The following is a 144,179-nucleotide window of genomic DNA, read 5'->3' on the forward strand; positions in this document are numbered from 1 at the left end:
TTCCTAGTGCCGGTTTGAAGTTCCTGCAGTTTTCACTGTAAAACCTAGTTTGAGCTAGTACCTACCCATATATATGTATGGAATGGTGTTGGCAACTGAAAAGAATCTTTGTGTTCTCAACAAGCTAGGTGAAGGACGGCTTTCACACACACTTATCTCTCAGAACTGAGCAAGTCGAGAGACGTTCGTTCATCTAGCACCAAGGGAACGGATTACAGGAGACATTTTTTCTCTACTTTCTCAGTCTGTTTCCTAGTGCCGGTTTGAAGTTCCAGCAGTTTTCACTGTAAAACCGAGTTGGGGCTTGTACCTCCCCATGTATATGTATTGAATGGAGTTTGCAACTGAAAAGAAACTTTGTGTTCCCAACAAGCTAGGTGAAGGACGGCTTTCACACACACGTATCTCTCAAAACTGAGCAAGTGGAGAGACTTTCGTTCATCTAGCACCAAGGGAACGGGTTGCAGGAGACACTTTTTCTCTGCTTTCTCAGTCTGTTTCCTAGTGCCGGTTTGAAGTTCCTGCAGTTTTCACTGTAAAACCGAGTTGGAGCTTGTACCTCCCCATATATATGTATGGAATGGAGTTTGCAACTGAAAAGAAACTTTGTGTTCCCATCAAGCTAGTTGAAGGACGGCTTTCAAACACACTTATCTCTCAGAACTGAGCAAGTGGAGAGACGTTCGTTCATCTAGCACCAAGGGAACGGGTTGCAGGAGACACTTTTTCTCTGCTTTCTCAGTCTGTTTCCTAGTGCCGGTTTGAAGTTCCTGCAGTTTTCACTGTAAAACAGAGTTGGAGCTAGTACCTCCCCATATATATGTATGGAATGGAGTTTGCAACTGAAAAGAAAATTTGTGTTCCCAACAAGCTAGGTGAAGGACGGCTTTCACACACACTTATCTCTCAGAACTGAGAAAGTCGAGAGTCGTTCGTTCATCTAGCAGCAAGGGAACGGGTTGCAGGAGACATTTTTTCTCTGCTTTCTCAGTCTGTTTCCTAGTGCCGGTTTGAAATTCCTGCAGTTTTCACTGTAAAACCGAGTTGGGGCTAGTATCTCCCCATATATATGTATGGAATGGAGTTTGCAACTGAAAAGAAACTTTGTGTTCCCAACAAGCTAGGTGAAGGACGGCTTTCACACACAATTATCTCTCAGAACTGACCAAGTGGAGAGACGTTCGTTCATCTAGCACCAAGGGAACGGTTTGCAGGAGACACTTTTTCTCTGCTTTCTCAGTCTGTTTCCAACTGCAGGTTTGAAGTTCCTACAGTTTTCACAGTAAAACCGAGTTGGAGCTAGTACCTCCCCATATATATGTATGCAATGGAGTTTGAAACTGAAAAGAAACTTTGTGTTCCCAACAAGCTAGGTGAAGGGCGGCTTTCACACACACTTATCTCTCAGAACAGAGAAAGTCGAGAGTCGTTCGTTCATCTAGCACCAAGGGAACGGGTTGCAGGGGACATTTTTTCTCTGCTTTCTCAGTCTGTTTCCTAGTGCCGGTTTGAAGTTCCTGCAGTTTTCACTGTAAAACCGAGTTGGGGCTAGTACCTCCCCATATATATGTATGGAATGGAGTTTTCAACTGAAAAGAAACTTTGTGTTCCCAACAAGCTAGGTGAAGTTCGGCTTTCACACACACTTATCTCTCAGAACTGAGCAAGTCGAGAGACGTTCGTTCATCTAGCACCAAGGGAACGGGTTGCAGGAGACACTTTTTCTCTGCTTTCTCAGTCTGTTTCTTAGTGCCGGTTTGAAGTTAATGCAGTTTTCACTGTCAAACCGTGTTGGAGCTAGTACCTACCCATATATATGTATGGAATGGAGTTTGCAACTGAAAAGAAACTTTGTGTTCCCAACAAGCTAGGTGAAGGACGGCTTTCACACACACTTATCTCTCAGAACTGAGCAAGTGGAGAGACGTTCGTTCATCTAGCACCAAGGGAACCGGTTGCAGGAGACACTTTTTCTCTGCTTTCTCAGTCTGTTTCCTAGTGCCGGTTTGAAGTTCCTGCAGTTTTCACTGTAAAACCGAGTTGGAGCTACTACCTCCCCATATATATGTATGGAATGGAGTTTGCAACTGAAAAGAAACTATGTGTTCCCAACAAGCAAGATGAAGGACGGCTTTCACACACACTTGTCTCTGAGAACTGAGCAAGTGGAGAGACGTTCGTTCATCTAGCACCAAGGGAACGCGTTGCAGGAGACACTTTTTCTCTGCTTTCTCAGTCTGTTTCCTAGTGCCGGTTTGAATTTCCTGCAGTTTTCACTGTAAAACCGAGTTGCAAGTAGTACCTCCCCACATATATGTATGGAATGGAGTTTGCAACTGAAAAGAAAATTTGTGTTCCCAACAAGCTAGGTGAAGGACGGCTTTCACACACTCTTATCTCTCAGAACTGAGCAAGTGGAGAGACGTTCGTTCATCTAGCACCAAGGGAACGGGTTGCAGGAGACACATTTTCTCTGCTTTCTCAGTCTGTTTCCTAGTGCCGATTTGAAGTTCCTGCAGTTTTCACTGTAATACCGAGTTGGTGCTAGTACCACCCCATATATATGTATGGAATGGAGTTTGCAACTGAAAAGAAACTTTGTGTTCCCAACAAGCTAGGTGAAGGACGGCTTTCACACACACTTATCTCTCAGAACTGAGCAAGTCGAGAGACGTTCGTTCATCTAGCACCAAGGGAACGGGTTGCAGGAGACACTTTTTCTCTGCTTTCTCAGTCTGTTTCCTAGTGCCGGTTTGAAGTTCCTGCAGTTTTCACTGTAAAACCGAGTTGAAAGTAGTACCTCCCCACATATATGTATGGAATGGAGTTTGCAACTGAAAAGAAAATTTGTGTTCCCAACAAGCTAGGTGAAGGACGGCTTTCACACACTATTATCTCTCAGAACTGAGCAAGTGGAGAGACGTTCGTGCATCTAGCACCAAGGGAACGGGTTGCAGGAGACACTTTTTCTCTGTTTCTCAGTCTGTTTCCTAGTGTCGGTTTGAAGTTCCTGCAGTTTTCACTGTAAAACCGAGTTGGAGCTAGTACCTCCCCATATATATGTATGGAATGGAGTTTGCAACTGAAAAGAAACTTTGTGTTCCCAACAAGCTAGGTGAAGGACGGCTTTCACACACACTTATCTCTCAGAACTGAGCAAGTCGAGAGTCGTTCGTTCATCTAGCACCAAGGGAACGGGTTGCAGGAGACACTTTTTCTCTGCTTTCTCAGTCTGTTTCCTAGTGCCGGTTTGAAGTTCCTGCAGTTTTCACTGTAAAACCGAGTTGGAGCTAGTACCTCCCCATATATATGTATGGAATGGAGTTGGCAACTGAAAAGAAACTTTGTGTTCCCAACAAGCTAGGTGAAGGACGGCTTTCACACACACTTATCTCTCAGAAATGAGCAAGTCGAGAGACGTTCGTTCATCTAGCACCAAGGGAACGGGTTGCAGGAGACACTTTTTCTCTGCTTTCTCAGTCTGTTTCCTAGTGCCGGTTTGAAGTTCCTGCAGTTTTCACTGTAAAACAGAGTTGGAGCTAGTACCTCCCCATATATATGTATGGAATGGAGTTTGCAACTGAAAAGAAAATTTGTGTTCCCAACAAGCTAGGTGAAGGACGGCTTTCACACACACTTATCTCTCAGAACTGAGAAAGTCGAGAGTCGTTCGTTCATCTAGCAGCAAGGGAACGGGTTGCAGGAGACATTTTTTCTCTGCTTTCTCAGTCTGTTTCCTAGTGCCGGTTTGAAATTCCTGCAGTTTTCACTGTAAAACCGAGTTGGAGCTAGTACCTCCCCATATATATGTATGGAATGGAGTTTGCAACTGAAAAGAAACTTTGTGTTCCCAACAAGCTAGGTGAAGGACGGCTTTCACACACAATTATCTCTCAGAACTGACCAAGTGGAGAGACGTTCGTTCATCTAGCACCAAGGGAACGGTTTGCAGGAGACACTTTTTCTCTGCTTTCTCAGTCTGTTTCCTACTGCAGGTTTGAAGTTCCTACAGTTTTCACAGTAAAACCGAGTTGGAGCTAGTACCTCCCCATTTATATGTATGCAATGGAGTTTGAAACTGAAAAGAAACTTTGTGTTCCCAACAAGCTAGGTGAAGGGCGGCTTTCACACACACTTATCTCTCAGAACAGAGAAAGTCGAGAGTCGTTCGTTCATCTAGCACCAAGGGAACGGGTTGCAGGGGACATTTTTTCTCTGCTTTCTCAGTCTGTTTCCTAGTGCCGGTTTGAAGTTCCTGCAGTTTTCACTGTAAAACCGAGTTGGGGCTAGTACCTCCCCATATATATGTATGGAATGGAGTTTTCAACTGAAAAGAAACTTTGTGTTCCCAACAAGCTAGGTGAAGGTCGGCTTTCACACACACTTATCTCTCAGAACTGAGCAAGTCGAGAGACGTTCGTTCATCTAGCACCAAGGGAACGGGTTGCAGGAGACACTTTTTCTCTGCTTTCTCAGTCTGTTTCTTAGTGCCGGTTTGAAGTTAATGCAGTTTTCACTGTCAAACCGTGTTGGAGCTAGTACCTCCCCATATATATGTATGGAATGGAGTTTGCAACTGAAAAGAAACTTTGTGTTCCCAACAAGCTAGGTGAAGGACGGCTTTCACACACACTTATCTCTCAGAACTGAGCAAGTGGAGAGACGTTCGTTCATCTAGCACCAAGGGAACCGGTTGCAGGAGACACTTTTTCTCTGCTTTCTCAGTCTGTTTCCTAGTGCCGGTTTGAAGTTCCTGCAGTTTTCACTGTAAAACCGAGTTGGAGCTACTACCTCCCCATATATATGTATGGAATGGAGTTTGCAACTGAAAAGAAACTTTGTGTTCCCAACAAGCAAGATGAAGGACGGCTTTCACACACACTTGTCTCTGAGAACTGAGCAAGTGGAGAGACGTTCGTTCATCTAGCACCAAGGGAACGGTTTGCAGGAGACACTTTTTCTCTGCTTTCTCAGTCTGTTTCCTAGTGCCTGTTTGAAGTTCCTGCAGTTTTCACTGTAAAACCGAGTTGGTGCTAGTACCTCCCCATATATATGTATGGAATGGAGTTTGCAACTGAAAAGAAACTTTGTGTTCCCAACAAGCTAGGTGAAGGACGGCTTTCACACACACTTATCTCTCAGAACTGAGCAAGTCGAGAGACGTTCGTTCATCTAGCACCAAGGGAACGCGTTGCAGGAGACACTTTTTCTCTGCTTTCTCAGTCTGTTTCCTAGTGCCGGTTTGAAGTTCCTGCAGTTTTCACTGTAAAACCGAGTTGAAAGTAGTACCTCCCCACATATATGTATGGAATGGAGTTTGCAACTGAAAAGAAAATTTGTGTTCCCAACAAGCTAGGTGAAGGACGGCTTTCACACACTCTTATCTCTCAGAACTGAGCAAGTGGAGAGACGTTCGTTCATCTAGCACCAAGGGAACGGGTTGCAGGAGACACATTTTCTCTGCTTTCTCAGTCTGTTTCCTAGTGCCGATTTGAAGTTCCTGCAGTTTTCACTGTAATACCGAGTTGGTGCTAGTACCACCCCATATATATGTATGGAATGGAGTTTGCAACTGAAAAGAAACTTTGTGTTCCCAACAAGCTAGGTGAAGGACGGCTTTCACACACACTTATCTCTCAGAACTGAGCAAGTCGAGAGACGTTCGTTCATCTAGCACCAAGGGAACGGGTTGCAGGAGACACTTTTTCTCTGCTTTCTCAGTCTGTTTCCTAGTGCCGGTTTGAAGTTCCTGCAGTTTTCACTGTAAAACCGAGTTGAAAGTAGTACCTCCCCACATATATGTATGGAATGGAGTTGGCAACTGAAAAGAAACTTTGTGTTCCCAACAAGCTAGGTGAAGGACGGCTTTCACACACACTTATCTCTCAGAAATGAGCAAGTCGAGAGACGTTCGTTCATCTAGCACCAAGGGAACGGGTTGCAGGAGACACTTTTTCTCTGCTTTCTCAGTCTGTTTCCTAGTGCCGGTTTGAAGTTCCTGCAGTTTTCACTGTAAAACAGAGTTGGAGCTAGTACCTCCCCATATATATGTATGGAATGGAGTTTGCAACTGAAAAGAAAATTTGTGTTCCCAACAAGCTAGGTGAAGGACGGCTTTCACACACACTTATCTCTCAGAACTGAGAAAGTCGAGAGTCGTTCGTTCATCTAGCAGCAAGGGAACGGGTTGCAGGAGACATTTTTTCTCTGCTTTCTCAGTCTGTTTCCTAGTGCCGGTTTGAAATTCCTGCAGTTTTCACTGTAAAACCGAGTTGGGGCTAGTATCTCCCCATATATATGTATGGAATGGAGTTTGCAACTGAAAAGAAACTTTGTGTTCCCAACAAGCTAGGTGAAGGACGGCTTTCACACACAATTATCTCTCAGAACTGACCAAGTGGAGAGACGTTCGTTCATCTAGCACCAAGGGAACGGTTTGCAGGAGACACTTTTTCTCTGCTTTCTCAGTCTGTTTCCTACTGCAGGTTTGAAGTTCCTACAGTTTTCACAGTAAAACCGAGTTGGAGCTAGTACCTCCCCATTTATATGTATGCAATGGAGTTTGAAACTGAAAAGAAACTTTGTGTTCCCAACAAGCTAGGTGAAGGGCGGCTTTCACACACACTTATCTCTCAGAACAGAGAAAGTCGAGAGTCGTTCGTTCATCTAGCACCAAGGGAACGGGTTGCAGGGGACATTTTTTCTCTGCTTTCTCAGTCTGTTTCCTAGTGCCGGTTTGAAGTTCCTGCAGTTTTCACTGTAAAACCGAGTTGGGGCTAGTACCTCCCCATATATATGTATGGAATGGAGTTTTCAACTGAAAAGAAACTTTGTGTTCCCAACAAGCTAGGTGAAGGTCGGCTTTCACACACACTTATCTCTCAGAACTGAGCAAGTCGAGAGACGTTCGTTCATCTAGCACCAAGGGAACGGGTTGCAGGAGACACTTTTTCTCTGCTTTCTCAGTCTGTTTCTTAGTGCCGGTTTGAAGTTAATGCAGTTTTCACTGTCAAACCGTGTTGGAGCTAGTACCTCCCCATATATATGTATGGAATGGAGTTTGCAACTGAAAAGAAACTTTGTGTTCCCAACAAGCTAGGTGAAGGACGGCTTTCACACACACTTATCTCTCAGAACTGAGCAAGTGGAGAGACGTTCGTTCATCTAGCACCAAGGGAACGGGTTGCAGGAGACATTTTTTCTCTGCTTTCTCAGTCTGTTTCCTAGTGCCGGTTTGAAGTTCCTGCAGTTTTCACTGTAAAACCGAGTTGGAGCTAGTACCTCCCCATATATATATATTGAATGGAGTTTGCAACTGAAAAGAAACTTTGTGTTCCCAACAAGCTAGGTGAAGGACGGCTTTCACACACACTTATCTCTCAGAACTGAGCAAGTGGAGAGACGTTCGTTCATCTAGCACCAAGGGAACGGGTTGCAGGAGACACTTTTTCTCTGCTTTCTCAGTCTGTTTCCTATTGCCTGTTTGAAGTTCCTGCAGTTTTCACTGTAAATCCGAATTGGGGCTAGTACCTCCCCATATATATGTATGGAATGGAGTTTGCAACTGAATAGAAACTTTGTGTTCCCAACAAGCTATGTGAAGGACGGCTTTCACACACACTTATCTCTCAGAACTGAGCAAGTGGAGAGACGTTCGTTCATCTAGCACCAAGGGAACGGGTTGCAGGAGACACATTTTCTCTGCTTTCTCAGTCTGTTTCCTAGTGCCGGTTTGAAGTTCCTGCAGTTTTCACTGTAAAACCTAGTTTGAGCTAGTACCTCCCCATATATATGTATGGAATGGAGTTGGCAACTGAAAAGAATCTTTGTGTTCTCAACAAGCTAGGTGAAGGACGGCTTTCACACACACTTATCTCTCAGAACTGAGCAAGTCGAGAGACGTTCGTTCATCTAGCACCAAGGGAACGGGTTGCAGGAGACATTTTTTCTCTGCTTTCTCAGTCTGTTTCCTAGTGCCGGTTTGAAGTTCCAGCAGTTTTCACTGTAAAACCGAGTTGGGGCTTGTACCTCCCCATGTATATGTATTGAATGGAGTTTGCAACTGAAAAGAAACTTTGTGTTCCCAACAAGCTAGGTGAAGGACGGCTTTCACACCACGTATCTCTCAAAACTGAGCAAGTGGAGAGACGTTCGTTCATCTAGCACCAAGGGAACGGGTTGCAGGAGACACTTTTTCTCTGCTTTCTCAGTCTGTTTCCTAGTGCCGGTTTGAAGTTCCTGCAGTTTTCACTGTAAAAACGAGTTGGAGCTTGTACCTCCCCATATATATGTATGGAATGGAGTTTGCAACTGAAAAGAAACTTTGTGTTCCCAACAAGCTAGTTGAAGGACGGCTTTCAAACACACTTATCTCTCAGAACTGAGCAAGTGGAGAGACGTTCGTTCATCTAGCACCAAGGGAACGGGTTGCAGGAGACACTTTTTCTCTGCTTTCTCAGTCTGTTTCCTAGTGCCGGTTTGAAGTTCCTGCAGTTTTCACTGTAAAACCGAGTTGGAGCTAGTACCTCCCCATATATATGTATGGAATGGAGTTTGCAACTGAAAAGAAACTTTGTGTTCCCAACAAGCTAGGTGAAGGACGGCTTTCACACACACTTATCTCTCAGAACTGAGAAAGTCGAGAGTCGTTCGTTCATCTAGCAGCAAGGGAACGGGTTGCAGGAGACATTTTTTCTCTGCTTTCTCAGTCTGTTTCCTAGTGCTGGTTTGAAATTCCTGCAGTTTTCACTGTAAAACCGAGTTGGGGCTAGTATCTCCCCATATATATGTATGGAATGGAGTTTGCAACTGAAAAGAAACTTTGTGTTCCCAACAAGCTAGGTGAAGGACGGCTTTCACACACACTTATCTCTCAGAACTGACCAAGTGGAGAGACGTTCGTTCATCTAGCACCAAGGGAACGGTTTGCAGGAGACACTTTTTCTCTGATTTCTCAGTCTGTTTCCTACTGCAGGTTTGAAGTTCCTACAGTTTTCACAGTAAAACCGAGTTGGAGCTAGTACCTCCCCATATATATGTATGCAATGGAGTTTGAAACTTAAAAGAAACTTTGTGTTCCCAACAAGCTAGGTGAAGTGCGGCTTTCACACACACTTATCTCTCAGAACAGAGAAAGTCGAGAGTCGTTCGTTCATCTAGCACCAAGGGAACGGGTTGCACGGGACATTTTTTCTCTGCTTTCTCAGTCTGTTTCCTAGTGCCGGTTTGAAGTTCCTGCAGTTTTCACTGTAAAACCGAGTTGGGGCTAGTACCTCCCCATATATATGTATGGAATGGAGTTTGCAACTGAAAAGAAACTTTGTGTTCCCAACAAGCTAGGTGAAGGTCGGCTTTCACACACACTTATCTCTCAGAACTGAGCAAGTGGAGAGACGTTCGTTCATCTAGCACCAAGGGAACGGGTTGCAGGGGACACTTTTTCTCTGCTTTCTCAGTCTGTTTCTTAGTGCCGGTTTGAAGTTAATGCAGTTTTCACTGTCAAACCGTGTTGGAGCTAGTACCTACCCATATATATGTATGGAATGGAGTTTGCAACTGAAAAGAAACTTTGTGTTCCCAACAAGCTAGGTGAAGGACGGCTTTCACACACACTTATCTCTCAGAACTGAGCAAGTGGAGAGACGTTCGTTCATCTAGCACCAAGGGAACCGGTTGCAGGAGACACTTTTTCTCTGCTTTCTCAGTCTGTTTCCTAGTGCCGGTTTGAAGTTCCTGCAGTTTTCACTGTAAAACCGAGTTGGAGCTAGTACCTCCCCATATATATGTATGGAATGGAGTTTGCAACTGAAAAGAAACTATGTGTTCCCAACAAGCAAGATGAAGGACGGCTTTCAAACACACATGTCTCTGAGAACTGAGCAAGTGGAGAGACGTTCGTTCATCTAGCACCAAGGGAACGGGTTGCAGGAGACACTTTTTCTCTGCTTTCTCAGTCTGTTTCCTAGTGCCGGTTTGAAGTTCCTGCAGTTTTCACTGTAAAACCGAGTTGGAGTTAGTACCTCCCCATATATATGTATGGAATGGAGTTGGAAACTGAAAAGAAACTTTGTGTTCCCAACAAGCTAGGTGAAGGACGGCTTTCACACACACTTATCTCTCAGAAATGAGCAAGTGGAGAGACGTTCGTTCATCTAGCACCAAGGGAACGGGTTGCAGGAGACACTTTTTCTCTGCTTTCTCAGTCTGTTTCCTAGTGCCTGTTTGAAGTTCCTGCAGTTTTCACTGTAAATCCGAATTGGGGCTAGTACCTCCCCATATATATGTATGGAATGGAGTTTGCAACTGAAAAGAAACTTTGTGTTCCCAACAAGCTATGTGAAGGACGGCTTTCACACACACTTATCTCTCAGAACTGAGCAAGTGGAGAGACGTTCGTTCATCTAGCACCAAGGGAACGGGTTGCAGGAGACACATTTTCTCTGCTTTCTCAGTCTGTTTCCTAGTGCCGGTTTGAAGTTCCTGCAGTTTTCACTGTAAAACCTAGTTTGAGCTAGTACCTACCCATATATATGTATGGAATGGTGTTGGCAACTGAAAAGAATCTTTGTGTTCTCAACAAGCTAGGTGAAGGACGGCTTTCACACACACTTATCTCTCAGAACTGAGCAAGTCGAGAGACGTTCGTTCATCTAGCACCAAGGGAACGGATTACAGGAGACATTTTTTCTCTACTTTCTCAGTCTGTTTCCTAGTGCCGGTTTGAAGTTCCAGCAGTTTTCACTGTAAAACCGAGTTGGGGCTTGTACCTCCCCATGTATATGTATTGAATGGAGTTTGCAACTGAAAAGAAACTTTGTGTTCCCAACAAGCTAGGTGAAGGACGGCTTTCACACACACGTATCTCTCAAAACTGAGCAAGTGGAGAGACTTTCGTTCATCTAGCACCAAGGGAACGGGTTGCAGGAGACACTTTTTCTCTGCTTTCTCAGTCTGTTTCCTAGTGCCGGTTTGAAGTTCCTGCAGTTTTCACTGTAAAACCGAGTTGGAGCTTGTACCTCCCCATATATATGTATGGAATGGAGTTTGCAACTGAAAAGAAACTTTGTGTTCCCATCAAGCTAGTTGAAGGACGGCTTTCAAACACACTTATCTCTCAGAACTGAGCAAGTGGAGAGACGTTCGTTCATCTAGCACCAAGGGAACGGGTTGCAGGAGACACTTTTTCTCTGCTTTCTCAGTCTGTTTCCTAGTGCCGGTTTGAAGTTCCTGCAGTTTTCACTGTAAAACAGAGTTGGAGCTAGTACCTCCCCATATATATGTATGGAATGGAGTTTGCAACTGAAAAGAAAATTTGTGTTCCCAACAAGCTAGGTGAAGGACGGCTTTCACACACACTTATCTCTCAGAACTGAGAAAGTCGAGAGTCGTTCGTTCATCTAGCAGCAAGGGAACGGGTTGCAGGAGACATTTTTTCTCTGCTTTCTCAGTCTGTTTCCTAGTGCCGGTTTGAAATTCCTGCAGTTTTCACTGTAAAACCGAGTTGGGGCTAGTATCTCCCCATATATATGTATGGAATGGAGTTTGCAACTGAAAAGAAACTTTGTGTTCCCAACAAGCTAGGTGAAGGACGGCTTTCACACACAATTATCTCTCAGAACTGACCAAGTGGAGAGACGTTCGTTCATCTAGCACCAAGGGAACGGTTTGCAGGAGACACTTTTTCTCTGCTTTCTCAGTCTGTTTCCAACTGCAGGTTTGAAGTTCCTACAGTTTTCACAGTAAAACCGAGTTGGAGCTAGTACCTCCCCATATATATGTATGCAATGGAGTTTGAAACTGAAAAGAAACTTTGTGTTCCCAACAAGCTAGGTGAAGGGCGGCTTTCACACACACTTATCTCTCAGAACAGAGAAAGTCGAGAGTCGTTCGTTCATCTAGCACCAAGGGAACGGGTTGCAGGGGACATTTTTTCTCTGCTTTCTCAGTCTGTTTCCTAGTGCCGGTTTGAAGTTCCTGCAGTTTTCACTGTAAAACCGAGTTGGGGCTAGTACCTCCCCATATATATGTATGGAATGGAGTTTTCAACTGAAAAGAAACTTTGTGTTCCCAACAAGCTAGGTGAAGTTCGGCTTTCACACACACTTATCTCTCAGAACTGAGCAAGTCGAGAGACGTTCGTTCATCTAGCACCAAGGGAACGGGTTGCAGGAGACACTTTTTCTCTGCTTTCTCAGTCTGTTTCTTAGTGCCGGTTTGAAGTTAATGCAGTTTTCACTGTCAAACCGTGTTGGAGCTAGTACCTACCCATATATATGTATGGAATGGAGTTTGCAACTGAAAAGAAACTTTGTGTTCCCAACAAGCTAGGTGAAGGACGGCTTTCACACACACTTATCTCTCAGAACTGAGCAAGTGGAGAGACGTTCGTTCATCTAGCACCAAGGGAACCGGTTGCAGGAGACACTTTTTCTCTGCTTTCTCAGTCTGTTTCCTAGTGCCGGTTTGAAGTTCCTGCAGTTTTCACTGTAAAACCGAGTTGGAGCTACTACCTCCCCATATATATGTATGGAATGGAGTTTGCAACTGAAAAGAAACTATGTGTTCCCAACAAGCAAGATGAAGGACGGCTTTCACACACACTTGTCTCTGAGAACTGAGCAAGTGGAGAGACGTTCGTTCATCTAGCACCAAGGGAACGCGTTGCAGGAGACACTTTTTCTCTGCTTTCTCAGTCTGTTTCCTAGTGCCGGTTTGAATTTCCTGCAGTTTTCACTGTAAAACCGAGTTGAAAGTAGTACCTCCCCACATATATGTATGGAATGGAGTTTGCAACTGAAAAGAAAATTTGTGTTCCCAACAAGCTAGGTGAAGGACGGCTTTCACACACTCTTATCTCTCAGAACTGAGCAAGTGGAGAGACGTTCGTTCATCTAGCACCAAGGGAACGGGTTGCAGGAGACACATTTTCTCTGCTTTCTCAGTCTGTTTCCTAGTGCCGATTTGAAGTTCCTGCAGTTTTCACTGTAATACCGAGTTGGTGCTAGTACCACCCCATATATATGTATGGAATGGAGTTTGCAACTGAAAAGAAACTTTGTGTTCCCAACAAGCTAGGTGAAGGACGGCTTTCACACACACTTATCTCTCAGAACTGAGCAAGTCGAGAGACGTTCGTTCATCTAGCACCAAGGGAACGGGTTGCAGGAGACACTTTTTCTCTGCTTTCTCAGTCTGTTTCCTAGTGCCGGTTTGAAGTTCCTGCAGTTTTCACTGTAAAACCGAGTTGAAAGTAGTACCTCCCCACATATATGTATGGAATGGAGTTTGCAACTGAAAAGAAAATTTGTGTTCCCAACAAGCTAGGTGAAGGACGGCTTTCACACACTATTATCTCTCAGAACTGAGCAAGTGGAGAGACGTTCGTGCATCTAGCACCAAGGGAACGGGTTGCAGGAGACACTTTTTCTCTGTTTCTCAGTCTGTTTCCTAGTGTCGGTTTGAAGTTCCTGCAGTTTTCACTGTAAAACCGAGTTGGAGCTAGTACCTCCCCATATATATGTATGGAATGGAGTTTGCAACTGAAAAGAAACTTTGTGTTCCCAACAAGCTAGGTGAAGGACGGCTTTCACACACACTTATCTCTCAGAACTGAGCAAGTCGAGAGTCGTTCGTTCATCTAGCACCAAGGGAACGGGTTGCAGGAGACACTTTTTCTCTGCTTTCTCAGTCTGTTTCCTAGTGCCGGTTTGAAGTTCCTGCAGTTTTCACTGTAAAACCGAGTTGGAGCTAGTACCTCCCCATATATATGTATGGAATGGAGTTGGCAACTGAAAAGAAACTTTGTGTTCCCAACAAGCTAGGTGAAGGACGGCTTTCACACACACTTATCTCTCAGAAATGAGCAAGTCGAGAGACGTTCGTTCATCTAGCACCAAGGGAACGGGTTGCAGGAGACACTTTTTCTCTGCTTTCTCAGTCTGTTTCCTAGTGCCGGTTTGAAGTTCCTGCAGTTTTCACTGTAAAACAGAGTTGGAGCTAGTACCTCCCCATATATATGTATGGAATGGAGTTTGCAACTGAAAAGAAAATTTGTGTTCCCAACAAGCTAGGTGAAGGACGGCTTTCACACACACTTATCTCTCAGAACTGAGAAAGTCGAGAGTCGTTCGTTCATCTAGCAGCAAGGGAACGGGTTGCAGGAGACATTTTTTCTCTGCTTTCTCAGTCTGTTTCCTAGTGCCGGTTTGAAATTCCTGCAGTTTTCACTGTAAAACCGAGTTGGAGCTAGTACCTCCCCATATATATGTATGGAATGGAGTTTGCAACTGAAAAGAAACTTTGTGTTCCCAACAAGCTAGGTGAAGGACGGCTTTCACACACAATTATCTCTCAGAACTGACCAAGTGGAGAGACGTTCGTTCATCTAGCACCAAGGGAACGGTTTGCAGGAGACACTTTTTCTCTGCTTTCTCAGTCTGTTTCCTACTGCAGGTTTGAAGTTCCTACAGTTTTCACAGTAAAACCGAGTTGGAGCTAGTACCTCCCCATTTATATGTATGCAATGGAGTTTGAAACTGAAAAGAAACTTTGTGTTCCCAACAAGCTAGGTGAAGGGCGGCTTTCACACACACTTATCTCTCAGAACAGAGAAAGTCGAGAGTCGTTCGTTCATCTAGCACCAAGGGAACGGGTTGCAGGGGACATTTTTTCTCTGCTTTCTCAGTCTGTTTCCTAGTGCCGGTTTGAAGTTCCTGCAGTTTTCACTGTAAAACCGAGTTGGGGCTAGTACCTCCCCATATATATGTATGGAATGGAGTTTTCAACTGAAAAGAAACTTTGTGTTCCCAACAAGCTAGGTGAAGGTCGGCTTTCACACACACTTATCTCTCAGAACTGAGCAAGTCGAGAGACGTTCGTTCATCTAGCACCAAGGGAACGGGTTGCAGGAGACACTTTTTCTCTGCTTTCTCAGTCTGTTTCTTAGTGCCGGTTTGAAGTTAATGCAGTTTTCACTGTCAAACCGTGTTGGAGCTAGTACCTCCCCATATATATGTATGGAATGGAGTTTGCAACTGAAAAGAAACTTTGTGTTCCCAACAAGCTAGGTGAAGGACGGCTTTCACACACACTTATCTCTCAGAACTGAGCAAGTGGAGAGACGTTCGTTCATCTAGCACCAAGGGAACCGGTTGCAGGAGACACTTTTTCTCTGCTTTCTCAGTCTGTTTCCTAGTGCCGGTTTGAAGTTCCTGCAGTTTTCACTGTAAAACCGAGTTGGAGCTACTACCTCCCCATATATATGTATGGAATGGAGTTTGCAACTGAAAAGAAACTTTGTGTTCCCAACAAGCAAGATGAAGGACGGCTTTCACACACACTTGTCTCTGAGAACTGAGCAAGTGGAGAGACGTTCGTTCATCTAGCACCAAGGGAACGGTTTGCAGGAGACACTTTTTCTCTGCTTTCTCAGTCTGTTTCCTAGTGCCTGTTTGAAGTTCCTGCAGTTTTCACTGTAAAACCGAGTTGGTGCTAGTACCTCCCCATATATATGTATGGAATGGAGTTTGCAACTGAAAAGAAACTTTGTGTTCCCAACAAGCTAGGTGAAGGACGGCTTTCACACACACTTATCTCTCAGAACTGAGCAAGTCGAGAGACGTTCGTTCATCTAGCACCAAGGGAACGCGTTGCAGGAGACACTTTTTCTCTGCTTTCTCAGTCTGTTTCCTAGTGCCGGTTTGAAGTTCCTGCAGTTTTCACTGTAAAACCGAGTTGAAAGTAGTACCTCCCCACATATATGTATGGAATGGAGTTTGCAACTGAAAAGAAAATTTGTGTTCCCAACAAGCTAGGTGAAGGACGGCTTTCACACACTCTTATCTCTCAGAACTGAGCAAGTGGAGAGACGTTCGTTCATCTAGCACCAAGGGAACGGGTTGCAGGAGACACATTTTCTCTGCTTTCTCAGTCTGTTTCCTAGTGCCGATTTGAAGTTCCTGCAGTTTTCACTGTAATACCGAGTTGGTGCTAGTACCACCCCATATATATGTATGGAATGGAGTTTGCAACTGAAAAGAAACTTTGTGTTCCCAACAAGCTAGGTGAAGGACGGCTTTCACACACACTTATCTCTCAGAACTGAGCAAGTCGAGAGACGTTCGTTCATCTAGCACCAAGGGAACGGGTTGCAGGAGACACTTTTTCTCTGCTTTCTCAGTCTGTTTCCTAGTGCCGGTTTGAAGTTCCTGCAGTTTTCACTGTAAAACCGAGTTGAAAGTAGTACCTCCCCACATATATGTATGGAATGGAGTTTGCAACTGAAAAGAAAATTTGTGTTCCCAACAAGCTAGGTGAAGGACGGCTTTCACACACTATTATCTCTCAGAACTGAGCAAGTGGAGAGACGTTCGTGCATCTAACACCAAGGGAACGGGTTGCAGGAGACACTTTTTCTCTGTTTCTCAGTCTGTTTCCTAGTGTCGGTTTGAAGTTCCTGCAGTTTTCACTGTAAAACCGAGTTGGAGCTAGTACCTCCCCATATATATGTATGGAATGGAGTTTGCAACTGAAAAGAAACTTTGTGTTCCCAACAAGCTAGGTGAAGGACGGCTTTCACACACACTTATCTCTCAGAACTGAGCAAGTCGAGAGTCGTTCGTTCATCTAGCACCAAGGGAACGGGTTGCAGGAGACACTTTTTCTCTGCTTTCTCAGTCTGTTTCCTAGTGCCGGTTTGAAGTTCCTGCAGTTTTCACTGTAAAACCGAGTTGGAGCTAGTACCTCCCCATATATATGTATGGAATGGAGTTGGCAACTGAAAAGAAACTTTGTGTTCCCAACAAGCTAGGTGAAGGACGGCTTTCACACACACTTATCTCTCAGAAATGAGCAAGTCGAGAGACGTTCGTTCATCTAGCACCAAGGGAACGGGTTGCAGGAGACACTTTTTCTCTGCTTTCTCAGTCTGTTTCTTAGTGCCGGTTTGAAGTTAATGCAGTTTTCACTGTCAAACCGTGTTGGAGCTAGTACCTAACCATATATATGTATGGAATGGAGTTTGCAACTGAAAAGAAACTTTGTGTTCCCAACAAGCTAGTTGAAGGACGGCTTTCACTCACAGTTATCTTTCAGAACTGAGCAAGTGGAGAGACGTTCGTTCATCTAGCACCAAGGGAACGGGTTGCAGGAGACACTTTTTCTCTGCTTTCTCAGTATGTTTCCTAGTGCCGGTTTGAAGTTCCTGCAGTTTTCAGTGTAAAACCGAGTTGGAGCTAGTACCTCCCCATATATATGTATGGAGTGTAGTTTGCAACTGAAAAGAAACTTTGTGGTCCCAACAAGCTAGGTGAAGGACGACTTTCACACACACTTATCTCTCAGAACTGAGCATGTGGAGAGTCGTTCTTTCAGCTAGCACAAAGGGAACGGTTTGCAGGAGAAACTTTTACTGTGGTTTCTCAGTGTGTTTCCTAGTGCCGGTTTGAAGTTCCTGCAGTTTTCACTGTAAAAGCGAGTTGGAGGTAGTACCTCCCCATATATATGTATGGAGTGTAGTTTGCAACTGAAAAGAAACTATGTGGTCCCAACAAGCTAGGTGAAGAACGACTTTCACACACAATTATCTCTCCGAACTGAGCATCTGGAGAGACGTTCTTTCAGATAGCACAAAGGGAACGGGATGCAGGAGAAACTTTTACTCTGGTTTCTCAGTGTGATTCCAAGTGCCGGTTTGAAGTTCCTGCAGTTTTCTCTGTAAAACCGATTTGTAGCTAGTACATCCTAATATATAAGTATGGAGTGTAGTTTGCAACTGAAAAGAAACTTTGTATTCCCAACAAGCTATGTGAAGGACGGCTTTCACACACTCTTATCTCTCAGAACTGAGCAAGTGGAGAGACGTTCGTTCATCTAGCACCAAGGGAACGGGTTGCAGGAGACACTTTTTCTCTGCTTTCTCAGTCTGTTTCCTAGTGCCGGTTTGAAGTTCCTGCAGTTTTCACTGTAAAACCGAGTTGGAGCTAGTACCTCCCCATATATATGTATGGAATGGAGTTTGCAACTGAAAAGAACTTTGTGTTCCCAACAAGCTAGGTGAAGGACGGCTTTCACACACACTAATCTCTCTGAACTGAGAAAGTCGAGAGTCGTTCGTTCATCTAGCACCAAGGGAACGGGTTGCAGGAGACATTTTTTCTCTGCTTTCTCAGTCTGTTTCCTAGTGCCGGTTTGAAGTTCCTGCAGTTTTCACTGTAAAACCGAGTTGGGGCTAGTACCTCCCCATATATATGTATGGAATGGAGTTTGCAACTGAAAAGAAACTTTGTGTTCCCAACAAGCTATGTGAAGGACGGCTTTCACACACACTTATCTCTGAGAACTGAGCAAGTGGAGAGACGTTCGTTCATCTAGCACCAAGGGAACGGGTTGCAGGAGACACTTTTTCTCTGCTTTCTCAGTCTGTTTATTAGTGCCGGTTTGAAGTTAATGCAGTTTTCACTGTCAAACCGTGTTGGAGCCTGTACCTACCCATATATATGTATGGAATGGAGTTTGCAACTGAAAAAAACTTTGTGTTCCCAACAAGCTAGTTGAAGGACGGATTTCACACACACTTATCTCTCAGAACTGAGCAAGTGGAGAGACGTTCGTTCATCTAGCACCATGGGAACGGGTTGCAGGAGACACTTTTTCTCTGCTTTCTCAGTCTGTTTCTTAGTGTCGGTTTGAAGTTAATGCAGTTTTCACTGTCAAACCGTGTTGGAGCTAGTACCTACATATATATATGTATGGAATGGAGTTTGCAACTGAAAAGAAACTTTGTGTTCCCAACAAGCTAGTTGAAGGACGGATTTCAAACACACTTATCTCTCAGAACTGAGCAAGTGGAGAGACGTTCGTTCATCTAGCACCAAGGGAACGGGTTGCAGGAGACACTTTTTTTCTGCTTTCTCAGTCTGTTTCCTAGTGCCGGTTTGAAGTTCCTGCAGTTTTCACTGTAAAACCGAGTTGGAGCTAGTACCTCCCCATATATATGTATGGAATGGAGTTTGCAACTGAAAAGAATCTTTGTGTTCCCAAAAAGCTAGGTGAAGTACGGCTTTCACACACACTTATCTCTCAGAACTGAGCAAGTGGAGAGACGTTCGTTCATCTAGCACCAAGTAAACGGGTTGCAGGAGACACTTTTTCTCTGCTTTCTCAGTCTGTTTCCTAGTGCCGGTTTGAAGTTCCTGCAGTTTTCACTGTAAAACAGAGTTGGAGCTAGTACCTCCCCATATATATGTATGGAATGGAGTTTGCAACTGAAAAGAAAATTTGTGTTCCCAACAAGCTAGGTGAAGGACGGCTTTCACACACACTTTTCTCTGAGAACTGAGCAAGTGGAGAGACGTTCGTTCATCTAGCACCAAGGAAACGGGTTACAGGAGACACTATTTCTCTGCTTTCTCAGTCTGTTTCCTAGTGCCGGTTTGAAGTTCCTGCCGTTTTCACTGTAAAACCGAGTTGGAGCTAGTGCCTCCCCATATATATGTATGGAATGAAGTTTGCAACTGAAAAGAAACTTTGTGTTCCCAACAAGCTAGGTGAAGGACGGCTTTCACACACACTTAACTCTCAGAACTGAGCAAGTGTAGAGACGTTCGTTCATCTAGCAACAAGGGAACGGGTTGCAGGAGACACTTTTTCTCGGTTTTCTCAGTCTGTTTCCTAGTGACGGGTTGAAGTTCCTGCAGTTTTCACTGTAAAACAGAGTTGGAGCTAGTACCTCCCCATATATATGTATGGAATGGAGTTTTCAACTGAAAAGAAACTTTGTGTTCCCAACAAGCTAGGTGAAGGACGGCTTTCCCACACACTTATCTCTCAGAACTGAGCAAGTCGAGAGACGTTCGTTCATCTAGCACCAAGGGAACGGGTTGCAGGAGACACTTTTTCTCTGCTTTCTCAGTCTGTTTCCTAGTGCCGGTTTGAAGTTAATGCAGTTTTCACTGTAAAACCGAGTTGGAGCTAGTACCTCTCCATATATATGTATGGAATGGAGCTTGCACCTGAAAAGAAACTATGTGTTCCTAACAAGCTAGGTGAAGGACGGCTTTCACACACACTTATCTCTCAGAACTGAGCAAGTGGAGAGACGTTCGTTCATCTAGCACCAAGGGAACGGGTTGCAGGAGACATTTATTCTCTGCTTTCTCAGTCTGTTTCCTTGTGCCGGTTTGAAGTTCCTGCAGTTTTCACTGTAAAACCGAGTTGGAGCTAGTACCTCCCCATATATATGTATGGAATGGAGTTTGCAACTGAAAAGAAACTTTGTGTTCCCAACAAGCTAGGTGAAGGACGGCTTTCACACACACTTATCTCTCAGAACTGAGCAAGTCGAGAGACGTTCGTTCATCTAGCACCATGGGAACGGGTTGCAGGAGGCATTTTTTCTCTGCTTTCTCAGTCTGTTTCCTAGTGCCGGTTTGAAGTTCCTGCAGTTTTCACTGTAAAACCGAGTTGGGGCTAGTACCCCCCATATATATGTATGGAATGGAGTTTGCAACTGAAAAGAAACTTTGTGTTCCCAACAAGCTAGGTGAAGGACGGCTTTCACACACACTTATCTCTCAGAACTGAGCAAGTGGAGAGACGTTCGTTCATCTAGCACCAAGGGAACGGGTTGCAGGAGACACTTTTTCTCTGCTTTCTCAGTCTGTTTCCTAGTGCCGGTTTGAAGTTCCTGCAGTTTTCACTGTAAAACCGAGTTGGAGCTAGTACCTCCCCATATATATGAATGGAATGGAGTTTGCAACTGAAAAGAAACTTTGTGTTCCCAACAAGCTAGGTGAAGGACGGCATTCACACACACTTATCTCTCAGAACTGAGAAAGTCGAGAGTCGTTCGTTCATCTAGCACCAAGGGAACGGGTTGCAGGAGACATTTTTTCTCTGCTTTCTCAGTCTGTTTCCTAGTGCCGGTTTGAAGTTCCTGCAGTTTTCACTGTAAAACCGAGTTGGGGCTAGTACCTCCGCATATATATGTATGGAATGGAGTTTGCAACTGAAAAGAAACTTTGTGTTCCCAACAAGCTATATGAAGGACGGATTTCACACACACTTATCTCTGAGAACTGAGCAAGTGGAGAGACGTTCGTTCATCTAGCACCAAGGGAACGGTTTGCAGGAGACACTTTTTCTCTGCTTTCTCAATCTGTTTCGTAGTGCCGGTTTGAAGTTCCTGCAGTTTTCACTGTAAAACCGAGTTGGAACTAGTACCTCCCCATATATATGTATGGAATGGAGTTTGCAACTGAAAAGAAACTTTGTGTTCTCAACAAGCTAGGTGAAGGACGGCTTTCACACACACTTATCTCTCAGAACTGAGCAAGTGGAGAGACGTTCGTTCATCTAGCACCAAGGGAACGGGTTGCAGGAGACACTTTTTCTCTGCTTTCTCAGTCAATTTAATAGTGCCGGTTTGAAGTTCCTGCAGTTTTCACTGTAAAACCGAGTTGGAGCTTGTACCTACCCATATATATGTATGGAATGGGGTTTGCAACTGAAAAAAACTTTGTGTTCCCAACAAGCTAGGTGAAGGACGGCTTTCACACACACTTATCTCTGAGAACTGAGCAAGTGGAGAGACGTTCGTTCATCTAGCACCAAGGAAACGGGTTACAGGAGACACTATTTCTCTGCTTTCTCAGTCTGTTTCCTAGTGCCGGTTTGAAGTTCCTGCCGTTTTCACTGTAAAACCGAGTTGGAGCTAGTACCTCCCCATATATATGTATGGAATGAAGTTTGCAACTGAAAAGAAACTTTGTGTTCCCAACAAGCTAGGTGAAGGACGGCTTTCACACACACTTAACTCTCAGAACTGAGCAAGTGTAGAGACGTTCGTTCATCTAGCAACAAGGGAACGGTTTGCAGGAGACACTTTTTCTCGGTTTTCTCAGTCTGTTTCATAGTGACGGTTTGAAGTTCCTGCAGTTTTCACTGTAAAACCGAGTTGGAGCTAGTACCTCCCCATATATATGTATGGAATGGAGTTTTCAACTGAAAAGAAACTTTGTGTTCCCAACAAGCTAGGTGAAGGACGGCTTTCACACACACTTATCTCTCAGAACTGAGCAAGTGGAGAGACGTTCGTTCATCTAGCACCAAGGGAACGGGTTGCAGGAGACACTTTTTCTCTGCTTTCTCAGTCTGTTTCCTAGTGCCGGTTTGAAGTTAATGCAGTTTTCACTGTAAAACCGAGTTGGAGCTAGTACCTCTCCATATATATGTATGGAATGGAGCTTGCACCTGAAAAGAAACTATGTGTTCCTAACAAGCTAGGTGAAGGACGGCTTTCACACACACTTATCTCTCAGAACTGAGCAAGTGGAGAGACGTTCGTTCATCTAGCACCAAGGGAACGGGTTGCAGGAGACACTTTTTCTCTGCTTTCTCAGTCTGTTTCCTAGTGCCGGTTTAAAGTTAATGCAGTTTTCACTGTAAAACCGAGTTGGAGCTAGTACCTCTCCATATATATGTATGGAATGGAGCTTGCACCTGAAAAGAAACTATGTGTTCCTAACAAGCTAGGTGAAGGACGGCTTTCACACACACTTATCTCTCAGAACTGAGCAAGTGGAGAGACGTTCGTTCATCTAGCACCAAGGGAACGGTTTGCAGGAGACATTTATTCTCTGCTTTCTCAGTCTGTTTCCTTGTGCCGGTTTGAAGTTCCTGCAGTTTTCACTGTAAATCAGAGTTGGAGCTAGTACCTCCCCATATATATGTATGGAATGGAGTTTGCAACTGAAAAGAAACTTTGTGTTCCCAACAAGCTAGGTGAAGGACGGCTTTCACACACACTTATCTCTCAGAACTGAGCAAGTCGAGAGACGTTCGTTCATCTAGCACCATGGGAACGGGTTGCAGGAGGCATTTTTTCTCTGCTTTCTCAGTCTGTTTCCTAGTGCCGGTTTGAAGTTAATGCAGTTTTCACTGTAAAACCGAGTTGGAGCTAGTACCTCTCCATATATATGTATGGAATGGAGCTTGCACCTGAAAAGAAACTATGTGTTCCTAACAAGCTAGGTGAAGGACGGCTTTCACACACACTTATCTCTCAGAACTGAGCAAGTGGAGAGACGTTCGTTCATCTAGCACCAAGGGAACGGTTTGCAGGAGACATTTATTCTCTGCTTTCTCAGTCTGTTTCCTTGTGCCGGTTTGAAGTTCCTGCAGTTTTCACTGTAAAACCGAGTTGGAGCTAGTACCTCCCCATATATATGTATGGAATGGAGTTTGCAACTGAAAAGAAACTTTGTGTTCCCAACAAGCTAGGTGAAGGACGGCTTTCACACACACTTATCTCTCAGAACTGAGCAAGTCGAGAGACGTTCGTTCATCTAGCACCATGGGAACGGGTTGCAGGAGGCATTTTTTCTCTGCTTTCTCAGTCTGTTTCCTAGTGCCGGTTTGAAGTTCCTGCAGTTTTCACTGTAAAACCGAGTTGGGGCTAGTACCCCCCATATATATGTATGGAATGGAGTTTGCAACTGAAAAGAAACTTTGTGTTCCCAACAAGCTAGGTGAAGGACGGCTTTCACACACACATATCTCTCAGAACTGAGCAAGTGGAGAGACGTTCGTTCATCTAGCACCAAGGGAACGGGTTGCAGGAGACACTTTTTCTCTGCTTTCTCAGTCTGTTTCCTAGTGCCGGTTTGAAGTTCCTGCAGTTTTCACTGTAAAACCGAGTTGGAGCTAGTACCTCCCCATATATATGAATGGAATGGAGTTTGCAACTGAAAAGAAACTTTGTGTTCCCAACAAGCTAGGTGAAGGACGGCATTCACACACACTTATCTCTCAGAACTGAGAAAGTCGAGAGTCGTTCGTTCATCTAGCACCAAGGGAACGGGTTGCAGGAGACATTTTTTCTCTGCTTTCTCAGTCTGTTTCCTAGTGCCGGTTTGAAGTTCCTGCAGTTTTCACTGTAAAACCGAGTTGGGGCTAGTACCTCCGCATATATATGTATGGAATGGAGTTTGCAACTGAAAAGAAACTTTGTGTTCCAAAAAAGCTATATGAAGGACGGATTTCACACACACTTATCTCTGAGAACTGAGCAAGTGGAGAGACGTTCGTTCATCTAGCACCAAGGGAACGGTTTGCAGGAGACACTTTTTCTCTGCTTTCTCAATCTGTTTCGTAGTGCCGGTTTGAAGTTCCTGCAGTTTTCACTGTAAAACCGAGTTGGAACTAGTACCTCCCCATATATATGTATGGAATGGAGTTTGCAACTGAAAAGAAACTTTGTGTTCTCAACAAGCTAGGTGAAGGACGGCTTTCACACACACTTATCTCTCAGAACTGAGCAAGTGGAGAGACGTTCGTTCATCTAGCACCAAGGGAACGGGTTGCAGGAGACACTTTTTCTCTGCTTTCTCAGTCTGTTTAATAGTGCCGGTTTGAAGTTCCTGCAGTTTTCACTGTAAAACCGAGTTGGAGCTTGTACCTACCCATATATATGTATGGAATGGGGTTTGCAACTGAAAAAAACTTTGTGTTCCCAACAAGCTAGGTGAAGGACGGCTTTCACACACACTTATCTCTGAGAACTGAGCAAGTGGAGAGACGTTCGTTCATCTAGCACCAAGGAAACGGGTTACAGGAGACACTATTTCTCTGCTTTCTCAGTCTGTTTCCTAGTGCCGGTTTGAAGTTCCTGCCGTTTTCACTGTAAAACCGAGTTGGAGCTAGTGCCTCCCCATATATATGTATGGAATGAAGTTTGCAACTGAAAAGAAACTTTGTGTTCCCAACAAGCTAGGTGAAGGACGGCTTTCACACACACTTAACTCTCAGAACTGAGCAAGTGTAGAGACGTTCGTTCATCTAGCAACAAGGGAACGGTTTGCAGGAGACACTTTTTCTCGGTTTTCTCAGTCTGTTTCATAGTGACGGTTTGAAGTTCCTGCAGTTTTCACTGTAAAACCGAGTTGGAGCTAGTACCTCCCCATATATATGTATGGAATGGAGTTTTCAACTGAAAAGAAACTTTGTGTTCCCAACAAGCTAGGTGAAGGACGGCTTTCACACACACTTATCTCTCAGAACTGAGCAAGTGGAGAGACGTTCGTTCATCTAGCACCAAGGGAACGGGTTGCAGGAGACACTTTTTCTCTGCTTTCTCAGTCTGTTTCCTAGTGCCGGTTTGAAGTTAATGCAGTTTTCACTGTAAAACCGAGTTGGAGCTAGTACCTCTCCATATATATGTATGGAATGGAGCTTGCACCTGAAAAGAAACTATGTGTTCCTAACAAGCTAGGTGAAGGACGGCTTTCACACACACTTATCTCTCAGAACTGAGCAAGTGGAGAGACGTTCGTTCATCTAGCACCAAGGGAACGGTTTGCAGGAGACATTTATTCTCTGCTTTCTCAGTCTGTTTCCTTGTGCCGGTTTGAAGTTCCTGCAGTTTTCACTGTAAAACCGAGTTGGAGCTAGTACCTCCCCATATATATGTATGGAATGGAGTTTGCAACTGAAAAGAAACTTTGTGTTCCCAACAAGCTAGGTGAAGGACGGCTTTCACACACACTTATCTCTCAGAACTGAGCAAGTCGAGAGACGTTCGTTCATCTAGCACCATGGGAACCGGTTGCAGGAGGCATTTTTTCTCTGCTTTCTCAGTCTGTTTCCTAGTGCCGGTTTGAAGTTCCTGCAGTTTTCACTGTAAAACCGAGTTGGGGCTAGTACCCCCCATATATATGTATGGAATGGAGTTTGCAACTGAAAAGAAACTTTGTGTTCCCAACAAGCTAGGTGAAGGACGGCTTTCACACACACTTATCTCTCAGAACTGAGCAAGTGGAGAGACGTTCGTTCATCTAGCACCAAGGGAACGGGTTGCAGGAGACACTTTTTCTCTGCTTTCTCAGTCTGTTTCCTAGTGCCGGTTTGAAGTTCCTGCAGTTTTCACTGTAAAACCGAGTTGGAGCTAGTACCTCCCCATATATATGTATGGAATGGAGTTTGCAACTGAAAAGAAGCTTTGTGTTCCCAACAAGCTAGGTGAAGGACGGCTTTCACACACACTTATCTCTCAGAACTGAGAAAGTCGAGAGTCGTTCGTTCATCTAGCACCAAGGGAACGGGTTGCAGGAGACATTTTTTCTCTGCTTTCTCAGTCTGTTTCCTAGTGCCGGTTTGAAGTTCCTGCAGTTTTCACTGTAAAACCGAGTTGGGGCTAGTACCCCCCATATATATGTATGGAATGGAGTTTGCAACTGAAAAGAAACTTTGTGTTCCCAACAAGCTAGGTGAAGGACGGCTTTCACACACACTTATCTCTCAGAACTGAGCAAGTGGAGAGACGTTCGTTCATCTAGCACCAAGGGAACGGGTTGCAGGATACAATTTTTGTCTGCTTTCTCAGTCTGTTTCCTAGTGCCTGTTTGAAATTCCTGCATATTTCACTGTAAAACCGAGTTGGAGCTAGTACCTCCCCATATATATGTATGGAATGGAGTTTGCAACTGAAAAGAAACTTTGTGTTCCCAACAAGCTATGTGAAGGACGGCTTTCACACACACTTATCTCTCAGAACTGAGAAAGTCGTGAGTCGTTCGTTCATCTAGCACCAAGGAAACGGGTTGCAGGAGACATTTTTTCTCTGCTTTCTCAGTCTGTTTCCTAGTGCCGGTTTGAAATTCCTGCAGTTTTCACTGTAAAACCGAGTTGGGGCTAGTACCTCCCCATATATATGTATGGAATGGAGTTTGCAACTGAAAAGAAACTTTGTGTTCCCAACAAGCTAGGTGAAGGACGGCTTTCACACACACTTATCTCTGAGAACTGAGCAAGTGTAGAGACGTTCGTTCATCTAGCACCAAGGGAACGGTTTGCAGGAGACACTTTTTCTCTGCTTTCTCAGTCTGTTTCCTAGTGCCGGTTTGAAGTTCCTACAGTTTTCACTGTAAAACCGAGTTGGAGCTAGTACCTCCCCATATATATGTATGGAATGGAGTTTGCAACTGAAAAGAAACTTTGTGTTCTCAACAAGCTAGGTGAAGGACGGCTTTCACACACATTTATCTCTCAGAACTGAGCAAGTGGAGAGACGTTCGTTCATCTAGCACAAAGGGAACGGGTTGCAGGAGACACATTTTCTCTGCTTTCTCAGTCTGTTTCCTAGTGCCAGTTTGAAGTTCCTGCAGTTTTCTCGGTAAAACAGAGTTGGAGCTAGTACCTCCCCATATATATGTATGGAATGGAGTTGGCAACTGAAAAGAAACTTTGTGTTCCCAACAAGCTATGTGAAGGACGGCTTTCACACACACTTATCTCTGAGAATTGAGCAAGTGGAGAGACGTTCGTTCATCTAGCACCAAGGGAACGGGTTGCAGGAGACACTTTTTCTCTGCTTTCTCAGTCTGTTTCTTAGTGCCGGTTTGAAGTTAATGCAGTTTTCACTGTCAAACCGTGTTGGAGCCTGTACCTACCCATATATATGTATGGAATGGAGTTTGCAACTGAAAAAAACTTTGTGTTCCCAACAAGCTAGTTGAAGGACGGATTTCACACACACTTATCTCTCAGAACTGAGCAAGTGGAGAGACGTTCGTTCATCTAGCACCATGGGTACGGGTTGCAGGAGACACTTTTTCTCTGCTTTCTCAGTCTGTTTCTTAGTGCCGGTTTGAAGTTAATGCAGTTTTCACTGTCAAACCGTGTTGGAGCTAGTACCTACATATATATATGTATGGAATGGAGTTTGCAACTGAAAAGAAACTTTGTGTTCCCAACAAGCTAGTTGAAGGACGGATTTCAAACACACTTATCTCTCAGAACTGAGCAAGTGGAAAAACGTTCGTTCATCCAGCACCAAGGGAACGGGTTGCAGGAGACACTTTTTTTCTGCTTTCTCAGTCTGTTTCCTAGTGCCGGTTTGAAGTTCCTGCAGTTTTCACTGTAAAACCGAGTTGGAGCTAGTACCTCCCCATATATATGTATGGAATGGAGTTTGCAACTGAAAAGAAGCTTTGTGTTCCCAACAAGCTAGGTGAAGGACGGCTTTCACACACACTTATCTCTCAGAACTGAGAAAGTCGAGAGTCGTTCGTTCATCTAGCACCAAGGGAACGGGTTGCAGGAGACATTTTTTCTCTGCTTTCTCAGTCTGTTTCCTAGTGCCGGTTTGAAGTTCCTGCAGTTTTCACTGTAAAACCGAGTTGGGGCTAGTACCCCCCATATATATGTATGGAATGGAGTTTGCAACTGAAAAGAAACTTTGTGTTCCCAACAAGCTAGGTGAAGGACGGCTTTCACACACACTTATCTCTCAGAACTGAGCAAGTGGAGAGACGTTCGTTCATCTAGCACCAAGGGAACGGGTTGCAGGATACAATTTTTGTCTGCTTTCTCAGTCTGTTTCCTAGTGCCTGTTTGAAATTCCTGCATATTTCACTGTAAAACCGAGTTGGAGCTAGTACCTCCCCATATATATGTATGGAATGGAGTTTGCAACTGAAAAGAAACTTTGTGTTCCCAACAAGCTAGTTGAAGGACGGATTTCACACACACTTATCTCTCAGAACTGAGCAAGTGGAGAGACGTTCGTTCATCTAGCACCATGGGAACGGGTTGCAGGAGACACTTTTTCTCTGCTTTCTCAGTCTGTTTCTTAGTGCCGGTTTGAAGTTAATGCAGTTTTCACTGTCAAACCGTGTTGGAGCTAGTACCTACATATATATATGTATGGAATGGAGTTTGCAACTGAAAAGAAACTTTGTGTTCCCAACAAGCTAGTTGAAGGACGGATTTCAAACACACTTATCTCTCAGAACTGAGCAAGTGGAGAGACGTTCGTTCATCCAGCACCAAGGGAACGGGTTGCAGGAGACACTTTTTTTCTGCTTTCTCAGTCTGTTTCCTAGTGCCGGTTTGAAGTTCCTGCAGTTTTCACTGTAAAACCGAGTTGGAGCTAGTACCTCCCCATATATATGTATGGAATGGAGTTTGCAACTGAAAAGAAACTTTGTGTTCTCAACAAGCTAGGTGAAGGACGGCTTTCACACACACTTTTCTCTCAGAACTGAGCAAGTGGAGAGACGTTCGTTCATCTAGCACCAAGGGAACGGGTTGCAGGAGACACTTTTTCTCTGCTTTCTCAGTCTGTTTCCTAGTGCCGGTTTGAAGTTCCTGCAGTTTTCACTGTAAAACCGAGTTGGAGCTTGTACCTACCCATATATATGTATGGAATGGAGTTTGCAACTGAAAAAAACTTTGTGTTCCCAACAAGCTAGTTGAAGGACAGATTTCACACACACTTATCTCTCAGAACTGAGCAAGTGGAGAGACGTTCGTTCATCTAGAACCAAGTAAACGGGTTGCAGGAGACACTTTTTCTCTGCTTTCTCAGTCTGTTTCCTAGTGCCGGTTTGAAGTTCCTGCAGTTTTCACTGTAAAACAGAGTTGGAGCTAGTACCTCCCCATATATATGTATGGAATGGAGTTTGCAACTGAAAAGAAAATTTGTGTTCCCAACAAGCTAGGTGAAGGACGGCTTTCACACACACTTATCTCTGAGAACTGAGCAAGTGGAGAGACGTTCGTTCATCTAGCACCAAGGAAACGGGTTACAGGAGACACTATTTCTCTGCTTTCTCAGTCTGTTTCCTAGTGCCGGTTTGAAGTTCCTGCCGTTTTCACTGTAAAACCGAGTTGGAGCTAGTGCCTCCCCATATATATGTATGGAATGAAGTTTGCAACTGAAAAGAAACTTTGTGTTCCCAACAAGCTAGGTGAAGGACGGCTTTCACACACACTTAGCTCTCAGAACTGAGCAAGTGTAGAGACGTTCTTTCATCTCGCAACAAGGGAACGGGTTGCAGGAGACACTTTTTCTCGGTTTTCTCAGTCTGTTTCCTAGTGACGGTTTGAAGTTCCTGCAGTTTTCACTGTAAAACCGAGTTGGAGCTAGTACCTCCCCATATATATGTATGGAATGGAGTTTTCAACTGAAAAGAAACTTTGTGTTCCCAACAAGCTAGGTGAAGGACGGCTTTCACACACACTTATCTCTCAGAACTGAGCAAGTGGAGAGACGTTCGTTCATCTAGCACCAAGGGAACGGGTTGCAGGAGACACTTTTTCTCTGCTTTCTCAGTCTGTTTCCTAGTGCCGGTTTGAAGATCCTGCAATTTTCACTGTAAAACAGAGTTGGAGCTAGTACCTCTCTTTATATATGTATGGAATGGAGCTTGCACCTGAAAAGAAACTATGTGTTCCTAACAAGCTAGGTGAAGGACGGCTTTCACACACACTTTTCTCTCAGAAATGAGCAAGTGGAGAGACGTTCGTTCATCTAGCACCAAGGGAACGGGTTGCAGGAGACATTTTTTCTCTGCTTTCTCAGTCTGTTTCCTAGTGCCTGTTTGAAGTTCCTGCCGTTTTCACTGTAAAACCGAGTTGGAGCTAGTACCTCCCCATATATATGTATGGAATGGAGTTTGCAACTGAAAAGAAACTTTGTGTTCCCAACAAGCTAGGTGAAGGACGGCTTTCACACACACATATCTCTCAGAACTGAGAAAGTGGAGAGACGTTCGTTCATCTAGCACCAAGGGAACGGTTTGCATGAGACACTTTTTCTCTGCTTTCTCAGTCTGTTTCCTAGTGCCGGTTTGAAGTTCCTGCAGTTTTCACTGTAAAACCGATTTGGAGCTAGTACCTCCCCATATATATGTATGGAATGGAGTTTGCAACTGAAAAGAAACTTTGTGTTCTCAACAAGCTAGGTGAAGGACGGCTTTCACACACAATTATCTCTCAGAAATGAGCAAGTGGAGAGACGTTCGTTCATCTAGCACAAAGGGAACGGGTTGCAGGAGACACATTTTCTATGCTTTCTCAGTTTGTTTCCTAGTGCCAGTTTGAAGTTCCTGAAGTTTTCTCGGTAAAACAGAGTTGGAGCTACTACCTCCCCATATATATGTATGGAATGGAGTTTGCAACTGAAAAGAAACTTTGTGTTCCCAAAAAGCTAGGTGAAGGACGGCTTTCACACACAATTTTCTCTCAGAACTGAGCAAGTGGAGAGACGTTCGTTCATCTAGCACCAAGGGAACGGGTTGCAGGAGACACTTTTTCTCTGTTTCTCAGTCTGTTTCCTAGTGCCGGTTTGAAGTTAATGCAGTTTTCACTGTCAAACAGTGTTGGAGCTAGTACCTAACCATATATATGTATGGAATGGAGTTTGCAACTGAAAAGAAACTTTGTGTTCCCAACAAGCAAGTTGAAATACGGCTTTCACTCAAACTTATCTCTCAGAACTGAGCAAGTGGAGAGACGTTCGTTCATCTAGCACCAAGGAAACGGGTTGCAGGAGACACATTTTCTCTGCTTTCTCAGTCTGTTTCCTAGTGCCGGTTTGAAGTTCCTGCAGTTTTCACTGTAAAACCGAGTTTGAGCTAGTACCTCCCCATATATATGTATGGAATGGAGTTTGCAACTGAAAAGAAATTTTGTGTTCCCAAAAAGCTAGGTGAAGGACGGCTTTCACACACATTTATCTCTCAGAAATGAGCATGTACAGAGACGTTCGTTCATCTAGCACAAAGGGAACGGGTTGCAGGAGACACTTTTTCTCTGCTTTCTCAGTCTGTTTCCTAGTGCCGGTTTGAAGTTAATGCAGTTTTCACTGTCAAACCGTGTTGGAGCTAGTACCTACCCATATATATGTATGGAATGGAGTTTGCAAGTGAAAAGAAACTTTGTGTTCCCAACAAGCAAGTTGAAATACGGCTTTCACTCACACTTATCTCTCAGAACTGAGCAAGTGGAGAGACGTTCGTTCATCTAGCACCAATGGAACGGATTGCAGGAGACACATTTTCTCTGCTTTCTCAGTCTGTTTCCTAGTGCCGGTTTGAATTTCCTGCAGTTTTCACTGTAAAACCGAGTTGGAGCTAGTACCTCTCCATATATATGTATGGAATGGAGCTTGCAACTGAAAATAAACTTTGTGTTCCCAACAAGCTAGGTGAAGGACGGCTTTCACACACACTTATCTCTCAGAACTGAGCAAGTGGAGAGACGTTCGTTCATCTGGCACCAAGGGAACGGGTTGCAGGAGACACTTTTTCTCTGTTTCTCAGTCTGTTTCCTAGTGCCGGTTTGAAGTTCCTGCAGTTTTCACTGTCAAACCGAGTTGGAGCTAGAACCTCCCCATATATATGTATGGAATGGAGTTTGCAACTGAAAGAAACTTTGTGTTCCCAACAAGCTAGGTGAAGAACGGCTTTCACACACACTTATCTCTCAGAACTGAGCAAGTCGAGAGACATTCGTTCATCTAGCACCAAGGAAACGGGTTGCAGGAGACATATTTTCTCTGCTTTTTCAGTCTGTTTCCTAGTGCCGGTTTGAAGTTCCTGCAGTTTTCACTGTAAATCCGAGTTGGGGCTAGTACTTCCCCATATATAAGTATGGAATGGAGTTTGCAACTGAAAAGAAACTTTGTGTTCCCGACAAGCTAGGTGAAGGACGGCTTTCACACACACTTATCTCTCAGAACTGAGCAAGTGGAGAGACGTTCGTTCATCTAGCACCAAGGGAACGGTTTGCAGGAGACACTTTTTCTCTGCTTTCTCAGTCTGTTTCCTAGTGCCGGTTTGAAGTTCCTGCAGTTTTCACTGTAAAACCGAGTTGGAGCTAGTACCTCCCCATATATATGTATGGAATGGAGTTTGCAACTGAAAAGAAACTTTGTGTTCCCAACAAGCTAGGTGAAGGACGGCTTTCACACACACTTATCTCTCAGAACTGAGAAAGTCGAGAGTCGTTCGTTCATCTAGCACCAAGGGAACGGGTTGCAGGAGATATTTTTTCTCTGCTTTCTCATTCTGTTTCCTAGTGCCGGTTTGAAGTTCCTGCAGTTTTCACTGTAAAACCGAGTTGGGGCTAGTACCTCCCCATATATATGTATGGAATGGAGTTTGCAACTGAATAGAAACTTTGTGTTCCCAAAAAGCTAGGTGAAGTACGGCTTTCACACACACTTATCTCTCAGAAATGAGCATGTACAGAGACTTTCGTTCATCTAGCACCAAGGGAACGGGTTGCAGGAGACACTTTTTCTCTGCTTTCTCAGTCTGTTTCCTAGTGCCGGTTTGAAGTTCCTGCAGTTTTCACTGTCAAACCGTGTTGGAGCTTGTACCTCCCCATATATATATATGCAATGGAGTTTGCAACTGAAAAGAATCTTTGTGTTCCCAACAAGCAAGTTTAAGTACGGCTTTCACTCACACTTATCTCTCAGAACTGAGCAAGTGGAGAGACGTTCGTTCATCTAGCACCAAGGAAACGGGTTGCAGGAGACACTTTTTCTCTGCTTTCTCAGTCTGTTTCCTAGTGCCGGTTTGAGGTTCCTGCAGTTTTCACTGTAAAACCGTGTTGGAGCTAGTACCTCCCCATATAGATGTATGGAATGGAGTTTGCAACTGAAAAGAAACTTTGTGTTCCCAACAAGCTAGGTGAAGGACGGCTTTCACACACACTTATCTCTCTGAACTGAGAAAGTCGAGAGTCGTTCGTTCATCTAGCACCAAGGGAACGGGTTGCAGGAGACATTTTTTCTCTGCTTTCTCAGTCTGTTTCCTAGTGCCGGTTTGAAGTTCCTGCAGTTTTCACTGTAAAACCGAGTTGGGGCTAGTACCTCCCAATATATATGTATGGAATGGATATTGCAACTGAAAAGAAACTTTGTGTTCCCAACAATCTAGGTGAAGGACGGCTTTCACACACACATATCTCTCAGAACTGAGCAAGTGGAGAGACGTTCGTTCATCTAGCACCAAGGGAACGGGTTGCAGGAGACACTTTTTCTCTGCTTTCTCAGTCTGTTTCTTAGTGCCGGTTTGAAGTTAATGCAGTTTTCACTGTCAAACCGTCTTGGAGCTAGTACCTCCCCATATATATGTATGGAATGGAGTTTGCAACTGAAAAGAAACTTTGTGTTCCCAACAAGCTAGTTGAAGGACGGATTTCACACACACTTATCTCTCAGAACTGAGCAAGTGGAGAGACGTTCGTTCATCTAGCACCAAGGGAACGGGTTGCAGGAGACACTTATTCTTTGCTTTCTCAGTCTGTTTCCTAGTGCCGGTTTTAAGTTCCTGCAGTTTTCACTGTAAAACCGAGTTGGGGTAGTACCTCCCAATATATATGTATGGAATGGATATTGCAACTGAAAAGAAACTTTGTGTTCCCAACAAGCTAGGTGAAGGACGGCTTTCACACACACTTATCTCTCAGAACTGAGCAAGTGGAGAGACGTTCGTTCATCTAGCACCAAGGGAACGGGTTGCAGGAGACACTTTTTCTCTGCTTTCTCAGTCTGTTTCTTAGTGCCGGTTTGAAGTTAATGCAGTTTTCACTGTCAAACCGTCTTGGAGCTAGTACCTCCCCATATATATGTATGGAATGGAGTTTGCAACTGAAAAGAAACTTTGTGTTCCCAACAAGCTAGGTGAAGGACGGCTTTCACACACAGATATCTCTCAGAACTGAGCAAGTGGAGAGACGTTCGTTCATCTAGCACGAAGGGAACGGGTTGCAGGAGACATTTTTTCTCTGCTTTCTCAGGCTGTTTCTTAGTGCCTGTTTGAAGTTAATGCAGTTTTCACTGTCAAACCGTGTTGGAGCTAGTACCTCCCCATATATATGTATGGAATGGAGTTTGCAACTGAAAAGAAACTTTGTGTTCCCAACAAGCTAGTTGAAGGACGGATTTCAAACACACTTATCTCTCAGAACTGAGCAAGTGGAGAGACGTTCGTTCATCTAGCACCAAGGGAACGGGTTGCAGGAGACACTTTTTCTCTGCTTTCTCATTCTGTTTCCTAGTGCCGGTTTGAAGTTCCTGCAGTTTTCACTGTAAAACCGAGTTGGAGCTAGTACCTCCCCATATATATATATGGAATGGAGTTTGCAACTGAAAAGAAACTTTGTGTTCCCAACAAGCTAGGTGAAGGACGGCTTTCACACACACTTATCTCTCAGAACTGAGCAAGTGTAGAGACGTTCTTTCATCTAGCACCAAGGGAACGGTTTGCAGGAGACACTTTTTCTCTGCTTTCTCAGTCTGTTTCCTAGTGCCGGTTTGAAGTTCCTGCAGTTTTCACTGTAAAACCGAGTTGGAGCTAGTACCTCCCCATATATATGTATGGAATGGAGTTTGCAACTGAAAAGAAACTTTGTGTTCTCAACAAGCTAGGTGAAGGACGGCTTTCACACACAATTATCTCTCAGAAATGAGCAAGTGGAGAGACGTTCGTTCATCTAGCACAAAGGGAACGGGTTGCAGGAGACACATTTTCTCTACTTTCTCAGTCTGTTTCCTAGTGCCAGTTTGAAGTTCCTGCAGTTTTCTCGGTAAAACAGAGTTGGAGCTACTACCTCCCCATATATATGTATGGAATGGAGTTTGCAACTGAAAAGAAACTTTGTGTTCCCAACAAGCTAGGTGAAGGACGGCATTCACACACACTTATCTCTCTGAACTGAGAAAGTCGAGAGTCGTTCGTTCATCTAGCACCAAGGGAACGGGTTGCAGGAGACATTTTTTCTCTGCTTTCTCAGTCTGTTTCCTAGTGCCGGTTTGAAGTTCCTGCAGTTTTCACTGTAAAACCGAGTTGGGGCTAGTACCTCCCAATATATATGTATGGAATGGATATTGCAACTGAAAAGAAACTTTGTGTTCCCAACAATCTAGGTGAAGGACGGCTTTCACACACACATATCTCTCAGAACTGAGCAAGTGGAGAGACGTTCGTTCATCTAGCACCAAGGGAACGGGTTGCAGGAGACACTTTTTCTCTGCTTTCTCAGTCTGTTTCTTAGTGCCGGTTTGAAGTTAATGCAGTTTTCACTGTCAAACCGTCTTGGAGCTAGTACCTCCCCATATATATGTATGGAATGGAGTTTGCAACTGAAAAGAAACTTTGTGTTCCCAACAAGCTAGTTGAAGGACGGATTTCACACACACTTATCTCTCAGAACTGAGCAAGTGGAGAGACGTTCGTTCATCTAGCACCAAGGGAACGGGTTGCAGGAGACACTTTTTCTCTGCTTTCTCAGTCTGTTTCCTAGTGCCGGTTTGAAGTTCCTGCAGTTTTCACTGTAAAACCGAGTTGGGGCTAGTACCTCCCAATATATATGTATGGAATGGAGTTTGCAACTGAAAAGAAACTTTGTGTTCCCAACAAGCTAGGTGAAGGACGGCTTTCACACACACTTATCTCTCAGAACTGAGCAAGTGGAGAGACGTTCGTTCATCTAGCACCAAGGGAACGGGTTGCAGGAGACACTTTTTCTCTGCTTTCTCAGTCTGTTTCTTAGTGCCGGTTTGAAGTTAATGCAGTTTTCACTGTCAAACCGTCTTGGAGCTAGTACCTCCCCATATATATGTATGGAATTGAGTTTGCAACTGAAAAGAAACTTTGTGTTCCCAACAAGCTAGTTGAAGAACGGATTTCACACACACTTATCTCTCAGAACTGAGCAAGTGGAGAGACGTTCGTTCATCTAGCACCAAGGGAACGGGTTGCAGGAGACACTTTTTCTCTGCTTTCTCAGTCTGTTTCCTAGTGCCGGTTTGAAGTTCCTGCAGTTTTCACTGTAAAACCGAGTTGGAGCTAGTACCTCCCCATATATATGTATGGAATGGAGTTTGCAACTGAAAAGAAACTTTGTGTTCCCAACAAGCTAGGTGAAGGACGGCTTTCACACACAGATATCTCTCAGAACTGAGCAAGTGGAGAGACGTTCGTTCATCTAGCACCAAGGGAACGGGTTGCAGGAGACATTTTTTCTCTGCTTTCTCAGGCTGTTTCTTAGTGCCTGTTTGAAGTTAATGCAGTTTTCACTGTCAAACCGTGTTGGAGCTAGTACCTCCCCATATATATGTATGGAATGGAGTTTGCAACTGAAAAGAAAATTTGTGTTCCCAACAAGCTAGTTGAAGGACGGATTTCAAACACACTTATCTCTCAGAACTGAGCAAGTGGAGAGACGTTCGTTCATCTAGCACCAAGGGAATGGGTTGCAGGAGACACTTTTTCTCTGCTTTCTCATTCTGTTTCCTAGTGCCGGTTTGAAGTTCCTGCAGTTTTCACTGTAAAACCGAGTTGGAGCTAGTACCTCCCCATATATATATATGGAATGGAGTTTGCAACTGAAAAGAAACTTTGTGTTCCCAACAAGCTAGGTGAAGGACGGCTTTCACACACACTTATCTCTCAGAACTGAGCAAGTGTAGAGACGTTCTTTCATCTAGCACCAAGGGAACGGTTTGCAGGAGACACTTTTTCTCTGCTTTCTCAGTCTGTTTCCTAGTGCCGGTTTGAAGTTCCTGCAGTTTTCACTGTAAAACCGAGTTGGAGCTAGTACCTCCCCATATATATGTATGGAATGGAGTTTGCAACTGAAAAGAAAATTTGTGTTCCCAAAAAGCTAGGTGAAGTACGGCTTTCACACACATTTATCTCTCAGAAATGAGCATGTACAGAGACGTTCGTTCATCTAGCACCAAGGGAACGGGTTGCAGGAGACACTTTTTCTCTGCTTTCTCAGTCTGTTTCCTAGTGCCGGTTGAAGTTAATGCAGTTTTCACTGTCAAACCGTGTTGGAGCTAGTACCTACCCATATATATGTATGGAATGGAGTTTGCAACTGAAAAGAAACTTTGTGTTCCCAACAAGCAAGTTGAAATACGGCTTTCACTCACACTTATCTCTCAGAACTGAGCAAGTGGAGAGACGTTCGTTCATCTAGCACCAAGGGAACGGGTTGCAGAAGACACTTTTTCTCTGCTTTCTCAGTCTGTTTCCTAGTGCCGGTTTGAAGTTAATGCAGTTTTCACTGTCAAAACGTCTTGGAGCTAGTACCTCCCAATATATATGTATGGAATGGAGTTTGCAACTGAAAAGAAACTTTGTGTTCCCAACAAGCTAGTTGAAGGACGGATTTCACACACACTTATATTCAGAACTGAGCAAGTGGAGAGACGTTCGTTCATCTAGCACCAAGGGAACGGGTTGCAGGAGACACTTTTTCTCTGCTTTCTCAGTCTGTTTCCTAGTGCCGGTTTGAAGTTCCTGCAGTTTTCACTGTAAAACCGAGTTGGAGCTAGTACCTCCCCATATATATGTATGGAATGGAGCTTGCAACTGAAAAGAAAATTTGTGTTCCCAACAAGCTAGGTGAAGGACGGCTTTCACACACACATATCTCTCAGAACTGAGCAAGTGGAGAGACGTTCGTTCATCTAGCACCAAGGGAACGGGTTGCAGGAGACATTTTTTCTCTGCTTTCTCAGTCTGTTTCTTAGTGCCTGTTTGAAGTTAATGCAGTTTTCACTGTCAAACCGTGTTGGAGCTAGTACCTCCCCATATATATGTATGGAATGGTGTTTGCAACTGAAAAGAAAATTTGTGTTCCCAACAAGCTAGTTGAAGGACGGATTTCAAACACACTTATCTCTCAGAACTGAGCAAGTGGAGAGACGTTCGTTCATCTAGCACCAAGGGAACGGGTTGCAGGAGACACTTTTTCTCTGCTTTCTCATTCTGTTTCCTAGTGCCGGTTTGAAGTTCCTGCAGTTTTCACTGTAAAACCGAGTTGGAGCTAGTACCTCCCCATATATATGTATGGAATGGAGTTTGCAACTGAAAAGAAACTTTGTGTTCCCAACAAGCTAGGTGAAGGACGGCTTTCACACACACTTATCTCTGAGAACTGAGCAAGTGTAGAGACGTTCTTTCATCTAGCACCAAGGGAACGGTTTGCAGGAGACACTTTTTCTCTGCTTTCTCAGTCTGTTTCCTAGTGCCGGTTTGAAGTTCCTGCAGTTTTCACTGTAAAACCGAGTTGGAGCTAGTACCTCCCCATATATATGTATGGAATGGAGTTTGCAACTGAAAAGAAACTTTGTGTTCTCAACAAGCTAGGTGAAGGACGGCTTTCACACACAATTATCTCTCAGAAATGAGCAAGTGGAGAGACGTTCGTTCATCTAGCACAAAGGGAACGGGTTGCAGGAGACACATTTTCTCTGCTTTCTCAGTCTGTTTCCTAGTGCCAGTTTGAAGTTCCTGCAGTTTTCTCGGTAAAACAGTGTTGGAGCTACTACCTCCCCATATATATGTATGGAATGGAGTTTGCAACTGAAAAGAAACTTTGTGTTCCCAAAAAGCTAGGTGAAGGACGGCTTTCACACACACTTATCTCTCAGAACTGAGCAAGTGGAGAGACGTTCGTTCATCTAGCACCAAGGGAACGGGTTGCAGGAGACAATTTTTCTCTGCTATCTCAGTCTTTTTCCTAGTGCCGGTTTGAATTTAATGCAGTTTTCACTGTCAAACCGTGTTGGAGCTAGTACCTAACCATATATATGTATGGAATGCAGTTTGCAACTGAAAAGAAACTTTGTGTTCCCAACAAGCAAGTTGAAATATGGCTTTCACACACACTTATCTCTCAGAACTGAGCAAGTGGAGAGACGTTCGTTCATCTAGCACCAAGGAAACGGGTTGCAGGAGACACTTTTTCTCTGCTTTCTCAGTCTGTTTCCTAGTGCCGGTTTGATGTTCCTGCAGTTTTCACTGTAAAACCGAGTTGGAGCTAGTACCTCCCCATATATATGTATGGAATGGAGTTTGCAACTGAAAAGAAAATTTGTGTTCCCAAAAAGCTAGGTGAAGGACGGCTTTCACACACATTTATCTCTCAGAAATGAGCATGTACAGAGACGTTCGTTCATCTAGCACCAAGGGAACGGGTTGCAGGATACACTTTTTCTCTGCTTTCTCAGTCTGTTTCCTAGTGCCGGTTTGAAGTTAATGCAGTTTTCACTGTCAAACCGTGTTGGAGCTAGTACCTACCCATATATATGTATGGAATGGAGTTTGCAACTGAAAAGAAACTTTGTGTTCCCAACAAGCAAGTTGAATAACGGCTATCACTCACATTTATCTCTCAGAACTGAGCAAGTGGAGAGACGTTCGTTCATCTAGCACCAAGGAAACGGGTTGCAGGAGACACTTTTTCTCTGCTTTCTCAGTCTGTTTCCTAGTGCCGGTTTGAAGTTCCTGCAGTTTTCACTGTAAAACCGAGTTGGAGCTAGTACCTCCCCATATATATGTATGGAATGGAGTTTGCAACTGAAAAGAAACTTTGTGTTCCCAACAAGCTAGGTGAAGGACGGCTTTCACACACACTTATCTCTCAGAACTGAGCAAGTGGAGAGACGTTCGTTCATCTAGCACCAAGGGAACGGGTTGCAGGAGACACTTTTTCTCTGCTTTCTCAGTCTGTTTCCTAGTGCCGGTTTGAGGTTCCTGCAGTTTTCACTGTAAAACCGTGTTGGAGCTAGTACCTCCCCATATATATGTATGGAATGGAGTTTGCAACTGAAAAGAAACTTTGTGTTCCCAACAAGCTAGGTGAAGGACGGCTTTCACACACACTTATCTCTCAGAACTGAGAAATTCGAGGGTCGTTCGTTCATCTAGCACCAAGGGAACGGGTTGCAGGAGACATTTTTTCTCTGCTTTCTCAGTCTGTTTCCTAGTGCCGGTTTGAAGTTCCTGCAGTTTTCACTGTAAAACCGAGTTGGGGCTAGTACCTCCCAATATATATGTATGGAATGGATATTGCAACTGAAAAGAAACTTTGTGTTCCCAACAAGCTAGGTGAAGGACGGCTTTCACACACACATATCTCTCAGAACTGAGCAAGTGGAGAGACGTTCGTTCATCTAGCACCAAGGGTACGGGTTGCAGGAGACACTTTTCCTCTGCTTTCTCAGTCTGTTTCTTAGTGCCGGTTTGAAGTTAATGCAGTTTTCACTGTCAAACCGTATTGGAGCTAGTACCTCCCCATATATATGTATGGAATGGAGTTTGCAACTGAAAAGAAACTTTGTGTTCCCAACAAGCTAGTTGAAGGACGGATTTCACACACACTTATCTCTCAGAACTGAGCAAGTGGAGAGACGTTCGTTCATCTAGCACCAAGGGAACGGGTTGCAGGAGACACTTTTTCTCTGCTTTCTCAGTCTGTTTCCTAGTGCCGGTTTGAAGTTCCTGCAGTTTTCACTGTAAAACCGAGTTGGAGCTAGTACCTCCCCATATATATGTATGGAATGGAGTTTGCAACTGAAAAGAAACTTTGTGTTCCCAACAAGCTAGGTGAAGGACGGCTTTCACACACACTTATCTCTGAGAACTGAGCAAGTGTAGAGACGTTCTTTCATCTAGCACCAAGGGAACGGTTTGCAGGAGACACTTTTTCTCTGCTTTCTCAGTCTGTTTCCTAGTGCCGGTTTGAAGTTCCTGCAGTTTTCACTGTAAAACCGAGTTGGAGCTAGTACCTCCCCATATATATGTATGGAATGGAGTTTGCAACTGAAAAGAAACTTTGTGTTCTCAACAAGCTAGGTGAAGGACGGCTTTCACACACAATTATCTCTCAGAAATGAGCAAGTGGAGAGACGTTCGTTCATCTAGCACAAAGGGAACGGGTTGCAGGAGACACATTTTCTCTGCTTTCTCAGTCTGTTTCCTAGTGCCAGTTTGAAGTTCCTGCAGTTTTCTCGGTAAAACAGAGTTGGAGCTACTACCTCCCCATATATATGTATGGAATGGAGTTTGCAACTGAAAAGAAACTTTGTGTTCCCAAAAAGCTAGGTGAAGGACGGCTTTCACACACACTTATCTCTCAGAACTGAGCAAGTGGAGAGACGTTCGTTCATCTAGCACCAAGGGAACGGGTTGCAGGAGACATTTTTTCTCTGCTTTCTCAGTCTGTTTCCTAGTGCCGGTTTGAAGTTCCTGCAGTTTTCACTGTAAAACCGAGTTGGGGCTAGTACCTCCCAATATATATGTATGGAATGGATATTGCAACTGAAAAGAAACTTTGTGTTCCCAACAAGCTAGGTGAAGGACGGCTTTCACACACACTTATCTCTCAGAACTGAGCAAGTGGAGAGACGTTCGTTCATCTAGCACCAAGGGAACGGGTTGCAGGAGACACTTTTTCTCTGCTTTCTCAGTCTGTTTCTTAGTGCCGGTTAGAAGTTAATGCAGTTTTCACTTTCAAACCGTCTTGGAGCTAGTACCTCCCCATATATATGTATGGAATGGAGTTTGCAACTGAAAAGAAACTTTGTGTTCCCAACAAGCTAGTTGAAGGACGGATTTCACACACACTTATCTCTCAGAACTGAGCAAGTGGAGAGACGTTCGTTCATCTAGCACCAAGGGAACGGGTTGCAGGAGACATTTTTTCTCTGCTTTCTCAGTCTGTTTCCTAGTGCCGGTTTGAAGTTAATGCAGTTTTCACTGTCAAACCGTGTTGGAGCTAGTACCTACCCATATATATGTATGGAATGGAGTTTGCAACTGAAAAGAAACTTTGTGTTCCCAACAAGCAAGTTGAATAACGGCTATCACTCACACTTATCTCTCAGAACTGAGCAAGTGGAGAGACGTTCGTTCATCTAGCACCAAGGGAACGGGTTGCAGGAGACACTTTTTCTCTGCTTTCTCAGTCTGTTTCCTAGTGCCGGTTTGAAGTTCCTGCAGTTTTCACTGTAAAACCGAGTTGGAGCTAGTACCTCCCCATATATATGTATGGAATGGAGTTTGCAACTGAAAAGAAACTTTGTGTTCTCAACAAGCTAGGTGAAGGACGGCTTTCACACACAATTATCTCTCAGAAATGAGCAAGTGGAGAGACGTTCGTTCATCTAGCACAAAGGGAACGGGTTGCAGGAGACACATTTTCTCTGCTTTCTCAGTCTGTTTCCTAGTGCCAGTTTGAAGTTCCTGCAGTTTTCTCGGTAAAACAGAGTTGGAGCTACTACCTCCCCATATATATGTATGGAATGGAGTTTGCAACTGAAAAGAAACTTTGTGTTCCCAAAAAGCTAGGTGAAGGACGGCTTTCACACACACTTATCTCTCAGAACTGAGCAAGTGGAGAGACGTTCGTTCATCTAGCACCAAGGGAACGGGTTGCAGGAGACATTTTTTCTCTGCTTTCTCAGTCTGTTTCCTAGTGCCGGTTTGAAGTTCCTGCAGTTTTCACTGTAAAACCGAGTTGGGGCTAGTACCTCCCAATATATATGTATGGAATGGATATTGCAACTGAAAAGAAACTTTGTGTTCCCAACAAGCTAGGTGAAGGACGGCTTTCACACACACTTATCTCTCAGAACTGAGCAAGTGGAGAGACGTTCGTTCATCTAGCACCAAGGGAACGGGTTGCAGGAGACACTTTTTCTCTGCTTTCTCAGTCTGTTTCTTAGTGCCGGTTTGAAGTTAATGCAGTTTTCACTTTCAAACCGTCTTGGAGCTAGTACCTCCCCATATATATGTATGGAATGGAGTTTGCAACTGAAAAGAAACTTTGTGTTCCCAACAAGCTAGTTGAAGGACGGATTTCACACACACTTATCTCTCAGAACTGAGCAAGTGGAGAGACGTTCGTTCATCTAGCACCAAGGGAACGGGTTGCAGGAGACACTTTTTCTCTGCTTTCTCAGTCTGTTTCCTAGTGCCGGTTTGAAGTTAATGCAGTTTTCACTGTCAAACCGTGTTGGAGCTAGTACCTACCCATATATATGTATGGAATGGAGTTTGCAACTGAAAAGAAACTTTGTGTTCCCAACAAGCAAGTTGAATAACGGCTATCACTCACACTTATCTCTCAGAACTGAGCAAGTGGAGAGACGTTCGTTCATCTAGCACCAAGGAAACGGGTTGCAGGAGACACTTTTTCTCTGCTTTCTCAGTCTGTTTCCTAGTGCCGGTTTGAAGTTCCTGCAGTTTTCACTGTAAAACCGAGTTGGAGCTAGTACCTCCCCATATATATGTATGGAATGGAGTTTGCAACTGAAAAGAAACTTTGTGTTCCCAACAAGCTAGGTGAAGGACGGCTTTCACACACACTTATCTCTCAGAACTGAACAAGTGGGAGACGTTCGTTCATCTAGCACCAAGGGAACGGGTTGCAGGAGACACTTTTTCTCTGCTTTCTCAGTCTGTTTCCTAGTGCCGGTTTGAGGTTCCTGCAGTTTTCACTGTAAAACCGTGTTGGAGCTAGTACCTCCCCATATATATGTATGGAATGGAGTTTGCAACTGAAAAGAAACTTTGTGTTCCCAACAAGCTAGGTGAAGGACGGCTTTCACACACACTTATCTCTCTGAACTGAGAAATTCGAGGGTCGTTCGTTCATCTAGCACCAAGGGAACGGGTTGCAGGAGACATTTTTTCTCTGCTTTCCCAGTCTGTTTCCTAGTGCCGGTTTGAAGTTCCTGCAGTTTTCACTGTAAAACCGAGTTGGGGCTAGTACCTCCCCATATATATGTATGGAATGGAGTTTGCAACTGAAAAGAAACTTTGTGTTCCCAACAAGCTAGGTGAAGGACGGCTTTCACACACACTTATCTCTCAGAACTGAGCAAGTGGAGAGACGTTCGTTCATCTAGCACCAAGGGAACGGGTTGCAGGAGACACTTTTCCTCTGCTTTCTCAGTCTGTTTCTTAGTGCCGGTTTGAAGTTAATGCAGTTTTCACTGTCAAACCGTATTGGAGCTAGTACCTCCCCATATATATGTATGGAATGGAGTTTGCAACTGAAAAGAAACTTTGTGTTCCCAACAAGCTAGTTGAAGGACGGATTTCACACACACTTATCTCTCAGAACTGAGCAAGTGGAGAGACGTTCGTTCATCTAGCACCAAGGGAACGGGTTGCAGGAGACACTTTTTCTCTGCTTTCTCAGTCTGTTTCCTAGTGCCGGTTTGAAGTTCCTGCAGTTTTCACTGTAAAACCGTGTTGGAGCTAGTACCTCCCCATATATATGTATGGAATGGAGTTTGCAACTGAAAAGAAACTTTGTGTTCCCAACAAGCTAGGTGAAGGACGGCTTTCACACACACTTATCTCTGAGAACTGAGCAAGTGTAGAGACGTTCTTTCATCTAGCACCAAGGGAACGGTTTGCAGGAGACACTTTTTCTCTGCTTTCTCAGTCTGTTTCCTAGTGCCGGTTTGAAGTTCCTGCAGTTTTCACTGTAAAACCGAGTTGGAGCTAGTACCTCCCCATATATATGTATGGAATGGAGTTTGCAACTGAAAAGAAACTTTGTGTTCTCAACAAGCTAGGTGAAGGACGGCTTTCACACACAATTATCTCTCAGAACTGAGCAAGTGGAGAGACGTTCGTTCATCTAGCACCAAGGGAACGGGTTGCAGGAGACACTTTTTCTCTGCTTTCTCAGTCTGTTTCTTAGTGCCGGTTTGAAGTTAATGCAGTTTTCACTTTCAAACCGTCTTGGAGCTAGTACCTCCCCATATATATGTATGGAATGGAGTTTGCAACTGAAAAGAAACTTTGTGTTCCCAACAAGCTAGTTGAAGGACGGATTTCACACACACTTATCTCTCAGAACTGAGCAAGTGGAGAGACGTTCGTTCATCTAGCACCAAGGGAACGGGTTGCAGGAGACACTTTTTCTCTGCTTTCTCAGTCTGTTTCCTAGTGCCGGTTTGAAGTTAATGCAGTTTTCACTGTCAAACCGTGTTGGAGCTAGTACCTACCCATATATATGTATGGAATGGAGTTTGCAACTGAAAAGAAACTTTGTGTTCCCAACAAGCAAGTTGAATAACGGCTATCACTCACACTTATCTCTCAGAACTGAGCAAGTGGAGAGACGTTCGTTCATCTAGCACCAAGGAAACGGGTTGCAGGAGACACTTTTTCTCTGCTTTCTCAGTCTGTTTCCTAGTGCCGGTTTGAAGTTCCTGCAGTTTTCACTGTAAAACCGAGTTGGAGCTAGTACCTCCCCATATATATGTATGGAATGGAGTTTGCAACTGAAAAGAAACTTTGTGTTCCCAACAAGCTAGGTGAAGGACGGCTTTCACACACACTTATCTCTCAGAACTGAGCAAGTGGAGAGACGTTCGTTCATCTAGCACCAAGGGAACGGGTTGCAGGAGACACTTTTTCTCTGCTTTCTCAGTCTGTTTCCTAGTGCCGGTTTGAGGTTCCTGCAGTTTTCACTGTAAAACCGTGTTGGAGCTAGTACCTCCCCATATATATGTATGGAATGGAGTTTGCAACTGAAAAGAAACTTTGTGTTCCCAACAAGCTAGGTGAAGGACGGCTTTCACACACACTTATCTCTCTGAACTGAGAAATTCGAGGGTCGTTCGTTCATCTAGCACCAAGGGAACGGGTTGCAGGAGACATTTTTTCTCTGCTTTCCCAGTCTGTTTCCTAGTGCCGGTTTGAAGTTCCTGCAGTTTTCACTGTAAAACCGAGTTGGGGCTAGTACCTCCCAATATATATGTATGGAATGGATATTGCAACTGAAAAGAAACTTTGTGTTCCCAACAAGCTAGGTGAAGGACGGCTTTCACACACACTTATCTCTCAGAACTGAGCAAGTGGAGAGACGTTCGTTCATCTAGCACCAAGGGAACGGGTTGCAGGAGACACTTTTCCTCTGCTTTCTCAGTCTGTTTCTTAGTGCCGGTTTGAAGTTAATGCAGTTTTCACTGTCAAACCGTATTGGAGCTAGTACCTCCCCATATATATGTATGGAATGGAGTTTGCAACTGAAAAGAAACTTTGTGTTCCCAACAAGCTAGTTGAAGGACGGATTTCACACACACTTATCTCTCAGAACTGAGCAAGTGGAGAGACGTTCGTTCATCTAGCACCAAGGGAACGGGTTGCAGGAGACACTTTTTCTCTGCTTTCTCAGGCTGTTTCCTAGTGCCGGTTTGAAGTTCCTGCAGTTTTCACTGTAAAACCGTGTTGGAGCTAGTACCTCCCCATATATATGTATGGAATGGAGTTTGCAACTGAAAAGAAACTTTGTGTTCCCAACAAGCTAGGTGAAGGACGGCTTTCACACACACTTATCTCTGAGAACTGAGCAAGTGTAGAGACGTTCTTTCATCTAGCACCAAGGGAACGGTTTGCAGGAGACACTTTTTCTCTGCTTTCTCAGTCTGTTTCCTAGTGCCGGTTTGAAGTTCCTGCAGTTTTCACTGTAAAACCGAGTTGGAGCTAGTACCTCCCCATATATATGTATGGAATGGAGTTTGCAACTGAAAAGAAACTTTGTGTTCTCAACAAGCTAGGTGAAGGACGGCTTTCACACACAATTATCTCTCAGAAATGAGCAAGTGGAGAGACGTTCGTTCATCTAGCACAAAGGGAACGGGTTGCAGGAGACACATTTTCTCTGCTTTCTCAGTCTGTTTCCTAGTGCCAGTTTGAAGTTCCTGCAGTTTTCTCGGTAAAACAGAGTTGGAGCTACTACCTCCCCATATATATGTATGGAATGGAGTTTGCAACTGAAAAGAAACTTTGTGTTCCCAAAAAGCTAGGTGAAGGACGGCTTTCACACACACTTATCTCTCAGAACTGAGCAAGTGGAGAGACGTTCGTTCATCTAGCACCAAGGGAACGGGTTGCAGGAGACATTTTTTCTCTGCTTTCTCAGTCTGTTTCCTAGTGCCGGTTTGAAGTTCCTGCAGTTTTCACTGTAAAACCGAGTTGGGGCTAGTACCTCCCAATATATATGTATGGAATGGATATTGCAACTGAAAAGAAACTTTGTGTTCCCAACAAGCTAGGTGAAGGACGGCTTTCACACACACTTATCTCTCAGAACTGAGCAAGTGGAGAGACGTTCGTTCATCTAGCACCAATGGAACGGGTTGCAGGAGACAATTTTTCTCTGCTTTCTCAGTCTGTTTCTTAGTGCCGGTTTGAAGTTAATGCAGTTTTCACTTTCAAACCGTCTTGGAGCTAGTACCTCCCCATATATATGTATGGAATGGAGTTTGCAACTGAAAAGAAACTTTGTGTTCCCAACAAGCTAGTTGAAGGACGGATTTCACACACACTTATCTCTCAGAACTGAGCAAGTGAACAGACGTTCGTTCATCTAGCACCAAGGGAACGGGTTGCAGGAGACACTTTTTCTCTGCTTTCTCAGTCTGTTTCCTAGTGCCGGTTTGAAGTTCCTGCAGTTTTCACTGTAAAACCGAGTTGGAGCTAGTACCTCCCCATATATATGTATGGAATGGAGTTTGCAACTGAAAAGAAACTTTGTGTTCCCAACAAGCTAGGTGAAGGACGGCTTTCACACACACTTATCTCTGAGAACTGAGCAAGTGGAGAGACGTTCGTTCATCTAGCACCAAGGGAACGGGTTGCAGGAGACACTTTTCCTCTGCTTTCTCAGTCTGTTTCTTAGTGCCGGTTTGAAGTTAATGCAGTTTTCACTGTCAAACCGTGTTGGAGCTAGTACCTAACCATATATATGTATGGAATGCAGTTTGCAACTGAAAAGAAACTTTGTGTTCCCAACAAGCAAGTTGAAATACGGCTTTCACTCACACTTATCTCTCAGAACTGAGCAAGTGGAGAGACGTTCGTTCATCTAGCACCAAGGGAACGGGTTGCAGGAGACACATTTTCTCTGCTTTCTCAGTCTGTTTCCTAGTGCCGGTTTGAAGTTCCTGCAGTTTTCACTGTAAAACCGAGTTGGAGCTAGTACCTCCCCATATATATGTATGGAATGGAGTTTGCAACTGAAAAGAAACTTTGTGTTCCCAACAAGCTAGGTGAAGGACGGCTTTCACACACACTTATCTCTGAGAACTGAGCAAGTGGAGAGACGTTCGTTCATCTAGCACCAAGGGAACGGGTTGCAGGAGACACTTTTCCTCTGCTTTCTCAGTCTTTTTCTTAGTGCCGGTTTGAAGTTAATGCAGTTTTCACTTTCAAACCGTATTGGAGCTAGTACCTCCCCATATATATGTATGGAATGGAGTTTGCAACTGAAAAGAAACTTTGTGTTCCCAACAAGCTAGTTGAAGGACGGATTTCACACACACTTATCTCTGAGAACTGAGCAAGTGGAGAGACGTTCGTTCATCTAGCACCAAGGGAACGGGTTGCAGGAGACACTTTTCCTCTGCTTTCTCAGTCTGTTTCTTAGTGCCGGTTTGAAGTTAATGCAGTTTTCACTGTCAAACCGTATTGGAGCTAGTACCTCTCCATATATATGTATGGAATGGAGTTTGCAACTGAAAAGAAACTTTGTGTTCCCAACAAGCTAGTTGAAGGACGGATTTCACACACACATATCTCTCAGAACTGAGCAAGTGGAGAGACGTTCGTTCATCTAGCACCAAGGGAACGGGTTGCAGGAGACACTTTTTCTCTGCTTTCTCAGTCTGTTTCCTAGTGCCGGTTTGAAGTTCCTGCAGTTTTCTCGGTAAAACAGAGTTGGAGCTACTACCTCCCCATATATATGTATGGAATGGAGTTTGCAACTGAAAAGAAACTTTGTGTTCCCAAAAAGCTAGGTGAAGGACGGCTTTCACACACACTTATCTCTCAGAACTGAGCAAGTGGAGAGACGTTCGTTCATCTAGCACCAAGGGAACGGGTTGCAGGAGACACATTTTCTCTGCTTTCTCAGTCTGTTTCCTAGTGCCGGTTTGAAGTTAATGCAGTTTTCACTGTCAAACCGTGTTGGAGCTAGTACCTAACCATATATATGTATGGAATGCAGTTTGCAACTGAAAAGAAACTTTGTGTTCCCAACAAGCAAGTTGAAATACGGCTTTCACTCACACTTATCTCTCAGAACTGAGCAAGTGGAGAGACGTTCGTTCATCTAGCACCAAGGGAACGGGTTGCAGGAGACACATTTTCTCTGCTTTCTCAGTCTGTTTCCTAGTGCCGGTTTGAAGTTCCTGCAGTTTTCACTGTAAAACCGAGTTGGAGCTAGTACCTCCCCATATATATGTATGGAATGGAGTTTGCAACTGAAAAGAAACTTTGTGTTCCCAACAAGCTAGGTGAAGGACGGCTTTCACACACACTTATCTCTGAGAACTGAGCAAGTGGAGAGACGTTCGTTCATCTAGCACCAAGGGAACGGGTTGCAGGAGACACTTTTCCTCTGCTTTCTCAGTCTTTTTCTTAGTGCCGGTTTGAAGTTAATGCAGTTTTCACTGTCAAACCGTATTGGAGCTAGTACCTCCCCATATATATGTATGGAATGGAGTTTGCAACTGAAAAGAAACTTTGTGTTCCCAACAAGCTAGTTGAAGGACGGATTTCACACACACTTATCTCTCAGAAATGAGCAAGTGGAGAGACGTTCGTTCATCTAGCACCAAGGGAACGGGTTGCAGGAGACACTTTTTCTCTGCTTTCTCAGTCTGTTTCCTAGTGCCGGTTTGAAGTTCCTGCAGTTTTCACTGTAAAACCGATTTGGAGCTAGTACCTCCCCATATATATGTATGGAATGGAGTTTGCAACTGAAACGAAACTTTGTGTTCCCAACAAGCTAGGTGAAGTACGGCTTTCACACACACTTATCTCTCAGAACTGAGCAAGTGGCGAGACGTTCGTTCATCTAGCACCAAGGGAACGGGTTGCAGGAGACACTTTTTCTCTGCTTTCTCAGTCTGTTTCCTAGTGCCGGTTTGAAGTTCCTGCAGTTTTCACTGTAAAACCGAGTTGCAGCTAGTACCTCCCCATATATATGTATGGAATGGAGTTTGCAACTGAAAAGAAACTTTGTGTTCTCAACAAGCTAGGTGAAGGACGGCTTTCACACACAATTATCTCTCAGAAATGAGCAAGTGGAGAGACGTTCGTTCATCTAGCACAAAGGGAACGGGTTGCAGGAGACACATTTTCTCTGCTTTCTCAGTCTGTTTCCTAGTGCCAGTTTGAAGTTCCTGCAGTTTTCTCGGTAAAACAGAGTTGGAGCTACTAACTCCCCATATATATGTATGGAATGGAGTTTGCAACTGAAAATAAAATTTGTGTTCACAAAAAGCTAGGTGAAGGACGGCTTTCACACACACTTATCTCTCAGAACTGAGCAAGTGGAGAGACGTTCTTTCATCTAGCACCAAGGGAACGGGTTGCAGGAGACACATTTTCTCTGCTTTCTCAGTCTGTTTCCTAGTGCCGGTTTGAAGTTAATGCAGTTTTCACTGTCAAACCGTGTTGGAGCTAGTACCTAACCATATATATGTATGGAATGCAGTTTGCAACTGAAAAGAAACTTTGTGTTCCCAACAAGCAAGTTTAAATACGGCTTTCACTCACACTTATCTCTCAGAACTGAGCAAGTGGTGAGACGTTCGTTCATCTAGCACCAAGGGAACGGGTTGCAGGAGACACTTTTCCTCTGCTTTCTCAGTCTGTTTCTTAGTGCCGGTTTGAAGTTAATGCAGTTTTCACTGTCAAACAGTATTAGAGCTAGTACCTCCCCATATATATGTATGGAATGGAGTTTGCAACTGAAAAGAAACTTTGTGTTCCCAACAAGCTAGTTGAAGGACGGATTTCACACACACTTATCTCTCAGAACTGAGGAAGTGGAGAGACGTTCGTTCATCTAGCACCAAGGGAACGGGTTGCAGGAGACACTTTTTCTCTGCTTTCTCAGTCTGTTTCCTAGTGCCGGTTTGATGTTCCTGCAGTTTTCACTGTAACACCGAGTTGGAGCTAGTACCTCCCCATATATATGTATGGAATGGAGTTTGCAACTGAAAAGAAACTTTGTGTTCCCAACAAGCAAGTTGAAATACGGCTTTCACACACACTTATCTCTGAGAACCTAGCAAGTGTAGAGACGTTCTTTCATCTAGCACCAAGGGAACGGTTTGCAGGAGACACTTTTTCTCTGCTTTCTCAGTCTGTTTCCTAGTGCCGGTTTGAAGTTCCTGCAGTTTTCACTGTAAAACCGAGTTGGAGCTAGTACCTCCCCATATATATGTATGGAATGGAGTTTGCAAGTGAAAAGAAACTTTGTGTTCTCAACAAGCTAGGTGAAGGACGGCTTTCACACACAATTATCTCTCAGAACTGAGCAAGTGGAGAGACGTTCGTTCATCTAGCATAAAGGGAACGGGTTGCAGGAGACACATTTTCTCTGCTTTCTCAGTCTGTTTCCTAGTGCCAGTTTGAAGTTCCTGCAGTTTTCTCGGTAAAACAGTGTTGGAGCTACTACCTCCCCATATATATGTATGGAATGGAGTTTGCAACTGAAAAGAAACTTTGTGTTCCCAACAAGCTAGGTGAAGGACGGCTTTCACACACACATATCTCTCAGAACTGAGCAAGTGGAGAGACGTTCGTTCATCTAGCACCAAGGGAACGGGTTGCAGGAGACACTTTTTCTCTGCTTTCTCAGTCTGTTTCCTAGTGCCGGTTTGAAGTTAATGCAGTTTTCACTGTCAAACCGTGTTGGAGCTAGTACCTAACCATATATATGTATGGAATGGAGTTTGCAACTGAAAAGAAACTTTGTGTTCCCAACAAGCAAGTTGAAATACGGCTTTCACTCACACTTATCTCTCAGAACTGAGCAAGTGGAGAGACGTTCGTTCATCTAGCACCAAGGAAACGGGTTGCAGGAGACACTTTTTCTCTGCTTTCTCAGTCTGTTTCTTAGTGCCGGTTTGAAGTTAATGCAGTTTTCACTGTCAAACCGTGTTGGAGCTAGTACCTCCCCATATATATGTATGGAATGGAGTTTGCAACTGAAAAGAAACTTTGTGTTCCCAAAAAGCTAGTTGAAGGACGGATTTCACACACACTTATCTCTCAGAACTGAGCAAGTGGAGAGACGTTCGTTCATCTAGCACCAAGGGAACGGGTTGCAGGAGACACTTTTTCTCTGCTTTCTCAGTCTGTTTCCTAGTGCCGGTTTGAAGTTAATGCAGTTTTCACTGTCAAACCGTGTTGGAGCTAGTACCTAACCATATATATGTATGGAATGGAGTTTGCAACTGAAAAGAAACTTTGTGTTCCCAACAAGCAAGTTGAAATACGGCTTTCACTCACACTTATCTCTCAGAACTGAGCAAGTGGAGAGACGTTCGTTCATCTAGCACCAAGGAAACGGGTTGCAGGAGACACTTTTTCTCTGCTTTCTCAGTCTGTTTCTTAGTGCCGGTTTGAAGTTAATGCAGTTTTCACTTTCAAACCGTCTTGGAGCTAGTACCTCCCCATATATATGTATGGAATGGAGTTTGCAACTGAAAAGAAACTTTGTGTTCCAAACAAGCTAGTTGAAGGACGGATTTCACACACACTTATCTCTCAGAACTGAGCAATTGGACAGACGTTCGTTCATCTAGCACCAAGGGAACGGGTTGCAGGAGACACTTTTTCTCTGCTTTCTCAGTCTGTTTCCTAGTGCCGGTTTGAAGTTCCTGCAGTTTTCACTGTAAAACCGAGTTGGAGCTAGTACCTCCCCATATATATGTATGGAATGGAGTTTGCAACTGAAAAGAAACTTTGTGTTCCCAAGAAGCTAGGTTAAGGACGGCTTTCACACACACTTATCTCTGAGAACTGAGCAAGTGGAGAGACGTTCGTTCATCTAGCACCAAGGGAACGGGTTGCAGGAGACACTTTTCCTCTGCTTTCTCAGTCTGTTTCTTAGTGCCGGTTTGATGTTCCTGCAGTTTTCACTGTAAAACCGAGTTGGAGCTAGTACCTCCCCATATATATATATGGAATGGAGTTTGCAACTGAAAAGAAACTTTGTGTTCTCAACAAGCTAGGTGAAGGAAGGCTTTCACACACAATTATCTCTCAGAACTGAGCAAGTGGAGAGACGTTCTTTCATCTAGCACAAAGGGAACGGGTTGCAGGAGACACATTTTCTCTGCTTTCTCAGTCTGTTTCCTAGTGCCAGTTTGAAGTTCCTGCAGTTTTCTCGGTAAAACAGAGTTGGAGCTACTACCTCCCCATATATATGTATGGAATAGAGTTTGCAACTGAAAAGAAACTTTGTGTTCCCAAAAAGCTAGGTGAAGGACGGCTTTCACACACACTTATCTCTCAGAACTGAGCAAGTGGAGAGACGTTCGTTCATCTAGCACCAAGGGAACGGGTTGCAGGAGACACTTTTTCTCTGCTTTCTCAGTCTGTTTCCTAGTGCCGGTTTGAAGTTAATGCAGTTTTCACTGTCAAACCGTGTTGGAGCTAGTACCTAACCATATATATGTATGGAATGGAGTTTGCAACTGAAAAGAAACTTTGTGTTCCCAACAAGCAAGTTGAAATACGGCTTTCACTCACACTTATCTCTCAGAACTGAGCAAGTGGAGAGACGTTCGTTCATCTAGCACCAAGGAAACGGGTTGCAGGAGACACTTTTTCTCTGCTTTCTCAGTCTGTTTCCTAGTGCCGGTTTGAAGTTCCTGCAGTTTTCACTGTAAAACCGAGTTGGAGCTAGTACCTCCCCATATATATGTATGGAATGGAGTTTGCAACTTAAAAGAAACTTTGTGTTCTCAACAAGCTAGGTGAAGGACGGCTTTCACACACAATTATCTCTCAGAAATGAGCAAGTGGAGAGACGTTCGTTCATCTAGCACCAAGGGAACGGGTTGCAGGAGATATTTTTTCTCTGCTTTCTCAGTCTGTTTCTTAGTGCCGGTTTGAAGTTAATGCAGTTTTCACTTTCAAACCGTCTTGGAGCTAGTACCTCCCCATATATATGTATGGAATGGAGTTTGCAACTGAAAAGAAACTTTGTGTTCCCAACAAGCTAGTTGAAGGACGGATTTCACACACACTTATCTCTCAGAACTGAGCAATTGGACAGACGTTCGTTCATCTAGCACCAAGGGAACGGGTTGCAGGAGACACTTTTTCTCTGCTTTCTCAGTCTGTTTCCTAGTGCCGGTTTGAAGTTCCTGCAGTTTTCACTGTAAAACCGAGTTGGAGCTAGTACCTCCCCATATATATGTATGGAATGGAGTTTGCAACTGAAAAGAAACTTTGTGTTCCCAACAAGCTAGGTGAAGGACGGCTTTCACACACACTTATCTCTGAGAACTGAGCAAGTGGAGAGACGTTCGTTCATCTAGCACCAAGGGAACGGGTTGCAGGAGACACTTTTCCTCTGCTTTCTCAGTCTGTTTCTTAGTGCCGGTTTGAAGTTAATGCAGTTTTCACTGTCAAACCGTATTGGAGCTAGTACCTCCCCATATATATGTATGGAATGGAGTTTGCAACTGAAAAGAAACTTTGTGTTCCCAACAAGCTAGTTGAAGGACGGATTTCACACACACTTATCTCTCAGAACTGAGCAAGTGGAGAGACGTTCGTTCATCTAGCACCAAGGGAACGGGTTGCAGGAGACACTTTTCCTCTGCTTTCTCAGTCTGTTTCTTAGTGCCGGTTTGAAGTTAATGCAGTTTTCACTTTCAAACCGTCTTGGAGCTAGTACCTCCCCATATATATGTATGGAATGGAGTTTGCAACTGAAAAGAAACTTTGTGTTCCCAACAAGCTAGTTGAAGGACGGATTTCACACACACTTATCTCTCAGAACTGAGCAATTGGACAGACGTTCGTTCATCTAGCACCAATGGAACGGGTTGCAGGAGACACTTTTCCTCTGCTTTCTCAGTCTGTTTCCTAGTGCCGGTTTGAAGTTCCTGCAGTTTTCACTGTAAAACCGAGTTGGAGCTAGTACCTCCCCATATATATGTATGGAATGGAGTTTGCAACTGAAAAGAAACTTTGTGTTCCCAACAAGCTAGGTGAAGGACGGCTTTCACACACACTTATCTCTGAGAACTGAGCAAGTGGAGAGACGTTCGTTCATCTAGCACCAAGGGAACGGGTTGCAGGAGACACTTTTCCTCTGCTTTCTCAGTCTGTTTCTTAGTGCCGGTTTGAAGTTAATGCAGTTTTCACTGTCAAACCGTATTGGAGCTAGTACCTCCCCATATATATGTATGGAATGGAGTTTGCAACTGAAAAGAAACTTTGTGTTCCCAACAAGCTAGTTGAAGGACGGATTTCACACACACTTATCTCTCAGAACTGAGCAAGTGGAGAGACGTTCGTTCATCTAGCACCAAGGGAACGGGTTGCAGGAGACACTTTTTCACTGCTTTCTCAGTCTGTTTCCTAGTGCCGGTTTGAAGTTCCTGCAGTTTTCACTGTAAAACCGAGTTGGAGCTAGTACCTCCCCATATATATGTATGGAATGGAGTTTGCAACTGAAAAGAAACTTTGTGTTCCCAACAAGCTAGGTGAAGGACGGCTTTCACACACACTTATCTCTGAGAACTGAGCAAGTGTAGAGACTTTCTTTCATCCAGCACCAAGGGAACGGTTTGCAGGAGACACTTTTTCTCTGCATTCTCAGTCTGTTTCCTAGTGCCGGTTTGAAGTTCCTGCAGTTTTCACTGTAAAACAGAGTTGGAGCTAGTACCTCCCCATATATATGTATGGAATGGAGTTTGCAACTGAAAAGAAACTTTGTGTTCTCAACAAGTTAGGTGAAGGACGGCTTTCACACACAATTATCTCTCAGAAATGAGCAAGTGGAGAGACGTTCGTTCATCTAGCACAAAGGGAACGGGTTGCAGGAGACACATTTTCTCTGCTTTCTCAGTCTGTTTCCTAGTGCCAGTTTGAAGTTCCTGCAGTTTTCTCGGTAAAACAGAGTTGGAGCTACTACCTCCCCATATATATGTATGGAATGGAGTTTGCAACTGAAAAGAAACTTTGTGTTCCCAAAAAGCTAGGTGAAGGACGGCTTTCACTCACACTTATCTCTCAGAACTGAGCAAGTGGAGAGACGTTCGTTCATCTAGCACCAAGGGAACGGGTTGCAGGAGACACATTTTCTCTGCTTTCTCAGTCTGTTTCCTAGTGCCGGTTTGAAGTTAATGCAGTTTTCACTGTCAAACCGTGTTGGAGCTAGTACCTAACCATATATATGTATGGAATGCAGTTTGCAACTGAAAAGAAACTTTGTGTTCCCAACAATCAAGTTGAAATACGGCTTTCACTCACACTTATCTCTCAGAACTGAGCAAGTGGAGAGACGTTCGTTCATCTAGCACCAAGGGAACGGGTTGCAGGAGACACTTTTCCTCTGCTTTCTCAGTCTGTTTCTTAGTGCCGGTTTGAAGTTAATGCAGTTTTCACTGTCAAACCGTATAGGAGCTAGTACCTCCCCATATATATGTATGGAATGGAGTTTGCAACTGAAAAGAAACTTTGTGTTCCCAACAAGCTAGTTGAAGGACGGATTTCACACACACTTATCTCTCAGAACTGAGCAAGTGGAGAGACGTTCGTTCATCTAGCACCAAGGGAACGGGTTGCAGGAGACACTTTTTCTCTGCTTTCTCAGTCTGTTTCCTAGTGCCGGTTTGATGTTCCTGTAGTTTTCTCTGTAACACCGAGTTGGAGCTAGTACCTCCCCATATATATGTATGGAATGGAGTTTGCAACTGAAAAGAAACTTTGTGTTCCCAACATGCAAGTTGAAATACGGCTTTCACACACACTTATCTCTGAGAACTGAGCAAGTGTAGAGACGTTCTTTCATCTAGCACCAAGGGAACGGTTTGCAGGAGACACTTTTTCTCTGCTTTCTCAGTCTGTTTCCTAATGCCGGTTTGAAGTTCCTGCAGTTTTCACTGTAAAACCGAGTTAGAGCTAGTACCTCCCTATATATATGTATGGAATGGAGTTTGCAACTGAAAAGAAACTTTGTGTTCTCAACAAGCTAGGTGAAGGACGGCTTTCACACACAATTATCTCTCAGAACTGAGCAAGTGGAGAGACGTTCGTTCATCTAGCACAAAGGGAACGGGTTGCAGGAGACACATTTTCTCTGCTTTCTCAGTCTGTTTCCTAGTGCCAGTTTGAAGTTCCTGCAGTTTTCTCGGTAAAACAGAGTTGGAGCTACTACCTCCCCATATATATGTATGGAATGGAGTTTGCAACTGAAAAGAAACTTTGTGTTCCCAAAAAGCTAGGTGAAGGACGGCTTTCACACACACTTATCTCTCAGAACTGAGAAAGTGGAGAGACGTTCGTTCATCTAGCACCAAGGGAACGGGTTGCAGGAGACACTTTTTCTCTGCTTTCTCAGTCTGTTTCCTAGTGCCGGTTTGAAGTTAATGCAGTTTTCAATGTCAAACCGTGTTGGAGCTAGTACCTAACCATATATATGTATGGAATGGAGTTTGCAACTGAAAAGAAACTTTGTGTTCCCAACAAGTAAGTTGAAATACGGCTTTCACTCACACTTATCTCTCAGAACTGAGCAAGTGGAGAGACGTTCGTTCATCTAGCACCAAGGAAACGGGTTGCAGGAGACACTTTTTCTCTGCTTTCTCAGTCTGTTTCCTAGTGCCGGTTTGAAGTTCCTGCAGTTTTCACTGTAAAACAGAGTTGGAGCTAGTACCTCCCCATATATATGTATGGAATGGAGTTTGCAACTGAAAAGAAACTTTGTGTTCTCAACAAGCTAGGTGAAGGACGGCTTTCACACACAATTATCTCTCAGAAATGAGCAAGTGGAGAGACGTTCGTTCATCTAGCACAAAGGGAACGGGTTGCAGGAGACACATTTTCTCTGCTTTCTCAGTCTGTTTCCTAGTGCCAGTTTGAAGTTCCTGCAGTTTTCTCGGTAAAACAGAGTTGGAGCTACTACCTCCCCATATATATGTATGGAATGGAGTTTGCAACTGAAAAGAAACTTTGTGTTCCCAAAAAGCTAGGTGAAGGACGGCTTTCACACACACTTATCTCTCAGAACTGAGCAAGTGGAGAGACTTTCGTTCATCTAGCACCAAGGGAACGGGTTGCAGGAGACATTTTTTCTCTGCTTTCTCAGTCTGTTTCCTAGTGCCGGTTTGAAGTTCCTGCAGTTTTCACTGTAAAACCGAGTTGGGGCTAGTACCTCCCAATATATATGTATGGAATGGATATTGCAACTGAAAAGAAACTTTGTGTTCCCAACAAGCTAGGTGAAGGACGGCTTTCACACACACTTATCTCTCAGAACTGAGCAAGTGGAGAGACGTTCGTTCATCTAGCACCAAGGGAACGGGTTGCAGGAGACACTTTTCCTCTGCTTTCTCAGTCTGTTTCTTAGTGCCGGTTTGAAGTTAATGCAGTTTTCACTTTCAAACCGTCTTGGAGCTAGTACCTCCCCATATATATGTATGGAATGGAGTTTGCAACTGAAAAGAAACTTTGTGTTCCCAACAAGCTAGTTGAAGGACGGATTTCACACACACTTATCTCTCAGAACTGAGCAATTGGACAGACGTTCGTTCATCTAGCACCAAGGGAACGGGTTGCAGGAGACACTTTTTCTCTGCTTTCTCAGTCTGTTTCCTAGTGCCGGTTTGAAGTTCCTGCAGTTTTCACTGTAAAACCGAGTTGGAGCTAGTACCTCCCCATATATAAGTATGGAATGGAGTTTGCAACTGAAAAGAAACTTTGTGTTCCCAACAAGCTAGGTGAAGGACGGCTTTCACACACACTTATCTCTGAGAACTGAGCAAGTGGAGAGACGTTCGTTCATCTAGCACCAAGGGAACGGGTTGCAGGAGACACTATTCCTCTGCTTTCTCAGTCTGTTTCTTAGTGCCGGTTTGAAGTTAATGCAGTTTTCACTGTCAAACCGTATTGGAGCTAGTACCTCCCCATATATATGTATGGAATGGAGTTTGCAACTGAAAAGAAACTTTGTGTTCCCAACAAGCTAGTTGAAGGACGGATTTCACACACACTTATCTCTCAGAACTGAGCAAGTGGAGAGACGTTCGTTCATCTAGCACCAAGGGAACGGGTTGCAGGAGACACTTTTTCTCTGCTTTCTCAGTCTGTTTCCTAGTGCCGGTTTGAAGTTCCTGCAGTTTTCACTGTAAAACCGAGTTGGAGCTAGTACCTCCCCATATATATGTATGGAATGGAGTTTGCAACTGAAAAGAAACTTTGTGTTCTCAACAAGCTAGGTGAAGGACGGCTTTCACACACAATTATCTCTCAGAAATGAGCAAGTGGAGAGACGTTCGTTCATCTAGCACAAAGGGAACGGGTTGCAGGAGACACATTTTCTCTGCTTTCTCAGTCTGTTTCCTAGTTCCAGTTTGAAGTTCCTGCAGTTTTCTCGGTAAAACAGAGTTGGAGCTACTACCTCCCCATATAGAAGTATGGAATGGAGTTTGCAACTGAAAAGAAACTTTGTGTTCCCAACAAGCTAGGTGAAGGGCGGCTTTCACACACACTTACCTCTGAGAACTGAGCAAGTGTAGAGACGTTCTTTCATCTAGCACCAAGGGAACGGTTTGCAGGAGACACTTTTTCTCTGCTTTCTCAGTCTGTTTCCTAGTGCCGGTTTGAAGTTCCTGCAGTTTTCACTGTAAAACCGAGTTGGGGCTAGTACCTCCCAATATATATGTATGGAATGGATATTGCAACTGAAAAGAAACTTTGTGTTCCCAACAAGCTAGGTGAAGGACGGCTTTCACACACACTTATCTCTCAGAACTGAGCAAGTGGAGAGACGTTCGTTCATCTAGCACCAATGGAACGGGTTGCAGGAGACACTTTTTCTCTGCTTTCTCAGTCTGTTTCTTAGTGCCGGTTTGAAGTTAATGCAGTTTTCACTTTCAAACCGTCTTGGAGCTAGTACCTCCCCATATATATGTATGGAATGGAGTTTGCAACTGAAAAGAAACTTTGTGTTCCCAACAAGCTAGTTGAAGGACGGATTTCACACACACTTATCTCTCAGAACTGAGCAATTGGACAGACGTTCGTTCATCTAGCACCAAGGGAACGGGTTGCAGGAGACACTTTTTCTCTGCTTTCTCAGTCTGTTTCCTAGTGCCGGTTTGAAGTTCCTGCAGTTTTCACTGTAAAACCGAGTTGGAGCTAGTACCTCCCCATATATATGTATGGAATGGAGTTTGCAACTGAAAAGAAACTTTGTGTTCCCAACAAGCTAGGTGAAGGACGGCTTTCACACACACTTATCTCTGAGAACTGAGCAAGTGGAGAGACGTTCGTTCATCTAGCACCAAGGGAACGGGTTGCAGGAGACACTTTTCCTCTGCTTTCTCAGTCTGTTTCTTAGTGCCGGTTTGAAGTTAATGCAGTTTTCACTGTCAAACCGTATTGGAGCTAGTACCTCCCCATATATATGTATGGAATGGAGTTTGCAACTGAAAAGAAACTTTGTGTTCCCAACAAGCTAGTTGAAGGACGGATTTCACACACACTTATTTCTCAGAACTGAGCAAGTGGAGAGACGTTCGTTCATCTAGCACCAAGGGAACGGGTTGCAGGAGACACTTTTTCTCTGCTTTCTCAGTCTGTTTCCTAGTGCCGGTTTGAAGTTCCTGCAGTTTTCACTGTAAAACCGAGTTGGAGCTAGTTCCTCCCCATATATATGTATGGAATGGAGTTTGCAACTGAAAAGAAACTTTGTGTTCCCAACAAGCTAGGTGAAGGGCGGCTTTCACACACACTTATCTCTGAGAACTGAGCAAGTGTAGAGACGTTCTTTCATCTAGCACCAAGGGAACGGTTTGCAGGAGACACTTTTTCTCTGCTTTCTCAGTCTGTTTCCTAGTGCCGGTTTGAAGTTAATGCAGTTTTCACTGTAAAACCGAGTTGGAGCTAGTACCTCCCCATATATATGTATGGAATGGAGTTTGCAACTGAAAAGAAACTTTGTGTTCTCAACAAGCTAGGTGAAGGACGGCTTTCACACACAATTATCTCTCAGAAATGAGCAAGTGGAGAGACGTTCGTTCATCTAGCACAAAGGGAACGGGTTGCAGGAGACACATTTTCTCTTCTTTCTCAGTCTGTTTCCTAGTGCCAGTTTGAAGTTCCTGCAGTTTTCTCGGTAAAACAGAGTTGGAGCTAGTACCTCCCCATATATATGTATGGAATGGAGTTTCCAACTGAAAAGAAACTTTGTGTTCCCAAAAAGCTAGGTGAAGGACGGCTTTCACACACACTTATCTCTCAGAACTGAGCAAGTGGAGAGACGTTCGTTCATCTAGCACCAAGGGAACGGGTTGCAGGAGACACATTTTCTCTGCTTTCTCAGTCTGTTTCCTAGTGCCGGTTTGAAGTTAATGCAGTTTTCACTGTCAAACCGTGTTGGAGCTAGTACCTAACCATATATATGTATGGAATGCAGTTTGCAACTGAAAAGAAACTTTGTGTTCCCAACAAGCAAGTTGAAATACGGCTTTCACTCACACTTATCTCTCAGAACTGAGCAAGTGGAGAGACGTTCGTTCATCTAGCACCAAGGGAACGGGTTGCATTAGACACTTTTCCTCTGCTTTCTCAGTCTGTTTCCTAGTGCCGGTTTGAAGTTCCTGCAGTTTTCACTGTAAAACCGAGTTGGAGCTAGTACCTCCCCATATATATGTATGGAATGGAGTTTGCAACTGAAAAGAAACTTTGTGTTCCCAACAAGCTAGGTGAAGGACGGCTTTCACACACACTTATCTCTGAGAACTGAGCAAGTGGAGAGACGTTCGTTCATCTAGCACCAAGGGAACGGGTTGCAGGAGACACTTTTCCTCTGCTTTCTCAGTCTGTTTCTTAGTGCCGGTTTGAAGTTAATGCAGTTTTCACTGTCAAACCGTATTGGAGCTAGTACCTCCCCATATATATGTATGGAATGGAGTTTGCAACTGAAAAGAAACTTTGTGTTCCCAACAAGCTAGTTGAAGGACGGATTTCACACACACTTATCTCTCAGAACTGAGCAAGTGGAGAGACGTTCGTTCATCTAGCACCAAGGGAACGGGTTGCAGGAGACACTTTTTCTCTGCTTTCTCAGTCTGTTTCCTAGTGCCGGTTTGAAGTTCCTGCAGTTTTCACTGTAAAACCGAGTTGGAGCTAGTACCTCCCCATATATATGTATGGAATGGAGTTTGCAACTGAAAAGAAACTTTGTGTTCCCAACAAGCTAGGTGAAGTACGGCTTTCACACACACATATCTCTCAGAACAGAGCAAGTGGAGGGACGTTCGTTCATCTTGCACCAAGGGAACGGGTTGCAGGAGACATTTTTTCTCTGCTTTCTCAGTCTGTTTCTTAGTGCCGGTTTGAAGTTAATGCAGTTTTCACTGTCAAACCGTGTTGGAGCTAGTACCTCCCCATATATATGTATGGAATGGAGTTTGCAACTGAAAAGAAAATTTGTGTTCCCAACAAGCTAGTTGAAGGACGGATTTCAAACACACTTATCTCTCAGAACTGAGCAAGTGGAGAGACGTTCGTTCATCTAGCACCAAGGGAACGGATTGCAGGAGACACTTTTTCTCTGTTTCTCAGTCTGTTTCTTAGTGCCGGTTTGAAGTTAATGCAGTTTTCACTGTCAAACGGTCTTGGAGCTAGTACCTCCCCATATATATGTATGGAATGGAGTTTGCAACTGAAAAGAAACTTTGTGTTCCCAACAAGCTAGTTGAAGGACGGATTTCACACACACTTATCTCTCAGAACTGAGCAAGTGGAGAGACGTTCGTTCATCTAGCACCAAGGGAACGGGTTGCAGGAGACACTTTTTCTCTGCTTTCTCAATCTGTTTCTTAGTGCCGGTTTGAAGTTAATGCAGTTTTCACTGTCAAACCGTGTTGGAGCTAGTACCTCCCCATATATATGTATGGAATGGAGTTTGCAACTGAAAAGAAACTTTGTGTTCCGAACAAGCTAGTTGAAGGACGGATTTCACACACACTTATCTTTCAGAACTGAGCAAGTGGAGAGACGTTCGTTCATCTAGCACCAAGGGAACGGGTTGCAGGAGACACTTTTTCTCTGCTTTCTCAGTCTGTTTCCTAGTGCCGGTTTGAAGTTCCTGCAGTTTTCACTGTAAAACCGAGTTGGAGCTAGTACCTCCCCATATATATGTATGGAATGGAGTTTGCAACTGAAAAGAAACTTTGTGTTCCCAACAAGCTAGGTGAAGGACGGCTTTCACACACACATATCTCTCAGAACTGAGCAAGTGAAGAGACGTTCGTTCATCTAGCACCAAAGGAACGGGTTGCAGGAGACATTTTTTCTCTGCTTTCTCAGTCTGTTTCTTAGTGTCTGTTTGAAGTTAATGAAGTTTTCACTGTCAAACCGTGTTGGAGCTAGTACCTCCCCATATATATGTATGGAATGGAGTTTGCAACTGAAAAGAAAATTTGTGTTCCCAACAAGCTAGTTGAAGGACGGATTTCAAACACACTTATCTCTCAGAACTGAGCAAGTGGAGAGACGTTCGTTCATCTAGCACCAAGGGAACGGGTTGCAGGAGACACTTTTTCTCTGCTTTCTCATTCTGTTTCCTAGTGCCGGTTTGAAGTTCCTGCAGTTTTCACTGTAAAACCGAGTTGGAGCTAGTACCTCCCCATATATATGTATGGAATGGAGTTTGCAACTGAAAAGAAACTTTGTGTTCCCAACAAGCTAGGTGAAGGACGGCTTTCACACACACTTATCTCTGAGAACTGAGCAAGTGTAGAGACGTTCTTTCATCTAGCACCAAGGGAACGGTTTGCAAGAGACACTTTTTCTCTGCTTTCTCAGTCTGTTTCCTAGTGCCGGTTTGAAGTTCCTGCAGTTTTCACTGTAAAACCGATTTGGAGCTAGTACCTCCCCATATATATGTATGGAATGGAGTTTGCAACTGAAAAGAAACTTTGTGTTCTCAACAAGCTAGGTGAAGGACGGCTTTCACACACAATTATCTCTCAGAAATGAGCAAGTGGAGAGACGTTCGTTCATCTAGCACCAAGGGAACGGGTTGCAGGAGACACTTTTTCTCTGCTTTCTCAGTCTGTTTCCTACTGCCGGTTTGAATTTAATGCAGTTTTCACTGTCAAACCGTGTTGGAGCTAGTACCTAACCATATATATGTATGGAATGCAGTTTGCAACTGAAAAGAAACTTTGTTTTCCCAACAAGCAAGTTGAAATACGGCTTTCACTCACACTTATCTCTCAGAACTGAGCAAGTGGAGAGACGTTCGTTCATCTAGCACCAAGGAAACGGGTTGCAGGAGACACTTTTTCTCTGCTTTCTCAGTCTGTTTCCTAGTGCCGGTTTGAAGTTCCTGCAGTTTTCACTGTAAAACCGAGTTGGAGCTAGTACCTCCCCATATATATGTATGGAATGGAGTTTGCAACTGAAAAGAAAATTTGTGTTCCCAAAAAGCTAGGTGAAGGACGGCTTTCACACACATTTATCTCTCAGAAATGAGCATGTACACAGACGTTCGTTCATCTAGCACCAAGGGAACGGGTTGCAGGAGACACTTTTTCTCTGCTTTCTCAGTCTGTTTCCTAGTGCAGGTTTGAAGTTAATGCAGTTTTCACTGTCAAACAGTGTTGGAGCTAGTACCTCCCCATATATATGTATGGAATGGAGTTTGCAACTGAAAAGAAACTTTGTGTTCCCAAAAAGCAAGTTGAAATACGGCTTTCACTCACACTTATCTCTCAGAACTGAGCAAGTGGAGAGACGTTCGTTCATCTAGCACCAAGGAAACGGGTTGCAGGAGACACTTTTTCTCTGCTTTCTCAGTCTGTTTCCTAGTGCCGGTTTGAAGTTCCTGCAGTTTTCACTGTAAAACCGAGTTGGAGCTAGTACCTCCCCATATATATGTATGGAATTGAGTTTGCAACTGAAAAGAAAATTTGTGTTCCCAACAAGCTAGGTGAAGGACGGCTTTCACACACACTTATTTCTCAGAACTGAGCAAGTGGAGAGACGTTCGTTCATCTAGCACCAAGGGAACGGGTTGCAGGGGACACTTTTTCTCTGCTTTCTCAGTCTGTTTCTTAGTGCCGGTTTGAAGTTAATGCAGTTTTCACTGTCAAACCGTCTTGGAGCTAGTACCTCCCCATATATATGTATGGAATGGAGTTTGCAACTGAAAAGAAACTTTGTGTTCCCAACAAGCTAGTTGAAGGACGGATTTCACACACACTTATCTCTCAGAACTGAGCAAGTGGAGAGACGTTCGTTCATCTAGCACCAAGGGAACGGGTTGCAGGAGACACTTTTTCTCTGCTTTCTCAGTCTGTTTCCTAGTGCCGGTTTGAAGTTCCTGCAGTTTTCACTGTAAAACCGAGTTGGAGCTAGTACCTCCCCATATATATGTATGGAATGGAGTTTGCAACTGAAAAGAAACTTTGTGTTCCCAACAAGCTAGGTGAAGGACGGCTTTCACACACACATATCTCTCAGAACTGAGCAAGTGAAGAGACGTTCGTTCATCTAGCACCAAGGGAACGGGTTGCAGGAGACATTTTTTCTCTGCTTTCTCAGTCTGTTTCTTAGTGTCTGTTTGAAGTTAATGCAGTTTTCACTGTAAAACCAAGTTGGAGCTAGTACCTCCCCATATATATGTATGGAATGGAGTTTGCAACTGAAAAGAAAATTTGTGTTCCCAACAAGCTAGTTGAAGGACGGATTTCAAACACACTTATCTCTCAGAACTGAGCAAGTGGAGAGACGTTCGTTCATCTAGCACCAAGGGAACGGGTTGCAGGAGACACTTTTTCTCTGCTTTCTCATTCTGTTTCCTAGTGCCGGTTTGAAGTTCCTGCAGTTTTCACTGTAAAACCGAGTTGGAGCTAGTACCTCCCCATATATATGTATGGAATGGAGTTTGCAACTGAAAAGAAACTTTCTGTTCCCAACAAGCTAGGTGAAGGACGGCTTTCACACACACTTATCTCTGAGAACTGAGCAAGTGTAGAGACGTTCTTTCATCTAGCACCAAGGGAACGGTTTGCAGGAGACACTTTTTCTCTGCTTTCTCAGTCTGTTTCCTAGTGCCGGTTTGAAGTTCCTGCAGTTTTCACTGTAAAACCGATTTGGAGCTAGTACCTCCCCATATATATGTATGGAATGGAGTTTGCAACTGAAAAGAAACTTTGTGTTGTCAACAAGCTAGGTGAAGGACGGCTTTCACACACAATTATCTCTCAGAAATGAGCAAGTGGAGAGACGTTCGTTCATCTAGCACAAAGGGAACGGGTTGCAGGAGACACATTTTCTCTGCTTTCTCAGTCTGTTTCCTAGTGCCAGTTTGAAGTTCCTGCAGTTTTCTCGGTAAAACAGAGTTGGAGCTACTACCTCCCCATATATATGTATGGAATGGAGTTTGCAACTGAAAAGAAACTTTGTGTTCCCGAAAAGCTAGGTGAAGGACGGCTTTCACACACACTTATCTCTCAGAACTGAGCAAGTGGAGAGACGTTCGTTCATCTAGCACCAAGGGAACGGGTTGCAGGAGACACTTTTTCTCTGCTTTCTCAGTCTGTTTCCTACTGCCGGTTTGAATTTAATGCAGTTTTCACTGTCAAACCGTGTTGGAGCTAGTACCTAACCATATATATGTATGGAATGCAGTTTGCAACTGAAAAGAAACTTTGTTTTCCCAACAAGCAAGTTGAAATACGGCTTTCACTCACACTTATCTCTCAGAACTGAGCAAGTGGAGAGACGTTCGTTCATCTAGCACCAAGGAAACGGGTTGCAGGAGACACTTTTTCTCTGCTTTCTCAGTCTGTTTCCTAGTGCCGGTTTGAAGTTCCTGCAGTTTTCACTGTAAAACCGAGTTGGAGCTAGTACCTCCCCATATATATGTATGGAATGGAGTTTGCAACTGAAAAGAAAATTTGTGTTCCCAAAAAGCTAGGTGAAGGACGGCTTTCACACACATTTATCTCTCAGAAATGAGCATGTACACAGACGTTCGTTCATCTAGCACCAAGGGAACGGGTTGCAGGAGACACTTTTTCTCTGCTTTCTCAGTCTGTTTCCTAGTGCAGGTTTGAAGTTAATGCAGTTTTCACTGTCAAACAGTGTTGGAGCTAGTACCTCCCCATATATATGTATGGAATGGAGTTTGCAACTGAAAAGAAACTTTGTGTTCCCAAAAAGCAAGTTGAAATACGGCTTTCACTCACACTTATCTCTCAGAACTGAGCAAGTGGAGAGACGTTCGTTCATCTAGCACCAAGGAAACGGGTTGCAGGAGACACTTTTTCTCTGCTTTCTCAGTCTGTTCCCTAGTGCCGGTTTGAAGTTCCTGCAGTTTTCACTGTAAAACCGAGTTGGAGCTAGTACCTCCCCATATATATGTATGGAATTGAGTTTGCAACTGAAAAGAAAATTTGTGTTCCCAACAAGCTAGGTGAAGGACGGCTTTCACACACACTTATCTCTCAGAACTGAGCAAGTGGAGAGACGTTCGTTCATCTAGCACCAAGGGAACGGGTTGCAGGAGACACTTTTTCTCTGCTTTCTCATTCTGTTTCCTAGTGCCGGTTTGAAGTTCCTGCAGTTTTCACTGTAAAACCGAGTTGGAGCTAGTACCTCCCCATATATATGTATGGAATGGAGTTTGCAACTGAAAAGAAACTTTCTGTTCCCAACAAGCTAGGTGAAGGACGGCTTTCACACACACTTATCTCTGAGAACTGAGCAAGTGTAGAGACGTTCTTTCATCTAGCACCAAGGGAACGGTTTGCAGGAGACACTTTTTCTCTGCTTTCTCAGTCTGTTTCCTAGTGCCGGTTTGAAGTTCCTGCAGTTTTCACTGTAAAACCGATTTGGAGCTAGTACCTCCCCATATATATGTATGGAATGGAGTTTGCAACTGAAAAGAAACTTTGTGTTGTCAACAAGCTAGGTGAAGGACGGCTTTCACACACAATTATCTCTCAGAAATGAGCAAGTGGAGAGACGTTCGTTCATCTAGCACAAAGGGAACGGGTTGCAGGAGACACATTTTCTCTGCTTTCTCAGTCTGTTTCCTAGTGCCAGTTTGAAGTTCCTGCAGTTTTCTCGGTAAAACAGAGTTGGAGCTACTACCTCCCCATATATATGTATGGAATGGAGTTTGCAACTGAAAAGAAACTTTGTGTTCCCGAAAAGCTAGGTGAAGGACGGCTTTCACACACACTTATCTCTCAGAACTGAGCAAGTGGAGAGACGTTCGTTCATCTAGCACCAAGGGAACGGGTTGCAGGAGACACTTTTTCTCTGCTTTCTCAGTCTGTTTCCTAGTGCCGGTTTGAATTTAATGCAGTTTTCACTGTCAAACCGTGTTGGAGCTAGTACCTAACCATATATATGTATGGAATGCAGTTTGCAACTGAAAAGAAACTTTCTGTTCCCAACAAGCAAGTTGAAATACGGCTTTCACTCACACTTACCTCTCAGAACTGAGCAAGTGGAGAGACGTTCGTTCATCTAGCACCAAGGAAACGGGTTGCAGGAGACACTTTTTCTCTGCTTTCTCAGTCTGTTTCCTAGTGCCGGTTTGAAGTTCCTGCAGTTTTCACTGTAAAACCGAGTTGGAGCTAGTACCTCCCCATATATATGTATGGAATGGAGTTTGCAACTGAAAAGAAAATTTGTGTTCCCAAAAAGCTAGGTGAAGGACGGCTTTCACACACATTTATCTCTCAGAAATGAGCATGTACACAGACGTTCGTTCATCTAGCACCAAGGGAACGGGTTGCAGGAGACACTTTTTCTCTGCTTTCTCAGTCTGTTTCCTAGTGCCGGTTTGAAGTTAATGCAGTTTTCACTGTCAAACCGTGTTGGAGCTAGTACCTACCCATATATATGTATGGAATGGAGTTTGCAACTGAAAAGAAACTTTGTGTTCCCAACAAGCAAGTTGAAATACGGCTTTCACTCAAACTTATCTCTCAGAACTGAGCAAGTGGAGAGACGTTCGTTCATCTAGCACCCAGGAAACGGGTTGCAGGAGACACTTTTTCTCTGCTTTCTCAGTCTGTTTCTTAGTGCCGGTTTGAATTTCCTGCAGTTTTCACTGTAAAACCGATTTGGAGCTAGTACCTCTCCATATATATGTATGGAATGGAGCTTGCAACTGAAAATAAACTTTGTGTTCCCAACAAGCTAGGTGAAGGACGGCTTTCACACACACTTATCTCTCAGAACTGAGCAAGTGGAGAGACGTTCGTTCATCTAGCACCAAGGGAACGGGTTGCAGGAGACACTTTTTCTCTGCTTTCTCAGTCTGTTTCCTAGTGCCGGTTTGAAGTTCCTGCCGTTTTCACTGTAAAACCGAGTTGGAGCTAGAACCTCCCCATATATATGTATGGAATTGAGTTTGCAACTGAAAAGAAACTTTGTGTTCCCAACAAGCTTGGTGAAGGACGGCTTTCACACACACTTATTTCTCAGAACTGAGCAAGTGGAGAGACGTTCGTTCATCTAGCACCAAGGGAACGGGTTGCAGGAGACACTTTTTCTCTGCTTTCTCAGTCTGTTTCCTAGTGCCGGTTTGAAGTTCCTGCCGTTTTCACTGTAAAACCGAGTTGGAGCTAGAACCTCCCCATATATATGTATGGAATTGAGTTTGCAACTGAAAAGAAAATTTGTGTTCCCAACAAGCTTGGTGAAGGACGGCTTTCACACACACTTATTTCTCAGAACTGAGCAAGTGGAGAGACGTTCGTTCATCTAGCACCAAAGGAACGGGTTGCAGGAGACACATTTTCTCTGCTTTCTCAGTCTGTTTCCTAGTGCCGGTTTGAATTTCCTGCAGTTTTCACTGTAAAACCGAGTTGGAGCTAGTACCTCTCCATATATATGTATGGATTGGAGCTTGCAACTGATAATAAACTTTGTGTTCCCAACAAGCTAGGTGAAGTACGGCTTTCACACACACTTATCTCTCAGAACTGAGCAAGTGGAGAGACGTTCGTTCATCCAGCACCAAGGGAACGGATTGCAGGAGACATTTTTTCTCTGCTTTCTCAGTCTGTTTCCTAGTGCCGGTTTGAAGTTCCTGCAGTTTTCACTGTCAAACCGTGTTGGAGGTAGTACCTCCCCATATATATGTATGGAATGGAGCTTGCAACTGAAAAGAAAATTTGTGTTCCCAACAAGCTAGTTGAAGGACGGATTTCAAACACACTTATCTCTCAGAACTGAGCAAGTGGAGAGACGTTCGTTCATCTAGCACCAAGGGAACGGGTTGCAGGAGACACTTTTTCTCTGCTTTCTCATTCTGTTTCCTAGTGCCGGTTTGAAATTCCTGCAGTTTTCACTGTAAAACCGAGTTGGAGCTAGTACCTCCCCATATATATGTATGGAATGGAGTTTGCAACTGAAAAGAAACTTTGTGTTCCCAACAAGCTAGGTGAAGGACGGCTTTCACACACACTTATCTCTCAGAACTGAGCAAGTGGAGAGACGTTCGTTCATCTAGCACCAAGGGAACGGGTTGCAGGAGACACTTTTTCTCTGCTTTCTCAGTCTGTTTCTTAGTGCCGGATTGAAGTTAATGCAGTTTTCACTGTCAAACCGTCTTGGAGCTAGTACCTCCCCATATATATGTATGGAATGGAGTTTGCAACTGAAAAGAAACTTTGTGTTCCCAACAAGCTAGTTGAAGGACGGATTTCACACACACTTATCTTTCAGAACTGAGCAAGTGGAGAGACGTTCGTTCATCTAGCACCAAGGGTACGGGTGGCAGGAGACACTTTTTCTCTGCTTTCTCAGTCTGTTTCCTAGTGCCGGTTAGAAGTTCCTGCAGTTTTCACTGTAAAACCGAGTTGGAGCTAGTACCTCCCCATATATATGTATGGAATGGAGTTTGCAACTGAAAAGAAACTTTGTGTTCCCAAAAAGCTAGGTGAAGGACGGCTTTCACACACACATATCTCTCAGAACTGAGCAAGTGGAGAGACGTTCGTTCATCTAGCACCAAGGGAACGGGTTGCAGGAGACATTTTTTCTCTGCTTTCTCAGTCTGTTTCTTAGTGTCTGTTTGAAGTTAATGCAGTTTTCACTGTCAAACCGTGTTGGAGCTAGTACCTCCCCATATATATGTATGGAATGGAGTTTGCAACTGAAAAGAAACTTTGTGTTCCCAACAAGCTAGTTGAAGGACGGATTTCAAACACACTTATCTCTCAGAACTGAGCAAGTGGAGAGACGTTCGTTCATCTAGCACCAAGGGAACGGGTTGCAGGAGACACTTTTTCTCTGCTTTCTCTTTCTGTTTCCTAGTGCCGGTTTGAAGTTCCTGCAGTTTTCACTGTAAAACCGAGTTGGAGCTAGTACCTCCCCATATATATGTATGGAATGGAGTTTGCAACTGAAAAGAAACTTTGTGTTCCCAACAAGCTAGGTGAAGGACGGCTTTCACACACACTTATCTCTGAGAACTGAGCAAGTGTAGAGACGTTCTTTCATCTAGCACCAAGGGAACGGTTTGCAGGAGACACTTTTTCTCTGCTTTCTCAGTCTGTTTCCTTGTGCCGGTTTGAAGTTCCTGCAGTTTTCACTGTAAAACCGATTTGGAGCTAGTACCTCCCCATATATATGTATGGAATGGAGTTTGCAACTGAAAAGAAACTTTGTGTTCTCAACAAGCTAGGTGAAGGACCGCTTTCACACACAATTATCTCTCAGAAATGAGCAAGTGGAGAGACGTTCGTTCATCTAGCACAAAGGGAACGGGTTGCAGGAGACACATTTTCTCTGCTTTCTCAGTCTGTTTCCTAGTGTCAGTTTGAAGTTCCTGCAGTTTTCTCGGTAAAACAGAGTTGGAGCTACTACCTCCCCATATATATGTATGGAATGGAGTTTGCAACTGAAAAGAAACTTTGTGTTCCCGAAAAGCTAGGTGAAGGACGGCTTTCACACACACTTATCTCTCAGAACTGAGCAAGTGGAGAGACGTTCGTTCATCTAGCACCAAGGGAACGGGTTGCAGGAGACACTTTTTCTCTGCTTTCTCAGTCTGTTTCCTAGTGCCGGTTTGAATTTAATGCAGTTTTCACTGTCAAACCGTGTTGGAGCTAGTACCTAACCATATATATGTATGGAATGCAGTTTGCAACTGAAAAGAAACTTTGTGTTCCCAACAAGCAAGTTGAAATACGGCTTTCACTCACACTTATCTCTCAGAACTGAGCAAGTGGAGAGACGTTCGTTCATCTAGCACCAAGGGAACGGGTTGCAGGAGACACTTTTTCTCTGCTTTCTCAGTCTGTTTCCTAGTGCCGGTTTGAAGTTCCTGCAGTTTTCACTGTAAAACCGAGTTGGAGCTAGTACCTCCCCATATATATGTATGGAATGGAGTTTGCAACTGAAAAGTAAATTTGTGTTCCCAAAAAGCTAGGTGAAGGACGGCTTTCACACACATTTATCTCTCAGAAATGAGCATGTACACAGACGTTCGTTCATCTAGCACCAATGGAACGGGTTGCAGGAGACACTTTTTCTCTGCTTTCTCAGTCTGTTTCCTAGTGCCGTTTTGAAGTTAATGCAGTTTTCACTGTCAAACCGTGTTGGAGCTAGTACCTACCCATATATATGTATGGAATGGAGTTTGCAACTGAAAAGAAACTTTGTGTTCCCAACAAGCAAGTTGAAATTCGGCTTTCACTCACACTTATCTCTCAGAACTGAGCAAGTGGAGAGACGTTCGTTCATCTAGCACCAAGGAAACGGGTTGCAGGAGACACTTTTTCTCTGCTTTCTCAGTCTGTTTCCTAGTGCCGGTTTGAAGTTCCTGCAGTTTTCACTGTAAAACCAAGTTGGAGCTAGTACCTCCCCATATATATGTATGGAATTGAGTTTGCAACTGAAAAGAAAATTTGTGTTCCCAACAAGCTAGGTGAAGGACGGCTTTCACACACATTTATTTCTCAGAACTGAGCAAGTGGAGAGACGTTCGTTCATCTAGCACCAATGGAACCGGTTGCAGGAGACACATTTTCTCTGCTTTCTCAGTCTGTTTCCTAGTGCCGGTTTGAATTTCCTGCAGTTTTCACTGTAAAACTGAGTTGGAGCTAGTACCTCTCCATATATATGTATGGAATGGAGCTTGCAACTGAAAATAAACTTTGTGTTCCCAACAAGCTAGGTGAAGGACGGCTTTCACACACACTTATCTCTCAGAACTGAGCAAGTGGAGAGACGTTCGTTCATCTAGCACCAAGGGAACGGGTTGCAGGAGACACTTTTTCTCTGCTTTCTCAGTCTGTTTCCTAGTGCCGGTTTGAAGTTCCTGCCGTTTTCACTGTAAAACCGAGTTGGAGCTAGTACCTCCCCATATATATGTATGGAATTGAGTTTGCAACTGAAAAGAAAATTTGTGTTCCCAACAAGCTAGGTGAAGGACGGCTTTCACACACACTTATTTCTCAGAACTGAGCAAGTGGAGAGACGTTCGTTCATCTAGCACCAATGGAACGGGTCGCAGGAGACACATTTTCTCTGCTTTCTCAGTCTGTTTCCTAGTGCCGGTTTGAATTTCCTGCAGTTTTCACTGTAAAACCGATTTGGAGCTAGTACCTCTCCATATATATGTATGGAATGAAGCTTGCACCTGAAAATAAACTTTGTGTTCCCAACAAGCTAGGTGAATGACGGCTTTCACACACACTTATCTCTCAGAACTGAGCAAGTGGAGAGACGTTCGTTCATCTAGCACCAAGGGAACGGGTTGCAGGAGACACTTTTTCTCTGCTTTCTCAGTCTGTTTCCTAGTGCCGGTTTGAAGTTAATGCAGTTTTCACTGTCAAACCGGGTTGGAGCTAGTACCTAACCATATATATGTATGGAATGGAGTTTGCAACTGAAAAGAAACTTTGTGTTCCCAACAAGCAAGTTGAAATACGGCTTTCACTCACACTTATCTCTCAGAACTGAGCAAGTGGAGAGACGTTCGTTCATCTAGCACCAATGAAACGGGTTGCAGGAGACACTTTTTCTCTGCTTTCTCAGTCTGTTTCCTAGTGCCGGTTTGAAATTCCTGCAGTTTTCACTGTAAAACCGAGTTGGAGCTAGTACCTCCCCATATATTTGTATGGAATGGAGTTTGCAACTGAAAAGAAAATTTGTGTTCCCAAAAAGCTAGGTTAAGGACGGCTTTCACACACATTTATCTCTCAGAAATGAGCATCTACAGAGACGTTCGTTCATCTAGCACCAAGGGAACGGGTTGCAGGAGACACTTTTTCTCTGCTTTCTCAGTCTGTTTCCTAGTGCCGGTTGGAAGTTAATGCAGTTTTCACTGTCAAACCGTGTTGGAGCCAGTACCTACCCATATATATGTATGGAATGGAGTTTGCAACTGAAAAGAAACTTTGTGTTCCCAACAAGCAAGTTGAAATACGGCTTTCACTCACACTTATCTCTCAGAACTGAGCAAGTGGGGAGACGTTCGTTCATCTAGCACCAAGGAAACGGGTTGCAGGAGACACTTTTTCTCTGCTTTCTCAGTCTGTTTCCTAGTGCCGGTTTGAAGTTCCTGCAGTTTTCACTGTAAAACCGAGTTGGAGCTAGTACCTCCCCATATATATGTATGGAATTGAGTTTGCAACTGAAAAGAAAATTTGTGTTCCCAACAAGCTAGGTGAAGGACGGCTTTCACACACACTTATTTCTCAGAACTGAGCAAGTGGAGAGACGTTCGTTCATCTAGCACCAAGGAAACGGTTTGCAGGAGACACATTTTCTCTGCTTTCTCAGTCTGTTTCCTAGTGCCGGTTTGAATTTCCTGCAGTTTTCACTGTAAAACCGAGTTGGAGCTAGTACCTCTCCATATATATGTATGGAATGGAGCTTGCAACTGAAAATAAACTTTGTGTTCCCAATAAGCTAGGTGAAGGACGGCTTTCACACACACTTATCTCTCAGAACTGAGCAAGTGGAGAGACGTTCGTTCATCTAGCACCAAGGGAACGGGTTGCAGGAGACACTTTTTCTCTGCTTTCTCAGTCTGTTTCCTAGTGCCGGTTTGAAGTTCCTGCCGTTTTCACTGTAAAACCGAGTTGGAGCTAGTACCTCCCCATATATATGTATGGAATTGAGTTTGCAACTGAAAAGAAAATTTGTGTTCCCAACAAGCTAGGTGAAGGACGGCTTTCACACACACTTATTTCTCAGAACTGAGCAAGTGGAGAGACGTTCGTTCATCTAGCACCAATGGAACGGGTTGCAGGAGACACATTTTCTCTGCTTTCTCAGTCTGTTTCCTAGTGCCGGTTTGAATTTCCTGCAGTTTTCACTGTAAAACCGAGTTGGAGCTAGTACCTCTCCATATATATGTATGGAATGAAGCTTGCAACTGAAAATAAACTTTGTGTTCCCAACAAGCTAGGTGAATGACGGCTTTCACACACACTTATCTCTCAGAACTGAGCAAGTGGAGAGACGTTCGTTCATCTAGCACCAAGGGTACGGGTTGCAGGAGACACTTTTTCTCTGCTTTCTCAGTCTGTTTCCTAGTGCCGGTTTGAAGTTAATGCAGTTTTCACTGTCAAACCGTGTTGGAGCTAGTACCTACCCATATATATGTATGGAATGGAGTTTGCAACTGAAAAGAAACTTTGTGTTCCCAACAAGCAAGTTGAAATACGGCTTTCACTCACACTTATCTCTCAGAACTGAGCAAGTGGAGAGACGTTCGTTCATCTAGCACCAAGGAAACGGGTTGCAGGAGACACTTTTTCTCTGCTTTCTCAGTCTGTTTCCTAGTGCCGGTTTGAAGTTCCTGCAGTTTTCACTGTAAAACCGAGTTGGAGCTAGTACCTCCCCATATATATGTATGGAATTGAGTTTGCAACTGAAAAGAAAATTTGTGTTCCCAACAAGCTAGGTGAAGGAAGGCTTTCACACACACTTATTTCTCAGAACTGAGCAAGTGGAGAGACGTTCGTTCATCTAGCACCAATGGAACGGGTTGCAGGAGACACATTTTCTCTGCTTTCTCAGTCTGTTTCCTAGTGCCGGTTTGAATTTCCTGCAGTTTTCACTGTAAAACCGAGTTGGAGCTAGTACCTCTCCATATATATGTATGGATTGGAGCTTGCAACTGATAATAAACTTTGTGTTCCCAACAAGCTAGGTGAAGGACGGCTTTCGCACACACATATCTCTCAGAACTGAGCAAGTGGAGAGACGTTCGTTCATCTAGCACCAAGGGAACGGGTTGAAGGAGACATTTTTTCTCTGCTTTCTCAGTCTGTTTCTTAGTGCCGGTTTGAAGTTAATGCAGTTTTCACTGTCAAACCGTGTTGGAGCTAGTACCTCCCCATATATATGTATGGAATGGAGTTTGCAACTGAAAAGAAAATTTGTGTTCCCAACAAGCTAGTTGAAGGACGGATTTCAAACACACTTATCTCTCAGAACTGAGCAAGTGGAGAGACGTTCGTTCATCTAGCACCAAGGGAACGGGTTGCAGGAGACACTTTTTCTCTGCTTTCTCATTCTGTTTCCTAGTGCCGGTTTGAAGTTCCTGCAGTTTTCACTGTAAAACCGAGTTGGAGCTAGTACCTCCCCATATATATGTATGGAATGGATTTTGCAACTGAAAAGAAACTTTGTGTTCCCAACAAGCTAGGTGAAGGACGGCTTTCACACACACTTTTCTCTGAGAACTGAGCAAGTGTAGAGACGTTCTTTCATCTAGCACCAAGGGAACGGTTTGCAGGAGACACTTTTTCTCTGCTTTCTCAGTCTGTTTCCTAGTGCCGGTTTGAAGTTCCTGCAGTTTTCACTGTAAAACCGAGTTGGAGCTAGTACCTCCCCATATATATGTATGGAATGGAGTTTGCAACTGAAAAGAAACTTTGTGTTCTCAACAAGCTAGGTGAAGGACGGCTTTCACACACAATTATCTCTCAGAAATGAGCAAGTGGAGAGACGTTCGTTCATCTAGCACAAAGGGAACGGGTTGCAGGAGACACATTTTCTCTGCTTTCTCAGTCTGTTTCCTAGTGCCAGTTTGAAGTTCCTGCAGTTTTCTCGGTAAAACAGAGATGGAGCTAGTACCTCCCCATATATATGTATGGAATGGAGTTTGCAACTGAAAAGAAACTTTGTGTTCCCAAAAAGCTAGGTGAAGGACGGCTTTCACACACACTTATCTCTCAGAACTGAGCAAGTGGAGAGACGTTCGTTCATCTAGCACCAAGGGAACGGGTTGCAGGAGACACTTTTTCTCTGCTTTCTCAGTCTGTTTCCTAGTGCCGGTTTGAAGTTAATGCAGTTTTCACTGTCAAACCGTGTTGGAGCTAGTACCTAACCATATATATGTATGGAATGGAGTTTGCAACTGAAAAGAAACTTTGTGTTCCCAACAAGCAAGTTGAAATACGGCTTTCACTCACACTTATCTCTCAGAACTGAGCAAGTGGAGAGTCGTTCGTTCATCTAGCACCAAGGAAACGGGTTGCAGGGACACTTTTTCTCTGCTTTCTCAGTCTGTTTCCTAGTGCCGGTTTGAAGTTCCTGCAGTTTTCACTGTAAAACCGAGTTGGAGCTAGTACCTCCCCATATATATGTATGGAATGGAGTTTGCAACTGAAAAGAAAATTTGTGTTCCCAAAAAGCTAGGTGAAGGACGGCTTTCACACACATTTATCTCTCAGAAATGAGCATGTACAGAGACGTTCGTTCATCTAGCACCAAGGGAACGGGTTGCAGGTGACACTTTTTCTCTGCTTTCTCAGTCTGTTTCCTAGTGCCGGTTTGAAGTTCCTGCCGTTTTCACTGTAAAACCGAGTTGGAGCTAGTACCTCCCCATATATATGTATGGAATTGAGTTTGCAACTGAAAAGAAAATTTGTGTTCCCAACAAGCTAGGTGAAGGACGGCTTTCACACACACTTATTTCTCAGAACTGAGCAAGTGGAGAGACGTTCGTTCATCTAGCACCAATGGAACGGGTCGCAGGAGACACATTTTCTCTGCTTTCTCAGTCTGTTTCCTAGTGCCGGTTTGAAGTTCCTGCCGTTTTCACTGTAAAACCGAGTTGGAGCTAGTACCTCCCCATATATATGTATGGAATTGAGTTTGCAACTGAAAAGAAAATTTGTGTTCCCAACAAGCTAGGTGAAGGACGGCTTTCACACACACTTATTTCTCAGAACTGAGCAAGTGGAGAGACGTTCGTTCATCTAGCACCAATGGAACGGGTCGCAGGAGACACATTTTCTCTGCTTTCTCAGTCTGTTTCCTAGTGCCGGTTTGAATTTCCTGCAGTTTTCACTGTAAAACCGATTTGGAGCTAGTACCTCTCCATATATATGTATGGAATGAAGCTTGCACCTGAAAATAAACTTTGTGTTCCCAACAAGCTAGGTGAATGACGGCTTTCACACACACTTATCTCTCAGAACTGAGCAAGTGGAGAGACGTTCGTTCATCTAGCACCAAGGGAACGGGTTGCAGGAGACACTTTTTCTCTGCTTTCTCAGTCTGTTTCCTAGTGCCGGTTTGAAGTTAATGCAGTTTTCACTGTCAAACCGGGTTGGAGCTAGTACCTAACCATATATATGTATGGAATGGAGTTTGCAACTGAAAAGAAACTTTGTGTTCCCAACAAGCAAGTTGAAATACGGCTTTCACTCACACTTATCTCTCAGAACTGAGCAAGTGGAGAGACGTTCGTTCATCTAGCACCAATGAAACGGGTTGCAGGAGACACTTTTTCTCTGCTTTCTCAGTCTGTTTCCTAGTGCCGGTTTGAAATTCCTGCAGTTTTCACTGTAAAACCGAGTTGGAGCTAGTACCTCCCCATATATTTGTATGGAATGGAGTTTGCAACTGAAAAGAAAATTTGTGTTCCCAAAAAGCTAGGTTAAGGACGGCTTTCACACACATTTATCTCTCAGAAATGAGCATCTACAGAGACGTTCGTTCATCTAGCACCAAGGGAACGGGTTGCAGGAGACACTTTTTCTCTGCTTTCTCAGTCTGTTTCCTAGTGCCGGTTGGAAGTTAATGCAGTTTTCACTGTCAAACCGTGTTGGAGCCAGTACCTACCCATATATATGTATGGAATGGAGTTTGCAACTGAAAAGAAACTTTGTGTTCCCAACAAGCAAGTTGAAATACGGCTTTCACTCACACTTATCTCTCAGAACTGAGCAAGTGGGGAGACGTTCGTTCATCTAGCACCAAGGAAACGGGTTGCAGGAGACACTTTTTCTCTGCTTTCTCAGTCTGTTTCCTAGTGCCGGTTTGAAGTTCCTGCAGTTTTCACTGTAAAACCGAGTTGGAGCTAGTACCTCCCCATATATATGTATGGAATTGAGTTTGCAACTGAAAAGAAAATTTGTGTTCCCAACAAGCTAGGTGAAGGACGGCTTTCACACACACTTATTTCTCAGAACTGAGCAAGTGGAGAGACGTTCGTTCATCTAGCACCAAGGAAACGGTTTGCAGGAGACACATTTTCTCTGCTTTCTCAGTCTGTTTCCTAGTGCCGGTTTGAATTTCCTGCAGTTTTCACTGTAAAACCGAGTTGGAGCTAGTACCTCTCCATATATATGTATGGAATGGAGCTTGCAACTGAAAATAAACTTTGTGTTCCCAATAAGCTAGGTGAAGGACGGCTTTCACACACACTTATCTCTCAGAACTGAGCAAGTGGAGAGACGTTCGTTCATCTAGCACCAAGGGAACGGGTTGCAGGAGACACTTTTTCTCTGCTTTCTCAGTCTGTTTCCTAGTGCCGGTTTGAAGTTCCTGCCGTTTTCACTGTAAAACCGAGTTGGAGCTAGTACCTCCCCATATATATGTATGGAATTGAGTTTGCAACTGAAAAGAAAATTTGTGTTCCCAACAAGCTAGGTGAAGGACGGCTTTCACACACACTTATTTCTCAGAACTGAGCAAGTGGAGAGACGTTCGTTCATCTAGCACCAATGGAACGGGTTGCAGGAGACACATTTTCTCTGCTTTCTCAGTCTGTTTCCTAGTGCCGGTTTGAATTTCCTGCAGTTTTCACTGTAAAACCGAGTTGGAGCTAGTACCTCTCCATATATATGTATGGAATGAAGCTTGCAACTGAAAATAAACTTTGTGTTCCCAACAAGCTAGGTGAATGACGGCTTTCACACACACTTATCTCTCAGAACTGAGCAAGTGGAGAGACGTTCGTTCATCTAGCACCAAGGGTACGGGTTGCAGGAGACACTTTTTCTCTGCTTTCTCAGTCTGTTTCCTAGTGCCGGTTTGAAGTTAATGCAGTTTTCACTGTCAAACCGTGTTGGAGCTAGTACCTACCCATATATATGTATGGAATGGAGTTTGCAACTGAAAAGAAACTTTGTGTTCCCAACAAGCAAGTTGAAATACGGCTTTCACTCACACTTATCTCTCAGAACTGAGCAAGTGGAGAGACGTTCGTTCATCTAGCACCAAGGAAACGGGTTGCAGGAGACACTTTTTCTCTGCTTTCTCAGTCTGTTTCCTAGTGCCGGTTTGAAGTTCCTGCAGTTTTCACTGTAAAACCGAGTTGGAGCTAGTACCTCCCCATATATATGTATGGAATTGAGTTTGCAACTGAAAAGAAAATTTGTGTTCCCAACAAGCTAGGTGAAGGAAGGCTTTCACACACACTTATTTCTCAGAACTGAGCAAGTGGAGAGACGTTCGTTCATCTAGCACCAATGGAACGGGTTGCAGGAGACACATTTTCTCTGCTTTCTCAGTCTGTTTCCTAGTGCCGGTTTGAATTTCCTGCAGTTTTCACTGTAAAACCGAGTTGGAGCTAGTACCTCTCCATATATATGTATGGATTGGAGCTTGCAACTGATAATAAACTTTGTGTTCCCAACAAGCTAGGTGAAGGACGGCTTTCGCACACACATATCTCTCAGAACTGAGCAAGTGGAGAGACGTTCGTTCATCTAGCACCAAGGGAACGGGTTGAAGGAGACATTTTTTCTCTGCTTTCTCAGTCTGTTTCTTAGTGCCGGTTTGAAGTTAATGCAGTTTTCACTGTCAAACCGTGTTGGAGCTAGTACCTCCCCATATATATGTATGGAATGGAGTTTGCAACTGAAAAGAAAATTTGTGTTCCCAACAAGCTAGTTGAAGGACGGATTTCAAACACACTTATCTCTCAGAACTGAGCAAGTGGAGAGACGTTCGTTCATCTAGCACCAAGGGAACGGGTTGCAGGAGACACTTTTTCTCTGCTTTCTCATTCTGTTTCCTAGTGCCGGTTTGAAGTTCCTGCAGTTTTCACTGTAAAACCGAGTTGGAGCTAGTACCTCCCCATATATATGTATGGAATGGATTTTGCAACTGAAAAGAAACTTTGTGTTCCCAACAAGCTAGGTGAAGGACGGCTTTCACACACACTTTTCTCTGAGAACTGAGCAAGTGTAGAGACGTTCTTTCATCTAGCACCAAGGGAACGGTTTGCAGGAGACACTTTTTCTCTGCTTTCTCAGTCTGTTTCCTAGTGCCGGTTTGAAGTTCCTGCAGTTTTCACTGTAAAACCGAGTTGGAGCTAGTACCTCCCCATATATATGTATGGAATGGAGTTTGCAACTGAAAAGAAACTTTGTGTTCTCAACAAGCTAGGTGAAGGACGGCTTTCACACACAATTATCTCTCAGAAATGAGCAAGTGGAGAGACGTTCGTTCATCTAGCACAAAGGGAACGGGTTGCAGGAGACACATTTTCTCTGCTTTCTCAGTCTGTTTCCTAGTGCCAGTTTGAAGTTCCTGCAGTTTTCTCGGTAAAACAGAGATGGAGCTAGTACCTCCCCATATATATGTATGGAATGGAGTTTGCAACTGAAAAGAAACTTTGTGTTCCCAAAAAGCTAGGTGAAGGACGGCTTTCACACACACTTATCTCTCAGAACTGAGCAAGTGGAGAGACGTTCGTTCATCTAGCACCAAGGGAACGGGTTGCAGGAGACACTTTTTCTCTGCTTTCTCAGTCTGTTTCCTAGTGCCGGTTTGAAGTTAATGCAGTTTTCACTGTCAAACCGTGTTGGAGCTAGTACCTAACCATATATATGTATGGAATGGAGTTTGCAACTGAAAAGAAACTTTGTGTTCCCAACAAGCAAGTTGAAATACGGCTTTCACTCACACTTATCTCTCAGAACTGAGCAAGTGGAGAGTCGTTCGTTCATCTAGCACCAAGGAAACGGGTTGCAGGGACACTTTTTCTCTGCTTTCTCAGTCTGTTTCCTAGTGCCGGTTTGAAGTTCCTGCAGTTTTCACTGTAAAACCGAGTTGGAGCTAGTACCTCCCCATATATATGTATGGAATGGAGTTTGCAACTGAAAAGAAAATTTGTGTTCCCAAAAAGCTAGGTGAAGGACGGCTTTCACACACATTTATCTCTCAGAAATGAGCATGTACAGAGACGTTCGTTCATCTAGCACCAAGGGAACGGGTTGCAGGTGACACTTTTTCTCTGCTTTCTCAGTCTGTTTCCTAGTGCCGGTTTGAAGTTAATGCAGTTTTCACTGTCAAACCGTGTTGGAGCTAGTACCTACCCATATATATGTATGGAATGGAGTTTGCAACTGAAAAGAAACTTTGTGTTCCCAACAAGCAAGTTGAAATACGGCTTTCACTCACACTTATCTCTCAGAACTGAGCAAGTGGAGAGACGTTCGTTCATCTAGCACCAAGGGAACGGGTTGCAGGAGACACTTTTTCTCTGCTTTCTCAGTCTGTTTCCTAGTGCCGGTTTGAAGTTCCTGCAGTTTTCACTGTAAAACCGAGTTGGAGCTAGTACCTCCCCATATATATGTATGGAATTGAGTTTGCAACTGAAAAGAAAATTTGTGTTCCCCTCAAGCTAGGTGAAGGACGGCTTTCACACACACTTATTTCTCAGAACTGAGCAAGTGTAGAGACGTTCGTTCATCTAGCACCAATGGAACGGGTTGCAGGAGACACATTTTCTCTGCTTTCTCAGTCTGTTTCCTAGTGCCGGTTTGAATTTCCTGCAGTTTTCACTGTAAAACCGAGTTGGAGCTAGTACCTCTCCATATATATGTATGGAATGGAGCTTGCAACTGAAAACAAACTTTGTGTTCCCAACAAGCTATGTGAAGGACGGCTTTCACACACACTTATCTCTCAGAACTGAGCAAGTGGAGAGACGTTCGTTCATCTAGCACCAAGGGAACGGGTTGCAGGAGACACTTTTTCTCTGTTTCGCAGTCTGTTTCCTAGTGCCGGTTTGAAGTTCCTGCAGTTTTCACTGTCAAACCGAGTTGGAGCTAGTACTTCCCCATATATATGTATGGAATGGAGTTTGCAACTGAAAAGAAACTTTATGTTCCTACAAGCTAGGTGAAGAACGGCTTTCACACACACTTATCTCTCAGAACTGAGCAGTCGAGAAACGTTCGTTCATCTAGCACCAAGGAAACGGGTTGCAGGAGACATATTTTCTCTGCTTTTTCAGTCTGTTTCCTAGTGCTGGTTTGAAGTTCCTGCAGTTTTCACTGTAAATCCGAGTTGGGGTTAGTACCTCCCCATATATATGTACGGAATGGAGTTTGCAACTGAAAAGAAACTTTGTGTTCCCAACAAGCTAGGTGAAGGACGGCTTTCACACACACTTATCTCTCAGAACTGAGCAAGTGGAGAGACGATCGTTCATCTAGCACCAAGGGAACGGGATGCAGGAGCCACTTTTTCTCTGCTTTCTCAGTCTGTTTCCTAGTGCCGGTTTGAAGTTCCTGCAGTTTTCACTGTAAAACCGAGTTGGAGCTAGTACCTCCCCATATATATGTTTGGAATGGAGTTTGCAACTGAAAAGAAACTTTGTGTTCCCAACAAGCTAGGTGAAGGACGGCTTTCACACACACTTATCTCTCAGAACTGAGCAAGTGTAGAGACGTTCGTTCATCTAGCACCAAGGGAACGGGTTGCAGGAGACACTTTTTCTCTGCTTTCTCAGTCTGTTTCCTAGTGCCGGTTTGAAGTTCCTGCAGTTTTCACTGTAAAACCGTGTTGGAGCTAGTACCTCCCAATATATATATGTATGGAATGGAGTTTGCAACTGAAAAGAAACTTTGTGTTCCCAACAAGCTAGGTGAAGGACGGCTTTCACACACACTTATCTCTCTGAACTGAGAAAGTCGAGAGTCGTTCGTTCATCTAGCACCAAGGGAACGGGTTGCAGGAGACATTTTTTCTCTGCTTTCTCATTCTGTTTCCTAGTGCCGGTTTGAAGTTCCTGCAGTTTTCACTGTAAAACCGAGTTGGGGCTAGTACCTCCCAATATATATGTATGGAATGGAGTTTGCAACTGAAAAGAAACTTTGTGTTCCCAACAAGCTAGGTGAAGGACGGCTTTCACACACACTTATCTCTCAGAACTGAGCAAGTGGAGAGACGTTCGTTCATCTAGCACCAAGGGAACGGGTTGCAGGAGACACATTTTCTCTGCTTTCTCAGTCTGTTTCTTAGTGCCGGTTTGAAGTTAATGCAGTTTTCACTTTCAAACCGTCTTGGAGCTAGTACCTCCCCATATATATGTATGGAATGGAGTTTGCAACTGAAAAGAAACTTTGTGTTCCCATCAAAATAGTTGAAGGACGGATTTCACACACACTTATCTCTCAGAACTGAGCAAGTGGAGAGACGTTCGTTCATCTAGCACCAAGGGAACGGGTTGCAGGAGACACTTTTTCTCTGCTTTCTCAGTCTGTTTCCTAGTGCCGGTTTGAAGTTCCTGCAGTTTTCACTGTAAAACCGAGTTGGAGCTAGTACCTCCCCATATATATGTATGGAATGGAGTTTGCAACTGAAAAGAAACTTTGTGTTCCCAACAAGCTAGGTGAAGGACGGCTTTCACACACACTTATCTCTCAGAACTGAGCAAGTGGAGAGACGTTCGTTCATCTAGGACCAAGGGAACAGGTTGCAGGAGACACATTTTTTCTGCTTTCTCATTCTGTTTCCTAGTGCCGGTTCGAAGTTCCTGCAGTTTTCACTGTCAAACCGTATTGGAGCTAGTACCTCCCCATATATATGTATGGAATGGAGTTTGCAACTGAAAAGAAACTTTGTGTTCCCAACAAGCTAGGTGAAGGACGGCTTTCACACACACTTATCTCTCAGAAATGAGCAAGGGGAGAGACGTTCGTTCATCTAGATCCAAGGGAACGGGTTGCAGGAGAAACTTTTTCTCTGCTTTCTCAGACTGTTTCCTAGTGCCTGTTTGTAGTTCCTGCCGTTTTCACTGTAAAACCGAGTTGGAGTTAGTACCTCCCCATATATATGTATGGAATGGAGTTTGCAACTGAAAAGAAACTTTGTGTTCCCAACAAGCTAGTTGAAGGACGGATTTCACACACACTTATCTCTCAGAACTGAGCAAGTGGAGAGACGTTCGTTCATCTAGCACCAAGGGAACGGGTTGCAGGAGACACTTTTTCTCTGCTTTCTCATTCTGTTTCCTAGTGCCGGTTTGAAGTTCCTGCAGTTTTCACTGTAGAACCGAGTTGGAGCTAGTACCTCCCCATATATATGTATGGAATGGAGTTTGCAACTGAAAAGAAACTTTGTGTTCCCAACAAGCTAGGTGAAGGACGGCTTTCACACACACTTATCTCTGAGAACTGAGCAAGTGGAGAGACGTTCGTTCATCTAGCACCAAGGGAACGGGTTGCAGGAGACACATTTTCTCTGCTTTCTCAGTCTGTTTCCTAGTGCCGGTTTGAAGTTCCTGCAGTTTTCTCGGTAAAACAGAGTTGGAGCTACTACCTCCCCATCTATATGTATGGAATGGAGTTTGCAACTGAAAAGAAACTTTGTGTTCCCAAAAAGCTAGATGAAGGATGGCTTTCACACACACTTATCTCTCAGAAATGAGCATGTACAGAGACGTTCGTTCATCTAGCACCAAGGGAACGGGTTGCAGGAGACACTTTTTCTCTGCTTTCTCAGTCTGTTTCCTAGTGCCGGTTTGATGTTCCTGCAGTTTTCACTGTAAAACCGAGTTGGGGCTAGTACCTCCCCATATATATGTATGGAATGGAGTTTGCAACTGAAAAGAAACTTTGTGTTCCCAACAAGCTAGGTGAAGGACGGCTTTCACACACACTTATCTCTCAGAACTGAGCAAGTGGAGAGACGTTCGTTCATCTAGCACCAAGGGAAAGGGTTGCAGGAGACACTTTTTCTCTGCTTTCTCAGTCTGTTTCTTAGTGCCGGTTTGAAGTTAATGCAGTTTTCACTGTCAAACCGTGTTGGAGCTTGTACTTCCCCATATATATATATGGAATGGAGTTTGCAACTGAAAAGAAACTTTGTGTTCCCAACAAGCAAGTTGAAGTACGGCTTTCACTCACACTTATCTCTCAGAACTGAGCAAGTGGAGAGACGTTCGTTCATCTAGCACTAAGGAAACGGGTTGCAGGAGACACTTTTTCTCTGCTTTCTCAGTCTGTTTCCTAGTGCCCGTTTGAAGTTCCTGCACTTTTCACTGTAAAACCGAGTTGGAGCTAGTACCTCCCCATATATATGTATGAAATGGAGTTTGCTACTGAAAAGAAACTTTGTGTTCCCAGCAAGCTAGGTGAAGGACGGCTTTCACACACACTTATCTCTCAGAACTAAGCAAGTGGAGAGACGTTCGTTCATCTAGCACCAAGGGAACGGGTTGCAGGAGACACTTTTTCTCTGCTTTCTCAGTCTGTTTCTTAGTGTCGGTTTGAAGTTAATGCAGTTTTCACTGTCAAACCGTGTTGGAGCTAGTACCTACATATATATATGTATGGAATGGAGTTTGCAACTGAAAAGAAACTTTGTGTTCCCAACAAGCTAGTTGAAGGACGGATTTCAAACACACTTATCTCTCAGAACTGAGCAAGTGGAGAGACGTTCGTTCATCTAGCACCAAGGGAACGGGTTGCAGGAGACACTTTTTTTCTGCTTTCTCAGTCTGTTTCCTAGTGCCGGTTTGAAGTTCCTGCAGTTTTCACTGTAAAACCGAGTTGGAGCTAGTACCTCCCCATATATATGTATGGAATGGAGTTTGCAACTGAAAAGAATCTTTGTGTTCCCAAAAAGCTAGGTGAAGGACGGCTTTCACACACACTTATCTCTCAGAACTGAGCAAGTGGAGAGACGTTCGTTCATCTAGCACCAAGGGAACGGGTTGCAGGAGACACTTTTTCTCTGCTTTCTCAGTCTGTTTCCTAGTGCCGGTTTGAAGTTCCTGCAGTTTTCACTGTAAAACCGAGTTGGAGCTAGTACCTCCCCATATATATGTATGGAATGGAGTTTGCAACTGAAAAGAATCTTTGTTTTCCCAACAAGCTAGGTGAAGGACGGCTTTCACACACACTTATCTCTCAGAACTGAGAAAGTCGAGAGTCGTTCGTTCATCTAGCACCAAGGGAACGGGTTGCAGGAGACATTTTTTCTCTGCTTTCTCAGTCTGTTTCCTAGTGCCGGTTTGAAGTTCCTGCAGTTTTCACTGTAAAACCGAGTTGGGGCTTTTACCTCCCCATATATATGTATGGAATGGAGTTTGCAACTGAAAAGAAACTTTGTGTTCCCAACAAGCTAGTTGAAGGACGGATTTCACACACACTTATCTCTCAGAACTGAGCAAGTGGAGAGACGTTCGTTCATCTAGCACCAAGGGAACGGGTTGCAGGAGACACTTTTTCTCTGCTTTCTCAGTTTGTTTCCTAGTGCCGGTTTGAAGTTCCTGCAGTTTTCACTGTAAAACAGTGTTGAAGCTACTACCTCCCCATATATATGTATGGAATGGAGTTTGCAACTGAAAAGAAACTTTGTGTTCCCAACAAGCTAGGTGAAGGACGGCTTTCACACACACTTATCTCTGAGAACTGAGCAAGTGGAGAGACGTTCGTTCATCTAGCACCAAGGGAACGGGTTGCAGGAGAAACTTTTTCTCTGCTTTCTCAGTCTGTTTCCTAGTGCCGGTTTGAAGTTCCTGCAGTTTTCACTGTCAAACCGTGTTGGAGCTAGTACCTCTCCATATATATGTATGGAATGGAGTTTGCAACTGAAAAGAAACTTTGTGTTCCCAACAAGCTAGGTGAAGTATGGCTTTCACACACACATTTCTCTCAGAAATGAGCAAGTGGAGAGACGTTCGTTCATCTAGCACAAAGGGAACGGGTTGCAAGAGACACTTTTTTTCTGCTTTCTCAGTCTGTTTCCTAGTGCCGGTTTGAAGTTCCTGCAGGTTTCACTGTAAAACCGAGTTGGAGCTAGTACCTCCTCATATATATTTATGGAATGGAGTTTGCAACTGAAAAGAAACTTTGTGTTCCCAACAAGCTAGGTGAAGGACGGCTTTCACACACACTTATCTCTCAGAAATGAGCAAGTGGAGAGACGTTCGTTCATCTAGCACCAAGGGAACGGGTTGCAGGAGACACATTTTTTCTGCTTTCTCAGTCTGTTTCCTAGTGCCGGTTTGAAGTTCCTGCAGTTTTCACTGTAAAACCGAGTTGGAGCTAGTACCTATCCATATATATGTATGGAATGGAGTTTGCAACTGAAAAGAAAATTTGTGTTCCAACAAGCTAGGTGAAGGACGGCTTTCACACAGACTTATCTCTCAGAAATGAGCAAGTGGAGAGACGTTCGTTCATCTAGCACCAAGGGAACGGGTTGCAGGAGACACTTTTACTCTGCTTTCTCAGTCTGTTTCCTAGTGCCGGTTTGAAGTTCCTGCAGTTTTCACTGTAAAACCGAGTTGGAGCTAGTACCTCCCCATATATATGTATGGAATGGAGTTTGCAACTGAAAAGAAACTTTGTGTTCCCAACAAGCTAGGTGAAGGACGGCTTTCACACACACTTATCTCTCAGAACTCAGAAAGTCGAGAGTCGTTCGTTCATCGAGCACCAAGGGAACGGGTTGCAGGAGACATTTTTTCTCTGCTTTCTCAGTCTGTTTCCTAGTGCCGGTTTGAAGTTCCTGCCGTTTTCACTGTAAAACCGAGTTGGGGCTAGTACCTCCCCATATATATGTATGGAATGGAGTTTGCAACTGAAAAGAAACTTTGTGTTCCCAACAAGCAAGTTGAAATACGGCTTTCACTCACACTTATCTCTCAGAACTGAGCAAGTGGAGAGACGTTCGTTCATCTAGCACAAATGGAACGGGTTTCAGGAGACACATTTTCTCTGCTTTCTCAGTCTGTTTCCAAGTGCCAGTTTGAAGTTCCTTCAGTTTTCTCGGTAAAACAGAGTTGGAGGTACTACCTCCCCATATATATGTATGGAATGGAGTTTGCAACTGAAAAGAAACTTTGTGTTCCCAGCAAGCTAGGTGAAGGACGGCTTTCACACACCCATATCTCTCAGAACTGAGCAAGTGGAGAGACGTTCGTTCATCTAGCACCAAGGGAACGGGTTGCAGGAGACACTTTTTCTCTGCTTTCTCAGTCTGTTTCCTAGTGCCGGTTTGAAGTTCCTGCAGTTTTCACTGTAAAACCGAGTTGGAGCTAGTACCTCCCCATATATATGTATGGAATGGAGTTTGCAACTGAAAAGAATCTTTGTTTTCCCAACAAGCTAGGTGAAGGACGGCTTTCACACACACTTGTCTCTCAGAACTGAGAAAGTCGAGAGTCGTTCGTTCATCTAGCACCAAGGGAACGGGTTGCAGGAGACATTTTCTCTCTGCTTTCTCAGTCTGTTTCCTAGTGCCGGTTTGAAGTTCCTGCAGTTTTCACTGTAAAACAGAGTTGGGGCTATTACCTCCCCATATATATGTATGGAATGGAGTTTGCAACTGAAAAGAAACTTTGTGTTCCCAACAAGCTAGGTGAAGGACGGCTTTCACACACACTTATCTCTCAGAACTGAGCAAGTGGAGAGACGTTCGTTCATCTAGCACCAAGGGAAAGGGTTGCAGGAGACACTTTTTCTCTGCTTTCTCAGTCTGTTTCTTAGTGCCGGTTTGAAGTTAATGCAGTTTTCACTGTCAAACCGTGTTGGAGCTTGTACTTCCCCATATATATATATGGAATGGAGTTTGCAACTGAAAAGAAACTTTGTGTTCCCAACAAGCAAGTTGAAGTACGGCTTTCACTCACACTTATCTCTCAGAACTGAGCAAGTGGAGAGACGTTCGTTCATCTAGCACTAAGGAAACGGGTTGCAGGAGACACTTTTTCTCTGCTTTCTCAGTCTGTTTCCTAGTGCCCGTTTGAAGTTCCTGCACTTTTCACTGTAAAACCTAGTTGGAGCTAGTACCTCCCCATATATATGTATGAAATGGAGTTTGCTACTGAAAAGAAACTTTGTGTTCCCAGCAAGCTAGGTGAAGGACGGCTTTCACACACACTTATCTCTCAGAACTGAGCAAGTGGAGAGACGTTCGTTCATCTAGCACCAAGGGAACGGGTTGCAGGAGACACTTTTTCTCTGCTTTCTCAGTCTGTTTCCTAGTGCCGGTTTGAAGTTCCTGCAGTTTTCACTGTAAAACCGTGTTGGAGCTAGTACCTCCCCATATATATGTATGGAATGGAGTTTGCAACTGAAAAGAATCTTTGTTTTCCCAACAAGCTAGGTGAAGGACGGCTTTCACACACACTTATCTCTCAGAACTGACAAAGTCGAGAGTCGTTCGTTCATCTAGCACTAAGGGAACGGGTTGCAGGAGACATTTTTCTCTGCTTTCTCAGTCTGTTTCCTAGTGCCGGTTTGAAGTTCCTGCAGTTTTCACTGTAAAACCGAGTTGGGGCTATTACCTCCCCATATATATGTATGGAATGGAGTTTGCAACTGAAAAGAAACTTTGTGTTCCCAACAAGCTAGTTGAAGGACGGATTTCACACACACTTATCTCTCAGAACTGAGCAAGTGGATAGACGTTCGTTCATCTAGCACCAAGGGAACGGGTTGCAGGAGAAACTTTTTCTCTGCTTTCTCAGTCTGTTTCCTAGTGCCGGTTTGAAGTTCCTGCAGTTTTCACTGTAAAACAGTGTTGAAGCTACTACCTCCCCATATATATGTATGGAATGGAGTTTGCAACTGAAAAGAAACTTTGTGTTCCCAACAAGCTAGGTGAAGGACGGCTTTCACACACACTTATCTCTGAGAACTGAGCAAGTGGAGAGACGTTCGTTCATCTAGCACCAAGGGAACGGGTTGCAGGAGAAACTTTTTCTCTGCTTTCTCAGTCTGTTTCCTAGTGCCGGTTTGAAGTTAATGCAGTTTTCACTGTCAAACCGTGTTGGAGCTAGTACCTCTCCATATATATGTATGGAATGGAGATTGCAACTGAAAAGAAACTTTGTGTTCCCAACAAGCTAGGTGAAGGATGGCTTTCACACACACATATCTCTCAGAAATGAGCAAGTGGAGAGACGTTCGTTCATCTAGCACAAAGGGAACGGGTTGCAGGAGACACTTTTTTTCTGCTTTCTCAGTCTGTTTCCTAGTGCCGGTTTGAAGTTCCTGCAGTTTTCACTGTAAAACCGAGTTGGAGCTAGTACCTATCCATATATATGTATGGAATGGAGTTTGCAACTGAAAAGAAAATTTGTGTTCCAACAAGCTAGGTGAAGGACGGCTTTCACACAGACTTATCTCTCAGAACTGAGCAAGTGGAGAGACGTTCGTTCATCTAGCACCAAGGGAACGGGTTGCAGGAGACACTTTTTCTCTGCTTTCTCAGTCTGTTTCCTAGTGCCGGTTTGAAGTTCCTGCAGTTTTCACTGTAAAACCGAGTTGGAGCTAGTACCTCCCCATATATATGTATGGAATGGAGTTTGCAACTGAAAAGAAACTTTGTGTTCCCAACAAGCTAGGTGAAGGACGGCTTTCACACACACTTATCTCTCAGAACTCAGAAAGTCGAGAGTCGTTCGTTCATCGAGCACCAAGGGAACGGGTTGCAGGAGACATTTTTTCTCTGCTTTCTCAGTCTGTTTCCTAGTGCCGGTTTGAAGTTCCTGCAGTTTTCACTGTAAAACCGAGTTGGGGCTAGTACCTCCCCATATATATGTATGGAATGGAGTTTGCAACTGAAAAGAAACTTTGTGTTCCCAACAAGCAAGTTGAAATACGGCTTTCACTCACACTTATCTCTCAGAACTGAGCAAGTGGAGAGACGTTCGTTCATCTAGCACAAATGGAACGGGTTACAGGTGACACATTTTCTCTGCTTTCTCAGTCTGTTTCCAAGTGCCAGTTTGAAGTTCCTTCAGTTTTCTCGGTAAAACAGAGTTGGAGGTACTACCTCCCCATATATATGTATGGAATGGAGTTTGCAACTGAAAAGAAACTTTGTGTTCCCAGCAAGCTAGGTGAAGGACGGCTTTCACACACCCATATCTCTCAGAACTGAGCAAGTGGAGAGACGTTCGTTCATCTATCACCAAGTTAACGGGTTGCAGGAGACACTTTTTCTCTGCTTTCTCAGTCTGTTTCCTAGTGCCGCTTTGAAGTTCCTGCAGTTTTCACTGTAAAACCGAGTTGGGGCTAGTACCTCCCTATATATATGTATGGAATGGAGTTTGCAACTGAAAAGAAACTTTGTGTTCCCAAAAAGCTAGGTGAAGGACGGCTTTCACACTCACTTATCTCTCAGAACTGAGCAAGTGGAGAGACGTTCGTTCATCTAGCACCAAGGGAACGGGTTGCAGGAGACACTTTTTCTCTGCTTTCTCAGTCTGTTTCCTAGTGCCGGTTTGAAGTTCCTGCAGTTTTCACTGTAAAACTGAGTTGGAGCTAGTACCTCCCCATATATATGTATGGAATGGAGTTTGCAACTGAAAAGAATCTTTGTTTTCCCAACAAGCTAGGTGAAGGACGGCTTTCACACACACTTATCTCTCAGAACTGAGAAAGTCGAGAGTCGTTCGTTCATCTAGCACCAAGGGAACGGGTTGCAGGAGACATTTTTTCTCTGCTTTCTCATTCTGTTTCCTAGTGCCGGTTTGAAGTTCCTGCAGTTTTCACTGTAAAACCGATTTGGGGCTGTTACCTTCCCATATATATGTATGGAATGGAGTTTGCAACTGAAAAGAAACTTTGTGTTCCCAACAAGCTAGGTGAAGGACGGCTTTCACACACACTTATCTCTCAGAACTGAGCAAGTGGAGAGACGTTCGTTCATCTAGCACCAAGGGAAAGGGTTGCAGGAGACACTTTTTCTCTGCTTTCTCAGTCTTTTTCTTAGTGCCGGTTTGAAGTTAATGCAGTTTTCACTGTAAAACCGTGTTGGAGCTAGTACCTCCCGATATATATGTATGGAATGGAGTTTGCAACTGAAAAGAAACTTTGTGTTCCCAACAATCTAGTTGAAGGACGGATTTCACACACACTTATCTCTCAGAACTGAGCAAGTGGAGAGACGTTCGTTCATCTAGCACCAAGGGAACGGGTTGCAGGAGAAACTTTTTCTCTGCTTTCTCAGTCTGTTTCCTAGTGCCGGTTTGAAGTTCCTGCAGTTTTCACTGTAAAACAGTGTTGAAGCTACTACCTCCCCATATATATGTATGGAATGGAGTTTGCAACTGAAAAGAAACTTTGTGTTCCCAACAAGCTAGGTGAAGGACGGCTTTGACACACACTTATCTCTGAGAACTGAGCAAGTGGAGAGACGTTCGTTCATCTAGCACCAAGGGAACGGGTTGCAGGACAAACTTTTTCTCTGCTTTCTCAGTCTGTTTCCTAGTGCCGGTTTGAAGTTCCTGCAGTTTTCACTGTCAAACCGTGTTGGAGCTAGTACCTCTCCATATATATGTATGGAATGGAGTTTGCAACTGAAAAGAAACTTTGTGTTCCCAACAAGCTAGGTGAAGGACGGCTTTCACACACACATATCTCTCAGAAATGAGCAAGTGGAGAGACGTTCGTTCATCTATCACAAAGGGAACGGGTTGCAGGAGACACTTTTTCTCTGCTTTCTCAGTCTGTTTCCTAGTGCCGGTTTGAAGTTCCTGCAGTTTTCACTGTAAAACCGAGTTGGAGCTAGTACCTCCCAATATATATGTATGGAATGGAGTTTGCAACTGAAAAGAAACTTTGTGTTCCCAACAAGCTAGGTGAAGGACGGCTTTCACACACACTTATCTCTCAGAAATGAGCAAGTGGAGAGACGTTCGTTCATCTAGCACCAAGGGAACGGGTTGCAGGAGACACATTTTCTCTCCTTTCTCAGTCTGTTTCCTAGTGCCGGTTTGAAGTTCCTGCAGTTTTCACTGTAAAACCGAGTTGGAGCTAGTACCTATCCATATATATGTATGGAATGGAGTTTGCAACTGAAAAGAAAATTTGTGTTCCAACAAGCTAGGTGAAGGACGGCTTTCACACACACTTATCTCTCAGAACTGAGCAAGTGGAGAGACGTTCGTTCATCTAGCACCAAGGGAACGGGTTGCAAGAGACACTTTTTCTCTGCTTTCTCAGTCTGTTTCCTAGTGCCGGTTTGAAGTTCCTGCAGTTTTCACTGTAAAACCGAGTTGGGGCTAGTACCTCCCCATATATATGTATGGAATGGAGTTTGCAACTGAAAAGAAACTTTGTGTTCCCAACAAGCTAGGTGAAGGACGGCTTTCACACACAATTATCTCTCAGAACTGAGCAAGTGGAGAGACGTTCGTTCATCTAGCACAAATGGAACGGGTTTCAGGAGGCACATTTTCTCTGCTTTCTCAGTCTGTTTCCTAGTGCCAGTTTGAAGTTCCTTCTGTTTTCTCGGTAAAACAGAGTTGGAGGTACTACCTCCCCATATATATGTATGGAATGGAGTTTGCAACTGAAAAGAAACTTTGTGTTCCCAGCAAGCTAGGTGAAGGACGGCTTTCACACACCCATATCTCTCAGAACTGAGCAAGTGGAGAGACGTTCGTTCATCTATCACCAAGGGAACGGGTTGCAGGAGACACTTTTTCTCTGCTTTCTCAGTCTGTTTCCTAGTGCCGCTTTGAAGTTCCTGCAGTTTTCACTGTAAAACCGAGTTGGGGCTAGTACCTCCCTATATATATGTATGGAATGGAGTTTGCAACTGAAAAGAAACTTTGTGTTCCCAAAAAGCTAGGTGAAGGACGGCTTTCACACACACTTATTTCTCAGAAATGAGCATATACAGAGACGTTCGTTCATCTAGCACCAAGGGAACGGGTTGCATGAGACACTTTTTCTCTGCTTTCTCAGTCTGTTTCCTAGTGCCGGTTTGATGTTCCTGCAGTTTTCACTGTAACACCGAGTTGGAGCTAGTACCTCCCCATATATATGTATGGAATGGAGTTTGCAACTGAAAAGAAACTTTGTGTTCCCAACAAGCAAGTTGAAATACGGCTTTCACACACACTTATCTCTGAGAACTGAGCAAGTGTAGAGACGTTCTTTCATCTAGCACCAAGGGAACGGTTTGCAGGAGACACTTTTTCTCTGCTTTCTCAGTCTGTTTCCTAGTGCCGGTTTGAAGTTCCTGCAGTTTTCACTGTAAAACCGAGTTGGAGCTAGTACCTCCCCATATATATGTATGGAATGGAGTTTGCAACTGAAAAGAAACTTTGTGTTCTCAACAAGCTAGGTGAAGGACGGCTTTCACACACAATTATCTCTCAGAACTGAGCAAGTGGAGAGACGTTCGTTCATCTAGCACAAAGGGAACGGGTTGCAGGAGACACATTTTCTCTGCTTTCTCAGTCTGTTTCCTAGTGCCAGTTTAAACTTCCTGCAGTTTTCTCGGTAAAACAGATTTGGAGCTACTACCTCCCCATATATATGTATGGAATGGAGTTTGCAACTGAAAAGAAACTTTGTGTTCCCAAAAAGCTAGGTGAAGGACGGCTTTCACACACACTTATCTCTCAGAACTGAGCAAGTGGAGAGACGTTCGTTCATCTAGCACCAAGGGAACGGGTTGCAGGAGACACTTTTTCTCTGCTTTCTCAGTCTGTTTCCTAGTGCCGGTTTGAAGTTAATGCAGTTTTCACTGTCAAACCGTGTTGGAGCTAGTACCTAACAATATATATGTATGGAATGGAGTTTGCAACTGAAAAGAAACTTTGTGTTCCCAACAAGCAAGTTGAAATACGGCTTTCACTCACACTTATCTCTCAGAACTGAGCAAGTGGAGAGACGTTCGTTCATCTAGCACCAAGGAAACGGGTTGCAGGAGACACTTTTTCTCTGCTTTCTCAGTCTGTTTCCTAGTGCCGGTTTGAAGTTCCTGCAGTTTTCACTGTAAAACCGAGTTGGAGCTAGTACCTCCCCATATATATGTATGGAATGGAGTTTGCAACTGAAAAGAAACTTTGTGTTCTCAACAAGCTAGGTGAAGGACGGCTTTCACACACAATTATCTCTCAGAAATGAGCAAGTGGAGAGACGTTCGTTCATCTAGCACAAAGGGAACGGGTTGCAGGAGACACATTTTCTCTGCTTTCTCAGTCTGTTTCCTAGTGCCAGTTTGAAGTTCCTGCAGTTTTCACTGTAAAACCGAGTTGGGGCTAGTACCCCCCAATATATATGTATGGAATGGATATTGCAACTGAAAAGAAACTTTGTGTTCCCAACAAGCTAGGTGAAGGACGGCTTTCACACACACTTATCTCTCAGAACTGAGCAAGTGGAGAGACGTTCGTTCATCTAGCACCAAGGGAACGGGTTGCAGGAGACATTTTTTCTCTGCATTCTCAGTCTGTTTCCTAGTGCCGGTTTGAAGTTCCTGCAGTTTTCACTGTAAAACCGAGTTGGGGCTAGTACCTCCCAATATATATGTATGGAATGGATATTGCAACTGAAAAGAAACTTTGTGTTCCCAACAAGCTAGGTGAAGGACGGCTTTCACACACACTTATCTCTCAGAACTGAGCAAGTGGAGAGACGTTCGTTCATCTAGCACCAATGGAACGGGTTGCAGGAGACACTTTTTCTCTGCTTTCTCAGTCTGTTTCTTAGTGCTGGTTTGAAGTTAATGCAGTTTTCACTTTCAAACCGTCTTGGAGCTTGTACCTCCCCATATATATGTATGGAATGGAGTTTGCAACTGAAAAGAAACTTTGTGTTCCCAACAAGCTAGTTGAAGGACGGATTTCACACACACTTATCTCTCAGAACTGAGCAATTGGACAGACGTTCGTTCATCTAGCACCAAGGGAACGGGTTGCAGGAGACACTTTTTCTCTGCTTTCTCAGTCTGTTTCCTAGTTCCGGGTTGAAGTTCCTGCAGTTTTCACTGTAAAACCGAGTTGGAGCTAGTACCTCCCCATATATATGTATGGAATGGAGTTTGCAACTGAAAAGAAACTTTGTGTTCCCAACAAGCTAGGTGAAGGACGGCTTTCACACACACTTATCTCTGAGAACTGAGCAAGTGGAGAGACGTTCGTTCATCTAGCACCAAGGGAACGGGTTGCAGGAGACACTTTTCCTCTGATTTCTCAGTCTGTTTCTTAGTGCCGGTTTGAAGTTAATGCAGTTTTCACTGTCAAACCGTATTGGAGCTTGTACCTCCCCATATATATGTATGGAATGGAGTTTGCAACTGAAAAGAAACTTTGTGTTCCCAACAAGCTAGTTGAAGGACGGATTTCACACACACTTATCTCTCAGAACTGAGCAAGTGGAGAGACGTTCGTTCATCTAGCACCAAGGGAACGGGTTGCAGGAGACACTTTTTCTCTGCTTTCTCAGTCTGTTTCCTAGTGCCGGTTTGAAGTTCCTGCAGTTTTCACTGTAAAACCGATTTGGAGCTAGTACCTCCCCATATATATGTATGGAATGGAGTTTGCAACTGAAAAGAAACTTTGTGTTCCCAACAAGCTAGGTGAAGGACGGCTTTCACACACAATTATCTCTCAGAAATGAGCAAGTGGAGAGACGTTCGTTCATCTAGCACAAAGGGAACGGGTTGCAGGAGACACATTTTCTCTGCTTTCTCAGTCTGTTTCCTAGTGCCAGTTTGAAGTTCCTGCAGTTTTCTCGGTAAAACAGAGTTGGAGCTACTACCTCCCCATATATATGTATGGAATGGAGTTTGCAACTGAAAAGAAACTTTGTGTTCCCAAAAAGCTAGGTGAAAGACGGCTTTCACACACACTTATCTCTCAGAACTGAGCAAGTGGAGAGACGTTCGTTCATCTAGCACCAAGGGAACGGGTTGCAGGAGACACATTTTCTCTGCTTTCTCAGTCTGTTTCCTAGTGCCGGTTTGAAGTTAATGCAGTTTTCACTGTCAAACCGTGTTGGAGCTAGTACCTAACCATATATATGTATGGAATGGAGTTTGCAACTGAAAAGAAACTTTGTGTTCCCAACAAGCAAGTTGAAATACGGCTTTCACTCACACTTATCTCTCAGAACTGAGCAAGTGGAGAGACGTTCGTTCATCTAGCACCAAGGGAACGGGTTGCAGGAGACACTTTTCCTCTGCTTTCTCAGTCTGTTTCTTAGTGCCGGTTTGAAATTAATGCAGTTTTCACTGTCAAACCGTATTGGAGCTTGTACCTCCCCATATATATGTATGGAATGGAGTTTGCAACTGAAAAGAAACTTTGTGTTCCCAACAAGCTAGTTGAAGGACGGATTTCACACACACTTATCTCTCAGAACTGAGGAAGTGGAGAGACTTTCGTTCATCTAGCACCAAGGGAACGGGTTGCAGGAGACACTTTTTCTCTGCTTTCTCAGTCTGTTTCCTAGTGCCGGTTTGATGTTCCTGCAGTTTTCACTGTAACACCGAGTTGGAGCTAGTACCTCCCCATATATATGTATGGAATGGAGTTTGCAACTGAAAAGAAACTTTGTGTTCCCAACAAGCTAGGTGAAGGACGGCTTTCACACACACTTATCTCTGAGAACTGAGCAAGTGTAGAGACGTTCTTTCATCTAGCACCAAGGGAACGGTTTGCAGGAGACACTTTTTCTCTGCTTTCTCAGTCTGTTTCCTAGTGCCGGTTTGAAGTTCCTGCAGTTTTCACTGTAAAACCGAGTTGGAGCTAGTACCTCCCCATATATATGTATGGAATGGAGTTTGCAACTGAAAAGAAACTTTGTGTTCTCAACAAGCTAGGTGAAGGACGGCTTTCACACGCAATTATCTCTCAGAACTGAGCAAGTGGAGAGACGTTCGTTCATCTAGCACAAAGGGAACGGGTTGCAGGAGACACATTTTCTCTGCTTTCTCAGTCTGTTTCCTAGTGCCAGTTTGAAGTTCCTGCAGTTTTCTCGGTAAAACAGAGTTGGAGCTACTACCTCCCCATATATATGTATGGAATGGAGTTTGCAACTGAAAAGAAACTTTGTGTTCCCAAAAAGCTAGGTGAAGGACGGCTTTCACACACACTTTTCTCTCAGAACTGAGCAAGTGGAGAGACGTTCGTTCATCTAGCACCAAGGAAACGGGTTGCAGGAGACACTTTTTCTCTGCTTTCTCAGTCTGTTTCCTAGTGCCGGTTTGAAGTTCCTGCAGTTTTCACTGTAAAACCGAGTTGGAGCTTGTACCTCCCCATATATATGTATGGAATGGAGTTTTCAACTGAAAAGAACTTTGTGTTCTCAACAAGCTAGGTGAAAGACGGCTTTCACACACAATTATCTCTCAGAAATGAGCAAGTGGAGAGACGTTCGTTCATCTTGCACAAAGGGAACGGGTTGCAGGATACACATTTTCTCTGCTTTCTCAGTCTGTTTCCTAGTGCCAGTTTGAAGTTCCTGCAGTTTTCTCGGTAAAACAGAGTTGGAGCTATTACCTCCCCATATATATGTATGGAATGGAGTTTGCAACTGAAAAGAAGCTTTGTGTTCCCAAAAAGCTAGGTGAAGGACGGCTTTCACACACACTTATCTCTCAGAACTGAGCAATTGGAGAGACGTTCGTTCATCTAGCACCAAGGGAACGGGTTGCAGGAGACATTTTTTCTCTGCTTTCTCAGTCTGTTTCCTAGTGCCGGTTTGAAGTTCCTGCAGTTTTCACTGTAGAACCGAGTTGGGGCTAGTACCTCCCAATATATATGTATGGAATGGATATTGCAACTGAAAAGAAACTTTGTGTTCCCAACAAGCTAGGTGAAGGACGGCTTTCACACACACTTATCTCTCAGAACTGAGCAAGTGGAGAGACGTTCGTTCATCTAGCACCAATGGAACGGGTTGCAGGAGACACTTTTTCTCTGCTTTCTCAGTCTGTTTCTTAGTGCCGGTTTGAAGTTAATGCAGTTTTCACTTTCAAACCGTCTTGGAGCTAGTACCTACCCATATATATGTATGGAATGGAGTTTGCAACTGAAAAGAAACTTTGTGTTCCCAACAAGCTAGTTGAAGGACGGATTTCACACACACTTATCTCTCAGAACTGAGCAAGTGGAGAGACGTTCGTTCATCTAGCACCAAGGGAATGGGTTGCAGGAGACACATTTTCTCTGCTTTCTCAGTCTGTTTCCTAGTGCCAGTTTGAAGTTCCTGCAGTTTTCTCGGTAAAACAGAGTTGGAGCTACTACCTCCCCATATAGATGTATGGAATGGAGTTTGCAACTGAAAAGAAACTTTGTGTTCCCAAAAAGCTAGGTGAAGGACGGCTTTCACACACTTATCTCTCAGAACTGAGCAAGTGGAGAGACGTTCGTTCATCTAGCACCAAGGGAACGGGTTGCAGGAGACACTTTTCCTCTGCTTTCTCAGTCTGTTTCTTAGTGCCGGTTAGAAGTTAATGCAGTTTTCACTGTCAAACCGTATTGGAGCTTGTACCTCCCCATATATATGTATGGAATGGAGTTTGCAACTGAAAAGAAACTTTGTGTTCCCAACAAGCTAGTTGAAGGACGGATTTCACACACACTTATCTCTCAGAACTGAGCAAGTGGAGAGACGTTCGTTCATCTAGCACCAAGGGAACGGGTTGCAGGAGACACTTTTTCTCTGCTTTCTCAGTCTGTTTCCTAGTGCCGGTTTGAAGTTCCTGCAGTTTTCTCTGTAAAACCGAGTTGGAGCTAGTACCTCCCCATATATATGTATGGAATGGAGTTTGCAACTGAAAAGAAACTTTGTGTTCCCAACAAGCTAGGTGAAGGACGGCTTTCACACACACTTATCTCTGAGAACTGAGCAAGTGTAGAGACGTTCTTTCATCTAGCACCAAGGGAACGGTTTGCAGGAGACACTTTTTCTCTGCTTTCTCAGTCTGTTTCCTAGTGCCGGTTTGAATTTCCTGCAGTTTTCACTGTAAAACCGAGTTGGAGCTAGTACCTCTCCATATATATGTATGGAATGGAGCTTGCAACTGAAAATAAACTTTGTGTTCCCAACAAGCTAGGTGAAGGACGGCTTTCACACACACTTATCTCTCAGAACTGAGCAAGTGGAGAGACGTTCGTTCATCTAGCACCAAGGGAACGGGTTGCAGGAGACACTTTTTCTCTGCTTTCTCAGTCTGTTTCCTAGTGCCGGTTTGAAGTTAATGCAGTTTTCACTGTCAAACCGTGTTGGAGCTAGTACCTACCCATATATATGTATGGAATGGAGTTTGCAACTGAAAAGAAACTTTGTGTTCCCAACAAGCAAGTTGAAATACGGCTTTCACTCACACTTATCTCTCAGAACTGAGCAAGTGGAGAGATGTTCGTTCATCTAGCACCAAGGAAACGGGTTGCAGGAGACACATTTTCTCTGCTTTCTCAGTCTGTTTCCTAGTGCCGGTTTGAATTTCCTGCAGTTTTCACTGTAAAACCGTGTTGGAGCTAGTACCTCTCCATATATATGTATGGAATGGAGTTTGCAACTGAAAAGAAACTTTGTGTTCCCAACAAGCTAGGTGAAGGACGGCTTTCACACACACTTATCTCTGAGAACTGAGCAAGTGTAGAGACGTTCTTTCATCTAGCACCAAGGGAACGGTTTGCAGGAGACACTTTTTCTCTGCTTTCTCAGTCTGTTTCCTAGTGCCGGTTTGAAGTTCCTGCAGTTTTCACTGTAAAACCGAGTTGGAGCTCGTACCTCCCCATATATATATATGGAATGGAGTTTGCAACTGAAAAGAAACTTTGTGTTCTCAACAAGCTAGGTGAAGGACGGCTTTCACACACAATTATCTCTCAGAAATGAGCAAGTGGAGAGACGTTCGTTCATCTAGCACAAAGGGAACGGGTTGCAGGAGACACATTTTCTCTGCTTTCTCAGTCTGTTTCCTAGTGCCAGTTTGAAGTTCCTGCAGTTTTCTCGGTAAAACAGAGTTGGAGCTACTACCTCCCCATATAGATGTATGGAATGGAGTTTGCAACTGAAAAGAAACTTTGTGTTCCCAAAAAGCTAGGTGAAGGACGGCTTTCACACACTTATCTCTCAGAACTGAGCAAGTGGAGAGACGTTCGTTCATCTAGCACCAAGGGAACGGGTTGCAGGAGACACTTTTCCTCTGCTTTCTCAGTCTGTTTCTTAGTGCCGGTTTGAAGTTAATGAAGTTTTCACTGTCAAACCGTATTGGAGCTTGTACCTCCCCATATATATGTATGGAATGGAGTTTGCAACTGAAAAGAAACTTTGTGTTCCCAACAAGCTAGTTGAAGGACGGATTTCACACACACTTATCTCTCAGAACTGAGCAAGTGGAGAGACGTTCGTTCATCTAGCACCAAGGGAACGGGTTGCAGGAGACACATTTTCTCTGCTTTCTCAGTCTGTTTCCTAGTGCCGGTTTGAAGTTCCTGCAGTTTTCACTGTAAAACCGAGTTGGAGCTAGTACCTCCCCATATATATGTATGGAATGGAGTTTGCAACTGAAAAGAAACTTTGTGTTCCCAACAAGCTAGGTGAAGGACGGCTTTCACACACACTTATCTCTGAGAACTGAGCAAGTGTAGAGACGTTCTTTCATCTAGCACCAAGGGAACGGTTTGCAGGAGACACTTTTTCTCTGCTTTCTCAGTCTGTTTCCTAGTGCCGGTTTGAATTTCCTGCAGTTTTCACTGTAAAACCGAGTTGGAGCTAGTACCTCTCCATATATATGTATGGAATGGAGCTTGCAACTGAAAATAAACTTTGTGTTCCCAACAAGCTAGGTGAAGGACGGCTTTCACACACACTTATCTCTCAGAACTGAGCAAGTGGAGAGACGTTCGTTCATCTAGCACCAAGGGAACGGGTTGCAGGAGACACTTTTTCTCTGCTTTCTCAGTCTGTTTCCTAGTGCCGGTTTGAAGTTCCTGCCGTTTTCACTGTAAAACCGAGTTGGAGCTAGAACCTCCCCATATATATGTATGGAATGGAGCTTGCAACTGAAAAGAAAATTTGTGTTCCCAACAAGCTAGGTGAAGGACGGCTTTCACACACACTTATTTCTCAGAACTGAGCAAGTGGAGAGACGTTCGTTCATCTAGCACCAATGGAACGGGTTGCAGGAGACACATTTTCTCTGCTTTCTCAGTCTGTTTCCTAGTGCCGGTTTGAATTTCCTGCAGTTTTCACTGTGAAACCGAGTTGGAGCTAGTACCTCTCCATATATATGTATGGAATGAAGCTTGCAACTGAAAATAAACTTTGTGTTCCCAACAAGCTAGGTGAATGACGGCTTTCACACACACTTATCTCTCAGAACTGAGCAAGTGGAGAGACGTTCGTTCATCTAGCACCAAGGGAACGGGTTGCAGGAGACACTTTTTCTCTGCTTTCTCAGTCTGTTTCCTAGTGCCGGTTTGAAGTTAATGCAGTTTTCACTGTCAAACCGTGTTGGAGCTAGTACCTACCCATATATATGTATGGAATGGAGTTTGCAACTGAAAAGAAACTTTGTGTTCCCAACAAGCAAGTTGAAATACGGCTTTCACTCACACTTATCTCTCAGAACTGAGCAAGTGGAGAGATGTTCGTTCATCTAGCACCAAGGAAACGGGTTGCAGGAGACACATTTTCTCTGCTTTCTCAGTCTGTTTCCTAGTGCCGGTTTGAATTTCCTGCAGTTTTCACTGTAAAACCGAGTTGGAGCTAGTACCTCTCCATATATATGTATGGATTGGAGCTTGCAACTGATAATAAACTTTGTGTTCCCAACAAGCTAGGTGAAGTACGGCTTTCACACACACTTATCTCTCAGAAATGAGCAAGTGGAGAGACGTTCATTCATCTAGCACCAAGGGAACGGATTGCAGGAGACATTTTTTCTCTGCTTTCTCAGTCTGTTTCTTAGTGCCGGTTTGAAGTTAATGCAGTTTTCACTGTCAAACCGTGTTGGAGCTAGTACCTCCCCATATATATGTATGGAATGGAGCTTGCAACTGAAAAGAAAATTTGTGTTCCCAACAAGCTAGTTGAAGGATGGATTTCAAAAACACTTATCTCTCAGAACTGAGCAAGTGGAGAGACGTTCGTTCATCTAGCACCAAGGGAACGGGTTGCAGGAGACACTTTTTCTCTGCTTTCTCATTCTGTTTCCTAGTGCCGGTTTGAAGTTCCTGCAGTTTTCACTGTAAAACCGAGTTGGAGCTAGTACCTCCCCATATATATGTATGGAATGGAGTTTGCAACTGAAAAGAAACTTTGTGTTCCCAACAAGCTAGGTGAAGGACGGCTTTCACACACACTTATCTCTCAGAACTGAGCAAGTGGAGAGACGTTCGTTCATCTAGCACCAAGGGAACGGGTTGCAGGAGACACTTTTTCTCTGCTTTCTCAGTCTGTTTCTTAGTGCCGGTTTGAAGTTAATGCAGTTTTCACTGTCAAACCGTCTTGGAGCTAGTACCTCCCCATATATATGTATGGAATGGAGTTTGCAACTGAAAAGAATCTTTGTGTTCCCAACAAGCTAGTTGAAGGACGGATTTCACACACACTTATCTTTCAGAACTGAGCAAGTGGAGAGACGTTCTCTCATCTAGCACCAAGGGAACGGGTTGCAGGAGACACTTTTTCTCTGCTTTCTCAGTCTGTTTCCTAGTGCCGGTTTGAAGTTCCTGCAGTTTTCACTGTAAAACCGAGTTGGAGCTAGTACCTCCCCATATATATGTATGGAATGGAGTTTGCAACTGAAAAGAAACTTTGTGTTCCCAACAAGCTAGGTGAAGGACGGCTTTCACACACACATATCTCTCAGAACAGATCAAGTGGAGAGACGTTCGTTCATCTAGCACCAAGGGAACGGGTTGCAGGAGACATTTTTTCTCTGCTTTCTCAGTCTGTTTCTTAGTGTCTGTTTGAAGTTAATGCAGTTTTCACTGTCAAACCGTGTTCGAGCTAGTACCTCCCCATATATATGTATGGAATGGAGTTTGCAACTGAAAAGAAAATTTGTGTTCCCAACAAGCTAGTTGAAGGACGGATTTCAAACACACTTATCTCTCAGAACTGAGCAAGTGGAGAGACGTTCGTTCATCTAGCACCAAGGGAACGGGTTGCAGGAGACACTTTTTCTCTGCTTTCTCATTCTGTTTCCTAGTGCCGGTTTGAAGTTCCTGCAGTTTTCACTGTAAAACCGAGTTGGAGCTAGTACCTCCCCATATATATGTATGGAATGGAGTTTGCAACTGAAAAGAAACTTTGTGTTCCCAACAAGCTAGGTGAAGGACGGCTTTCACACACACTTATCTCTGAGAACTGAGCAAGTGTAGAGACGTTCTTTCATCTAGCACCAAGGGAACGGTTTGCAGGAGACACTTTTTCTCTGCTTTCTCAGTCTGTTTCCTAGTGCCGGTTTGTAGTTCCTGCAGTTTTCACTGTAAAACCGATTTGGAGCTAGTACCTCCCCATATATATGTATGGAATGGAGTTTGCAACTGAAAAGAAACTTTGTGTTCTCAACAAGCTAGGTGAAGTACGGCTTTCACACACAATTATCTCTCAGAAATGAGCAAGTGGAGAGACGTTCGTTCATCTAGCACAAAGGGAACGGGTTGCAGGAGACACATTTTCTCTGCTTTCTCAGTCTGTTTCCTAGTGCCAGTTTGAAGTTCCTGCAGTTTTCTCGGTAAAACAGAGTTGGAGCTACTACCTCCCCATATATATGTATGGAATGGAGTTTGCAACTGAAAAGAAACTTTGTGTTCCCGAAAAGCTAGGTGAAGGACGGCTTTCACACACACTTATCTCTCAGAACTGAGCAAGTGGAGAGACGTTCGTTCATCTAGCACCAAGGGAACGGGTTGCAGGAGACACTTTTTCTCTGCTTTCTCAGTCTGTTTCCTAGTGCCGGTTTGAATTTAATGCAGTTTTCACTGTCCAACCGTGTTGGAGCTAGTACCTAACCATATATATGTATGGAATGCAGTTTGCAACTGAAAAGAAACTTTGTGTTCCCAACAAGCAAGTTGAAATACGGCTTTCACTCACAATTATCTCTCAGAACTGAGCAAGTGGAGAGACGTTCGTTCATCTAGCACCAAGGGAACGGGTTGCAGGAGACACTTTTTCTCTGCTTTCTCAGTCTGTTTCCTAGTGCCGGTTTGAAGTTCCTGCAGTTTTCACTGTAAAACCGAGTTGGAGCTAGTACCTCCCCATATATATGTATGGAATGGAGTTTGCAACTGAAAAGAAACTTTGTGTTCCCAACAAGCTAGGTGAAGGACGGCTTTCACACACACTTATCTCTGAGAACTGAGCAAGTGGAGAGACGTTCGTTCATCTAGCACCAAGGGAACGGGTTGCAGGAGACACTTTTCCTCTGCTTTCTCAGTCTGTTTCTTAGTGCCGGTTTGAAGTTAATGCAGTTTTCACTGTCAAACCGTATTGGAGCTAGTACCTCCCCATATATATGTATGGAATGGGGTTTGCAACTGAAAAGAAACTTTGTGTTCCCAACAAGCTAGTTGAAGGACGGATTTCACACACACTTATCTCTCAGAACTGAGCAAGTGGAGAGACGTTCGTTCATCTAGCACCAAGGGAACGGGTTGCAGGAGACACTTTTTCTCTGCATTCTCAGTCTGTTTCCTAGTGCCGGTTTGAAGTTCCTGCAGTTTTCACTGTAAAACCGAGTTGGAGCTAGTACCTCCCCATATATATGTATGGAATGGAGTTTGCAACTGAAAAGAAACTTTGTGTTCCCAACAAGCTAGGTGAAGGACGGCTTTCACACACACTTATCTCTGAGAACTGAGCAAGTGTAGAGACGTTCTTTCATCTAGCACCAAGGGAACGGTTTGCACGAGACACTTTTTCTCTGCTTTCTCAGTCTGTTTCCTAGTGCCGGTTTGAAGTTCCTGTAGTTTTCACTGTAAAACCGAGTTGGAGCTCGTACCTCCCCATATATATGTATGGAATGGAGTTTGCAACTGAAAAGAAACTTTGTGTTCTCAACAAGCTAGGTGAAGGACGGCTTTCACACACAATTATCTCTCAGAAATGAGCAAGTGGAGAGACGTTCGTTCATCTAGCACAAAGGGAACGTTTTGCAGGAGACACTTTTTCTCTGCTTTCTCAGTCTGTTTCCTAGTGCCAGTTTGAAGTTCCTGCAGTTTTCTCGGTAAAACAGAGTTGGAGCTACTACCTCCCCATATAGATGTATGGAATGGAGTTTGCAACTGAAAAGAAACTTTGTGTTCCCAACAAGCTAGGTGAAGGACGGCTTTCACACACTTATCTCTCAGAACTGAGCAAGTGGAGAGACGTTCGTTCATCTAGCACCAAGGGAACGGGTTGCAGGAGACACTTTTCCTCTGCTTTCTCAGTCTGTTTCTTAGTGCCGGTTTGAAGTTAATGCAGTTTTCACTGTCAAACCGTATTGGAGCTTGTACCTCCCCATATATATGTATGGAATGGAGTTTGCAACTGAAAAGAAACTTTGTGTTCCCAACAAGCTAGTTGAAGGACGGATTTCACACACACTTATCTCTCAGAACTGAGCAAGTGGAGAGACGTTCGTTCATCTAGCACCAAGGGAACGGGTTGCAGGAGACACTTTTTCTCTGCTTTCTCAGTCTGTTTCCTAGTGCCGGTTTGAAGTTCCTGCAGTTTTCACTGTAAAACCGAGTTGGAGCTAGTACATCCCCATATATATGTATGGAATGGTGTTTGCAACTGAAAAGAAACTTTGTGTTCCCAACAAGCTAGGTGAAGGACGGCTTTCACACACACTTATCTCTGAGAACTGAGCAAGTGTAGAGACGTTCTTTCATCTAGCACCAAGGGAACGGTTTGCAGGAGACACTTTTTCTCTGCTTTCTCAGTCTGTTTCCTAGTGCCGGTTTGAATTTCCTGCAGTTTTCAGTGTAAAACCGAGTTGGAGCTAGTACCTCTCCATATATATGTATGGAATGGAGCTTGCAACTGAAAATAAACTTTGTGTTCCCAACAAGCTAGGTGAAGGACGGCTTTCACACACACTTATCTCTCAGAACTGAGCAAGTGGAGAGACGTTCGTTCATCTAGCACCAAGGGAACGGGTTGCAGGAGACACTTTTTCTCTTCTTTCTCAGTCTGTTTCCTAGTGCCGGTTTGAAGTTCCTGCCGTTTTCACTGTAAAACCGAGTTGGAGCTAGAACCTCCCCATATATATGTATGGAATTGAGTTTGCAACTGAAAAGAAAATTTGTGTTCCCAACAAGCTAGATGAAGGACGGCTTTCACACACACTTATTTCTCAGAACTGAGCAAGTGGAGAGACGTTCGTTCATCTAGCACCAATGGAACGGGTTGCAGGAGACACATTTTCTCTGCTTTCTCAGTCTGTTTCCTAGTGCCGGGTTGATTTTCCTGCAGTTTTCACTGTGAAACCGAGTTGGAGCGAGTACCTCTCCATATATATGTATGGAATGAAGCTTGCAACTGAAAATAAACTTTGTGTTCCCAACAAGCTAGGTGAATGACGGCTTTCACACACACTTATCTCTCAGAACTGAGCAAGTGGAGAGACGTTCGTTCATCTAGCACCAAGGGAACGGGTTGCAGGAGACACTTTTTCTCTGCTTTCTCAGTCTGTTTCCTAGTGCCGGTTTGAAGTTAATGCAGTTTTCACTGTCAAACCGTGTTGGAGCTAGTACCTACCCATATATATGTATGGAATGGAGTTTGCAACTGAAAAGAAACTTTGTGTTCCCAACAAGCAAGTTGAAATACGGCTTTCACTCACACTTATCTCTCAGAACTGAGCAAGTGGAGAGACGTTCGTTCATCTAGCACCAAGGAAACGGGTTGCAGGAGACACTTTTTCTCTGCTTTCTCAGTCTGTTTCCTAGTGCCGGTTTAAAGTTCCTGCAGTTTTCACTGTAAAACCGAGTTGGAGCTAGTACCTCCCCATATATATGTATGGAATTGAGTTTGCAACTGAAAAGAAAATTTGTGTTCCCAACAAGCTAGGTGAAGGACGGCTTTCACACACACTTATTTCTCAGAACTGAGCAAGTGGACAGACGTTCGTTCATCTAGCACCAATGGAACGGGTTGCAGGAGACACATTTTCTCTGCTTTCTCAGTCTGTTTCCTAGTGCCGGTTTGAATTTCCTGCAGTTTTCACTGTAAAACCGAGTTGGAGCTAGTACCTCTCCATATATATGTATGGATTGGAGCTTGCAACTGATAATAAACTTTGTGTTCCCAACAAGCTAGGTGAAGTACGGCTTTCACACACACTTATCTCTCAGAAATGAGCAAGTGGAGAGACGTTCATTCATCTAGCACCAAGGGAACGGATTGCAGGAGACATTTTTTCTCTGCTTTCTCAGTCTGTTTCTTAGTGCCGGTTTGAAGTTAATGCAGTTTTCACTGTCAAACCGTGTTGGAGCTAGTACCTCCCCATATATATGTATGGAATGGAGCTTGCAACTGAAAAGAAAATTTGTGTTCCCAACAAGCTAGTTGAAGGATGGATTTCAAAAACACTTATCTCTCAGAACTGAGCAAGTGGAGAGACGTTCGTTCATCTAGCACCAAGGGAACGGGTTGCAGGAGACACTTTTTCTCTGCTTTCTCATTCTGTTTCCTAGTGCCGGTTTGAAGTTCCTGCAGTTTTCACTGTAAAACCGAGTTGGAGCTAGTACCTCCCCATATATATGTATGGAATGGAGTTTGCAACTGAAAAGAAACTTTGTGTTCCCAACAAGCTAGGTGAAGGACGGCTTTCACACACACTTATCTCTCAGAACTGAGCAAGTGGAGAGACGTTCGTTCATCTAGCACCAAGGGAACGGGTTGCAGGAGACATTTTTTTTTTCTCTGCTTTCTCAGTCTGTTTCTTAGTGCCGGTTTGAAGTTAATGCAGTTTTCACTGTCAAACCGTCTTGGAGCTAGTACCTCCCCATATATATGTATGGAATGGAGTTTGCAACTGAAAAGAATCTTTGTGTTCCCAACAAGCTAGTTGAAGGACGGATTTCACACACACTTATCTTTCAGAACTGAGCAAGTGGAGAGACGTTCGTTCATCTAGCACCAAGGGAACGGGTTGCAGGAGACACTTTTTCTCTGCTTTCTCAGTCTGTTTCCTAGTGCCGGTTTGAAGTTCCTGCAGTTTTCACTGTAAAACCGAGTTGGAGCTAGTACCTCCCAATATATATGTATGGAATAGAGTTTGCAACTGAAAAGAAACTTTGTGTTCCCAACAAGCTAGGTGAAGGACGGCTTTCACACACACATATCTCTCAGAACTGAGCAAGTGGAGAGACGTTCGTTCATCTAGCACCAAGGGAACGGGTTGCAGGAGACATTTTTTCTCTGCTTTCTCAGTCTGTTTCTTAGTGTCTGTTTGAAGTTAATGCAGTTTTCACTGTCAAACCGTGTTCGAGCTAGTACCTCCCCATATATATGTATGGAATGGAGTTTGCAACTGAAAAGAAAATTTGTGTTCCCAACAAGCTAGTTGAAGGACGGATTTCAAACACACTTATCTCTCAGAACTGAGCAAGTGGAGAGACGTTCGTTCATCTAGCACCAAGGGAACGGGTTGCAGGAGACACTTTTTCTCTGCTTTCTCATTCTGTTTCCTAGTGCCGGTTTGAAGTTCCTGCAGTTTTCACTGTAAAACCGAGTTGGAGCTAGTACCTCCCCATATATATGTATGGAATGGAGTTTGCAACTGAAAAGAAACTTTGTGTTCCCAACAAGCTAGGTGAAGGACGGCTTTCACACACACTTATCTCTGAGAACTGAGCAAGTGTAGAGACGTTCTTTCATCTAGCACCAAGGGAACGGTTTGCAGGAGACACTTTTTCTCTGCTTTCTCAGTCTGTTTCCTAGTGCCGGTTTGAAGTTCCTGCAGTTTTCACTGTAAAACCGATTTGGAGCTAGTACCTCCCCATATATATGTATGGAATGGAGTTTGCAACTGAAAAGAAACTTTGTGTTCTCAACAAGCTAGGTGAAGGACGGCTTTCACACACAATTATCTCTCAGAAATGAGCAAGTGGAGAGACGTTCGTTCATCTAGCACAAAGGGAACGGGTTGCAGGAGACACATTTTCTCTGCTTTCTCAGTCTGTTTCCTAGTGCCAGTTTGAAGTTCCTGCAGTTTTCTCGGTAAAACAGAGTTGGAGCTACTACCTCCCCATATATATGTATGGAATGGAGTTTGCAACTGAAAAGAAACTTTGTGTTCCCGAAAAGCTAGGTGAAGGACGGCTTTCACACACACTTATCTCTCAGAACTGAGCAAGTGGAGAGACGTTCGTTCATCTAGCACCAAGGGAACGGGTTGCAGGAGACACTTTTTCTCTGCTTTCTCAGTCTGTTTCCTAGTGCCGGTTTGAATTTAATGCAGTTTTCACTGTCAAACCGTGTTGGAGCTAGTACCTAACCATATATATGTATGGAATGCAGTTTGCAACTGAAAAGAAACTTTGTGTTCCCAACAAGCAAGTTGAAATACGGCTTTCACTCACACTTATCTCTCAGAACTGAGCAAGTGGAGAGACGTTCGTTCATCTAGCACCAAGGGAACGGGTTGCAGGAGACACTTTTTCTCTGCTTTCTCAGTCTGTTTCCTAGTGCCGGTTTGAAGTTCCTGCAGTTTTCACTGTAAAACCGAGTTGGAGCTAGTACCTCCCCATATATATGTATGGAATGGAGTTTGCAACTGAAAAGAAAATTTGTGTTCCCAAAAAGCTAGGTGAAGGACGGCTTTCACACACATTTATCTCTCAGAAATGAGCATGTACACAGACGTTCGTTCATCTAGCACCAAGGGAACGGGTTGCAGGAGACACTTTTTCTCTGCTTTCTCAGTCTGTTTCCTAGTGCCGGTTTGAATTTCCTGCAGTTTTCACTGTAAAACCGAGTTGGAGCTAGTACCTCTCCATATATATGTATGGAATGGAGCTTGCAACTGAAAATAAACTTTGTGTTCCCAACAAGCTAGGTGAAGGACGGCTTTCACACACACTTATCTCTCAGAACTGAGCAAGTGGAGAGACGTTCGTTCATCTAGCACCAAGGGAACGGGTTGCAGGAGACACTTTTTCTCTGCTTTCTCAGTCTGTTTCCTAGTGCCGGTTTGAAGTTCCTGCCGTTTTCACTATAAAACCGAGTTGGAGCTAGTACCTCCCCATATATATGTATGGAATTGAGTTTGCAACTGAAAAGAAAATTTAAGTTCCCAACAAGCTAGGTGAAGGACGGCTTTCACACACACTTATTTCTCAGAACTGAGCAAGTGGAGAGACGTTCGTTCATCTAGCACCAATGGAACGGGTTGCACGAGACACATTTTCTCTGCTTTCTCAGTCTGTTTCCTAGTGCCGGTTTGAATTTCCTGCAGTTTTCACTGTAAAACCGATTTGGAGCTAGTACCTCTCCATATATATGTATGGAATTGAGTTTGCAACTGAAAAGAAAATTTGTGTTCCCAACAAGCTAGGTGAAGGACGGCTTTCACACACACTTATTTCTCAGAACTGAGCAAGTGGAGAGACGTTCGTTCATCTAGCACCAATGGAACGGGTTGCAGGAGACACATTTTCTCTGCTTTCTCAGTCTGTTTCCTAGTGCCGGTTTGAATTTCCTGCAGTTTTCACTGTAAAACCGAGTTGGAGCTAGTATCTCTCCATATATATGTATGGATTGGAGCTTGCAACTGATAATAAACTTTGTGTTCCCAACAAGCTAGGTGAAGGACGGCTTTCACACACACTTATCTCTCAGAACTGAGCAAGTGGAGAGACGTTCGTTCATCTAGCACCAAGGGAACGGGTTGCAGGAGACACTTTTTCTCTGCTTTCTCAGTCTGTTTCTTAGTGCCGGTTTGAAGTTAATGCAGTTTTCACTGTCAAACCGTGTTGGAGCTAGTACCTCCCCATATATATGTATGGAATGGAGCTTGCAACTGAAAAGAAAATTTGTGTTCCCAACAAGCTAGTTGAAGTACGGCTTTCACACACAATTATCTCTCAGAAATGAGCAAGTGGAGAGACGTTCGTTCATCTAGCACAAAGGGAACGGGTTGCAGGAGACACATTTTCTCTGCTTTCTCAGTCTGTTTCCTAGTGCCAGTTTGAAGTTCCTGCGGTTTTCTCGGTAAAACAGAGTTGGAGCTACTACCTCCCCATATATATGTATGGAATGGAGTTTGCAACTGAAAAGAAACTTTGTGTTCCCAAAAAGCTAGGTGAAGGACGGCTTTCACACACACTTATCTCTCAGAACTGAGCAAGTGGAGAGACGTTCGTTCATCTAGCACCAAGGGAACGGGTTGCAGGAGACACTTTTTCTCTGCTTTCTCAGTCTGTTTCCTAGTGCCGGTTTGAAGTTAATGCAGTTTTCACTGTCAAACCGGGTTGGAGCTAGTACCTAACCATATTTATGTATGGAATGGAGTTTGCAACTGAAAAGAAACTTTGTGTTCCCAACAAGCAAGTTGAAATACGGCTTTCACTCACACTTATCTCTCAGAACTGAGCAAGTGGAGAGACGTTCGTTCATCTAGCACCAAGGAAACGGGTTGCAGGAGACACTTTTTCTCTGCTTTCTCAGTCTGTTTCCTAGTGCCGGTTTGAAGTTCCTGCAGTTTTCACTGTAAAACCGAGTTGGAGCTAGTACCTCCCCATATATATGTATGGAATGGAGTTTGCAACTGAAAAGAAAATTTGTGTTCCCAAAAAGCTAGGTGAAGGACGGCTTTCACACACATTTATCTCTCAGAAATGAGCATGTACAGAGACGTACGTTCATCTAGCACCTAGGGAACGGGTTGCAGGAGACACTTTTTCTCTGCTTTCTCAGTCTGTTTCCTAGTGCCGGTCTGAAGTTAATGCAGTTTTCACTGTCAAACCGTGTTGGAGCTAGTACCTACCCATATATATGTATGGAATGGAGTTTGCAACTGAAAAGAAACTTTGTGTTCCCAACAAGCAAGTTGAAATACGGCTTTCACTCACACTTATCTCTCAGAACTGAGCAAGTGGAGAGACGTTCGTTCATCTAGCACCAAGGGAACGGGTTGCAGGAGACACTTTTTCTCTGCTTTCTCAGTCTGTTTCCTAGTGCCGGTTTGAAGTTCCTGCAGTTTTCACTGTAAAACCGAGTTGGAGCTAGTACCTCCCCATATATATGTATGGAATTGAGTTTGCAACTGAAAAGAAAATTTGTGTTCCCAACAAGCTAGGTGAAGGACGGCTTTCACACACACATATTTATCAGAACTGAGCAAGTGGAGAGACGTTCGTTCATCTAGCACCAATGGAACGGTTTGCAGGAGACACATTTTCTCTGCTTTCTCAGTCTGTTTCCTAGTGCCGGTTTGAATTTCCTGCAGTTTTCACTGTAAAACCGAGTTGGAGCTAGTACCTCTCCATATATATGTATGGAATGGAGCTTGCAACTGAAAATAAACTTTGTGTACCCAACAAGCTAGGTGAAGGACGGCTTTCACACACACTTATCTCTCAGAACTGAGCAAGTGGAGAGACGTTCGTTCATCTAGCACCAAGGGAACGGGTTGCAGGAGACACTTTTTCTCTGCTTTCTCAGTCTGTTTCCTAGTGCCGGTTTGAAGTTCCTGCAGTTTTCACTGTAAAACCGAGTTGGAGCTAGTACCTCCCCATATATATGTATGGAATTGAGTTTGCAACTGAAAAGAAAATTTGTGTTCCCAACAAGCTAGGTGAAGGACGGCTTTCACACACACTTATTTCTCAGAACTGAGCAAGTGGAGAGACGTTCGTTCATCTAGCACCAATGGAACGGGTTGCAGGAGACACATTTTCTCTGCTTTCTCAGTCTGTTTCCTAGTGCCGGTTTGAATTTCCTGCAGTTTTCACTGTAAAACCGAGTTGGAGCTAGTACCTCTCCATATATATGTATGGAATGAAGCTTGCAACTGAAAATAAACTTTGTGTTCCCAACAAGCTAGGTGAAGGACGGCTTTCACACACACTTATCTCTCAGAACTGAGCAAGTGGGGAGACGTTCGTTCATCTAGCACCAAGGGAACGGGTTGAAGGAGACATTTTTTCTCTGCTTTCTCAGTCTGTTTCTTAGCGCCGGTTTGAAGTTAATGCAGTTTTCACTGTCAAACCGTGTTGGAGCTAGTACCTCCCCATATATATGTATGGAATGGAGTTTGCAACTGAAAAGAAACTTTGTGTTCCCAACAAGCAAGTTGAAATACGGCTTTCACTCACACTTATCTCTCAGAACTGAGCAAGTGGGGAGACGTTCGTTCATCTAGCACCAAGGAAACGGGTTGCAGGAGACACTTTTTCTCTGCTTTCTCAGTCTGTTTCCTAGTGCCGGTTTGAAGTTCCTGCAGTTTTCACTGTAAAACCGAGTTGGAGCTAGTACCTCCCCATATATATGTATGGAATTGAGTTTGCAACTGAAAAGAAAATTTGTGTTCCCAACAAGCTAGGTGAAGGACGGCTTTCACACACACATATTTATCAGAACTGAGCAAGTGGAGAGACGTTCGTTCATCTAGCACCAATGGAACGGTTTGCAGGAGACACATTTTCTCTGCTTTCTCAGTCTGTTTCCTAGTGCCGGTTTGAATTTCCTGCAGTTTTCACTGTAAAACCGAGTTGGAGCTAGTACCTCTCCATATATATGTATGGAATGGAGCTTGCAACTGAAAATAAACTTTGTGTTCCCAACAAGCTAGGTGAAGGACGGCTTTCACACACACTTATCTCTCAGAACTGAGCAAGTGGAGAGACGTTCGTTCATCTAGCACCAAGGGAACGGGTTGCAGGAGACACTTTTTCTCTGCTTTCTCAGTCTGTTTCCTAGTGCCGGTTTGAAGTTCCTGCAGTTTTCACTGTAAAACCGAGTTGGAGCTAGTACCTCCCCATATATATGTATGGAATTGAGTTTGCAACTGAAAAGAAACTTTGTGTTCCCAACAAGCTAGGTGAAGGACGGCTTTCACACACACTTATTTCTCAGAACTGAGCAAGTGGAGAGACGTTCGTTCATCTAGCACAAAGGGAACGGGTTGCAGGAGACACATTTTCTCTGCTTTCTCAGTCTGTTTCCTAGTGCCGGTTTGAATTTCCTGCAGTTTTCACTGTAAAACCGTGTTGGAGCTAGTACCTCCCCATATATATGTATGGAATGGAGCTTGCAACTGAAAAGAAAATTTGTGTTCCCAACAAGCTAGTTGAAGTACGGCTTTCACACACAATTATCTCTCAGAAATGAGCAAGTGGAGAGACGTTCGTTCATCTAGCACAAAGGGAACGGGTTGCAGGAGACACATTTTCTCTGCTTTCTCAGTCTGTTTCCTAGTGCCAGTTTGAAGTTCCTGCGGTTTTCTCGGTAAAACAGAGTTGGAGCTACTACCTCCCCATATATATGTATGGAATGGAGTTTGCAACTGAAAAGAAACTTTGTGTTCCCAAAAAGCTAGGTGAAGGACGGCTTTCACACACACTTATCTCTCAGAACTGAGCAAGTGGAGAGACGTTCGTTCATCTAGCACCAAGGGAACGGGTTGCAGGAGACACTTTTTCTCTGCTTTCTCAGTCTGTTTCCTAGTGCCGGTTTGAAGTTAATGCAGTTTTCACTGTCAAACCGGGTTGGAGCTAGTACCTAACCATATATATGTATGGAATGGAGTTTGCAACTGAAAAGAAACTTTGTGTTCCCAACAAGCAAGTTGAAATACGGCTTTCACTCACACTTATCTCTCAGAACTGAGCAAGTGGAGAGACGTTCGTTCATCTAGCACCAAGGAAACGGGTTGCAGGAGACACTTTTTCTCTGTTTCTCAGTCTGTTTCCTAGTGCCGGTTTGAAGTTCCTGCAGTTTTCACTGTAAAACCGAGTTGGAGCTAGTACCTCCCCATATATATGTATGGAATGGAGTTTGCAACTGAAAAGAAAATTTGTGTTCCCAAAAAGCTAGGTGAAGGACGGCTTTCACACACATTTATCTCTCAGAAATGAGCATGTACAGAGACGTACGTTCATCTAGCACCAAGGGAACGGGTTGCAGGAGACACTTTTTCTCTGCTTTCTCAGTCTGTTTCCTAGTGCCGGTCTGAAGTTAATGCAGTTTTCACTGTCAAACCGTGTTGGAGCTAGTACCTACCCATATATATGTATAGAATGGAGTTTGCAACTGAAAAGAAACTTTGTGTTCCCAACAAGCAAGTTGAAATACGGCTTTCACTCACACTTATCTCTCAGAACTGAGCAAGTGGAGAGACGTTCGTTCATCTAGCACCAAGGGAACGGGTTGCAGGAGACACATTTTCTCTGCTTTCTCAGTCTGTTTCCTAGTGCCGGTTTGAAGTTCCTGCAGTTTTCACTGTCAAACCGAGTTGGAGCTAGTACCTCCCCATATATATGTATGGAATTGAGTTTGCAACTGAAAAGAAAATTTGTGTTCCCAACAAGCTAGGTGAAGGACGGCTTTCACACACACATATTTATCAGAACTGAGCAAGTGGAGAGACGTTCGTTCATCTAGCACCAATGGAACGGTTTGCAGGAGACACATTTTCTCTGCTTTCTCAGTCTGTTTCCTAGTGCCGGTTTGAATTTCCTGCAGTTTTCACTGTAAAACCGAGTTGGAGCTAGTACCTCTCCATATATATGTATGGAATGGAGCTTGCAACTGAAAATAAACTTTGTGTTCCCAACAAGCTAGGTGAAGGACGGCTTTCACACACACTTATCTCTCAGAACTGAGCAAGTGGAGAGACGTTCGTTCATCTAGCACCAAGGGAACGGGTTGCAGGAGACACTTTTTCTCTGCTTTCTCAGTCTGTTTCCTAGTGCCGGTTTGAAGTTCCTGCAGTTTTCACTGTAAAACCGAGTTGGAGCTAGTACCTCCCCATATATATGTATGGAATTGAGTTTGCAACTGAAAAGAAAATTTGTGTTCCCAACAAGCTAGGTGAAGGACGGCTTTCACACACACTTATTTCTCAGAACTGAGCAAGTGGAGAGACGTTCGTTCATCTATCACCAAGGGAACGGGTTGCAGGAGACACATTTTCTCTGCTTTCTCAGTCTGTTTCCTAGTGCCGGTTTGAATTTCCTGCAGTTTTCACTGTAAAACCGAGTTGGAGCTAGTACCTCTCCATATATATGTATGGAATGAAGCTTGCAACTGAAAATAAACTTTGTGTTCCCAACAAGCTAGGTGAATGACGACTTTCACACACACTTTTCTCTCAGAACTGAGCAAGTGGAGAGACGTTCGTTCATCTAGCACCAAGGAAACGGGTTGCAGGAGACACTTTTTCTCTGCTTTCTCAGTCTGTTTCCTAGTGCCGGTTTGAAGTTAATGCAGTTTTCACTGTCAAACCGTGTTGGAGCTAGTACCTACCCATATATTTGTATGGAATGGAGTTTGCAACTGAAAAGAAACTTTGTGTTCCCAACAAGCAAGTTGAAATACGGCTTTCACTCACACTTATCTCTCAGAACTGAGCAAGTGGAGAGACGTTCGTTCATCTAGCACCAAGGAAACGGGTTGCAGGAGACACTTTTTCTCTGCTTTCTCAGTCTGTTTCCTAGTGCCGGTTTGAAGTTCCTGCAGTTTTCACTGTAAAACCGAGTTGGAGCTAGTACCTCCCCATATATATGTATGGAATTGAGTTTGCAACTGAAAAGAAAATTTGTGTTCCCAACAAGCTAGGTGAAGGAAGACTTTCACACACACTTATTTCTCAGAACTGAGCAAGTGGAGAGACGTTCGTTCATCTAGCACCAATGGAACGGGTTGCAGGAGACACATTTTCTCTGCTTTCTCAGTCTGTTTCCTAGTGCCGGTTTGAAGATCCTGCAGTTTTCACTGTAAAACCGAGTTGGTGCTAGTACCTCTCCATATATATGTATGGATTGGAGCTTGCAACTGATAATAAACTTTGTGTTCCCAACAAGCTAATTGAAGGACGGCTTTCACACACACTTATCTCTCAGAACTGAGCAAGTGGGGAGACGTTCGTTCATCTAGCACCAAGGGAACGGGTTGCAGGAGACACTTTTTCTCTGCTTTCTCAGTCTGTTTCCTAGTGCCGGTTTGAAGTTCCTGCAGTTTTCACTGTAAAACCGAGTTGGAGCTAGTACCTCCCCATATATATGTATGGAATTGAGTTTGCAACTGAAAAGAAACTTTGTGTTCCCAACAAGCTAGGTGAAGGACGGCTTTCACACACACTTATTTCTCAGAACTGAGCAAGTGGAGAGACGTTCGTTCATCTAGCACAAAGGGAACGGGTTGCAGGAGACACATTTTCTCTGCTTTCTCAGTCTGTTTCCTAGTGCCGGTTTGAATTTCCTGCAGTTTTCACTGTAAAACCGTGTTGGAGCTAGTACCTCCCCATATATATGTATGGAATGGAGCTTGCAACTGAAAAGAAAATTTGTGTTCCCAACAAGCTAGTTGAAGTACGGCTTTCACACACAATTATCTCTCAGAAATGAGCAAGTGGAGAGACGTTCGTTCATCTAGCACAAAGGGAACGGGTTGCAGGAGACACATTTTCTCTGCTTTCTCAGTCTGTTTCCTAGTGCCAGTTTGAAGTTCCTGCGGTTTTCTCGGTAAAACAGAGTTGGAGCTACTACCTCCCCATATATATGTATGGAATGGAGTTTGCAACTGAAAAGAAACTTTGTGTTCCCAAAAAGCTAGGTGAAGGACGGCTTTCACACACACTTATCTCTCAGAACTGAGCAAGTGGAGAGACGTTCGTTCATCTAGCACCAAGGGAACGGGTTGCAGGAGACACTTTTTCTCTGCTTTCTCAGTCTGTTTCCTAGTGCCGGTTTGAAGTTAATGCAGTTTTCACTGTCAAACCGGGTTGGAGCTAGTACCTAACCATATATATGTATGGAATGGAGTTTGCAACTGAAAAGAAACTTTGTGTTCCCAACAAGCAAGTTGAAATACGGCTTTCACTCACACTTATCTCTCAGAACTGAGCAAGTGGAGAGACGTTCGTTCATCTAGCACCAAGGAAACGGGTTGCAGGAGACACTTTTTCTCTGCTTTCTCAGTCTGTTTCCTAGTGCCGGTTTGAAGTTCCTGCAGTTTTCACTGTAAAACCGAGTTGGAGCTAGTACCTCCCCATATATATGTATGGAATGGAGTTTGCAACTGAAAAGAAAATTTGTGTTCCCAAAAAGCTAGGTGAAGGACGGCTTTCACACACATTTATCTCTCAGAAATGAGCATGTACAGAGACGTACGTTCATCTAGCACCAAGGGAACGGGTTGCAGGAGACACTTTTTCTCTGCTTTCTCAGTCTGTTTCCTAGTGCCGGTCTGAAGTTAATGCAGTTTTCACTGTCAAACCGTGTTGGAGCTAGTACCTACCCATATATATGTATGGAATGGAGTTTGCAACTGAAAAGAAACTTTGTGTTCCCAACAAGCAAGTTGAAATACGGCTTTCACTCACACTTATCTCTCAGAACTGAGCAAGTGGAGAGACGTTCGTTCATCTAGCACCAAGGGAACGGGTTGCAGGAGACACTTTTTCTCTGCTTTCTCAGTCTGTTTCCTAGTGCCGGTTTAAAGTTCCTGCAGTTTTCACTGTAAAACCGAGTTGGAGCTAGTACCTCCCCATATATATGTATGGAATTGAGTTTGCAACTGAAAAGAAAATTTGTGTTCCCAACAAGCTAGGTGAAGGACGGCTTTCACACACACATATTTATCAGAACTGAGCAAGTGGAGAGACGTTCGTTCATCTAGCACCAATGGAACGGTTTGCAGGAGACACATTTTCTCTGCTTTCTCAGTCTGTTTCCTAGTGCCGGTTTGAATTTCCTGCAGTTTTCACTGTAAAACCGAGTTGGAGCTAGTACCTCTCCATATATATGTATGGAATGAAGCTTGCAACTGAAAATAAACTTTGTGTTCCCAACAAGCTAGGTGAATGACGGCTTTCACACACACTTTTCTCTCAGAACTGAGCAAGTGGAGAGACGTTCGTTCATCTAGCACCAAGGGAACGGGTTGCAGGAGACACTTTTTCTCTGCTTTCTCAGTCTCTTTCCTAGTGCCGGTTTGAAGTTAATGCAGTTTTCACTGTCAAACCGTGTTGGAGCTAGTACCTACCCATATATTTGTATGGAATGGAGTTTGCAACTGAAAAGAAACTTTGTGTTCCCAACAAGCAAGTTGAAATACGGCTTTCACTCACACTTATCTCTCAGAACTGAGCAAGTGGAGAGACGTTCGTTCATCTAGCACCAAGGAAACGGGTTGCAGGAGACACTTTTTCTCTGCTTTCTCAGTCTGTTTCCTAGTGCCGGTTTGAAGTTCCTGCAGTTTTCACTGTAAAACCGAGTTGGAGCTAGTACCTCCCCATATATATGTATGGAATTGAGTTTGCAACTGAAAAGAAAATTTGTGTTCCCAACAAGCTAGGTGAAGGAAGACTTTCACACACACTTATTTCTCAGAACTGAGCAAGTGGAGAGACGTTCGTTCATCTAGCACCAATGGAACGGGTTGCAGGAGACACATTTTCTCTGCTTTCTCAGTCTGTTTCCTAGTGCCGGTTTGAATTTCCTGCAGTTTTCACTGTAAAACCGAGTTGGAGCTAGTACCTCTCCATATATATGTATGGATTGGAGCTTGCAACTGATAATAAACTTTGTGTTCCCAACAAGCTAGGTGAAGGACGGCTTTCACACACACTTATCTCTCAGAACTGAGCAAGTGGGGAGACGTTCGTTCATCTAGCACCAAGGGAACGGGTTGAAGGAGACATTTTTTCTCTGCTTTCTCAGTCTGTTTCTTAGCGCCGGTTTGAAGTTAATGCAGTTTTCACTGTCAAACCGTGTTGGAGCTAGTACCTCCCCATATATATGTATGGAATGGAGTTTGCAACTGAAAAGAAACTTTGTGTTCCCAACAAGCAAGTTGAAATACGGCTTTCACTCACACTTATCTCTCAGAACTGAGCAAGTGGGGAGACGTTCGTTCATCTAGCACCAAGGAAACGGGTTGCAGGAGACACTTTTTCTCTGCTTTCTCAGTCTGTTTCCTAGTGCCGGTTTGAAGTTCCTGCAGTTTTCACTGTAAAACCGAGTTGGAGCTAGTACCTCCCCATATATATGTATGGAATTGAGTTTGCAACTGAAAAGAAAATTTGTGTTCCCAACAAGCTAGGTGAAGGACGGCTTTCACACACACATATTTATCAGAACTGAGCAAGTGGAGAGACGTTCGTTCATCTAGCACCAATGGAACGGTTTGCAGGAGACACATTTTCTCTGCTTTCTCAGTCTGTTTCCTAGTGCCGGTTTGAATTTCCTGCAGTTTTCACTGTAAAACCGAGTTGGAGCTAGTACCTCTCCATATATATGTATGGAATGGTGCTTGCAACTGAAAATAAACTTTGTGTTCCCAACAAGCTAGGTGAAGGACGGCTTTCACACACACTTATCTCTCAGAACTGAGCAAGTGGAGAGACGTTCGTTCATCTAGCACCAAGGGAACGGGTTGCAGGAGACACTTTTTCTCTGCTTTCTCAGTCTGTTTCCTAGTGCCGGTTTGAAGTTCCTGCAGTTTTCACTGTAAAACCGAGTTGGAGCTAGTACCTCCCCATATATATGTATGGAATTGAGTTTGCAACTGAAAAGAAACTTTGTGTTCCCAACAAGCTAGGTGAAGGACGGCTTTCACACACACTTATTTCTCAGAACTGAGCAAGTGGAGAGACGTTCGTTCATCTAGCACAAAGGGAACGGGTTGCAGGAGACACATTTTCTCTGCTTTCTCAGTCTGTTTCCTAGTGCCGGTTTGAATTTCCTGCAGTTTTCACTGTAAAACCGAGTTGGAGCTAGTACCTCTCCATATATATGTATGGAATGAAGCTTGCAACTGAAAATAAACTTTGTGTTCCCAACAAGCTAGGTGAATGACGGCTTTCACACACACTTATCTCTCAGAACTGAGCAAGTGGAGAGACGTTCGTTCATCTAGCACCAAGGGTACGGGTTGCAGGAGACACTTTTTCTCTGCTTTCTCAGTCTGTTTCCTAGTGCCGGTTTGAAGTTCCTGCAGTTTTCACTGTAAAACCGAGTTGGAGCTAGTACCTCCCCATATATATGTATGGAATTGAGTTTGCAACTGAAAAGAAAATTTGTTTTCCCAACAAGCTAGGTGAAGGAAGGCTTTCACACACACTTATTTCTCAGAACTGAGCAAGTGGAGAGACGTTCGTTCATCTAGCACCAATGGAACGGGTTGCAGGAGACACATTTTCTCTGCTTTCTCAGTCTGTTTCCTAGTGCCGGTTTGAATTTCCTGCAGTTTTCACTGTAAAACCGAGTTGGAGCTAGTACCTCTCCATATATATGTATGGATTGGAGCTTGCAACTTATAATAAACTTTGTGTTCCCAACAAGCTAGGTGAAGGACGGCTTTCACACACACTTATCTCTCAGAACTGAGCAAGTGGAGAGACGTTCGTTCATCTAGCACCAAGGGAACGGGTTGCAGGAGACACTTTTTCTCTGCTTTCTCATTCTGTTTCCTAGTGCCGGTTTGAAGTTCCTGCAGTTTTCACTGTAAAACCGAGTTGGAGCTAGTACCTCCCCATATATATGTATGGAATGGAGTTTGCAAATGAAAAGAAACTTTGTGTTCCCAACAAGCTAGGTGAAGGACGGCTTTCACACACACTTATCTCTGAGAACTGAGCAAGTGTAGAGACGTTCTTTCATCTAGCACCAAGGGAACGGTTTGCAGGAGACACTTTTTCTCTGCTTTCTCAGTCTGTTTCCTAGTGCCGGTTTGAAGTTCCTGCAGTTTTCACTGTAAAACCGAGTTGGAGCTAGTACCTCCCCATATATATGTATGGAATGGAGTTTGCAACTGAAAAGAAACTTTGTGTTCTCAACAAGATAGGTGAAGGACGGCTTTCACACACAATTATCTCTCAGAAATGAGCAAGTGGAGAGACGTTCGTTCATCTAGCACAAAGGGAACGGGTTGCAGGAGACACATTTTCTCTGCTTTCTCAGTCTGTTTCCTAGTGCCGGTTTGAAGTTAATGCAATTTTCACTGTCAAACCGTGTTGGAGCTAGTACCTAACCATATATATGTATGGAATGGAGTTTGCAACTGAAAAGAAACTTTGTGTTCCCAACAAGCAAGTTGAAATACGGCTTTCACTCACACTTATCTCTCAGAACTGAGCAAGTGGAGAGACGTTCGTTCATCTAGCACCAAGGAAACGGGTTGCAGGAGACACTTTTTCTCTGCTTTCTCAGTCTGTTTCCTAGTGCCGGTTTGAAGTTCCTGCAGTTTTCACTGTAAAACCGAGTTGGAGCTAGTACCTCCCCATATATATGTATGGAATGGAGTTTGCAACTGAAAAGAAAATTTGTGTTCCCAACAAGCTAGGTGAAGGAAGGCTTTCACACACACTTATTTCTCAGAACTGAGCAAGTGGAGAGACGTTCGTTCATCTAGCACCAATGGAACGGGTTGCAGGAGACACATTTTCTCTGCTTTCTCAGTCTGTTTCCTAGTGCCGGTTTGAATTTCCTGCAGTTTTCACTGTAAAACCGAGTTGGAGCTAGTACCTCTCCATATATATGTATGGATTGGAGTTTGCAACTGAAAAGAAACTTTGTGTTCCCAAAAAGCTAGGTGAAGGACGGCTTTCACACACACTTATCTCTCAGAACTGAGCAAGTGGAGAGACGTTCGTTCATCTAGCACCAAGGGAACGGGTTGCAGGAGACACTTTTTCTCTGCTTTCTCAGTCTGTTTCCTAGTGCCGGTTTGAAGTTAATGCAGTTTTCACTGTCAAACCGGGTTGGAGCTAGTACCTAACCATATATATGTATGGAATGGAGTTTGCAACTGAAAAGAAACTTTGTGTTCCCAACAAGCAAGTTGAAATACGGCTTTCACTCACACTTATCTCTCAGAACTGAGCAAGTGGAGAGACGTTCGTTCATCTAGCACCAAGGAAACGGGTTGCAGGAGACACTTTTTCTCTGCTTTCTCAGTCTGTTTCCTAGTGCCGGTTTGAAGTTCCTGCAGTTTTCACTGTAAAACCGAGTTGGAGCTAGTACCTCCCCATATATATGTATGGAATGGAGTTTGCAACTGAAAAGAAAATTTGTGTTCCCAAAAAGCTAGGTGAAGGACGGCTTTCACACACATTTATCTCTCAGAAATGAGCATGTACAGAGACGTACGTTCATCTAGCACCAAGGGAACGGGTTGCAGGAGACACTTTTTCTCTGCTTTCTCAGTCTGTTTCCTAGTGCCGGTCTGAAGTTAATGCAGTTTTCACTGTCAAACCGTGTTGGAGCTAGTACCTACCCATATATATGTATAGAATGGAGTTTGCAACTGAAAAGAAACTTTGTGTTCCCAACAAGCAAGTTGAAATACGGCTTTCACTCACACTTATCTCTCAGAACTGAGCAAGTGGAGAGACGTTCGTTCATCTAGCACCAAGGGAACGGGTTGCAGGAGACACATTTTCTCTGCTTTCTCAGTCTGTTTCCTAGTGCCGGTTTGAAGTTCCTGCAGTTTTCACTGTCAAACCGAGTTGGAGCTAGTACCTCCCCATATATATGTATGGAATTGAGTTTGCAACTGAAAAGAAAATTTGTGTTCCCAACAAGCTAGGTGAAGGACGGCTTTCACACACACATATTTATCAGAACTGAGCAAGTGGAGAGACGTTCGTTCATCTAGCACCAATGGAACGGTTTGCAGGAGACACATTTTCTCTGCTTTCTCAGTCTGTTTCCTAGTGCCGGTTTGAATTTCCTGCAGTTTTCACTGTAAAACCGAGTTGGAGCTAGTACCTCTCCATATATATGTATGGAATGGAGCTTGCAACTGAAAATAAACTTTGTGTTCCCAACAAGCTAGGTGAAGGACGGCTTTCACACACACTTATCTCTCAGAACTGAGCAAGTGGAGAGACGTTCGTTCATCTAGCACCAAGGGAACGGGTTGCAGGAGACACTTTTTCTCTGCTTTCTCAGTCTGTTTCCTAGTGCCGGTTTGAAGTTCCTGCAGTTTTCACTGTAAAACCGAGTTGGAGCTAGTACCTCCCCATATATATGTATGGAATTGAGTTTGCAACTGAAAAGAAAATTTGTGTTCCCAACAAGCTAGGTGAAGGACGGCTTTCACACACACTTATTTCTCAGAACTGAGCAAGTGGAGAGACGTTCGTTCATCTAGCACCAATGGAACGGGTTGCAGGAGACACATTTTCTCTGCTTTCTCAGTCTGTTTCCTAGTGCCGGTTTGAATTTCCTGCAGTTTTCACTGTAAAACCGAGTTGGAGCTAGTACCTCTCCATATATATGTATGGAATGAAGCTTGCAACTGAAAATAAACTTTGTGTTCCCAACAAGCTAGGTGAATGACGACTTTCACACACACTTTTCTCTCAGAACTGAGCAAGTGGAGAGACGTTCGTTCATCTAGCACCAAGGGAACGGGTTGCAGGAGACACTTTTTCTCTGCTTTCTCAGTCTGTTTCCTAGTGCCGGTTTGAAGTTAATGCAGTTTTCACTGTCAAACCGTGTTGGAGCTAGTACCTACCCATATATTTGTATGGAATGGAGTTTGCAACTGAAAAGAAACTTTGTGTTCCCAACAAGCAAGTTGAAATACGGCTTTCACTCACACTTATCTCTCAGAACTGAGCAAGTGGAGAGACGTTCGTTCATCTAGCACCAAGGAAACGGGTTGCAGGAGACACTTTTTCTCTGCTTTCTCAGTCTGTTTCCTAGTGCCGGTTTGAAGTTCCTGCAGTTTTCACTGTAAAACCGAGTTGGAGCTAGTACCTCCCCATATATATGTATGGAATTGAGTTTGCAACTGAAAAGAAAATTTGTGTTCCCAACAAGCTAGGTGAAGGAAGACTTTCACACACACTTATTTCTCAGAACTGAGCAAGTGGAGAGACGTTCGTTCATCTAGCACCAATGGAACGGGTTGCAGGAGACACATTTTCTCTGCTTTCTCAGTCTGTTTCCTAGTGCCGGTTTGAAGTTCCTGCAGTTTTCACTGTAAAACCGAGTTGGTGCTAGTACCTCTCCATATATATGTATGGATTGGAGCTTGCAACTGATAATAAACTTTGTGTTCCCAACAAGCTAATTGAAGGACGGCTTTCACACACACTTATCTCTCAGAACTGAGCAAGTGGGGAGACGTTCGTTCATCTAGCACCAAGGGAACGGGTTGCAGGAGACACTTTTTCTCTGCTTTCTCAGTCTGTTTCCTAGTGCCGGTTTGAAGTTCCTGCAGTTTTCACTGTAAAACCGAGTTGGAGCTAGTACCTCCCCATATATATGTATGGAATTGAGTTTGCAACTGAAAAGAAACTTTGTGTTCCCAACAAGCTAGGTGAAGGACGGCTTTCACACACACTTATTTCTCAGAACTGAGCAAGTGGAGAGACGTTCGTTCATCTAGCACAAAGGGAACGGGTTGCAGGAGACACATTTTCTCTGCTTTCTCAGTCTGTTTCCTAGTGCCGGTTTGAATTTCCTGCAGTTTTCACTGTAAAACCGTGTTGGAGCTAGTACCTCCCCATATATATGTATGGAATGGAGCTTGCAACTGAAAAGAAAATTTGTGTTCCCAACAAGCTAGTTGAAGTACGGCTTTCACACACAATTATCTCTCAGAAATGAGCAAGTGGAGAGACGTTCGTTCATCTAGCACAAAGGGAACGGGTTGCAGGAGACACATTTTCTCTGCTTTCTCAGTCTGTTTCCTAGTGCCAGTTTGAAGTTCCTGCGGTTTTCTCGGTAAAACAGAGTTGGAGCTACTACCTCCCCATATATATGTATGGAATGGAGTTTGCAACTGAAAAGAAACTTTGTGTTCCCAAAAAGCTAGGTGAAGGACGGCTTTCACACACACTTATCTCTCAGAACTGAGCAAGTGGAGAGACGTTCGTTCATCTAGCACCAAGGGAACGGGTTGCAGGAGACACTTTTTCTCTGCTTTCTCAGTCTGTTTCCTAGTGCCGGTTTGAAGTTAATGCAGTTTTCACTGTCAAACCGGGTTGGAGCTAGTACCTAACCATATATATGTATGGAATGGAGTTTGCAACTGAAAAGAAACTTTGTGTTCCCAACAAGCAAGTTGAAATACGGCTTTCACTCACACTTATCTCTCAGAACTGAGCAAGTGGAGAGACGTTCGTTCATCTAGCACCAAGGAAACGGGTTGCAGGAGACACTTTTTCTCTGCTTTCTCAGTCTGTTTCCTAGTGCCGGTTTGAAGTTCCTGCAGTTTTCACTGTAAAACCGAGTTGGAGCTAGTACCTCCCCATATATATGTATGGAATGGAGTTTGCAACTGAAAAGAAAATTTGTGTTCCCAAAAAGCTAGGTGAAGGACGGCTTTCACACACATTTATCTCTCAGAAATGAGCATGTACAGAGACGTACGTTCATCTAGCACCAAGGGAACGGGTTGCAGGAGACACTTTTTCTCTGCTTTCTCAGTCTGTTTCCTAGTGCCGGTCTGAAGTTAATGCAGTTTTCACTGTCAAACCGTGTTGGAGCTAGTACCTACCCATATATATGTATGGAATGGAGTTTGCAACTGAAAAGAAACTTTGTGTTCCCAACAAGCAAGTTGAAATACGGCTTTCACTCACACTTATCTCTCAGAACTGAGCAAGTGGAGAGACGTTCGTTCATCTAGCACCAAGGGAACGGGTTGCAGGAGACACTTTTTCTCTGCTTTCTCAGTCTGTTTCCTAGTGCCGGTTTAAAGTTCCTGCAGTTTTCACTGTAAAACCGAGTTGGAGCTAGTACCTCCCCATATATATGTATGGAATTGAGTTTGCAACTGAAAAGAAAATTTGTGTTCCCAACAAGCTAGGTGAAGGACGGCTTTCACACACACATATTTATCAGAACTGAGCAAGTGGAGAGACGTTCGTTCATCTAGCACCAATGGAACGGTTTGCAGGAGACACATTTTCTCTGCTTTCTCAGTCTGTTTCCTAGTGCCGGTTTGAATTTCCTGCAGTTTTCACTGTAAAACCGAGTTGGAGCTAGTACCTCTCCATATATATGTATGGAATGGAGCTTGCAACTGAAAATAAACTTTGTGTACCCAACAAGCTAGGTGAAGGACGGCTTTCACACACACTTATCTCTCAGAACTGAGCAAGTGGAGAGACGTTCGTTCATCTAGCACCAAGGGAACGGGTTGCAGGAGACACTTTTTCTCTGCTTTCTCAGTCTGTTTCCTAGTGCCGGTTTGAAGTTCCTGCAGTTTTCACTGTAAAACCGAGTTGGAGCTAGTACCTCCCCATATATATGTATGGAATTGAGTTTGCAACTGAAAAGAAAATTTGTGTTCCCAACAAGCTAGGTGAAGGACGGCTTTCACACACACTTATTTCTCAGAACTGAGCAAGTGGAGAGACGTTCGTTCATCTAGCACCAATGGAACGGGTTGCAGGAGACACATTTTCTCTGCTTTCTCAGTCTGTTTCCTAGTGCCGGTTTGAATTTCCTGCAGTTTTCACTGTAAAACCGAGTTGGAGCTAGTACCTCTCCATATATATGTATGGAATGAAGCTTGCAACTGAAAATAAACTTTGTGTTCCCAACAAGCTAGGTGAATGACGGCTTTCACACACACTTTTCTCTCAGAACTGAGCAAGTGGAGAGACGTTCGTTCATCTAGCACCAAGGGAACGGGTTGCAGGAGACACTTTTTCTCTGCTTTCTCAGTCTGTTTCCTAGTGCCGGTTTGAAGTTAATGCAGTTTTCACTGTCAAACCGTGTTGGAGCTAGTACCTACCCATATATTTGTATGGAATGGAGTTTGCAACTGAAAAGAAACTTTGTGTTCCCAACAAGCAAGTTGAAATACGGCTTTCACTCACACTTATCTCTCAGAACTGAGCAAGTGGAGAGACGTTCGTTCATCTAGCACCAAGGAAACGGGTGGCAGGAGACACTTTTTCTCTGCTTTCTCAGTCTGTTTCCTAGTGCCGGTTTGAAGTTCCTGCAGTTTTCACTGTAAAACCGAGTTGGAGCTAGTACCTCCCCATATATATGTATGGAATTGAGTTTGCAACTGAAAAGAAAATTTGTGTTCCCAACAAGCTAGGTGAAGGAAGACTTTCACACACACTTATTTCTCAGAACTGAGCAAGTGGAGAGACGTTCGTTCATCTAGCACCAATGGAACGGGTTGCAGGAGACACATTTTCTCTGCTTTCTCAGTCTGTTTCCTAGTGCCGGTTTGAATTTCCTGCAGTTTTCACTGTAAAACCGAGTTGGAGCTAGTACCTCTCCATATATATGTATGGATTGGAGCTTGCAACTGATAATAAACTTTGTGTTCCCAACAAGCTAGGTGAAGGACGGCTTTCACACACACTTATCTCTCAGAACTGAGCAAGTGGGGAGACGTTCGTTCATCTAGCACCAAGGGAACGGGTTGAAGGAGACATTTTTTCTCTGCTTTCTCAGTCTGTTTCTTAGCGCCGGTTTGAAGTTAATGCAGTTTTCACTGTCAAACCGTGTTGGAGCTAGTACCTCCCCATATATATGTATGGAATGGAGTTTGCAACTGAAAAGAAACTTTGTGTTCCCAACAAGCAAGTTGAAATACGGCTTTCACTCACACTTATCTCTCAGAACTGAGCAAGTGGGGAGACGTTCGTTCATCTAGCACCAAGGAAACGGGTTGCAGGAGACACTTTTTCTCTGCTTTCTCAGTCTGTTTCCTAGTGCCGGTTTGAAGTTCCTGCAGTTTTCACTGTAAAACCGAGTTGGAGCTAGTACCTCCCCATATATATGTATGGAATTGAGTTTGCAACTGAAAAGAAAATTTGTGTTCCCAACAAGATAGGTGAAGGACGGCTTTCACACACACATATTTATCAGAACTGAGCAAGTGGAGAGACGTTCGTTCATCTAGCACCAATGGAACGGTTTGCAGGAGACACATTTTCTCTGCTTTCTCAGTCTGTTTCCTAGTGCCGGTTTGAATTTCCTGCAGTTTTCACTGTAAAACCGAGTTGGAGCTAGTACCTCTCCATATATATGTATGGAATGGTGCTTGCAACTGAAAATAAACTTTGTGTTCCCAACAAGCTAGGTGAAGGACGGCTTTCACACACACTTATCTCTCAGAACTGAGCAAGTGGAGAGACGTTCGTTCATCTAGCACCAAGGGAACGGGTTGCAGGAGACACTTTTTCTCTGCTTTCTCAGTCTGTTTCCTAGTGCCGGTTTGAAGTTCCTGCAGTTTTCACTGTAAAACCGAGTTGGAGCTAGTACCTCCCCATATATATGTATGGAATTGAGTTTGCAACTGAAAAGAAACTTTGTGTTCCCAACAAGCTAGGTGAAGGACGGCTTTCACACACACTTATTTCTCAGAACTGAGCAAGTGGAGAGACGTTCGTTCATCTAGCACAAAGGGAACGGGTTGCAGGAGACACATTTTCTCTGCTTTCTCAGTCTGTTTCCTAGTGCCGGTTTGAATTTCCTGCAGTTTTCACTGTAAAACCGAGTTGGAGCTAGTACCTCTCCATATATATGTATGGAATGAAGCTTGCAACTGAAAATAAACTTTGTGTTCCCAACAAGCTAGGTGAATGACGGCTTTCACACACACTTATCTCTCAGAACTGAGCAAGTGGAGAGACGTTCGTTCATCTAGCACCAAGGGTACGGGTTGCAGGAGACACTTTTTCTCTGCTTTCTCAGTCTGTTTCCTAGTGCCGGTTTGAAGTTCCTGCAGTTTTCACTGTAAAACCGAGTTGGAGCTAGTACCTCCCCATATATATGTATGGAATTGAGTTTGCAACTGAAAAGAAAATTTGTTTTCCCAACAAGCTAGGTGAAGGAAGGCTTTCACACACACTTATTTCTCAGAACTGAGCAAGTGGAGAGACGTTCGTTCATCTAGCACCAATGGAACGGGTTGCAGGAGACACATTTTCTCTGCTTTCTCAGTCTGTTTCCTAGTGCCGGTTTGAATTTCCTGCAGTTTTCACTGTAAAACCGAGTTGGAGCTAGTACCTCTCCATATATATGTATGGATTGGAGCTTGCAACTTATAATAAACTTTGTGTTCCCAACAAGCTAGGTGAAGGACGGCTTTCACACACACTTATCTCTCAGAACTGAGCAAGTGGAGAGACGTTCGTTCATCTAGCACCAAGGGAACGGGTTGCAGGAGACACTTTTTCTCTGCTTTCTCATTCTGTTTCCTAGTGCCGGTTTGAAGTTCCTGCAGTTTTCACTGTAAAACCGAGTTGGAGCTAGTACCTCCCCATATATATGTATGGAATGGAGTTTGCAAATGAAAAGAAACTTTGTGTTCCCAACAAGCTAGGTGAAGGACGGCTTTCACACACACTTATCTCTGAGAACTGAGCAAGTGTAGAGACGTTCTTTCATCTAGCACCAAGGGAACGGTTTGCAGGAGACACTTTTTCTCTGCTTTCTCAGTCTGTTTCCTAGTGCCGGTTTGAAGTTCCTGCAGTTTTCACTGTAAAACCGAGTTGGAGCTAGTACCTCCCCATATATATTTATGGAATGGAGTTTGCAACTGAAAAGAAACTTTGTGTTCTCAACAAGATAGGTGAAGGACGGCTTTCACACACAATTATCTCTCAGAAATGAGCAAGTGGAGAGACGTTCGTTCATCTAGCACAAAGGGAACGGGTTGCAGGAGACACATTTTCTCTGCTTTCTCAGTCTGTTTCCTAGTGCCGGTTTGAAGTTAATGCAATTTTCACTGTCAAACCGTGTTGGAGCTAGTACCTAACCATATATATGTATGGAATGGAGTTTGCAACTGAAAAGAAACTTTGTGTTCCCAACAAGCAAGTTGAAATACGGCTTTCACTCACACTTATCTCTCAGAACTGAGCAAGTGGAGAGACGTTCGTTCATCTAGCACCAAGGAAACGGGTTGCAGGAGACACTTTTTCTCTGCTTTCTCAGTCTGTTTCCTAGTGCCGGTTTGAAGTTCCTGCAGTTTTCACTGTAAAACCGAGTTGGAGCTAGTACCTCCCCATATATATGTATGGAATGGAGTTTGCAACTGAAAAGAAAATTTGTGTTCCCAACAAGCTAGGTGAAGGAAGGCTTTCACACACACTTATTTCTCAGAACTGAGCAAGTGGAGAGACGTTCGTTCATCTAGCACCAATGGAACGGGTTGCAGGAGACACATTTTCTCTGCTTTCTCAGTCTGTTTCCTAGTGCCGGTTTGAATTTCCTGCAGTTTTCACTGTAAAACCGAGTTGGAGCTAGTACCTCTCCATATATATGTATGGATTGGAGCTTGCACCTGATAATAAACTTTGTGTTCCCAACAAGCTAGGTGAAGGACGGCTTTCACACACACTTATCTCTCAGAACTGAGCAATTGGAGAGACGTTCGTTCATCTAGCACCAAGGGAACGGGTTGCAGGAGACATTTTTTCTCTGCTTTCTCAGTCTGTTTCTTAGCGCCGGTTTGAAGTTCCTGCAGTTTTCACTGTAAAACCGAGTTGGAGCTAGTACCTCCCCATATATATGTATGGAATTGAGCTTGCAACTGAAAAGAAACTTTGTGTTCCCAACAAGCTAGGTGAAGGACGGCTTTCACACACACTTATCTCTCAGAACTGAGCAAGTGGAGAGACGTTCGTTCATCTAGCACCAATGGAACGGGTTGCAGGAGACACATTTTCTCTGCTTTCTCAGTCTGTTTCCTAGTGCCGGTTTTAATTTCCTGCAGTTTTCACTGTAAAACCGAGTTGGAGCTAGTACCTCTCCATATATATGTATGGAATGAAGCTTGCAACTGAAAATAAACTTTGTGTTCCCAACAAGCTAGGTGAATGACGGCTTTCACACACACTTATCTCTCAGAACTGAGCAAGTGGAGAGACGTTCGTTCATCTAGCACCAAGGGAACGGGTTGCAGGAGACACTTTTTCTCTGCTTTCTCAGTCTGTTTCCTAGTGCCGGTTTGAAGTTCCTGCAGTTTTCACTGTAAAACCGAGTTGGAGCTAGTACCTCCCCATATATATGTATGGAATTGAGTTTGCAACTGAAAAGAAAATTTGTGTTCCCAACAAGCTAGGTGAAGGAAGGCTTTCACACACACTTATTTCTCAGAACTGAGCAAGTGGAGAGACGTTCGTTCATCTAGCACCAATGGAACGGGTTGCAGGAGACACATTTTCTCTGCTTTCTCAGTCTGTTTCCTAGTGCCGGTTTGAATTTCCTGCAGTTTTCACTGTAAAACCGAGTTGGAGCTAGTACCTCTCCATATATATATATGGATTGGAGCTTGCAACTGATAATAAACTTTGTGTTCCCAACAAGCTAGGTGAAGGACGGCTTTCACACACACTTATCTCTCAGAACTGAGCAAGTGGAGAGACGTTCGTTCATCTAGCACCAAGGGAACGGGTTGCAGGAGACATTTTTTCTCTGCTTTCTCAGTCTGTTTCTTAGCGCCGGTTTGAAGTTAATGCAGTTTTCACTGTCAAACCGTGTTGGAGCTAGTACCTCCCCATATATATGTATGGAATGGAGTTTGCAACTGAAAAGAAAATTTGTGTTCCCAACAAGCTAGTTGAACGACGGATTTCAAACACACTTATCTCTCAGAACTGAGCAAGTGGAGAGACGTTCGTTCATCTAGCACCAAGGGAACGGGTTGCAGGAGACACTTTTTCTCTGCTTTCTCATTCTGTTTCCTAGTGCATGTTTGTAGTTCCTGCCGTTTTCACTGTAAAAACGAGTTGGAGCTAGTACCTCCCCATATATATGTATGGAATGGAGTTTGCAACTGAAAAGAAACTTTGTGTTCCCAACAAGCTAGTTGAAGGACGGCTTTCACACACACTTATCTCTCAGAACTGAGCAAGTGGAGAGACGTTCGTTCATCTAGCACCAAGGGAACGGGTTGCAGGAGACACTTTTTCTCTGCTTTCTCAGTCTGTTTCCTAGTGCCGGTTTGAAGTTCCTGCAGTTTTCAATGTAAAACCGAGTTGGAGCTAGTACCTCCCCATATATATGTATGGAATGGAGTTTGCAACTGAAAAGAACCTTTGTGTTCCCAACAAGCTAGGTGAAGGACGGCTTTCACACACACTTATCTCTCAGAACTGAGCAAGTGGAGAGACGTTCGTTCATCTAGCACAAAGGGAACGGGTTGCAGGAGACACATTTTCTCTGCTTTCTCAGTCTGTTTCCTAGTGCCAGTTGGAAGTTCCTGCAGTTTTCTCGGTAAAACAGAGTTGGAGCTACTACCTCCCCATCTATATGTATGGAATGGAGTTTGCAACTGAAAAGAAAATTTGTGTTCCCAACAAGCTAGGTGAAGGACGGCTTTCACACACACTTATCTCTCAGAACTGAGCAAGTGGAGAGACGTTCGTTCATCTAGCACCAATGGAACGGGTTGCAGGAGACACATTTTCTCTGCTTTCTCAGTCTGTTTCCTAGTGCCGGTTTTAATTTCCTGCAGTTTTCACTGTAAAACCGAGTTGGAGCTAGTACCTCTCCATATATATGTATGGAATGAAGCTTGCAACTGAAAATAAACTTTGTGTTCCCAACAAGCTAGGTGAATGACGGCTTTCACACACACTTATCTCTCAGAACTGAGCAAGTGGAGAGACGTTCGTTCATCTAGCACCAAGGGAACGGGTTGCAGGAGACACTTTTTCTCTGCTTTCTCAGTCTGTTTCCTAGTGCCGGTTTGAAGTTCCTGCAGTTTTCACTGTAAAACCGAGTTGGAGCTAGTACCTCCCCATATATATGTATGGAATTGAGTTTGCAACTGAAAAGAAAATTTGTGTTCCCAACAAGCTAGGTGAAGGAAGGCTTTCACACACACTTATTTCTCAGAACTGAGCAAGTGGAGAGACGTTCGTTCATCTAGCACCAATGGAACGGGTTGCAGGAGACACATTTTCTCTGCTTTCTCAGTCTGTTTCCTAGTGCCGGTTTGAATTTCCTGCAGTTTTCACTGTAAAACCGAGTTGGAGCTAGTACCTCTCCATATATATGTATGGATTGGAGCTTGCAACTGATAATAAACTTTGTGTTCCCAACAAGCTAGGTGAAGGACGGCTTTCAACACACACTTATCTCTCAGAACTGAGCAAGTGGAGAGACGTTCGTTCATCTAGCACCAAGGGAACGGGTTGCAAGAGACATTTTTTCTCTGCTTTCTCAGTCTGTTTCTTAGCGCCGGTTTGAAGTTAATGCAGTTTTCACTGTCAAACCGTGTTGGAGCTAGTACCTCCCCATATATATGTATGGAATGGAGTTTGCAACTGAAAAGAAAATTTGTGTTCCCAACAAGCTAGTTGAAGGACGGATTTCAAACACACTTATCTCTCAGAACTGAGCAAGTGGAGAGACGTTCGTTCATCTAGCACCAAGGGAACGGGTTGCAGGAGACACTTTTTCTCTGCTTTCTCATTCTGTTTCCTAGTGCATGTTTGTAGTTCCTGCCGTTTTCACTGTAAAAACGAGTTGGAGCTAGTACCTCCCCATATATATGTATGGAATGGAGTTTGCAACTGAAAAGAAACTTTGTGTTCCCAACAAGCTAGTTGAAGGACGGCTTTCACACACACTTATCTCTCAGAACTGAGCAAGTGGAGAGACGTTCGTTCATCTAGCACCAAGGGAACGGGTTGCAGGAGACACTTTTTCTCTGCTTTCTCAGTCTGTTTCCTAGTGCCGGTTTGAAGTTCCTGCAGTTTTCAATGTAAAACCGAGTTGGAGCTAGTACCTCCCCATATATATGTATGGAATGGAGTTTGCAACTGAAAAGAACCTTTGTGTTCCCAACAAGCTAGGTGAAGGACGGCTTTCACACACACTTATCTCTCAGAACTGAGCAAGTGGAGAGACGTTCGTTCATCTAGCACAAAGGGAACGGGTTGCAGGAGACACATTTTCTCTGCTTTCTCAGTCTGTTTCCTAGTGCCAGTTGGAAGTTCCTGCAGTTTTCTCGGTAAAACAGAGTTGGAGCTACTACCTCCCCATCTATATGTATGGAATGGAGTTTGCAACTGAAAAGAAACTTTGTGTTCCCAAAAAGCTAGGTGAAGGATGGCTTTCACACACACTTATCTCTCAGAAATGAGCATGTACAGAGACGTTCGTTCATCTAGCACCAAGGGAACGGGTTGCAGGAGACACTTTTTCTCTGCTTTCTCAGTCTGTTTCCTAGTGCCGGTTTGAAATTCCTGCAGTTTTCACTGTAAAACCGAGTTGGGGCTAGTACCTCCCTATATATATGTATGGAATGGAGTTTGCAACTGAAAAGAAACTTTGTGTTCCCAAAAAGCTAGGTGAAGTACGGCTTTCACACACACTTATCTCTCAGAAATGAGCATGTACAGAGACGTTCGTTCCTCTAGCACCAAGGGAACGGGTTGCAGGGGACACTTTTTCTCTGCTTTCTCAGTCTGTTTCCTAGTGCCGTTCTGAAGTTAATGCAGTTTTCACTGTCAAACCGTGTTGGAGCTTGTACTTCCCCATATATATATATGGAATGGAGTTTGCAACTGAAAAGAAACTTTGTGTTCCCAACAAGCAAGTTGAAGTACGTCTTTCACTCACACTTATCTCTCAGAACTGAGCAAGTGGAGAGACGTTTGTTCATCTAGCACTAAGGAAACGGGTTGCAGGAGACACTTTTTCTCTGCTTTCTCAGTCTGTTTCCTAGTGCCCGTTTGAAGTTCCTGCACTTTTCACTGTAAAACCGAGTTGGAGCTAGTACCTCCCCATATATATGTATGAAATGGAGTTTGCTACTGAAAAGAAACTTTGTGTTCCCAGCAAGCTAGGTGAAGGACGGCTTTCACACACACTTATCTCTCAGAACTGAGAAAGTCGAGAGACGTTCGTTCATCTAGCACCAAGGGAACGGGTTGCAGGAGACACTTTTTCTCTGCTTTCTCAGTCTGTTTCCTAGTGCCGGTTTGAAGTTCCTGCAGTTTTCACTGTAAAACCGAGTTGGAGCTAGTACCTCCCCATATAGATGTATGGAATGGAGTTTGCAACTGAAAAGAATCTTTGTTTTCCCAACAAGCTAGGTGAAGGACGGCTTTCACACACACTTATCTCTCAGAACTGAGAAAGTCGAGAGTCGTTCGTTCATCTAGCACCAAGGGAACGGGTTGCAGGAGACATTTTTTCTCTGCTTTCTCAGTCTGTTTCCTAGTGCCGGTTTGAAGTTCCTGCAGTTTTCACTGTAAAACCGAGTTGGGGCTATTACCTCCCCATATATATGTATGGAATGGAGTTTGCAACTGAAAAGAAACTTTGTGTTCCCTACAAGCTAGGTGAAGGACGGCTTTCACACACACTTATCTCTCAGAACTGAGCAAGTGGAGAGACGTTCGTTCATCTAGCACCAAGGGAAAGGGTTGCAGGAGACACTTTTTCTCTGCTTTCTCAGTCTGTTTCTTAGTGCCGGTTTGAAGTTAATGCAGTTTTCACTGTCAAACCGTGTTGGAGCTTGTACTTCCCCATATATATATATGGAATGGAGTTTGCAACTGAAAAGAAACTTTGTGTTCCCAACAAGCAATTTGAAGTACGGCTTTCACTCACACTTATCTCTCAGAACTGAGCAAGTGGAGAGACGTTCGTTCATCTAGCACTAAGGAAACGGGTTGCAGGAGACACTTTTTCTCTGCTTTCTCAGTCTGTTTCCTAGTGCCCGTTTGAAGTTCCTGCACTTTTCACTGTAAAACCGAGTTGGAGCTAGTACCTCCCCATATATATGTATGAAATGGAGTTTGCTACTGAAAAGAAACTTTGTGTTCCCAGCAAGCTAGGTGAAGGACGGCTTTCACACACACTTATCTCTCAGAACTGAGCAAGTGGAGAGACGTTCGTTCATCTAGCACCAAGGGAACGGGTTGCAGGAGACACTTTTTCTCTGCTTTCTCAGTCTGTTTCCTAGTGCCGGTTTGAAGTTCCTGCAGTTTTCACTGTAAAACCGAGTTGGAGCTAGTACCTCCCCATATATATGTATGGAATGGAGTTTGCAACTGAAAAGAATCTTTGTTTTCCCAACAAGCTAGGTGAAGGACGGCTTTCACACACAATTATCTCTCAGAACTGAGAAAGTCGAGAGTCGTTCGTTCATCTAGCACCAAGGGAACGGGTTGCAGGAGACATTTTTTCTCTGCTTTCTCAGTCTGTTTCCTAGTGCCGGTTTGAAGTTCCTGCAGTTTTCACTGTAAAACCGAGTTGGGGCTATTACCTCCCCATATATATGTATGGAATGGAGTTTGCAACTGAAAAGAAACTTTGTGTTCCCAACAAGCTAGTTGAAGGACGGATTTCACACACACTTATCTCTCAGAACTGAGCAAGTGGAGAGACGTTCGTTCATCTAGCACCAAGGGAACGGGTTGCAGGAGACACTTTTTCTCTGCTTTCTCAGTCTGTTTCCTAGTGCCGGTTTGAAGTTCCTGCAGTTTTCACTGTAAAACAGTGTTGAAGCTACTACCTCCCCATATATATGTATGGAATGGAGTTTGCAACTGAAAAGAAACTTTGTGTTCCCAAAAAGCTAGGTGAAGAATGGCTTTCACACACACTTATCTCTCAGAAATGAGCATGTACAGAGACGTTCGTTCATCTAGCACCAAGGGAACGGGTTGCAGGAGACACTTTTTCTCTGCTTTCTCAGTCTGTTTCCTAGTGCCGGTTTGAAGTTCCTGCAGTTTTCACTGTAAAACCGAGTTGGGGCTAGTACCTCCCTATATATATGTATGGAATGGAGTTTGCAACTGAAAAGAAACTTTGTGTTCCCAAAAAGCTAAGTGAAGGACGGCTTTCACACACACTTATCTCTCAGAAATGAGCATGTACAGAGACGTTCGTTCATCTAGCACCAAGGGAACGGGTTGCAGGGGACACTTTTTCTCTGCTTTCTCAGTCTGTTTCCTAGTGCCGGTTTGAAGTTAATGCAGTTTTCACTGTCAAACCGTGTTGGAGCTTGTACTTCCCCATATATATATATGGAATGGGGTTTGCAACTGAAAAGAAACTTTGTGTTCCCAACAAGCAAGTTGAAGTACGGCTTTCACTCACACTTATCTCTCAGAACTGAGCAAGTGGAGAGACGTTCGTTCATCTAGCACTAAGGAAACGGGTTGCAGGAGACACTTTTTCTCTGCTTTCTCAGTCTGTTTCCTAGTGCCAGTTTGAAGTTCCTGCACTTTTCACTGTAAAACCGAGTTGGAGCTAGTACCTCCCCATATATATGTATGAAATGGAGTTTGCTACTGAAAAGAAACTTTGTGTTTCAAGCAAGCTAGGTGAAGGACGGCTTTCACACACACTTATCTCTCAGAACTGAGCAAGTGGAGAGACGTTCGTTCATCTAGCACCAAGGGAACGGGTTGCAGGAGACACTTTTTCTCTGCTTTCTCAGTCTGTTTCGTAGTGCCGGTTTGAAGTTCCTGCAGTTTTCACTGTAAAACCGAGTTGGAGCTAGTACCTCCCCATATATATGTATGGAATGGAGTTTGCAACTGAAAAGAATCTTTGTTTTCCCAACAAGCTAGGTGAAGGACGGCTTTCACACACACTTATCTCTCAGAACTGAGAAAGTCGAGAGTCGTTCGTTCATCTAGCACCAAGGGAACGGGTTGCAGGACACATTTTTTCTCTGCTTTCTCAGTCTGTTTCCTAGTGCCGGTTTGAAGTTCCTGCAGTTTTCACTGTAAAACCGAGTTGGGGCTATTACCTCCCCATATATATGTATGGAATGGAGTTTGCAACTGAAAAGAAACTTTGTGTTCCCAACAAGCTAGTTGAAGGACGGATTTCACACACACTTATCTCTCAGAACTGAGCAAGTGGAGAGACGTTCGTTCATCTAGCACCAAGGGAACGGGTTGCAGGAGACACTTTTTCTCTGCTTTCTCAGTCTGTTTCCTAGTGCCGGTTTGAAGTTCCTGCAGTTTTCACTGTAAAACAGTGTTGAAGCTACTACCTCCCCATATATATGTATGGAATGGAGTTAGCAACTGAAAACAAACTTTGTGTTCCCAACAAGCTAGGTGAAGGACGGCTTTCACACACACTTATCTCTGAGAACTGAGCAAGTGGAGAGTCATTCGTTCATCTAGCACCAAGGGAACGGGTTGCAGGAGAAACTTTTTCTCTGCTTTCTCAGTCTGTTTCCTAGTGCCGGTTTGAAGTTCCTGCAGTTTTCACTGTCAAACCGTGTTGGAGCTAGTACCTCTCCATATATATGTATGGAATGGAGTTTGCAACTGAAAAGAAACTTTGTGTTCCCAACAAGCTAGATGAAGGATGGCTTTCACACACACATATCTCTCAGAAATGAGCAAGTGGAGAGACGTTCGTTCATCTAGCACAAAGGGAACGGGTTGCAGGAGACACTTTTTCTCTGCTTTCTCAGTCTGTTTCCTAGTGCCGGTTTGAAGTTCCTGCAGTTTTCACTGTAAAACCGAGTTGGAGCTAGTACCTCCCCATATATATTTATGGAATGGAGTTTGCAACTGAAAAGAAACTTTGTGTTCCCAACAAGCTAGGTGAAGGACGGCTTTCACACACACTTATCTCTCAGAAATGAGCAAGTGGAGAGACGTTCGTTCATCTAGCACCAAGGGAACGGGTTGCAGGAGACACATTTTCTCTGCTTTCTCAGTCTGTTTCCTAGTGCCGGTTTGAAGTTCCTGCAGTTTTCACTGTAAAACCGAGTTGGAGCTAGTACCTATCCATATATATGTATGGAATGGAGTTTGCAACTGAAAAGAAAATTTGTGTTCCAACAAGCTAGGTGAAGGACGGCTTTCACACACACTTATCTCTCAGAACTGAGCAAGTGGAGAGACGTTCGTTCATCTAGCACCAAGGGAACGGGTTGCAGGTGACACTTTTTCTCTGCTTTCTCAGTCTGTTTCCTAGTGCCGGTTTGAAGTTCCTGCAGTTTTCACTGTAAAACCGAGTTGGGGCTAGTACCTCCCCATATATATGTATGGAATGGAGTTTGCAACTGAAAAGAAACTTTGTGTTCCCAGCAAGCTAGGTGAAGGACGGCTTTCACACACAATTATCTCTCAGAACTGAGCAAGTGGAGAGACGTTCGTTCATCTGGCCCAAATGGAACTTGTTTCAGGAGACACATTTTCTCTGCTTTCTCAGTCTGTTTCCTAGTGCCAGTTTGAAGTTCCTTCAGTTTTCTCGGTAAAACAGGGTTGGAGGTACTACCTCCCCATATATATTTATGGAATGGAGTTTGCAACTGAAAAGAAACTTTGTGTTCCCAGCAAGCTAGGTGAAGGACGGCTTTCACACACCCATATCTCTCAGAACTGAGCAAGTGGAGAGACGTTCGTTCATCTATCACCAAGGGAACGGGTTGCAGGAGACACTTTTTCTCTGCTTTCTCAGTCTGTTTCCTAGTGCCGCTTTGAAGTTCCTGCAGTTTTCACTGTAAAACCGAGTTGGGGCTAGTACCTCCCTATATATATGTATGGAATGGAGTTTGCAACTGAAAAGAAACTTTGTGTTCCCAAAAAGCTAGGTGAAGGACGGCTTTCACACACACTTATCTCTCAGAACTGAGCAAGTGGAGAGACGTTCGTTCATCTAGCACCAAGGGAACGGGTTGCAGGAGACACTTTTTCTCTGCTTTCTCAGTCTGTTTCCTAGTGCCGGTTTGAAGTTCCTGCAGTTTTCACTGTAAAACCGAGTTGGAGCTAGTACCTCCCCATATATATGTATGGAATGGAGTTTGCAACTGAAAAGAATCTTTGTTTTCCCAACAAGCTAGGTGAAGGACGGCTTTCACACACACTTATCTCTCAGAACTGAGAAAGTCGAGAGTCGTTCGTTCATCTAGCACCAAGGGAACGGGTTGCAGGAGACATTTTTTCTCTGCTTTCTCAGTCTGTTTCCTAGTGCCGGTTTGAAGTTACTGCAGTTTTCACTGTAAAACCGAGTTGGGGCTATTACCTCCCCATATATATGTATGGAATGGAGTTTGCAACTGAAAAGAAACTTTGTGTTCCCAACAAGCTAGGTGAAGGACGGCTTTCACACACACTTATCTCTCAGAACTGAGCAAGTGGAGAGACGTTCGTTCATCTAGCACCAAGGGAACGGGTTGCAGGAGACACATTTTCTCTGCTTTCTCAGTCTGTTTCCTAGTGCCGGTTTGAAGTTCCTGCAGTTTTCACTGTAAA

Source organism: Camelus bactrianus, chromosome 34 (assembly GCF_048773025.1).
Source record: "Camelus bactrianus isolate YW-2024 breed Bactrian camel chromosome 34, ASM4877302v1, whole genome shotgun sequence".
NCBI classification, from domain to species: domain Eukaryota; kingdom Metazoa; phylum Chordata; class Mammalia; order Artiodactyla; family Camelidae; genus Camelus; species Camelus bactrianus.